The sequence below is a fragment of the Silurus meridionalis genome, chromosome 15 (assembly GCF_014805685.1).
Source record: "Silurus meridionalis isolate SWU-2019-XX chromosome 15, ASM1480568v1, whole genome shotgun sequence".
Taxonomy (NCBI): domain Eukaryota; kingdom Metazoa; phylum Chordata; class Actinopteri; order Siluriformes; family Siluridae; genus Silurus; species Silurus meridionalis.
The window spans coordinates 8,555,215-8,675,000 of NC_060898.1; the positions used below are offsets into that span (position 1 = coordinate 8,555,215).

Genomic DNA, 119,786 nt, shown 5'->3' on the forward strand with positions numbered 1-119,786 from the left:
CTGAATGTATGTGATGGGGCAGATCTGTAGTCAATGAATTCACTTATACTCTATATGCTTTCTTTTCTACGTGTGTAAGCACTGTGCATTGCCATACTAATGGCATCATTTGTCAATCTGTTTTTGAGGTATGCAAATCGACAGGGTCTGTGGTAGCCAGAAGCGAGGTACAGATGTGGCGTTTGACTGCAGAGGTTAAAGCCATTTGGCTGGTAGTCACTGAAAAAATCTGGCTGCAGATATAATATTGCTTGCCTCAAACCAAGTGTACAAGAGATTTCAACTTACTAGGTAGTGAGGCAGAGAGTCCCCCACTGTATAAAGTAGAGTTTGCCCAGAGCACATAGTCAAAGGTTGTCTGTCTCATTGGAGTGACAAAGTGGAAATGGAATACAAGGCCTCGATCTCAACAAAACATATCACTCAAACTGGGGGAAGTGGCAGCTCAGTGGTTTAGACATCAGATTTTCACTCAAAAGGTCATGAGTTCAAATTTCAGCACCACCAAGCTGCCACTGTTGGGCCCTTGTGCAGAACACTGCTCAGTGTATATTCAAGAGAAGCCGTCTGGCCCCTGGATATGGGCGTCTGCCAAATGCTGTTAATGTAAATATAAAACTGGTCCACTGATAAAATCATGTGTACGAAAGTAATTTGTTGATTTCAACTCAGCATTACTTATATTATTAATACAAGATACAGAATCCCATAGAAATTGGTTAGAGAACATTGGTTTCATACTCTCTGTCTGCAAAAGCAGCCTGGAATTCCACAGACTTCAGACTGAATGAAAAACATAGATCACACTGGCCACCAGGGCCATGACAGCACAACATAGCACAGGTAAATATGCATTATTAAATTTGTAAATGATGCCACAGTAGTGTGATTCATCAGCCATCATGATGAGACAGCAAACAGAATGAAGACAAAGCTGATAAACAGGTCAATAATCTGAGCTGACTGTATACTTAAGGAAAACTAGTGTTCATCACTACCCAGTGCTCATCCATGGCTGTCCGTTGAATTTATCTGGTTTCACAACACTATTCCTGAGCAAAAAAATATTAATCCAAACATCATTTCCACCTTTTGTGCCAAATGATGAGAGCTAGACTCCTCTTTCACATGCTAAAAACATTCTATAGAGATATTGTTGAGGGTATAGTGGGGGAGCTGCAGCATATCAAATTGACCTCGCAGTGGTTGAGTTCTAATGAAAACAGTACAGAATATTTTATTAGTCACTATGTCTCTCATACCGGGCATCTATGACAAATATAGCACCAAACTACACCCACCACTCCCATAAACTTTTTTTATCTGCTGTCTGATAGAAGATGCTGAAATGATCCAGATCACATCCACCAGATTCCATAACAGCTTTAAAGGTGTTAATAATAACAAACTGCAGTCACCCTATCCCGTGGAAATGTCTTTTAATATTTATATCATTACTTATTCATTATCATTCCATATTCATAGATCATGTGTTACTCAGGAATATCATTATGCACTAAACACTTTTATCAGTATTACCTTTCATACAGGAACAGCACAACAGTCACGGAATGTAAAATGTAAAATTACTTCTATGCTGTTAGTTGTAATGTAACACTTTATCCAACACACACCATTCCGATCACTTTATTGATGTTTACTGTATGTGCAATATATTTCAAGACAATACATTTAATATTTATTGCATTGTACTTATTATTCCAAGGCAACATGCAATGCATATATTTTGTTGTCCTATATATTGCTTATTGTCTATTGTCTTTTCCTAATTTGCACATTTGTTATAAAATATATGAATATGCTATAACATTCAGAACCAGATATGACGGTGTGTCTTGAGGTATTGGACCTTCTTCATTACCATTTATCTCCATGGTAAGCAAACTATTTTTATATTATTGTAACCATGGTAAAGCAATAGTTTTTGAAACCAAGGATTTCTCTAAACCTACTGCTTATGGTTTAATAACCATCATTACAGGTTCTAACCAATATCAAACAGCTGGGAAATAAATGTGGATGGTTTAAGTTGTTTCATTTTTTGCTAAGGGAATAATTTGAATCCTGCACTTAAAACCTGCATTCTTAGTATATCTCAGTAATGAAATAGATATTCTCACTATGCATTATCTGCAATAAGCATAACATTTACATTTGTTCAACTTTATAATTTTAGACCAAGATATTCAGATGCTCTCTTATTGGGAATTAAATACATTTTGAGATCAAGAACTATAAAAGAAAAAAGACTTATACTTAGTATATTGTATTTTTTGTGTAGTGTTTGTTCAGTTTACTTTTGTCAAATGTATTATTTACTATCGTTTGCATAAATAATCAAATAAATTTTTTTATTTTTATTTTAACGTATTTATTTTTTATCTGAATATCTTTCATCTTCTTCTTTCATGCATGTGTGTCCAGTAAATTACTTGTGTGAGTGAGTGGTCATTTGGGTAAATTGTTGTATAGTAATTGTTTGCTTTTGAGTACTAATTACTTTGGCCATTTTAATTACATTGGATTTATGGTTATGAGAGATGGAATTATACATTGCTTTGTAAGTTACAATTCTAAAAAACGGTTATCTATTAATTCGATTTAGATGTATTTGTATAGAGCAGGGGTCACCAGCCTTTTTGAAACTGAGAGCTACTTCTTGGGTACCATTAATGTGAAGGGCTACCAGTTTGATACACACAGTTTTCAGTTTGATCTGAAATAACAAATTTGCTCAATTTACCTTTTATTATATGTTATTATTAATAATTAATGATATTCATCTATGTGAAGACACTGATCATGCTAATGATTTCTCATAATAAGTATCAACAATGATTTGACAAAGTAGGCCCGCGGGCTACTCATGTGGGCACCACATTGGGGACCCCTGGTATAGAGCTTTTAACAATGGACATTGTCCCAATTTTAGTGCCTATAAGTTTATCCCTTCTCCAAACTTATCTCTTAAAAGTTTATCCCTTAATTATATAAATTAAGGATAGTAAACATTTTTATAGTAACACACATTTTGAATGACTCACTAATAAACACATTAATAATGCACAGATTCAAAACACCGACATTTGAGTTTATGAAAAATGCAATTAAAAATGTTAAAGCAAACTTACTGCCGTTATTTATTGATTTGATCTTTTTTTTTTTATTGTTGTTGTTGTTTTGCCACTCACACTGTATAAAATAAATAGTTCATTCCCTTAACTTAACAATGTTAATGCTTTTGAGGGTTTTAAAAAAAGGAAAGTGTGTACATAAATCCAAACTGAGACACAAAAAAATAATTTGAATCCTGTTTGAAATCGAATTCAGGCGTTACGGCACAAATTCCTCCCTATTTTGACATTTAAAAAAAGAATCAGATTGGAGTTGCCTGTGTGATCATAGTGTAAGATTCTAGCTGCATCTTGCAAACCTATGCCTTTAAGAGGGGATTTTGGGCGGTCTAACCCCCTCTCTGCATATCTCAACCACCCCTTTAAAACCCCGTCGAATCACAACGAGGGAGAAAGAGAAAAGGCGTTCGGCCATTCGTTTGGAGAACCGGGCCACACGTATTTCCTTTTTCTAATGCAACTGACTATAAAAACCAGAAGCTCGGCGCGCTGAAGGTTCAGGAGAAGTTCGCGCTCTGCAGCGATGCGGCGGGATGCGGCACAATAACGGAGACCTGTATAACATATCACAAACGCCATTGTTTTATTCGTAAACGAAGCTCGCGAATGTAAGACGCACGATTTAAACGCTCGTTGCACCTCGTTTTCGAGATCCCCTTTCTCCTAATCCGGTTTTTGGCTGCAGTAATTTTGCAGGCGGGGGGTGCACGCCATGTCGAATCTCAGTGCTGCGTATGGCGGTGAGAGGACGTGAGCCGCGCGCGGAGACTGTTGCGAAGATGCCACGCGCTTTGCGGAGGCTCGTGCATCTCGTGCTGTTGTGCCCGCTTTCCAAGGGCCTGCAGGTAGGCTGCTGTTCCCATCCACTGGCTTTACCCCCTATGACCTGATGTGGGCACGGTGAATTTAGTTCCGCTTCAACCGGACATTTTAATGAGATCATTCATTAAAAATAATTTCATTATTTCCCAAAGAAGTTTAAACCTAAATGTATACATACGCAGCATTAACAACATAACCAACATAATACTGTACTACTACCCCAGCAATCATCATCATTACAATGTTAATAATGATGGGTAGTATGTTGTTGTTTTTATTATTAACAGTGCCTGCTGAGCTACTGTTTATAATATATTATAGGCTCTGTAATTCAATCCTTACATTATCATTGCCATGATCAATATCATATCATACATCACTGTATGAGCTATCACACTATTTAGTTAACAGTTACTTCCTTTTTAACTTCCTTAATTACTCTAATTAACTATGCATGAATGACCCAAATAACGGATGTTGGGTTAAGGAGGGGATGGACTTAAAGGTAACAATCTAGTTTCATTTAAATAAACATAGAAATGAATGGAAACCAATGAATCAGAAAAGTCTAAAAGTAAACAAATATATTACCATATAGAACATGTGGAAATTTCCAACATGGACACAAAAAAATCACAAAAGTTTATTATTATTAATATTTGTGTTTATAGACATTTGAGCAGGTTACATTTTTTTCTTTGCAATTTAAATAAAATACCTGCTTGTTTACATAATATATTAAATAATATTTTTGAATATTTAATAAGAACAACATAGAATAAATCATATTAATGCAATATACTTTTTATTATATTGAATAAATTAAGTCAATCAATCAATTAAATCAATTTAATACAATTAAATAAATAGAAACATTTAATAGTTTACATTTGTTCGACCCCTGTGTATGTATATGTGTGTGTGTGTGTGTGTGTGTGTGTGTGTGTGTGTGTGTGTGTGTGTGTGTGTGTGAGGATTTTCTCCTTTCAATAGAAATTCTTGAAGCTGGACATAAAAATTCATATCGCTAGTGATAGCCATTTCCTGGTTAGTGGCTAACGCTAGCGCTATGGATTCTTTAGTGTTTTTATGCATATTTCTGGTACGGAGTGAATAGCCACAATGACACAGCACTAACTCTAACTCACTAACTGTCCTTTGAAAATAACTCAACATACAGTAATTAGTTTCAAAATAACTGGCAACGAAAGTAAATACACCATAAGTGAACTTGTCAAAACTGTGTCCAAGGTGTAAATATTTTGTGTAAGCACCATTGTTATCCAGCACTGCCTTAATTCTTCTGAGCATGAAATTCACCAGAGCTGCACAGGTTGTTGTTGGGATCCTCTTTCACTCCTCTATAATGACATCACAGAGCTGCTATACATTAAGAGACATGGCACTTCTCCACCTTCCGCTTGAAGATCCCCTACAGGTGCTCAATGGGGTTCAGGTCTGGAGACACTCTTGGCCACTCCATCACCTTCACCTACAGCTTCCTTAGCAAGGAAGTTGTCACCTTGGTGGTGTGTTTGGGGTCATTATTATGTTGAGAAACTGCAGTTTGTCCAAGTTTCTGAAGGAAGGGCATCATGTTCTGCTTCAGAATATCACAGTAAATGTTGGAATCCCCCAGAACCAGCTTCACTCATGCAGCCCCAAACCATGATGCTACCACCACCATACTTAACTGTAGGCAAGACACATTTTTCTTGGTGTTTTTCACCAGGGCGTCGCCACACGTGCTGGACTCCATCTGAGCCAAACAAGTTTATTTTAGTCTCATCGACCACAGGACATAGTTCCAGTTATTCGTGTTCTTGGACAGATTGTATTCAGAAAACAGTTTGCGGGCTTTCTTGTGAGGAATAAACTTCCTTTTGAGAGCCATGCCTGCCAACTTGTTGCAGTGTGCGGCATATGGTCTGAGCACTGACAAGTGGACCTTCTGCTTTTGCAACCTCTAAAGTAATGCTGCAGCACTCATGCGTCTGTTTAGCAGCTCAACTTCTCTGATTGACCCTTGCCAGGCCTTTTCCTAGTGAAACTCGTCTTGGAAAACCCCTGTATGACCATGACCACTGTACTGTAACTCATTTTCAGGGTGTTACCAATCTTTTTATCGCCTCGGCCGTCTTTGTGGAGAGCAACAATTCTAATACTCAAATCCTCAGAGAGTTCTTTGCCATGAGGTGCCATGTTGAAAATCCAGTGGTCAGTATGAGAGAATTGTACTCAAAGCACCAAATTCTAACTGCTTTAATACAAGATGGTCCTGTCAAGCATATTTTAAAATTAATGGCTGTATGATGTTATTTTTAGAGGACAGTAAATCTGTACTGCTATACAAGCTGCATATTGACTACTCTAAAATATATCTAAGTAGTTTAATTTCTATAGTATGGTCCCTTGAGAAGACATACTAAAATCGTTGCTGAAATGACATTAAATGCACTAAATTGAAATGCCCACACTCACTGGTAATGCTCTGGGTGCTCAAATTGTCTGGCTCAGATTAGCTGGGACTATTTTAAATACATGCCTACACTACTGAACATATTATTTAAATGCCAGAGCCTAGCATTTAAGAACAAAGATCTCTTCTTTTCTTCTTCTTCTTCTTCTTCTTCTTCTTCGATTACATAACACGGGCATCCTATGACCTTAGGAGGCTCGTTGTATGAGCTAATAGGGATGCCTTCCTAATGCACAAACTGCTCTGCCCACTCCAAGCATTTTTATACAGTCAAGTTTCTCATCTAGTCTAACAACAAAATATATTATTCATATAGGATATAATATCACCAAACATTCAAAAGTCAAAAAATGTTAACGCTTGTGAAGACGTGTTTCTCGTTTATGCATAAATTCAGTTTGTATTTATTATATGCCCAAAAAAATTATTTAGCATGTTTGTTAAATATTGTTATGATTAGTTCACTTCGTGTGCATCAGCAGGGGTTTAAGTGTGTGTCTTGAAGTTTTTGTTGTCTTTTACTGTTACTTGAAATTCTAAATCGGTTTTCCTGTGTTGCTTCCTTTCTATTTGTGCTCAGTCCCGTTTGCCTGCAGTGAAGGTGAAGTACCTGTTGGTGGCATGGTTGGGTGTTCTGGTAACCAGCTGGGTCGTCTACATACAGTACTCCTCCTACTCGGAGCTGTGCCGGGGTCATGTCTGCACAATGCTCATTGTAAGCTACAACACCAGCACCCAGAATACACATCTTCCATCTCCCATGCTCACAGTAAATTACTGTATTAATGTTTGCTGACACATAGTCAATGCAAACCTCTAGTTTATTGAAAAAACCGTAAAAAGCTTTTTATAATAATTTATTCCAGTTGTAATTAGTGCAAACAGAAGAACAGAATTAAACTCTATATGAGTGTACATATGCGTGCATTAAGCTTTTAAGCCAAATTGTTTGTCACTAAATGCAAATGCCTGATAATCTGATACTAATTAATTAAACACTATACAGGCTAGAAAACAGACTGAATACAGAAGAATAATCTCTAAAACAAAAGATTAACGACTATCTGATTTCGACTTCAATCACTCAACAGATTCAAAGCAAGATTGCGGCATTGAGAAGCTCTCATTATTAAAAAAAGAGGATATGTCATGCCTTTGGGTCTCAAAATGCACTTCAACTTCACCAAATGATACAGAATTTTTTCCAAAGAACATTATCCTAAATAATGCATACTGTTTAAACCAAAATCACATTAGCCTTATGAAATCAAAATTAAGTATACATTTAACTTTAGCTACATCTACAGAAAGTTTCAATGCGCTGACCAGACTCATGTTTTGTGACTAATGGGAGATAAGATGGTATAAAATCTTATGGATGTTCTCTAATAAAAAATGGCCTGTTAGCTGATAAAATGGATTAAACATGCTACAGGAAACAGAACAGTATATCACTTCATGTAAATAGAACATGTAGCCATAGTCTTGATTGTCTCCTAAAAGGTTTCTGGTGTGGAACATAGTAGTTACACCTTGAAAAAAAGTTATTTGCCAGCTATGAGATGTATCACACTGCATGTAAAAGATTGCAGTTGGGCTAGTATCTTTCATTTTGGTAATATGCACTCTAGTACTGATGAAATGTCATATATTTTGCATTCGGAGCATGTACGAACCACTTCCATATGTTAGAGCCTTCCTTTGCAAATGTATCGTCAGAACAGAACAAATCAGATGACCCACCTTCATCATCATATTCACTCCTGGACCTCCTTGCACTTGCCTTCTTGTCATTGCTTTACTTTATGTCGGGGTGTAATTAAGGAATGTGAATGGCAATTATAGGCTGGCTTTATTCCAACCTTAAGTACAGTACAATCAGGTGGCAGCCATTAGTAGTTTATTGCAATGCAAATCTAAATAGCTCTTTAATTGCTTACCTCTAATGCTGTACTGTAAATTCCCCCCAAAAATTATTTTGTTCCAGATTTGTAACATGGAATGCCTCGCAAGTGCATTATATCATATTTAATTTATTACATCTGCCTCTTTCAACCCAACTACCTGCATATGTACATTGTATTATTGCGACCCTAGAAATACATTTACATTAACATTTGCGGCATTTAAGGGCGTCTGCTAAATGCAGTTAATGTCCATTTAAATGTATTTCTAGGGGCGTAATAATACAATGTACATATGCAGGTAGTTGGGTTGAAAGAGCCAGATGTAGAGGACAGGGGGTATGGTGACGGATGATCTGCTGTGGCGACCCCTAATGGGAGCAGCCGAAAGAAGAAGAAGAAGAAGAAGAAGAAGAAGAAGTAATAATACAATGTATAGTATTGTCCTGTTCAAAACATGCCCAGGAAAAGGCTATCTGACACACATTCAGACATATGTGGATGCAGTGAAAGAAACCATAGTTATTGGGAAGTTCAGTAATGGAGAATGCAGGACTACTTACATATACTTACGACTAGTTCTCAGGTGAATAGAAAAAAGCCCTGTGCTTCAGACATGTCCCTTTTAATTAATTAGCCATATTAAATGTAGAATTCTAATGGACCAATTTTGTTTTTGTTATATGTTGCTGAGACTAAATGGATTCCATAAACACAATGCTATTACTAAGTTTCTATTCTTGTCATTTTTATAACGTCAAATCTAAAGCATACATTAACGCTCTGCTTATTTTACCCATCACGCACTTATAATCAGGCCAAGTAAAATTATTATTCACAGTGGACTTGCAGTTGTAGGAACTTAAATAGTATATTGTATGTGTATTGTGTGTTTATAGATACAAGCTTACCTTAAAATGTGATGTCTTGTGTTTGATTATGTGTCAGTGCGAGCACTACCACAAGGGGATTATCTCTGGCTCAGTGTGTAAATCTTTATGTGAGGAGAAAACTCTCACTCTACAGCACTGCCTCTCCACATCGCCAACGCATCAGGTGAACACATTCACAACCCATGCCATTTCAGTGGTAACACAATTTATCACCACCTATTGAACACTTTTTTTACTTCAATATTATAGTGTACTACATACATATATATTACTATTCATTAAAACACATCGTGTATGAAAGTCTCTCAGGACTAAACTAGACTGCTTCATTACTTTGAGACACTTTTTCTGTTTAAGTCAACTGATAGCAGTTACTTAAAAAGTGAATCAAAGTATTACTTTGGGTAGTCCAAGAAACATTGAATCAATGATGTGAAAGACATCTAAAAAAGCATTTTTGATTTTAATAATGAGTTTAAGGTGACATATATACCAGTTATAACCTTTGTTACCTTTCTGTTACCTGCAGTAATTGTAATAGAACAAGTCAAGCGCTCACAACTAGTCTAACAGAAATATATCCTGATAATAGCTTTGTTTAAAAATTGTTGGGTTGAACCTGCATAGAGCAAAACTGTTTGGCTGATTGGACAAACAACCAACGACCCAATGCAAATAATTCACATATTATGCATACTCACATATGCCCTTCAACCTCAGCATTTATTTATTTATGCTTTTTAACAGAGCCAAAAAGTTTCCTGCTAGTTAATGTTATATCATTAATAAATGGCATTAATAAATTTCAACCCTTACACAGATAGTAATCCTATAATGTGTGTATTTCAGGTATACAGTGCTGTGTGGAAGGAGAAAGCTGTGGTAGTTAAGTGTGGATTACATGATGCTCAGCGGGATGCTAGTCTGTATGATAAACCCACTCGTGGCACATCCATGGATGAGTTCCGAGAAATGTTGCACTCTTTTCTCAAGGTATTTCTGTTCACTGATTTTGTATTTTTTGGTTTGGCTACCAAAATGGTTGCAATGTAATTATATTTGGCCCGCGAGATCCTCTTGAGAGTTTATCATTTGGCATCGTCGTGTGTTTAAAGTTTTTCTCCCGATGCCGTGCAGCTCAGAACGCAGGTGAAGTGTGGTTTTTTTTTTTTGTTTTTTTTTGTTTGTTTCCGTTCGGAAATTTCTTTGGTCTAATGTTTTGGTGCTCAGTTTTTTGGCTTTAAGGTTGTGAAACTGGGAAAAACCCAGGAAAAATCCATAAATTAGCCGCTTCGTTGTTGAAGCCGCGGGGTTCAAAACGTAGGAAAAAAGTAGCAGCTTATAGTCCGGAAAATACGGTACAACCTCATACAACACATGATATTACACCATGTCATTATTTATTTTCACAAAAATCAAGCCAAAATCTAGAAACTATGTTTGAAAGTAAGTAAACCTTATAATTCAGTAGCTTGTAGAAGCAAATTTAGCAGCAATAACTTTTAATCGTTTTACAAAGTCGCCTAAGTGCATTGAAGTGTGCGGGTATTTTTTATTCACAAATCTCCTGCCACAACAGTTCAGTCCGATTGAGGTCTGGACTTTGAGTGGGCTATTGCAACACCTTAAATCAGAACAGCTATGCTGTTGTAGATTTGCTGATCTGCTTATGTTCATTGTCTTGTTGCGTGACCCAATTCAGCTAAGCTGTAGCTGTTGCACAATTGCCTCATATTTGACTCTATAATACTTTGGTAGACAAAGGAGTTGATGATCAGATTAACGACTGCAAGTTGCCCAGATCTTGTCACTGTAAAATAAGCAGAAATCATCACCCTTCCACCACCATGCTTGAGGTGCTGATATTCTTGGGATGTCCACTCCTGGCTTTGAATGTTTTCCACTTGTGAATAATGTTTCTCAGTGTTGAAGGATGGACTTTTAACTGTTTGAAAATGGCCTTATAACCCTTCCCAGATTGATGACATCAACAGTTGCTTCTTTAAGGTCATTGTTGATGTCTTTGTTCCTTGCCGTTATGTGAACACACCACTGAATGCTCCAGTTTTTTATTATAGAGGTAGTAACACTTGCTGATGGTCAATTAATCAAGGCCTTTGAATTAGCATTAGCATTTGCTTCTTGAAGCAGTAAAGGTGATTTTAGATTTATTTTTGTAGGAATTTTTTATATCATGAGATGTTTATCTAAGGTTCTACTTTTAAGACATGCTACAGATCAGGGTTAGGATTGATTAATTGATATGATTTTTATTATGTCCTGATATATAAAATTAAAGAATTCATAAAGGGTGTACGTATTTTTACATGACTGTTTTTTTACTGGTTCTCGGTTAAAACATATTGAAAATGTAAATACATAAAGTTAAAAGTCAGTTGGAACTTTTAATAAAAAATGCTATACATTTTTACAATGCATGCAATACATGTTGGACCCCTGATGGGCTTAAGGACCTAGTCAGAGTTCAATTGAAAAAATAGTGCATATACAGTAAATTAAGTAGAAATGTGACTTTTATCATCTTTCTGTCCCCTCTGCAGAACAGTCTGGGTGAACAGCTGTCTCTTGGCTCACTTGTCTTGCGCATTGTCTCACTGGCCGATGTCAATGCTGATGGTAAAGTGTCTCTAGCTGAAGCGAAGTCAGTGTGGGCTCTGTTGCGCATTAATGAGTTTGTCTTGACCCTGGTGCTACAGGACAAAGAGCATGCACCCCGTCTATTGGGGTTCTGTGGCCAACTTTACACCACAGAGCATGTAGCCCACAGTACCCTCCTCAGTGTAAACATGCCATCCTGGCTCCACCCTCTGGTGCCTAAAGCTCTAAGTAACTCCCTTAATCACTGGATGGCTCCAGCCTGGCCACGCCGTGCCCATGTCGCAATTGGTCTGCTAGAGATGGTCGAAGAACTTTTCCATGGTGCATATGGCACTTTCTACATGTGTGATGCTACTCCTCAGCGAGTGGGATACAGCACTAATTATGATTGCAAGATGTCTGACTTGGGAACTGTGGTACCTGAAGCAACTGTACGGGCATTCCTGAAAGGACGACATTGCCAAGTCAACACTGACTGCACATTTGGGAGTGACTGCACGGCCACTTGTGACCGCCTGGCCAAGCAGTGCAACATAGAGGTGGTGCGACCAAATTTGGCCAAAGTGTGTGCCCTTCTGAGGGATTTCCTTTTTTTTGGGGCACCTCCTGACTTGATGGATGACTTGGACAAGCAACTTCGCACCTGCATGACACTGAGTGGCCTGGCCTCACAAATGGAGGTGCATCACTCACTTGTGTTAAACAACCTCAAAACGCTGCTATGGAAAAAGATCTCGGACACCAAGTATTCTTGATGAAAAGCGACTGGACACAGAAATATGGAAGGAATTCCTCTTTCAGGGCGAAAGAAAACTATACCATACTGACCAGCAATCTGAAACAGAATATGGCAAATTGTTTTGTAGAGTAGATACTATTGAGTGCCATGCTTTCAGGAAGTATGTTTAAATGGACTAGCCATGAGCCATACCCTTCAGCAAAGAAGCTTTAGTGAAAGCTCTTTAAAAGTGTGCCTCAGGAAATCGCTTTCATTTATCAGACTTACAGAGGGTAAGGGGTTATTATAAAACCCACTTCCCAAATTCCTATTTTTCCTCATTACTCCTTCAGATAAAGAATTAGATGATTATAAAATCAGTGAGATAGGGTAGTTTAGATGTCCACAAAAAGTCTCAAAGACCCTCAATGAGTCTTCTTTATTTTACATTTGGGTTAGGTATTCCAACATTGGCTGTGTTTACCTTATATTACAGTATCGTGCAAACGTCTTTGGTGAATGTGAGGGGGAAAAATTTTAAAATAAATAAACAAAAATGTAAAAAATGTCTAAGTATTCAAAAATGGGCTACAAATAGTATATCTGTATTTGGTGAACAGCCTTTGCCTTTAAAAGTGGGTCAGTAAAACTCAGGTTTACTGTGGTGCAGTATTTTAAGAAACACTGCTAGTTGGGTCTTGCCATGGGTCTTCTGCACACTTTGGCAGTTGCTTCTATTTCACAGCTGTATTTATTTATTTATTTATTTTTTTTTTTAAATGTGGTCTATTATGTAATGTTATTTTCTTGAATGGCATACAAGAAATGATTTTCATTGTTTTTAAGTGAACATTTGAAAATGTACACTTCTGTCTATTGTCAGAGATTGGAGATGGAGGCGGATGTAAATGCAAGCTATTTATTATCAAATAAAACAAGAACCCCCAAAAAAAGGTGACTAAAACAAAAATTATTATGAACTTTGCACAAGGCAGACATCTAAAAGTTAAGACAAGACAAATGATTGACAAAGAGACAGAATAACTTAATAGTGTTATTAATTGGTGAAACAGTATGACCAAGTCATGTGATGTGGTTGGGCAAATGGGCACTAATGCAGAAGAGACATAAGACAAAATGTTAGCACTATACAAGTGCTAGAGTTAGCAAAATATTCTCCAACTTTTTATATCAAAGAAGAATTATTTGTGTCTAAATCCTTTAAAGGCTAGAACATTAATTTTTTTTCTTAAAGAGCTGTATGCAAATATGTAAAGGTATAAAATACTAATAACTACTCCATCTCTACACTTTTGTGACAAGGTTACTAAATATTTGCCAATAAAAAAAATAAAAATAAAAATTAATGTGACAGATAATTATTAACATTAGTGTTACATTAGATCCCTGGTGGTCTAGTGGTTAGGATGGGCGCCCTCACCGCTGCGGCCCGGGTTTGATCCCCGGTCAGGGAACCAACCCCAGCCATTAGGGTTGCACAAGCCCTAGTGCCGGTCCCAAACCGGATAAATGGGGAGGGTTGCGTTAGGAAGGGCATCCAGCGTAAAACATGTGCCAAATCAAATATTCGGATGGTCCGCTGTGGCCACCCCTAATGGGATTAGCCGAAAAAAAATGCATAGTGTTACATTAGATAATTAACATTAGATAATTATTAACATCAGTGCTGTCTAATTAGATTGAACAGCACTGTAAAACATACTGCTTAAATACGACTGGTAAATGTATAATGCCTAGAAACACACATCAACTATAATATTAAAAACACATGCCTAATATTGTGTTGGTCCCCTTGTGATGGCAGGGCAGTTAAAGCTCATTAAATAATGACATCACAAGACCACTGAAGACATTAGCAGCAGACCCTAGGGTTAGTCCATGGATCCGACTTGTTCAGCACATCACAGGTGTTTGATTGGATTGAGTTGCTTAATATGTGTTTGTAGTATGTATGTATTTGATCTGCAGCATTGCTTAGGTAGGTGGTACCTGTCAATGTAACATCTACATGAAAGCCCAAGGTTTCCAAGACACAGGCCATGACATTGCAGGTAAGCGACATACAGGGAGTGCAGAATTATTAGGCAAATGAGTATTTTGACCACATCATCCTCGTTATGCATGTTGTCTTACTCCAAGCTGTATAGGCTGGAAAGCCTACTACCAATTAAGCATATTAGGTGATGTGCATCTCTGTAATGAGAAGGGTGTGGTCTAATGACATCAACACCCTATATCAGGTGTGCATAATTATTAGGCAACTTCCTTTCCTTTGGCAAAATGGGTCAAAAGAAGGACTTGACAGGCTCAGAAAAGTCAAAAATAGTGAGATATATTGCAGAGGATGCAGCAGTCTTAAAATAGCCAAGCTTCTGAGCGTGATCATCGAACAATCAAGCGTTTCATTCAAAATAGTCGACAGGGTCGCAAGAAGCGTGTGGAAAAACCAAGGCGCAAAATAACTGCCCGTGAACTGAGAAAAGTCAAGCGTGCAGCTGCCAAGATGCCACTTGCCACCAGTTTGGCCATATTTCAGAGCTGCAACATCACTGGGTGCCCAAAAGCACAAGGTGTGCAATACTCAGAGACATGGCCAAGGTAAGAAAGGCAGAAAGTCGACCACCACTGAACAAGACACACAAGCTGAAACGTCAAGACTGGGCCAAGAAATATCTCAAGACTGATTTTCTAAGGTTTTATGGACTGATGAAATGAGAGTGAGTCTTGATGGGCCAGATGGATGGGCCCGTGGCTGGATTGGTAAAGGGCAGAGAGCTCCAGTCCGACTCAGGCGCCAGCAAGGTGGAGGTGGAGTACTGGTTTGGGCTGGTATCATCAAAGATGAGCTTGTGGGGCCTTTTCGGGTTGAGGATGGAGTCAAGCTGAACTCCCAGTCCTACTGCCAGTTTCTGGAAGACACCTTCTTCAAGCAGTGGTACAGGAAGAAGTCTGCATCCTTCAAGAAAAACATGATTTTCATGCAGGACAATGCTCCATCACACACGCCCAAGTACTCCACAGCGTGGCTGGCAAGAAAGGGTATAAAAGAAGAAAATCTAATGATATGGCCTCCTTGTTCACCTGATCTGAACCCCATTGAGAACCTGTGGTCCATCATCAAATGTGCGATTTACAAGGAGGAAAACAGTACACCTCTCTGAACAGTGTCTGGGAGGTTGTGGTTGCTGCTGCACGCAATGTTGATGGTGAACAGATCAAAACACTGACAGAATCCATGGATGGCAGGCTTTTGAGTGTCCTTGCAAAGAAAGGTGGCTATATTGGTCACTGATTTGTTTTTGTTTGGTTTTGAATGTCAGAAATGTATATTTGTGAATGTTGAGATGTTATATTGGTTTCACTGGTAAAATAAATAATTGAAATGGGTATGAATTTGTTTTTGTTGTTGCCTAATAATTATGCACAGTAATAGTCACCTGCACACACAGATATCCCCTAAAATAGCTAAAACTAAAACTACTTCCAAAAATATTCAGCTTTGATATTAATGAGTTTTTGTGTTCATTGAGAACATGGTTGTTGTTCAAATTAAATCCTCAAATAAAATTAATCCTCAAAAATACAACTTGCCTAATAATTCTGCACTCCCTGTACATGTACCCAGCCACCCACATTATGTAAAAGAAAAGTATTCTTCAGACCAGGCCACCTTCATCTATTGCTTCATGGTCTAATTCTGATGCTCATGTACCCGCTGTAGGCGTTGTTGGTTGTTAACCGGTTGGAGGTCAGCTTGGGCACGCTGACCAGACTGTGTCTATGCAGCCCTATATAAAACATGTTTTGCCACATTTATATCAATACCCATTTTAACAGTTTGTGCTACAAAAGCTCTGGGCTTTTGGACCAGATGGGCTATGCAAAAATTACGATAAACATTTAGTACGTAACAGTTCTCCAAGTTGACAGATTTGCTACAGTAAACTGCTCTACAATTGTGCTGAGCAGAAAAACATCTCAGAATGCACAATATGTCAAATCTTGTGTCAGCTGGGCTGCAACAGCAGAAGATCAATTCAGGTTTCTCTACTATCATCCAAGAACAGGCTGCGGTGGGCACAGGCTCAGCAACACATGATGAAGATTGGAAAAACAGCCTGGTTTGATGAATCTTGATAAATGTTTTGTCATAATTTGGTGCCAACAGAATGAACCATGAACATAACCTACCTTGTGTCAACAGTCCAGGCTGGTGGTGGTGGTGGTGTTGAGGAATGTTTTCTTCACACATTTTGGGGCTGTTAATACTAGTCAATTATTGTTTAAATGCCACAGCCAATTTGATTTGTTGCTGACTATGTGCACCTCTTCATCACCAGAATTTACCAATCTTCTAATGGCTACAACATGCATGACAGTGCACCATGTCACAAAGCAAGTCCTCTGAAATCGGTTGTTATAAACATAATGAGTTCACTCTTCTTCAGTGGATTTCCCAGTCACAAGATCTGAATTCAATAAAATCCTATTGGAATGTAGTAAAATGTGTGGCTGAAAAATATGCAGGAATTGAGTGATGCAAGACTTGTTTTAGCAGTAGGTTATAGTGGGCTTTTAATCAACTCCAGTATGACGTTGGTGGCTCTAATGCTTGGTTTTCCAGACACAAAGATTAGGGAATGAGCTCTTGTGTAAGTGAAATATTGAATATATTTATGATGCCCCTGCCAAAGTGAGTCCTACTTACAGTAGTTGACTTTCTTACGAGTCCTGCAGAATTATAAACATTTCATGGAAGATGTGTTTTTATTCACACTGTTGAAGTATGCAAAGACATATTTCAGTTTGTTATGTTGCATGGTGCCATGGTCCATAATCCTCACCAACAATGATAATGGCAGTATTTGGATACAAGTTCTATTGTCTAGTGACCAAATTGTTGAGTTGGTTTGAAAAAACATCCTCATAGTAGCTATATGTTCACCTCTTTTTGTGCATTTGTGATCAGTACTCATCACACTGTACAATAATATGTCCATAATTTTTATATAGTTCTGTAGCTATGTATGACATACACTCTAATGTCTCTATGTCCAGGTAAAATTACAATACAGTACTTGTTTGCCGCAGTAACCAGCATTTAACTTTTCTTCCCATGTCATGTCATGTTACCAACAGTGTATTATTTAAACGTTTGACAGTACTATACTGCCTTAGGGCTTTAGAATAGAATACTTTACCTGGAACTGCAAACTGTATTTCTACTGTAATCTACATAAAAGGTTTTAACAGAATTTATTCAGAATGTATTAGACTAAACATGTTATTGGTGAATTGGTGAATTTGAGCTTAATGTTGTATTTTAACACAAGAAAATGCTAAGACAAGTGACAGCCAATGAAATCAAACATTTATTAAACAAAACATGAAAAGATTTTAAAGAATTAAGATGCTACCTAAACCTTAGCATATTACATATATCAAACATTTCATATTTTTAAAACCTGGCATGTTTAGGCCATGTCCATTTGTAGGCAGAGTTCACAGGGAGACAGAGAAAGAGAATTAAATATTTAGCACAGAGAAAGAAAAATAACAGATTATTAGAAGGGAAACAAAAATAAGAGAAAAGGTTAACTAACTAACCAACCTATATAAAGTCCCTCACAATGTCTGTTTAACTAAATAAAATGTAATTTATATATCACTTTTAACAATACACTCCCCCATCCCGAATGTCCACCAGTGACACTGCATGTCCATTCAATATAGTTCAATCATGGTTGATGTTTTTATCTGTTCACTGATGGACACGAATAAAAAACTGTTTTATCATAATTGCAGTTCTAAGCCATTGTAAAAATGTACTTTGAAAAACATTTATTAACTCAGTGTTTATTAATGTATTTAACTTGCCTGACTTTTTTTGGATGCATCTCCCTGTTTTTTTGGAAATGTCTTTTCCATGGCTGGGCTTTAAATCCCTTTCTGGAATGCTTGTTTATACCAATTTTGTTCATAACAACAAATCATATGGATACACAGTTTAAACACCATATCACCAATATAACACCATCACCAAGTAAAATCGAATGGGCTTTTTTGCCATTTTAGACAGTGATTGCTCTGCAGAATATTATAAATTGATTTTCTTTTAATGTATTAATTTACATTTATTGAATCAGCAATTATTTAAGATGCATTTTACAGTCATTTTTAAAAGATTACTCAACATTTATTGTAAGTACAATATGCTTGTAATTTTGCATCTGTACCAGTAGACACCTACCAAGCAGGGACAATGGCATTAAACTATGAGCATATCAATAGTATCTGTTGTTATCTATACATACATCTTTCTCTTCCTCTATATCTTTCTTTTTGTTAGTTAATAATTTTTTTTTTTCAACAATTATTATACAATTGCTTTCATATATTTCTCAAACTTCCATGCAGCACAGGAATATCTGTCAGGTGCTCAACAAAAACATAGATTCCCTGTTGGGTGAAAAAGTAAAGCCACTTGCTTTGCAAGCTGTCAAGTGAAGCTGCAGGAATCTCATTTATATGTCTGCACTGAAGACACCAGTCATTGGTGTTTCTCCTCAACTGTCTTGTTAGTTTTCTCTGGAGGAAGCTTGGGTTAGAATCATGTGCATTCATAAGTATAAACTGACCCCCTTGTGTGTCCAGCGATGAAACAAAGAGCCTCAAGGTCCCAATGCAGTTGATGTTCTCAATTAGTGTTTTACTTGAGAGAGGAGTAAAGAAAACCTAAAGCAATGATATCACCAATGATCATACATTGACAATTGGTAAGGTACAGAGAAAGAATGGGATTAGCCTCATAGTTTCAAGTATTTATACCATCTGCTGCCTGATATTGGGAGCAGGTCTTCTACAATTTGCATTAGCTGACTGAATATCTTCTGGATTTCTGTCCCTTGGACATTAGGTTTTAAGGCACAAAAGCATTAGACCATGTTTTGGTTATGATAGCTGATAGACTTTATTATGATGAATCATAGAGCGATGATGGTGGTGAGGGGCAGGATAGGGAGATGTTGGGGGATTAGAGTGGTAAGACAGAATTGTGTCACTTGACAACTCAGATATTTAACATGACAGTGGTAGTTTAGGAAATATAGGTAAATAAAAATGCTAATATCTCTCACAGGGTATGAATAACATTTTATACAGACCCAAGGATGGGATTAAAAATAATGCATAACATTTTGTAAACCTGTACTCTACGCACTCAGACTCAAGACTGTAACAACTATAACTGTAAGATAAACACTTCAGTTATGAACATTATACATTTTGCAGCATACTTAATGGGGGTTCAAGCTTTTTGGATGATCTTTTTTCAACGACTTTAATATATTCAGCTAAGTATAACATTTGACTAAAATGTGCAGTAAAAAAAAACAGGAAATAATCAAGAAGCTTCTCTTGTTTGGCACAGCAGTATGCTTTCTGTACTGGTGCAGTGTAATAAACATCATAGAAATGTAGAGGAAAGCCATGCTGTTTCTCAATGATTACATACTTTGCTGAGTTATTATGGATGCCACTATTTTTTGCTAAATATTAAGCATTATACATGCTTCTCTTATAATTATATATATATATATATATATATATATATATATATATATATATTTTTTTTTTTTTTTTTTGCAGGATCCAAGACGAGTAACTGACAAGTTTTTTTTTTTTAATAGTAAAAAAGAATCAATAACCTTGTGTACCCAACATCTGCTAGGTAAAATGCTGGCAAAGATGATGTCCTTTCAGCAAGGAATTTGCTAAGTTTCTTTTTAATTGTTTGAAATACATTTGCTTAAAACCTTATTGTCCATAGGTGACCTTTTGGGCATTAGTGGCTGATCCACTAATGGTCTGCTTTCATTTATACAAATACTCAGAAATCAACCCCAAAAAGGTAATCATTTTCCCTTCACACATTAATATGACCAGAGATTTCTTATTTAGATATATTATCAGCAATTAACACATTAAGCATCCAGAGAGAAAGACCAATTCTGTACAGAATTTTCCAGAAAGTTTGACATGAGCATGAGCATCCTCTTCATGTCAACACGCGGAAAAAAATTACTTGCCTGATGCAGTCCGGCCAAGACAACTGTTCCTAAGTTAGTGTTTGGGTTGATCCTTTTTTTAAAATTATAGTTAAGATGTCAGCTTTTGGAAGACAAGGAAGTAAGCAGATTTTTTTTAAGTTGACTGACTTATGACATATACTTCCTGCATTTACATTACATTTATGGCATTTGGCAGACACCCTTATCCAGAGGGACTTCTCTCATTTATATAAATGAGGGCCTTGATCAAGGGCAGTACCAGCTTAGTGTTGCTGGGCTTTAAACTCAAATCCAATAAGAAGTTCAACACTTAACCACTGTGCCACAAACAAGGACAAATTTCTCATTAATTGTCTGTACTTTGTATGGATACCACTGGTTGTTTACAACTGAACCGATTGGACGCATCATTATTTGATTTTATAGATAGATTTTATTTCAGTTGTCATACAAAGATAATAAAATGTATTACATTAAATGCACTGTCATCTCATAATGCTCATCTAACATGAAATTAAATGAAATAATGTAAACTGTAAAAATAAAAAATGTATTTATTGTTGTGCTTGTTACTGGTGTGTTTCCAGTTATAACAAAAAAACTGAACAAGTCTTAAATTCTAAATTGTATAAATACATTTGCCATTTTTGCTATAGAATTAATTCACTGACCTGTTCGTTTGACTCCAGCCATCAGGATAAATGCTGAATATATGATGCTGATGTGTTTATAAGCCCCAGTGTTTCTCTTAAAACTCATTGCCACCCGAGGAAATTATTGTTACTGTATATGCTGTAGTGATATGGCCAAAAGAGGAGAAGGAAAGGGGAAGACATCTAAGGAGACAGCAGGGAAAGGAGAAGTGTACGAGAGTGGATGTTTGGGTTGGAACCTTAATTGTTGATACTATGACTGGTAAAGGGAGAGAGGTAGCTGATATGATGGAGAAGAGCAAGGTAGACATGTTGTGTGTTCAGGAGATCAAGGAGGAGAGGGAAAACTTCTGGAGTAAGGTAGATGAAGTGGTAGAAGGTGTACCTAGGAATGTACGATTGCTAATTGGGTAATTCCTTCCATCCTTCATTTATTCACTCCCTCAAAATGTGGAATTTTAAGAGAAATATTTGAAGCTGTGCATAAAATGCTAAAGAATCCATATCGCGAGACTGTAGTAAACACTAAAGTGGCACCAGTTCCTGAATGCGCAAAACAACTACAATCGTTTTTCCAGTACGGAGTGAGAAGCCACAAAGACGCTGCACTAGCAGTAGTTCCTTTTTTATACTCCTTGCCTTGTTGTGTATGTTTTCAAATGTAATAATTATAATAATATAAACATTTGCTCAAAGCTTGAGGCAGAAACTAAACAAGCTTGTGGTTTACCACTAAATACATTCCTGAGGGAACTCAGGCCTATTTGTTTTGCAGAAAGATTGGGAGAGAGAGAGCTGATTAAGTGTTACATGTCTGACAGCTGTTCCAAGACTTCAAAAGTAAAACAGATACCATCATTCCATAAAAGACCAGACTTACTCTTAAGAATAGCCAGATTATCCATAAAGTTGAAGTTTATTTCTATAGCGCTTTTCACAATGGACATTGCCTCAAAGCAGCTTTACAGAACTTAAGAATGAAAGTGAATTATGTGTGTTTATCCCTGATGAGCAGCCTGGGGCGACTGTGGCAAGGAAAAACTCCCTAGATGAATGATGAAGAAACCTTGAGAAGAAGGGTAACCCAAAAGGGGAACCCATCCTCATTCGGGTGATATCGAGGGTGTGATTTTAAATCTTAAAACAATACAAAACACTGGAGAGTGAGAACTACTTGAATACGGGAGTGTGTGTGATTATGAGTAATGTCCTTTCTACAGTCTTATACAGTCAGTTGATGTTGTGGAACCAGGAGCTCCTGAGCAACTCATAAAATAGCTCAACATTTGAGATCATCATAGATGATCTCAAAAGATGGAACTTCTCCATGCCAGAGCCTTTAAAAAATTCGAAGCGGTCCAATGCCAAACTCTAAATAAAGTGGGATCCAAATGGCGCTGGTACATCTACTTCTTTAAAGGTCCATAATCTGCATGTGGTGGGACACACCTGGAGCTGGTGCAACCTCGGGATGCCTCAGGATGGGTAAAGAAAGAGAAGCACACATTCTATTCCACTCAAACATCCAGCACATTCAGAACTGAAAAAGCTAGGCATGAACGACTACACTTATTTGAATCAAGCACCATTTATTGTCTAAACATTATGTGCATTAACATTTTGAAAGTAGTAGAACATTGTTTTGAAAGAAATTTCTAAATGGGTTTTCATGGTCTGGAGGCCATTGTATAAACAACAAAGTCTTGTTAAAACCAAGTAAATTCGAAATCCAATGAAACATAAACTGCAAAACAGCAATAGAAAACACTGAACAGTACAACTACTATAAAACAGTAAGTTAGAACATTCCACAGCTATCTTTTAAACACACTGTGTGTAGTATCATATGCTCTTCATCATTACACTGCTGAACACAAACTGCAGCTTCCTCTTGGCACATTTCAGCACTCTCTGTAACATACAAACACAAACACATGCAGACTTATTGCACTGCCCGCCACTAATATTGGCACCCTTGGTAAATGTGCACAGAAGGCTGTGAAAAATGGTGTTTACTGTTTAATCTTTCGATCTGCTGTTCAGAAAATGTATAAAACACTCATAATAGTACACTGGTCGCATGGATATCATACACAACACAATTTTCTGTTTCTACATATGTGATTCCTCACCAAGATTACAGTTTTCTCCTAAAATGCCTGATTGGGTTTTAAAATGCATGGCAAGGAATTTAAGACTATTCCTTCATACAGAATTCAAATTCAAATTGGTCCTGATCCTTTCATTTTCAAGGTCCACATGCTCCATTCAGTTCACCCCACAGGTGTTTTATGGGTTTCACAACAGGGTCTTGAATGGCCATGGCAGAACCTTGATTTTGGGTTTACTGAACCATTTTTATATTGAGTTTAATGTATATTTTGGTTTATTGTCCTGCTGGAAGATCCAGCCATAGCAAACTTTGAGCTTTCTGCCAGAGGCAGTCCAGTGTTTATTTAATATCTATTAATTCTTTAAAGAGTCTTTGATGCTATACATCCTAACAAAATTTCCAGATACTCTGACAGAAAAAAACGGCAGAAATGAGATAGAAAATTCCCATTTCATAAATCTTAATGAATGCCAATGAATGACACTTTAGTTTAGAATGACTGAAATTATATAAAATAAACTTGGAGGATCGATTTCCTCCAATGAAGCAAAAATTATCAGAACATTTTGCCATATTGTAACCAAAATGTACTAACTTTAATTTTTATAGAACTATTGTATGGAAGGAATATTGCACTTTTTTTATTACAATCATTATTTGTGCCACTCACCCTGTGCAATAACCACACTACTGACTGTGCAATACTACCTTATTCTAAGATTTTATTTTAATTTTAAGTAAAACAGTAACCAACTTTCCATTTGGGAGAGATGTTTGAGCAACTTTTGTTGTTTTTTGTTTACAAAAAGCAGACTTGTTTACCCTATGAGCTATATAACTCCTAAAAACAACATTGTACCTTCTTATTGTGTCTGAATTTCTGGCTCCTTTCCTCCGTGTTAAGGGCAATGTAGGGACTGAGAAGCACACCTGGATCGATACAGGTGGACAGAAATCTGATGGAGCAACACACACATATATATGTAGTAAATACGAGTAAATAACTTTAAAATGTGATTAATACAGCACAAATTCAAATCTGAAGTAAGATCCTAGAGTGTTCACAAATGCATCAGACTGGATCAGACCTACACAAATGTTGCCAACACATTACTGAACATTCTCTCCGAAAACTAAATTTGCCATTATACACATCAGTAGACTACCAAAATTCATAATGAGTGACAAAACGACAGAATTAAAAAAAAAATGTATAATAAATAAAAGTTCAACAAGCAATTGTTGAGATTTTTCCAAACTTTACACAAATGTTATTTTCATGTAATGGACAAATAAAAAATCTTTTAGCTGGAATTATCCCGCAGATCAATTCTATGTTCCTACTGAGAGGTCCCAAAACGGAGGATCAGATTAGCCCTGCTGTCAGACGGTCCAAAGAGCTGCCTGGGTAACTTCAAGATGATGCTGGAGAAGGTTATAAAAAGATAAGCAAAGATCAAGTCGTCCAAGGAGCACTGCCAAATCCATTATTGTAAAGTGGAAAAATGATGGCACAACCCAGACACTACAGTCTAGTTTATGACACTAAAGGGGTTACACAGATCACTAACTGAAAACGAAGAACTGCTGCAGACATTATCAGCTCTTCAAAGGTCTGACCTCTATCGGAAAATGGGCAAAAGGCTGATACTTTAGAGAAAGGTGAGCATGTTGGAGCTTGCTTGAAAACATTTTCTTATTTTTAAGATTTAAGGGGTTTAATCCATTTAGTCTGCATAGTTTTTTAAGTAAAACTACTCATCTGAGTACATCTAGTACATCATTTTTTCATTTAATTTCTACAAAAAGTCACTTTTTCATAAAAAAAAAAAATGGAGCAGAAAAGTTCAGATTCTATTATCTTTACATTTGAAGTTGCTACACAGTAAAAAAAAAAAAAAAAAAGTAATAAATAGTGATTTAACACTTCCCGGAGCCCCTGTATGCAGTGCCTTTGGTGAGTGTAACTGCTACGACAGCTAGTACTATCTAATATGAAACCAGGGACATACCTTCGATACCAAACATTACATATGTACATATCTCAGTAATGCATTTTTAACTAAAATAATTTGTATACTTATCAAAACGTGCTGTACATACATTTGTTTCCTCTCAGAACCAAAAAAGAATAGATGGACCGTACATGCCAAAAAATGACAACAGTAGCATTTGCTCCATGCCCAAGAAAAAAAAACTGCAAGTAATATGTGACTTGTCATCTGCTAGTGTTGTAGAAACGACTCAGAGTCAAGGGTTTTGCTTCCAGAAGATAATGGATTTTATTATCAATCAACAAAAGCTGTAGCTGGTCTGCAGAGCAACTAACTCTCCAGTCTTATCTCCACACTATATATGCCTGGACCACAAATGCATTTCAATACATCCCACTTCTCCATCCATACATTGTTCACCCAACATTCTTCTACACTAGAATGAACGCATGGTGTAAGGGAGTTTTGGGGAAAACCTATTTTTTTTATTTTTTCTTAGTATCGGCAAAAATAAATCTGATCTATCTTTACACAGAAAATGTGCGCAAAGAGATTATATTAGGAAACAATTTATTTATATTCAACTGATTGTGTCAAATGAATGTTTTGGTTTTTGTGTAATAAGCACACAAAGGTGTTAATGGTCATGGATTTCAGAAATCACCTGCTTTTAGAAATGATCATTTAGGGGTCAAAAGTTTTGTCTGTTTAACTGAGATTGTACATTATCATTATGCAGCTATAATGTGTACTTTGCTAGCTGAAAAAAAAAAAAATCCTTATTAAAAAAAACATTTAAAAAAGTCCTATATATTCATCTAAAGAGGCATTCATTATTGAATAAAATGAGGTGTCAATAGGAAGGATCATTTCTTACTTTTAATTAAATGTAGGACCTTTAACTGAATAATTTTATCAAACACTGTGCCTGGTCGAATATTAATATGCATTTTCAAATTGTTGGTTATTTTTAAATGTAATTAAATAGAATGAAAATTATTTTCTCATAAAAGATTATATTACTATTGTGTAATTTACTATATAAATAACATTGTATAAATGTTTACACAGTACTCTGTATGTGTACACACACACACACACACACACACACACATACATATATATATATATATATATATATATATATATATATATATATATATATATATATATATACACACACACACACACACACACACACACACACACACACACACACACACAAAATACTGTGTAAACATTGTTTCTCAATTAACAAAATGGAAAGTACATAAACAGAAGAAAAAACTCCAAATCGAATCAATATTTTGCTTATAAAACAGCATCAAATGTTCTTGCTGCTTGTACACAGTTTTTGAAGGAACTGGGCAGGTAGGTGGTTCCTGTATCTAAAGATCTGAGTTGTTTGTAACAATCTACCTGCCAAGTTTATTCAAGAACTGTACCCAGGAGTGCCAGTGTTCCTTGACGAATTGATTTGTTTTGCAGGCAAAGAGTGTATATATTAATGTTGATTTACTTTATATTACTTAGCATTTTTGTAATTGATATATATATAAAAAATAAACTAACACTTGTTTTACAGCATTTTTTTTTTTTCAAAGATTCGTTCATCACCTGGTGAAGAAAAAAAAAAAAAAAAAGCACCTTGTCTGCAAAGCCGATGAAGGACACTTGGTTAAATGTACTGTATTTAAAGCCTGTGCTTTAATGTACTGTTAATGTAATCTCATGATATCACGATGCCAGTAGGTTTGAAGAAATGACAATATTAATAAGGCAACCCTCCACACCGATCTACAGGCAGATGTTTAAGCATCACTTTTTTATTACATTTTTAAGACACTTGGTGTATCTGGCCTATGAATGAAAATGCTGGACCAAAAAAAAAAAAAAAAAAAATAAAATAAAATTATTTTATGCAAAAAACAGTGAAAGATGGCACAGCCCAGATTTTTCCTTCAAATCTACAAAACAAAAATAAATAACATTTTTCTTACATTGTAAAATCAGTTGACACACAAAAAGGAAACAAATTCCCATTTTACACCTTGCGTTATCATATCCGTATCGTCTCTATAGTGATGTACAGTCTTCTGATCCACTCTGTACACATTGTAGCCTCATTTCACCCACACAATAAAGAAGCAGGAATCGGTGCCCCAGAGATCATTTTAGTGAACAGCCTATTCTTATTTTTCCACAATTGAGGAAAATGTCATCTTTGACACTGGCACGGTTGCATAAATTGGAATAGTAGAGTCTAGAATCATCCTTTCTGGATCCTTTGCTATATTTAGTATATTTCATGACATATTCTGTCAGTTTATATTTCCACTTAAGGGCAGTCTTAAAGGATCACATTGTACAGACTGCATTTACACCTACCTGAAATCAGATGACCGTGTACACCAAATGACCACATTATAATTACAATGCTTGCTTTGTGCATTTACCTTTTCTTTCTTTTTTTTTTTATTTATTTATTTTTTTTTACATGGTCAAATGGTAACTAATCATCATCTAATCACATAAAATGTATATTTACATAGTATACATGGGGCCATTAACTAAAATAACAAAGGCAGAGATCAGAAACAAACACATGACAGTAAGCAGGAGCCAACACAAGTAAATTAGTAAACAGCAGAAGCATGTGAGCTGGAGAAAATGATGCTCTCTCTGCATTTTGCATGCCAGTAAACATTTTTATGACTTCAACCAGGTTAGCTTAGATATACACAATCTGAAATTCAACAATAAAACAAAAAAAAAGTACAAAAAGAAGGTTACACAGACATCTCTATTACTCTCCTGTGAGCTCCTCTGAAACAATTGTTAACACGTGACCAAATATTATAAATGTTATGAAAATAGTCATACATATTTAGTGTGAAAGAAATTTGTTCATTTTCAGTCATTCAGGTCAAGAACATGCATCCAGAGCCTATCTAAAGAACACAGAGAATGAGCAGGAATAAACCCAGAATGGGATCTTAGTCCGTTGAGCACACACAGTCACACTTCGAGGCAATTTAGCATAGACAATTAATCTACCAGGCTGTTTTGTTAATAGTGGAAGGGAACATGATAACGTGGAGAAAACACACAATGACATGGGGAGATCAGATAGTAACAATAGCTAAGGATCCAACCAGGGACCCTTGAGATATAAGGCAGCAATGCAACCCACTGTACCATCATGCTATCCATGAAAGCAACCAAAACACCTAACATAAAAACAGAAGTTTAATATCATGGGATGGTCTGGGCCCAAACACTCCTACTTACTCCTCAGACTACAGAGTAGAGTTCATAACTGCTCATAAGTACTTAATGTACACTCGGCTCAGCAGATTTAAAGGAAATATTACAGGGTATTACTTTTCATAGAATTACTAAGGCTTAATTCATGTCAAACTGGTTTCTTGAAAAACCACAGAAATGTATTAAACATTTTCTAAATATGTACTAGTAGGTGGTGTGCTTGTGTAAGTCCAGATGACAAGCAAAGTGAATTAAATGTCTGTGTTATATCTGGTTTGGAGTGATTCCTGTGAATGTTTTATTAGAGAAATATGAATATTAACAATCAGGAGACTGCACAGCCTGTAGGCAGTACAAAAATAGCTACAATTGTGTAAATGTATTAATGTGTATGAATGAATCATGACAGCATACAGATCAGGTTACAATATAAACAGGTAAAAAAACAAGCACGTGTTTGTGCCACTGTGATAGTAACCCAGTTTCCATTAGGAACCTTGTGCAAAACTCATGGCACCCCCATGTGCTATAGAGAGACACTGTCTGATTTCAAATTGCATTTATAGAGAAGGAATACAAGTTAAACCTTTACCCTGGTCTTTTCTGATGGGTGGTATGTCAACGTAAAAAGTAAAAAAAAAAAAAAAGTGTTGACCACACAAGTCTACTTATCGAACTATTCTGATTAAGTGTACAAGTGCTGAGGTAGTAATCCTTTTGACTTTCACTGCATCTGCTGCATTGGTTCTTAGAGAGATCATTAAAGGCTTAATAAATACCACAAGAAATAATGTTTGCTATAGCAGCACACAAATGTGCAGTGCAGAGAGGGGCTTACACGATAAAGGATTAAATTTAAATCTAATAGTTTTACAGAACAAATGTATGCTTATAACATCCTGATTTAACTCAAACAGCTCATCATTTAAATTTTTGATGAATCAAGTGGATGCCAGACCTGCAAAAAGTCAGCGTTTGCAGACCTGGGTGTTCTCCAGCTGAAGGTCAGGGAAACTGAAGCATTGTACAGGGATTAAGGAGAGATGGTAATGAATCTAAATGAGATAAACCTCAGCCCTGCACACATAGACTTTGTAGTATTTCATTTTGTGTTTAAAGATTGCTTCCAAAATCACTACCACTTTCAATTCATGTTCAAGCAAATGTGTGTTAAAGGAAGTACATTCAACTTTTTTTGTTATTATTATTCTACCACTGTAACCATAAAGTCTTCAAGAAGGACTGCTCTTTATTTTGTTAAAAATAATCAGTTTATAGTAAGACAAAAAAAAAAAAGATCACTATTGGTTTTGATATTTTATGGATGACTATACCAATGCCATTGTTTGCTGTATAAAAAAAAAAAACATCGCAAAAAAAAACAAAAACAGGATATGAGAGGGTTGAAATAAAGCACACAAAACATTCTGGAATATTATAAATGAAATGGAATTTCAAAGGTGCAAATGAAAGAACAATTGGGAGAATTACTACTGCATGATGTGACTCATCCTAATACAAATTACAGAGAGGGTGCAACCATGGAGTGCTGCTGGGAATTCTTCCCTGTACAGAGCCAACATGGACCCAAAGCTTTAATTCCATACGAATCTTCTAAATCTTCATTGCTTAGGAGGTTAAAAAGTGGGTGAAACTGACATTTTTACCAAGAATAATAATTAGCAAATAAATAACTTTATAATCTATGGATTTGGTTTTTAGAACAAGCTGAGGTCTTTATTGGAAGGTGTTACATCATTAATAAGGTCCGTGTCTCATTAGCAATGAGAAAAAACAAAACAAAAAACACCTGGAAGGCTTTGTGTTCAGGTCACCAATCAATTTACGCACTACAATGTTAAGCATACTGGACAGGTGGCATTTGTTGCTTTAACCGGTTGCCTGAGGGAGGATCCTCAATTAATGGCAGTCATTGTTCTGCCATGAGTTCTGCCACAATCTGCCACTAGATTACTGTCGGCAGTCATAAACAACTACTATGAAGACATTTTAGCTACGTTACAGGATTCACTTTTATTTATAAACGTCTCCTCAGCTCGGGCACAATTCTTTTTTTTTAAAAAGAGAAGCACATAAATGTAAATAAATAAATGATAAATCACCACCAAAAATGTGCTAAAATAGTGATTTTTTTAATTCTATAAAGAGATTTGAAGGGCATAAGGAGTGCTGCGGGTGGAAAGACATGCATAGGGTCTATGTTGGCTCGTTGCATTTTCAGTCAGACAGAAATGAATGAAAGAGATTGAGAGCCTGTACTCACTGGCTGCACTGCTGCTGTCTCTTATCTGTCCTCTCTTCACCTGACTCTACATCTGTCTCATCTATGCACCTCTCCTGCTGTTCCTCCTCCTTCACTTCACTCGTTTTTTTAGTATCTTTCTGTGCATTTTTAAGCTGCAGATGATTGGATTTATGAGATGGCAGAGCTACAACTGAAGACTGATCTCTGCGCAAGCTGTGACCAGCACGTGGCTGGGATAGTGCAAGGGGCAAGGGGACACACGAAATGTGAGAGGGGTAAGAAGGCAGGTGCCGAGAGAGGTGTGCAGGCTTCGGGGATGTGTGTCGGGTGTTAGAGGTCAGATTATGTGGTTGGTCCCATTGTCCTTTTCTTTCCCAACTGCAAAGGTCAAACGAGTCCGGCCTGCTCTCAGAAGAACTTTCCTTCCGTTCTTCCTTGGCAACCACGAGAGTCTCTGAAGAGGAACTAAGGACCTGTTTCCCTAGTGGAGGGGGAGAAGGACACACAGTGCTGATAACCTCTATAAGAGGAATTCTACCCCTGTTCTGCAAGCTGCTTGAAAGGTCAGTTGATTTGTCCCTAGCAGTACTTATGCTGCAGTTATCATGCTTCATCAGAAACAGGTTCTGGTGCTGCACTTCAACTTTGGACTCCTGTGGGCCAGTTAAATTGATAAATGCTTCACAATCAGTTCTTTCTGTGAACTTTCCGGTTACCTTTTCAGCCTGATCCTTGACTAAGCTGAGATTCCTGCACTCATGCAAAGTCCTCTCGCAACTGATCACCCGTCCTACCTTCTTCCGAGCTGCAACAGCTGTCAAATGATGAAGGTGAACTCTTAATGCTCATGGCAGTGCCTGTTTGCTCCTCCTGTTTTGGGTTGGAGCTCAATGGAGCCCTTGTGAGATCAGAAGTCTTTTTCTGAAGCTCCTCCATTTTAACTCCTACTTTACTATCTATCTCTCCAGATGTACTGCAAGAAGCTTCTGCTGCACCTCCAGCATTTTCTTGCTTCAGTATCGTCTCTGGAGTAAAAGACCCTTTTGCTTTCTCAGCCAAGAACCTACGGATCTCTTGCTCAATGCTGTCATCACTGTCCACTGAGCTGCTGTCCTCTTCAACATGTGAAGACTGGACGCCATGCACTGCCAGAGAACCCTGGTCCTCTTTTGTGGCGACATTACATTTCTTGCTGTTCTGTGACTTCGAGGCTTTAGGATTAGCACCTTTGTCCTGTATGGGTATGCTAATCAACCCCTTGGTGCTTTTTATAGTATTTGGTTTAATAGTTTTAGCAGCAAGAACCAATTTTTGATCCTTGACAGATTTGTGTTTTTTTAAGGTGTCAGTACTTTGTAGTTGCACAGGTTTAGAGCTCTTACGTGCCTTTAGTTTCATGTCCCTGACTTTCTTTTTCACAATTTTTTTCGTTTTAAGCAAATCTTTTATTGCTGCATCAAGATCCTCATCACTGTCCAACGAGCTGCTTTTATCACTGCTATAATTCCTCTCAGAGGCAATAATAGACTTTGGGGGGCTGGTTCCACAGCTGGAAACCTTGTTAATGGATGTAGATCCTTCTTTAATGCTATGATGGGGAGAGCTCTGTGTAGGGTAACTGTTCTTTATCGTATTTGGGCTACAGGTGCGCCATGTGACAGAAGAAAAATCACTCTGGGTTAGGGACATGGGTTGAGGCTCCTCTTTCAATATACCAGCAATTCCTTGTTTACAGCTTTTGCTATCCTCTTCTTTCCATTTCCTTTTCCGTGAGAAGGATAGTCTCAGTGATTTGTTCTGATCCTCTTCAACTTTAATGTGCTGCGGGGTTTTAGTGACTGTGGGTAATCCAGAGTAGTCAGTTGTGGATGCCTGCTCATGAAGCTTCGCTTTAAGTTCCAGAAATTTACGAATCTCTTGCTCAATTCCATCCTCACTGTCTACAGAGCTCTCGTCGCTCTTTTCACACTTCTGCAATGAAACACCAGTGGGAAAGAAAGATGGAATCTCTGTTGTAGGGGTACTGGCCAGGTCCAAAGCGGGTTCAAATGATGCAGGCATGACAGTCTTGGAGATGTCCAAGATGGCCTCGGCACACATCAGCTCAGCTGTGGTATTTACAGTGAATGTGGAATGAATTTGCCGCCCATCCTGTTGCTCTTCATCTTTAGTGGGACACAGTGAATCTCCACTGGCCCGCAGGCAACATGTAGGCAACATGCTGAGAGAAAGACCGCCAGGTTTTGGTGAAGCACACTTCATTTCTTTAGGATCCACTGCTTTTTTCTTTCTGTTCTTCTTCTTATTTATTTTTTTAATAGGCTTAACATGGATATGATCATCCAAACCAGTTTGCTTCGGGTGAATTTTGTGATCTTTTTCCTTCTCCTGTTGGTAGTTTCGGATAGCCTCCTCGATGCCATCATCACTACTGGAGTCCAGCATTTCCTTCAGCTTTAAGTACCTCAAGCCCTCATGACGCTCCTTCTCTTCCTGCTGAAACTTCTGTATGGCCTCTTCGATGCCATCATCACTGCTCGAGTCCATTAAATCTTCATTCACTTTTATTTTGAGTGAAGTAGGTGTACAATCTACTTGGGGCAAACAGGAAGGTGTTCCAGAGCAAGGTGGTGCTTTTGTAGGCAAAGTCTTAACAACACCCGGTTTCCCAAATCGGTTATCTTTTATTGATTTTTTCTTTTTTTTTAAGGCTACCAATGGCTGGATTCCTTTTGAACCTTTCAGGCTATCGGTGCTATTGATTAGCACTTTGGTGGAATGCATGAGCTGTTTTGGTGCATCTGCCATACAGTTACCACCCGGCTGGACTTTAGGTGCTTGAACTGGGTTCTCTACTGGCTCCCTCTTATGCTTGTGGTCCACTTTCTCTTTCAGGTACTCCTGAATGGCCTCCTCAATCCCCCGATCTACTGAATCATCGCTGTCTGAACCTTCGGTGGCATCAGAGCTAGACGCGTGAAGCTTACCGCTGTCCGTTACTGCTCGGCGAGACCTCGCCAGAGTGTCCATGTGACAAGACTTGTGGCCACCACATGCCGACTTGGGCAGGTTGAGGGCAGACTGGGCACTAGAGTTGATCTCATTGTTCATATCTGAGGACTGTGTGCTGCAGAGGCTGTCAATGATCATCTGGACTTTGTGCGGGATGGGGGTTCCGCTTGAAGATACAAAGTCACTGTCTGAAGCGCTATCATTGAAGCAAAGAGGCAGGCTCAAGCTCTTACCGGACCTCCATTCTGAGTGAACTGCCACCACAGGAGGAACCGTTTTCAGAAACATTATAGAATGGCAGGTTGGGGGGAGGTGGGGCTCGGATCCTCTAACTGTGACCTTGTTACATTCTGAAAAAGGGAAAGAAAAAATTATTTTTACGTGTTATTGCGTTCAACTTAGTGTGTAAATATAGACATCTTTAAAAACATAAATTCAATTGTAAAACAGTGATCCAAAACGCAACAGATTAGGATCATTAAACGACTGACAAGTCACCAAGCCGTTACAATCGTCTGGAGATACTGTACTACCTTTCAAAGTGTAGTTAGTTTTAAAGAATAGCACACTTGGGCTTTTAGTCAATCAAACTAATGTCAATCTAAATTCTAAATAAAAGATTCTTCAGTCAGGTTATAACCAAGAAGGGTTTTCTATCGAAATCTAAAGTTAAAAATCCCTCCATAAGAAAAAAAAACCAGTCAGACAACCAATAGGTCCTAGCTGATGAGCTACATTAGACATGAGGGATGTACCGTGTATATGTAGCGAATCGAGCAGGTGACTCAGTCCTGAGCTACAAAGTCAAACGGTTTTTAAATTTAGCACACATTAGTAAGTTATAAATGTTTTTTATGACATGACCCCGACTATTTACGGGGAGGAAAAACGCAGACTATTCATGAAAAACACGTTTCAAACCGATCTAAGGAAAGTTGTTTTTATCTATCCGGAGATTGAACTCCTTGCTGAAAGCCCCCCGAGGTTTTCGCCATAACGGCTACATGGTGTTCGGGTTCAGCTCTCGGGAGCCTTTAGCATACGCAGCTTCGACTCCAAGCGCCCAAAAACCGTGAATTACGTTTAATTCGTTTCCAAAAACTATTTTCTCCACCACAATATAACTGTTACACACGTGGACTCTCACCCACACGTGTTTAACAGCACGATTATTCTATAAACGCTAAGCATTCTTTGTTTAAATGTTCCCATTTCGCTAGGCTCTAGAGCCCGAATCTCGCACCGCGCTGTCGCCGTGTCGCTAGCGGCTCAGGGTGCACTGTTTGCCGCTCAGCGCTGCTAAGAGACACCGCAGAGGAACCGGATTCCGTTCCGCTGCCTATTCGCACTGAAACCTCCACGTTCATGATCGGCTTCCCTGCTTTTGAAAATCCACCCACCAAAGACAAACTACAGACTCCGGATTGTGTGTTCTATGTGTAATAAGCGACTAAATCATGAAATGAACACTCCAACTTATTTGCGTCCCCGCGAGGGGCGGAAGCCTCGGGACGGAAGGCTCGGTGCGGCCTCTCGGTCCGCAAGCCGGCTCATTTTCTGGAGCCCCTTTGTATCGTAAACATTACCAAAACTGACACCGAATACCCCAGAAGACATACTGAACAAAGTCTATGTGTTTACCTGGTGAGCGATCGACAGCTCGCGTTCATGTGCTGGTCTTGTAGTTTTGAAGAAACTTGCAGAATTGTGATATAAAAATATTTTTTTCTATCTCCACTCAGCACTGGAGCGCGCAGAAAATGCACGTTCTCGAGTAGCCGCGCTTCCTACTTACCATGGAGAGCTCACTTAAAGCTACAGTACACTCTAGAACCATCCTCAGAATCTGAGAGAAAACTTTTATTATTCTTATTTATTTTTTACTTGAAATATAATTGTACTTGAAATGCAAATCTTAAAACATTTTTTTTGTAATATAGTCTGGGTTTTTTTGCCTTCATGCATCATTATGTAGAGAAAACAGAAAAATAACGTTTTTGATGATTTCTGGAGCTGTATGATGCTTGAAGGTGAGCCCATGCAGTGATTTCATTACAAAAATAATGCCAATTGAGGGCCCGAATATCAGGAGAATCCAATATTGATTTTAGCCCTTGTCTCTTGCACCCAAAAATGTCTCCAGATGTTGAGGAACATTGTTCTGAAATTGTTCCACGATTTGATTTTTTTTCTCCAGATTGGTGAACCTCTGCTCATCTTTGCTCCTGAGAGACTCTACCTTTCTATAGTACACTTTGCACATCCAGTTATTTTACAGATCTTTTCCAATTTACCTAATTTGTAGCAAAAAGTCTTTTGTTGCCTTGTACTATTTCATTAAATTTTCAGATAAATAGTACATTTTCTCAGTTTAAACAATCAATATGTTCTCTATGATATGTGAAATAAATGCATATTCTTGCATTTTGATTTTATTTACATTTTACACAATGTCCCAACTCTTTGGATCGTATATGTATACTGTAGTTGGGTGTATGGATGCTCTGCTGTATTGTTGCCGTCTTGCAGCTCTAGCCTCCAGGCTACATGCACTTGGAAGTATTTTCTATTCTAAATTGCCTTTAGTTGTGAATGATTGTGTGAATGCAGCTCAACAATATGGTGTCTATGGTGAATTAAAATTTGTGCCCAGTAATATTTATTTTTATTTTTGATTAATTACCTAATTATTCATTTCCATAACATTAGAGACGTGCATCAATCAATAGCATTTATAATGCTAATTTTAACGAGTTTGACTTTTAATGAGTTTTTTGCTAGTTGTCTTGCAACTAAAATTTACAGTCTCTATTTACATTTATGGCATTTGACAAATGCCATAAATGTAAATAGAGACTGTAAATTTTAGTTGCAAGACAACTAGCAAAAAAATTTCCTATCAATAAACATATACTCTATAAGTGATTACTAGGAGGTCCTTAGATACCAGTGCTGTGTTACACATTACCATAACAAGAAAATAGCCATCACATGCAATAATGTCTTTTCCACTGCAAATCTTTACTTTCTCTGAATGGTGAATTGGGGTGTTGAATCAGTCACATGCAGTGCTATGATCAAATCACTAAAACAGTAGGAGACTAAGTTCTCACAGTAAGAAACATTTTATCACACATTTTATTAAAGAAATTACAATGTGCTAATTTAAGTACTTGGTGAAGATGTAGACATTTAGTCATTTTTAGAAAGATTTAATTTGATAATACTTTTAAAGAGGTCTTTACCTCAGATCTTTTCTAAACCACCTGGGAGACTTATCCAGGCAGGTTCCATGGACTCTGAGATGAGTTTATACTGATGTGGTGATTAAGGTGGTAAATACACCACACACTCAAGAATAAAAGATATCCGCAGTGGGAGTCTCAAAGAGGTCTTATTTTAGATAGCCTAGAACACTAATACAAGATAAGAAATATGATGGAACACAGTCTCTAATGTTCAGTGTAGCACCTCCACCACAACTAGGTTTCTTGCACACAAGCATGGTATTCATCAGAATTATTTTCAAGTGATCTACATTAAAATAATTAGTAACCTAGTGTGGTTGGATGATGTGGAAATGTAATTTCAATATGGACACTTAAGCTACTTTTGAAAATATCAAATATTACATTATAATATCTATTTAAAAATATTACATCCATGAAAAAAGTAGCGGCCTATCTGATTTTTTCAGTGTAATCGATATATTGCTATGTTAAAAGCCGTTTTTGCTGTCCCGATTATGATGAGAGCTTTAGAACTTGTATAAAAAAAACTACTGTTAAGTAAATTCAGCTATAATCAGCTATATGTGTTCTAAAAAAAAATACAATTACCATTTACCTTCAACTTAAACTTCAAGAGTGAAAAAAATAACAAAAAAACAGTATTCAAACCAAAATAATTGAAAACAGCACATTTTCTTAGATGGTGTGTGTGCTAAATTTACCAGGGTTTATAATGACTTCCCCAACTTAAAGTACTCCTTTCCCATATTAAACCGGAAATGTGTCAACCTGTTTCATTGCAGGGAACACATCCGTCAGATGCTCTCAGATGCTCTTAGTTTCACTACAGGTGTTACTCATGAAGACAAGCCTGGTTTCAAAGTATTTTGGAAGCTAACTGTTAAGGCTAGAAACAAGGCCTTTTAATATATTCACAATAGCAGTTATGCAGTTTGTGCAGTTGAGATATGCATCAAGCAATGGGAAATATCTTACATCACATTTTTTCTGTGAACACTACTTTCCTATAGTCTGACTTATATGAGACTGTTGGCATTGTCAAACATGTTTATGATGTGTGTGTCTTTACCTTGAATGGACATGTTGAGTTCACTGAGTTTCGCAAACACATCAGCAAACATGTGCCCTACTGGTTCCTCAAACAAAACAGACTTCTCTTGCACATGCTTCTTGCTTATATATTCTTGTATAATAGCTTTGCTGACATATTCATTGGCAAATTACAAGCAAAATGTTTGTATGATTCCAAATTCTTCAAATCTGCTGTTGATTAGACACATTAGGAAATTAGATGCTAATTAGAAAATAAGTCATTAGACAATTCTAACAGAAAATGGCATAATAAAGTGCATTGAACTTATTTTGGCCCAGTGAATCTAGAAAAGTGGACACACCGACACATTAACACTTAAGACCATAAAAATAATTTCAAGTCAAGTCAAGTCAAGAAGCTTTTATTGTCATTTCAACCATAAATAGCTGACGCAGTACAAAGTGAAATGAAACAAAGTTCCTCCTGAACCCTGGTGCTACATACAACAACAATAACAGAAAACACAGGGCTAAGGACTAGTAAGTGTCCTCGCCACATAAAGTGCATCGTGTGCAACCTGGTGCAAACAGTGCAAAGGCAATACAAGACAGTGTAAGACAAATACACAAAACACAAAAAAAAAAATAGCGACGCCAGTAAACCTGTTGTATATTGCACAATGCGGTGTGCAATTTAAAATTTGAGCCAAATTTACTTAAAGGTGGGTACACTAGCTTTGGCAGAACTTGGCCTCAATTTAGTGAGAATGTTCTTTAGACCTTTCCTAATCAATATGCTAAGTTTAATTTATATTACATTTATGGCGTTTGGCAGACTCTTTTATTCAGGGCGACTTACAACTGAGCAGTTGATGCTTAAGGGCCTTACTCAAGGGCCCAGAAGTGGCAGCTTGGAGAGGCTGGGATTAAAACTTGTGATCTGAGTCAGAGGCCAATGCCTTAACCACTGAGCTACCACCTTCCTTTCACAGCTACAACAGACTGTAATATGGGCTGCAATGGACACGTTTATTCCATAATTAGTCCCCGTTTGCTGTTACAATAACCTCAGTTCTGCTGAAAAGATGCTTCATTAGAGTTTTGAGTGTGTTTGTGGAGATTTTACTTGTTTAATAAAGTCAGGTAGTGATTTAAGGTGAGACTCATATTAATGTGCTCATTATCTATAAACATGAAACAAGTGCAAAAACAAAAACAAAAGGTGTAGTTTGGTGCAGTGGCTGATAGGGTTAATAAAGATATTCCAGACATCATCTAGTTCTATTGTACATATCCATCTTTTTTTTTTAATAAAGTTTAAACATTTTTCAAGCTTTATTTTTCTATTGTTATGTTTAAGTGAAATCACTAGGTGGTGCTATTTGCTAGCACTATGATGATCCTGGCGGGACCAGAGTCATATTGAGTGTGATTACTGGGTTTGGTAATTGTACAGGACAGATAAATTAGTATTGCTTTCACTGTATGAGTGAACAGAGGAGCACATTTTATTTGACAAGTGCTGGGGACTGATATTGGTGGTTCTGCTCTATTTACAACTATTTATACACATTATACTTTGTTTACAGTATATATACGCATTGTTCTGATACTACTGTTGTGTAATAAAATAATTCTAACAACATAAAATATATAATAATGGTAACAACAATAATAATACAATATGCATTATACAATATATTATTATAAACAGTACAACAGAATGTATTATTATCAACAGTATATAAAATATATTATTTTTAACAGTATAGATCATCATTGTCTTGCATTTTGAATGCTGAAAAGCTGTTTTTCTATTTTCTAAGCACAATTGATTTTTCATAAAACTCCTGCTGAAATGCCTGAACAAAGAATAAATGTTCCAACATAATATATACTATACTATAAAGATTGGCAGACAGTAATAAACTGTAAACCTTTGGTGCAACAACATTTATTTTAAAGTGCATTATTAGTCACAGGTACACGTTGTGCAGTTTCATAAGGACTTTAGCTGGTACGTTTTATTGCATCTTGGAAAATCTGCCACAGCTGTTCTGGAAACATTGTGGGACTTTTTCTTTTTCTGCATGAACCCAGCAGTCTTTATTATTTTTTGGAGGAAAGTAAAATGTTCTGTACAAACTTGTGCAGAGTAAGAAAACAGACATCTTTATCAAACTCTGTTTTGAAATAGATTTTTTTAAATATGAAAAGATTTTTTTAATATAGCAAAAAAAAAAAAAAAGTATGTAGAATGTATGTATTGTGTTTTACGGATGTGCATCTGCTTAACTAGGGCAGATCTATTTAACATCTCGAGGCAAAGACAACGATAAAACACATTAAAGAAACATACAATGCACTATGATGCAATGGAAAAATATGATGCTATGCAATTTAATATGGTGCAGATATTTGGCTTTTATTTCTTTGGTTCATACAAACAGACATTCATAAATTTTCTTAAGTGCCTTCTGACTTCTAATGCATTGCTCTTTCACAAAGAGGCCTTTGCAGTGCAATAAAAAAAAAAGATAAAATAAAACCAGATGTTCTTTTTCTTTTTTCAGGAAGATGCAGCTCTACCTCTGCCATGTTAATCTATATTCTTTATGACTCTCAGGACACGCCTCGATCTCCATAGTGTTGTGATACGTCATATTCATAACATTGTTTACTTTTATGCCGATGCACCAATTTGAATCTATAACTCTTACCCTCCCTACCATGTTTATTACTGTATCTTGTGTTTTTAAAATTGAAAGTTGGAAGGAATACTTGAGTGGCAATACTGAGCTTTATTTCTTCCTCCTAAGCTCCAAGCTTTAAGTCTTTGTTTCCTTATGTCTTTTTATAAATTATGCTAACTGATGACTTACTGTATATATGAAACTCTTGAATCTCAAATAATTCTATGGATAAAGAATTCTGCAGTCAACTATACTTACATTTTCATGTTCACATTTAGGACCATGCTCAGAAGAATGAGTATTTTAAAAAAAATAAACTTTATAATCCATATGTCCATGACACATGATCATTTATTTTTTTGCAGTTGTTGTAAAACCATGTTAGTTGAATATGCTGGCTGAAATATCTATTTATTAGTTTATTCAGGACAAAAGAAGGGTAGACAGAGCAGAAGAAAAAAAAGATAACATTTTCCTGTAATTTTGCTGTTCATTTAGTTAAAAATAAACAGGCTATGATATGGGACATAGCTTTAAAAGTGTCACTTGTTTGTTTTGGCACTGAATCTACCCAGAAAAAAAGGTTTCAATATTTAGTACCACTGCAATTTTAATCTCGAATGACTTGAAAAATCAAGCTGTGATGGCAAATTCCAAATGTCACACTCCAGCACCCTGTTGGCTTATAATGAGATTAGCAACATGCCAACATTATACCACAAAGTTACACTTAAATAAAGCCCTAAATCTCCTAATAAGAAAACATTAGTAGAAAGGAATTTTCAGATTTAGTATTTCATAACTGTTGCAAGTATAGAGCATGACACGGCTCAAAAGCTATTACAAGGAACACTGTAATGCAAATGAAATATTGATGTTTCGTTTTATGGTGGCATCTGCAGTATGTGGTCATGAAATATTAAAACATGGCAGGGGGAGACGCAGTCTATATTTCAGATGTGTGTTTGAGAGACATGAAATAAAGCATAGCTATGCAAAGAAACAGAGAATGAGACAGAAAAAGGAAGAAAATGAATGTAATGTCAATTGTTGTAAATCCTGTATAGTAGAATAAACAGTTGGAAAGTGACATTACTGTAAATGTAGCATTTTTAATGTTTTTATGATTGGCTGATTGATTCAAGCGTTTTGGCAAATATTTGCAGGAACTGTAATAAGATATTGTACAAATAAGTAGTATTGTACAAATAAGCACAATTATTTCAGTGTTTTAATGTTCTTATGAAATCAGATTCAACAGATAGCAGACTATTCAATGTTTTGGTGAGCAAGCTTTTGGGACAGATCATTAAAAATATATAATAGTAAATTGCATCTATCATTTGATTGCACATGAATTTCTTGCAAAAATCGATTTCAACTGATGGCTCACTGACATCACCAAACTGTTGCATTCTGCTGCATTTTTTTTTTATGCTTTTCTATGGCATTTTTATTTTGTTACAACTCCATGTTGTTTGATTTTGGGAGTTTTTCCTGTCAGATCTTTCTGCAGGAGCTGAAATGTATATTCAATTGTGTTTGTGAATTTGTTGAGTGACTTGACCAGTCTAAAACCTTCTTGGGACATTGTCTTGCTGCATGATGAAATTACTTCTAATTTGATTAAATGTATTTCTTTGTAAATCAACATGCAACATGTTTCTGTAGACTTCGAAATTGAATCTGTTGTTACAAACACAAGGTACATAACCAATAAAGATAAACCTCCTCCTCCATCCATAAACCTCCTCATGCCTGCACTCTTTTCTTGACTTCTCTAACACACTCTCCATAACTTTGCACTGTTGACCCCAGGTAACTGAACTCCTCCACCTTCTCCACCTCTTCTCCCTGCAACCGCACCACTCCACTGCCCTCCCTCTCATTCACACACATGTACTCTGTCTTACTCCTACTGAAGACTGATTTATGAATTTAAAATTTAAATTCAAAATATGTTTGTTTCTGGAAAGCTGCTTTGGGAAAATGACCACAATTAAAAGTGCTAAACAAATAAAAATAAATAAAATAGTTTGAATGTTTTGGACCATGAGCAGAAGTTTTCTTTTCTACATTTTGACATTTTCATTTGACACTTGTTTCCAGAGCTTTCCAGCTTTTTGTGGCACCTCAGTGTATTTTCAATTTTTTTGCAAAATCCAATCTCGTTGTTCGATTCTTACTGCTGATAAGTGGCTTGCGTCTTGTATGGCCTTTCTGTTCACAAAGTCTTCTTCGACAAACTAATCTTATTTCTATTCATGGCGGGATTTTAATAAACATGTTTTAGTGTTAGCGATAAAAATGTGAATATTAATGTTTACTCTCATCATTGATACAATAAAAATGCTGTATAACAAGTAATAAAAATGTTAACAGTTTTAGCAGTTATGTGGAAAAATGTGTTGAAATGTTACGTTCTGACTGTACTCTACATCTGCCTATTTTAAACCAATTACCTGCATGTCTTCCCTCACCACATCCATGAACCTCCTCCTTGGCCTTCCTCTTTTCCTCCTTCCTGGTGGCTCCATCCTCAGCATTCTCCTACCGATATACCCCAAGTCCCTCCTCTACACATGTTCAAACCATCTCAATCTCGCCTCCCTCACCTTGTCTCCAAAATGTCTTACATGCGCTGTCCCTCTCATAAATTCATTTCTAATCCTGTCCATCCTCGTCACTCCCAACGAAAACCTCAACATCTTCAGCTCTGCTACCTCCAGCTCCACCTCCTGTCTTTTAGTCAATGCCACTGTCTCTAAACCACACAACATCGCAGGTTTCACCACAGTCCTATAAACTTTCCCTTTCACTCTTGCAGATACTCTTCTATCACAAATCACTCCTGCTATCACTCTTCTCCACCCACTCCACCCTGCCTGCACTCTTTACTTTACTTCTCTAACACACTCTCCATTACATTGCAATGTTGACCCCAGGTACCTAAACTCCTCCACCTTCTCCACCTCTTCTCCCTGCAACCGCACCACACCACAGCCCTCCCTCTCATTCACACACATGTACTCTGTCTTACTCCTACTGACTTTCATTCCACTTCTCTCCAGCATGTACCTCCACCTCTCCAGGCTCTTCTCAACCAGCTCACTACTCTCACCACAAATCACAATATCATCCATGAACATCATAGTTCAGGGTGAATCCTGTCTGACCTCGTCCGTCAACCTGAAGTAGATCTACATGTGCTATACTAAAACACACATATGCTTCAACAACTAAACACATTGTTATTAGCTATACATTATATATTCCCAGGATATGCTTGAATCTATTGTGAATCTGGCCATGAATAAATGAATTAATAAACAATTAAATGAATGAATGAATGAATGAATGAATGAATGAATGAATGAATGAATGGGAAAAGATGAGAGCTGTGTGGAGGAAAGAACAAAATAAACAAGGCAAAAAAACTAAGATGTTTTTTTGTGTAAACATGAAGCAGTAGTTGGTGTGTTATTGTGTTAATAGTTAAATATATTCTTGCTGGGGAAATTGCTAAATGTCTAAATGTGTAATATCTTCTGCAGCTCACTTTCAAATAGCATGCACTACATTAATGAGAGTTGCGGGTGTGGGTTGTGATCTTATCAGCACAAAAATATAGTCTTCCATAGAGCATGCATAATTTTTCACATGTATAACATATAAAATGGCTATAACCAGATATTTGATTTGCCCAGAACAAAACTAAATTATAGTAAATAGACAAAGGAGTCTTACAATAGTAATGTTTGTGAGATAAGCTAAAGAGGACTTAGAGACTTAGACTTCACCCAAATGGACCCTCCCCAGGGTTGTTACCAGTAAACAAAGAAAATAAGAGCTTAATGTTTGGTTGATGGAAGGAGGTGAGGTGCCGTGAGTCAATTCCCCTCTACATTTTAATAGTTTTGATAGCTCATGCAAATATACATAGCAATCTGAGTTCAATTATGGCTTAAAAAGAAATATAGTGGGAGAAGAACTTAGATATTTGTAAATTCAGTACAGAGATCTGTGCCTAATGCTCCTGAATACCATACCTGCAATTTGAAATGATCAAGTTCATCATAATGCTCCACTGATCCTTCATCATAGAGGTCTCAAATGTACAAAGAAGCAAAAAGATAAGTCTTTTTTGGATTAGGATTTGGATTAGTCATGGTTTCTGTTTTATTAGACACTTATAGCATACATGTGAATGCTTACAATACACTCATGTAGACAAATCTTTAAACCTACACAATCAAACAGCCTTAATCATGAAATGTTTGTCTGTTTAATGAGAATTAAGTGCAAACACTATAAACTGCATAGACTTTCCAACTGAACCTTGTCCAAGATCCAACTCCAACTCATCTGAACTATATGACTACACTAATGCCCCTTTAAACTGGTGACCTGAGAGGGAACATTTTAACCCTATGCATATAATGGGTCAACTTGACCTACAAGATATTTAGCACTGGCTGTAAAGCACTGACAAAGCCTCATCTGACTTCTATGACTGTGGACCCCCAGATGTTCAGCCATATCATTCATTACTGTATTTTTCTAAATTCTGTTGCCAGAATGGCAATGCTGGTCAATAAAATATGACTGGCTGTCACCAGATCTGCCTGTGTGATATGTTCATACATGCAAATGAATAAAATAGGACAATATAAGGCTTAAACTTTAACTAGAGCAAAATCTCAGTGAGATTTTGGCCTGACCTACCACCACTACCCAGGTAAGGACATACTGCAAGTGGTGCAAATGAATCTGAAAACAAGGCAAGCTTTGAGGTTTGTGCTAGGCTAAAGTTGATCCAGTCAGTCCTTGGCAAAAGGTTACTAACTGTTTATGAACAATTTGCAGGTTTCAATACACTGTTAATCACTGGTGGAATTCATTGTGGTCAGATGTTGGCAATTGTATCTAGCAATTTCTTAGCATTGTTATTATGGCTATGTGCATTCCTTCCTTGTGAACTAATCTGCTTACCAAAATAGCTTTCATAGTGTCCCTGGGGATATCCATCACGCAAAAATGTAAAGCATCCTGAATTTGGTTTTCACTAACAAAACTCAACGCCTCACCCATGTTGATCTTAGACTTAGATGTTTCAGTTCTGTTAACACCAAGTTACACAGTATTTTCAGAGAGGCAACTACCAAGGCCATCTCACAAATGCAAGTGAATATGCAGAGACAGTAACTGCCTACATAAATAATTTAAAGCAGAAGTTCAAGCAGACACACTCAGGTCCTTCTATGCACATTTGAAAGCAATAAACACTGTGGCAAGGAAATTCACAAATCACTAGGATGAACAGGTACTAGCCTTCAGTGAATTTGAGAAGGCTTCAGATTAACCCTTGCAAAACCATACTGTACAAGGATAAATTCTCAAGGACTGCACAGATTTGATGGCTGACTTGTTGACATAACATTAACATTTACCTGAGCCAACAGTAATTTAACTGTATCTAAATCTACCTTAATCTTATAGGTGCCAAAGAAGTCAGCAGTGTCAAACCTCAGGTCTTAGTAACACTTACACTGGTAATCATTAGATGCTTCATTGGCATGGTCATGAGTCCCCTGAAGAGTTTGCATACAGCCCCAAACACTCCATAGAGAATACAATCTCTGATACCATTGACCCTAGCACAGGCCGACCGTAACAAGAAGAATACTTATCTTAAAATGTTGTTCATAGACTTCAGTTGAATACCATCATTTCCTATCAGCTGATTGATAATCACTTTGCCCTGTGTAGTGGCTAGTTGACTTCCTCACAGGGAGATCACAATCAGTTTGGGTCAGCAGATCCCCACCATCATTAGCCTGAGCACTAATACATGCTCACCCCACATGTTCAAAAAGGGTATTTTAAGTCATCCACAAATGCAGGCTAAAGCCATACAAAGAAGAAACTATATGTAAACATGAGCCAATAACGTCACCATCTTCTGTGGACCAAAGCTCATTTAAAATGAGCAAAAAAAAGTGGAAAAATATCCTTTTGGAAATTAAAAAAATGTCAACGTTTCTGGACTAAAAAGGTGAGGGACCATCTGACTTGCTATTAGTGCTCAGTTCTTTTCTCTTAAAACTATCAATTACCACAAACATTTGATATGTTTTTTATGTTCTGTTGGTGCATTTGCAAATCATTGCATTTTGTTTTTATTTATATCTTACCCAGCATCACAACTTCTTTGGAATTGTAGGTGCCTGAGACCCTCTAGCAGCCTGAGATCCTCTAGTGCTGCTCGAATTGCACCACCTTCTCTCAGGGTAAGAGGTAAGTATACATCAATGCTCTATTCTGTTCTGGCACCAAGAATGTCCAAACTCCCTGGATGTCCAAACAGCAGAGGCCCTGGTTATCTTCAAGTGATGGGTAAAGACATACCTCTTCCTGAAACACGTAAACTGATACTTTCTAAGCTTTGTTTAAAAAAGAAACTTCTTTATCTGAAGTTTGTAATCTAGCATACCAGTGTAGATTTATTCATTGATAGAGACTCAAAACACTTTTGTACGTCGCTCTGGACAACGGCATCTGCTAAATGCAGCAAATGTAAATGTAAACCCGTTCATTTGTAATCTGTTAGTAGGCTTTTCATAACACATTTAAAAAAATATATTAGGCACTTACATGAACCTGGGAATCATTCCTTTTATTAAGACGAATTTGTGTAACGGGCAAATACAGACAGTCTGAACTTGACACAAGCGATTATATCACATCGACCATCAGCATTCAGCCAAGCACAAAGAGAGAATAAAAGCAGACAGTACATCATTCTACAAGTGTAAAACAAAACAAAAAACTACCATTGAGGAAAGAATGCAGTAAGGTCCAAAAGTATAAGTTTACTTCCTAGAACAAGTAGTACCGATAGCAACATTAGACACTTTGAGTCAACAACAACGACAACAACAATAACAGTGCAATTTAAAATAAATAAAAGGTATGGTTTTATATCATTGGACAAAATAAATAATATAATCACGGTACATTTAATTTTTAAAAGAGTTTGGTCATTCAAACAATATACACACTTTTTTCTTTGTAATGCATTGTGGATTGCAAAAGAGACAAAATAAAACATCTGTTTGTAGTGACTTTGTCTTTTGGTCCCTAAAATCAATGTGTGGCCAAACATCCTTATTAATGTCATTTGATCATAATTTCATTATAAAATAATGATAAAAATAAATAAATAAATAAATAGGAAGATGAAGAAGAAGAAAAAAGAGGAGGAGGAGGAGGAAGTGAAAAAAATGGGATTGTATGGATTATCATTACATCATATTACTTAGCACTTTTGGCCATTTACAACATTTTATTTAATTGTTTGTTTGTTTTTCTGTTTGTTTGTTTTATTTTACAGTTTTACAGTTATTTCACAGTAAGAAACACTTTAATTGATTCTGATGGTTCCAGTTTGGGATTATCAAGCACCAATGTTTTGACCCTACAGTATATTTTGCTTAAAGAAATATATGAAAATACTGTCTGCCTCATAAAAGGGTAAATATCTTCAGGTTCTTTGTGTGATGTAATTTTCTTAGACTCCTACTGAATACTTGTCCCTTGTTTATAAATGCATACGATGCACAATAATTTATTGCGATATTTTATATGTTGCAATATTCAGCTAATAAAAAGAAAGCATTTGGCTACCAAAATCCAAAAATAAAAAATAAATAAAGCTGGCATAATTGGAGAGGAAATAAAAGAAAAATGAATTTCACTGAAGTTAGAGGAGGTTTTGAAGTAGTGGTCGCTGCAAATAAAAAGGCAATTATGGAAACCAGAACCAGAAACAAAATCACAATAATTTTCTCCTTACCTGTAGTTAAATGAACTTAAGTGTAATTGACTGAGATGCTAAACACTGAAAAGCATATTGTATTCACATTCACACAAAATTATTACTCAAACATTCTGTTAAATGTCTACATTTATGCATAATAAGACTATATAAGGTAAATATGATTTTTTTTTTTTATTCTTAGCATGGATATTGTTTGCTTTTGTATAATTATTTTACAGCATTTAGTATACTTATTTTATTCTGATTGACTTATAAAATAATTATTTAATGATGAAAGATATGCTCCCATTAACTCTGAGGACAGGCTGGTCTGGCTCAGTTGACAGAAGATGTATTATAATAATATTATATACAGTATCTCACAAAAGTGAGTACACCCCTCACATTTCAGCAACCAACAGACAATAGTATAGAAATGAAACTTGGATATATTTTAGAGTAGTCAATGTGCAACTTGTATAGCAGTAAAGATTTACTCTCCTATGAAAATAGCTGGCAACAAAAGTGAGTAAAACCTAAGTGATAAATCTGTACGTCGCTTAACCATGCAAATCCATATAGATAATCATGTTCATGTTTTTGTCTGCTTGACAGGACTATACAAATTTGTGTATCTTGTATTAGAGCAGTTAGAATTAGGTTCTTTGAGTGCAACTCTCTCATACTGGCCACTGGATGTTCAACATGGCACCTCATGACAAAGAACGCTCTAAGGATTTGAGTATTAGAATTGTTGCAAAGGTAAATAAGAACAGTAACCCCTTGAAACTGAGTTACAGTACAGTGGCCAGGGTCATGCAGAGGTTTTCCAAGACGGGTTCCACTCGGAACAGACCTCGCAAGGGTCGATCAGAGAAGTTGAGTCCTTGTGCTGTGCGTCAGGTGCAGAAGCTACCTCAAAAAACAGACGCATGAGTGCTGCCAGCATTGCTTTAGCAGTTGCAGAGGTGGAAGGTCTGATTGGCAGTGCTCAGATCATATGCAGCACACTGCAACAAGTCTGTTTGCATGGTCGTCATCCTGAAAGGAAGCCTCTTCTAAAGCTGGTTCACAAGAAAGCCTGCAAAAACTACTTTGCTAAAGACAACCTGTTCAAGAACATGAATTACCGGAATTACCTGTGGTCTGAAGAGACTAAGATAAACTTGTTTGGCTCAGATGGTGTCCAGCATGTGTGGGGACATGCCCTTGTAAGAGTACCAAGAAAATTGTGTCTTGCCTACTGTCAAGCATAGTGGTGGTAGCATCATGGTCTGGGGCTAAATGAGTGCCGCTGGTACTGGGGTGGTGCGGTTCTTTAAGGACAATATGGATTCCAACCATACTGTACTATACTGTGACATTCTAAGGCAGAACACGATGCCCCCCCCTTCAGAAACTGGGCCAAACAGCAGTTTTCCAACACAAAACTCCAAACACACCGCAAGATGACAATTTCCTTGCTAAAGGTAAAGATGATGGAGTGGCCAAGTATGTCTCCAGAGCTGAGCCCTTTTTACCACCTGTGGGGCATCTTCAAGCTGGAGAAGTGCAATGTGTCAAACATCCCAACAACAACCTGTACAGCTCTGGTGAATTCCATGCCCAGGAGGATTAAGGTGTTGCACACAAAATATTGACACTTTGGGCACAGTTTTGACATGTTCACTTAGGGTGTACTCACGTTTGTTGCCAGCTATTTTGACATTAATGGCTGTACGTTGAGTTATTTCCAGAGGACAGTAAATCTGTACTGCTATACAAGCTGCACATTAACTACTCTAAAATATATGCACATTTCATTTTTATAGCATTGTCCCTTGGGAAGATGAATGGTTGCTAAAATGTGAGGGGTGTACTCACTTTTGTGGGATACTGTATTATTTATACACTATATTACATTGTACCTTCAAATATAGTAATAATAGTGAGCCAAAATAAATCCAATTCCTGCCTATCAACTGTCTCTATACCATGAAAGCAAAAGAGGCATATGAATGTGGTGAGGGAAGACATGCAGGTGGTTAATTTGAAAGAGGCAGATGTAGAGGACAGGAGGCTATACCAGATAAAAATTTGATCAATTGTAAAAATTGATCAAATCAATTGAAAAGTCACAACTGTGGCTTACCGGTCTGATAGCTCACAGTCAAGTTTATTTTTTGATTTGAGTTTGTAACATGCTAAAGATCGCTCAGTAATTAAAAACTAATGTAACCTTTCCCCTGTCATAGCTACTTTCTGATCAGAAAATAATGGCAATTTTTTAATTATTCTTGTTATCTAGCTGACCAGATGTGTTATTGGGCAAACAGTAGAAGAACTGGCTTCTTTCCTAAATCCATTGATAGGTAAGACAAAAACTGATAAACAATATTGATTAGATACATTTCATAAGTAGCATGCTAAAAGTTATGTATAATGAAATACAAATAATGTATTATTATATTACCATTGCAATATAAAAGAGCCATCCCATCCAGGCTGTATTCCCAGGATGTACTCTACATTCACATCAACACTAACCAGAATAAAGCAATTCCTGAAAATGACAAAGAATAAATAATAATAAAAAGAAAACATAGGCATCACTAACAGACATAAACACTATATATGAACTATGTTTTCATGTGTTTCTGAAAAGTAGCACCTGTACACGGCCCCTGACACGTACACATACCGATTAATGTGAGATCATAAAGTTATAAACATTCCGACCATAATGCCTGTGTTGCTAAATCTTCATGCAAAACACATCTCACTACTAGTCACAATCACAAAAATGTTCCATATTACCTCTTATAGAGCATCAGTTACACTGCATGTAAAAACATTAATGCTGAGTGGATGTCAGCCTTGATATGTTAGTCAGTATGTTAGCACATCTTTGAAGGGTGTCATTCTTTCTTTGCCTTATAGCAGTCTTTGGTCCAAAAGGCCACATTGTTTTACATACACTGATGGGGCTTTAGGAATGGCAGGTTCAAGTAAAATGTCAAAAGATAATAACTTTACCAACAGTCAATGCCCTTATTAGCTTATAACTAATTAGCTCATTTTGTTGAGTACTTTAATTATCTTATCTTTGCTGTTGCACAGGTATGCTGTCAATAATCAAATAATTATTAGCTAAAAGCTAAGCTAAAAGATAGATAGATAGATAGATAGATAGATAGATAGATAGATAGATAGATAGATAGATAGATAGATAGATAGATAGATAGATAGATAGATCAGAGACAGAAACAGAAATACAGAGAGAACTATACATACAGTGAGGAAAATATGTATTTTAACACCCTGCTATTTTGTAAGATCTCCCACTTAGAAATCATGGAGGGGTCTGAAATTGTCATCGTAGGTGCATGTCCACTGTGAGAGACATAATCTAAAAAAAAAAAAAATCCAGAAATCACAATATATGATTTTTAAACTATTTATTTGTATGATACAGCTGCAAATAAGTATTTGAACACCAGTCTATCAGCTAGAATTCTGACCCTCAAAGACCTGTTAGTCTGCCTTTAAAATGTCAACCTCCACTACATTTATTATCCTAAATTAGATGCACCTGTTTGAGGTCGTTAGCTGCATAAAGACACCTGTCCACCCCATACAATCAGTAAAAATCCAACTACTAACATGGCCAAGACCAAAGAGCTGTTCAAAGACACTAGAGACAAAATTGTATACCTCCGCAAGGCTGGAAAGGGCTATGGGGAAATTGCCAAGCAGCTTGGTGAAAGAAGGTCCACTGTTGGAGCAATCATTAGAAAATGGAAGAAGCTAAACATGACTGTCAATCTCCCTCGGACTGGGGCTCCATGCAAAATCTCACCTCGTGGGGTCTCAATGATCCTAAGGAAGGTGAAATCAGCCCAGAACTACACGGGAGGAGCTGGTCAATGACCTGAAAAGAGCTGGGACCACCGTTTCCAAGGTTACTGTTGGTAATACACTAAGACGTCATTGTTTGAAATCATGCATGGCACGGAAGGTTCCCCTGCTTAAACCCGCACATGTCCAGGCATGTCTTAAGTTTGCCAATGACCATTTGGATGATCCAGAGGAGTCATGGGAGAAAGTCATGTGGTCAGATGAGACCAAAATAGAACTTTTGGGTCATAATTCCACTAAGCGTGTTTGGAGGAAGAAGAATGATGAGTACCATTCCAAGAACACCATCCCTACTGTGAAGCATGGGGGTGGTAGCATCATGCTTTGGGGGTGTTTTTCTGCACATGGGACAGGGCGACTGCACTGTATTAAGGAGAGGATGACTGGGGCCATGTATTGCGAGATTTTGGGGAACAACCTCCTTCCCCCAGTTAGAGCATTGAAGATGGGTCGAGGCTGGGTCTTCCAACATGACAATGACCCGAAGCACACAGCCAGGATAACCAAGGAGTGGTTCTGTAAGAAGCATATCAAGGTTCTGGCATGGCCTAGCCAGTCTCCAGACCTAAACCCAATAGATAATCTTTGGAGGGAGCTCAAACTCCGTGTTTCTCAGCAACAGGCCAGAAACCTGACTGATCTAGAGAAGATCTGTGTGGAGGAGTGGGCCAAAATCCCTCCTGCAGTGTGTGCAAACCTGGTGAAAAACTACAGGAAACGTTTGACCTCTGTAATTGCAAACAAAGGCTACTGTACCAAATATTAACATTGACTTTCTCAGGTGTTCAAATACTTATTTGCAGCTGTATACATACAAATAAATAGTTTAAAAATCATATATCGTGATTTCTGGATTTTTATTTTTAGATTATGTCTCTCACAGTGGACATGCACCTACGATGACAATTTCAGACCCCTCCATGATTTCTAAGTGGGAGAACTTGCAAAATAGCAGGGTGTTCAAATACTTATTTTCCTCACTGTAAATAGGAGGCAAGGTGGTGAAGCAGGTGGCACCTCAATTCTCCAACATATTTTGAAAGTTACTGACCATACAGTGTTTTATGTGTTTGCTCGATGTCCACATTGTGTTCTTCTTTCTACTTTCACCTCCTGAAACATGCTGGGTGCAGGACTTGGCTATGTTAAATTGTCTTTGTGAATGTGTGTGCAAATGTGAGTGCGTGGTGCCCCATCCAGGTATCTCATCCGTTGTCTTTTCGTAGCTTGTGCTTGACCAGCATATATGATTCAGTGAATCAAGTGGAAGAGGGTAACATTGTAGAGCACCTGGTGCCCATTGCTCCAGGCGTAGAGTGCACGATCCCTTGGGTTGTAATCCAACATCGAGATGTGAGAGTATTTATTCTGAAATGGGACATCAATGTACTCATAGGAAGAGGAGTTGGTGTGGTAAGCATAGTAGACCTTTGTTCCTCCAGCATACCCATTGGTTACATAGAGTGTGCCACAGATCATAAAGGATTCACCTGCACTGCGTTTAGGATGATTGGTTGTCCATGACTTAATGATCTGTAGGGTGACAGGGTTGAGTTTGCTGATGACAATGTTGCCTGCATTCTGATTTGTGGCATAGACGGCCCAAAGCCCACGTTCATCCACCATTAGGTCAATGTCAGAGTGGCCACCCCATGCATAGTGGTACATATTGTTGTACCCAGCGCTGTCCAGCCTCTGGGTCTTGCTGATGGTGGAGGTCCTCAAGTCAAACTTGATGATAACGTGACTCTGGAACTTGCTGAAATAAATTGAGCCATTATAAACCACTTGGCCTGTTCCAGACCAAGGGTGTGGCAGGCGGTGGGATGTGAAGTTGTCTGACTTCATAAAGTCTGACATTGAATGATACTCTCGCACAAATCGATTGTTGTGGTACCCGTCCATATAATATACCTGCAGATAAAAACATAACACATGGCAGCAAACTCATTAAATTCTTAAACAACAACAACAGGGATAAAAATGTACTTAGTCTTGGAACCTAAAATGATCATTCGAAATAATTTTGGATCTGAATCACCCTGCCTTGTGTAAATAAATCCCACCAAAATCCTACAAGCAAATCGCAAGGGGATAGAACATGAGAAATAGAGATAATGTACATACAACGTACAACACCAATTAAAAAAAAAATCTGGGAAAATGTAAAAAAAATAAAAATAAAATGAAATAAAAATAAACCAGAATGCAATAAACTAATTTTATTCACAATAGAACACAGAAAGCATATCAAATGTTTAAACTGAGGAAACACACCAGTTTATAGAAAACATAAGATAATTTTTCATTTTAATAGGTGCAACACATCTAAGAAAATTTGGAACTGGGCAACAAAATTCTGGAAAAGAAAGTGTTGCGAAATTGAATCAGCTGAAGTAACACGATTGGGTATAAATAGAGAGTTGGAGTCCCTCAGAAGTTTACCAAAATACAATTTCAGAATAATATTCCTCGACATCTAATTGCAAAGACTTTTAATATCTCATCATCTAGAGTAGATTATATGGTGAAAAGATTCCAAGAATCTGAAGAAATCGCTATGTGCAAAAGATAAGGGAAAAAGTCAATAGTGGATGCCTGTGATCTTCTGACTCTCAAGTAGGACTGCAACAAAAATAAGATGCTTCTGTAATGGAAATCACTGCATGGTTTTAGAAACATCTACAGAAATTATTGCATGTGAAAATAGTCATTCATAAATGCAGCTTAAAGCTATCTATCATTCAAAGACGAAGCCATATGTGATCATAAAAAAATCCAAAAATGATGCTGTGTTCTCTGGGCCATAGCTTAAAATGAGCTGAGGCATAGTGGAAAACTGTTCTATGATTAAATTAATAGAAATTAGAAATTATTTTTGTGTCTGGACTTAAGAGGGAAGGCACCATCCTGCTTATCATCAGCACTCAGTTTAAAAGCCTGCATCTTTGGTGATTTGGAGGCGCATTAATGCCTATGGACTGGGCAGCTTGGACATCTGAAAAGGCATTATCAATATTAAAGGTATATACAGGTTTTGGAGCAACAAATGTTTCAGACAGAGGAGATGATACACAGTGGGGGTAACCTGTCCCTGATTTAACTTTTTTTAGACGGGTTGTGGCCATCAAATTTAACATTACCTTATTTTTCCTGTAAAATGACAAATTTCCTCATTCTATTGTGAATAACATATGGGATTATGAGATTTGCAATCGCTGCATTCCATTTTATTTACATTTTACATATTCCCCAACATTTTTGGAATTGGGGTTGTACAGCTTCATCAAGTCATTCTCTATTACCCACAATAGACTGTGGGAGAAAGAAAGGGAAAGATAATGACAACAGGAATACTAGTGCAAATATAAAATATGCTGCTTGTGTGCAAGTTTTTATGTTTGTCTATTCACTAGTTTAATGATTTGCTTAAAAATTTGGTTAGCATATATGCTCTATGCTTGCTTTTGTTTTATAAAATGCCATCCCAGCATTTCTTTTGCAAAGCTGACTGTTTTTCTACAAGAGTGTATCTATGAGAAAGCACTTATGAGTGCTTCTATGCAGGCTTGGTTAGGATCTGCAAAACTGTCTTGATTTATATTTTGTTGCTGGATGTTCCAAACACAATAAAAAAGCAACAATCTGTAGGGGCTATATAGCATAATTAATTCAACTTGTTCAGATATCTTCGACTCCATAGCTCCACCAAGAATAAGAAAAGCACAAATTAAAAACTAAGCCCTAGTTCTCTAAGGAAATATCTCTAAGGATACTCTTAGGTAAAAGTGCAGAGCAATGAAATGCAAATCTCATATGAAGAATGAAAAGATACTATAACATTGCATCAGCACTCAATTAAAGCAACAAAAAGGCAATTATTTTTTAGAGTAGATCTTTGAATTTTCCCAGGGCCCCAAGACCCTTTTTAGGACTATTAATGCAGTATTCAACTCACTTGAGACTCCATACCTTTAAGAGACCCTTACATTTTCTTTTTGACAAAGTTAAAACCCTAGATCTTCTACAATTTTATGAGCCTCTTGAATTCATCCAATACTTCTCTTCCCTGACTCATTAAGTGCAGTACAAGGTGAGACTATATACAAGTGGTATTTATCCATGTGGGAACAAAATTGTAATCCTGACACTGTCTCAGGTAAGCAGAGATAGATGCAGGAAAGAATGCAAATGCAGGAAGGAATTTATTGGGAACGAACAATCACAAATACAAAAATCTAAATCCCAAATTGTAACGTGTGCACACACGAGTTTGTGCACACACAAAATCTAAAGAATCAATAATCTGATAGAAATAGGGAGCAGGATAGTAAACAGAAGAATGTTGAGGAATGTCCAATGGTCATCATTAAAATGGCTAAAGAAGAATAAAGGTGTTGCAATGGCCCAATGTCCAGACCTCAACCAGAATGAAATACTGTGACAGGACCTTAAGAAAGTTATGCATAAAGAATTGCCAGCAAAACGTAATAAACCAAACCAAACCAAAGTGGTAAAAAGCAGTGAGCCAGCATTACATTGCAATATACAGCACATGATTAGTTCAAATTATTGCTGCTAAAGATGGTTTTACAAGCTACAAGTATCATAAGGCGTACTACATTTTTCCACACATGGCTTTTTCATTCTAGCTTGATTTTTGAAAGAAAAAATAATGACATAGTGTTGTTCATCTAAAGTTTAATTTACCAAAACCCCTAAAACCTGATAAGAGCAGATGATTTTTATGATTTTACGATTTATTTTGTATGGTTTTTATGTCCTGATATATAAAACTATAGACTTCAAAGAGACTGCCTTTTCATTTTCATGTACAGTACAGACCAAAAGTTTGGACACACCTTCTCATTCAAAGAGTTTTTTTTATTTTCATGACTATGAAAATTGTAGAGTCACACTGAAGGCATCAAAACTATGAATTAACACATGTGGAATTATATACATAACAAAAAAGTGTGAAACAACTGAAAATATGTCATATTGTAGGTTCTTCAAAGTAGCCACCTTTTGCTTAGATTACTGCTTTGCACACTCTTGGCATTCTCTTGATGCCTACTTAGAAGAACCTACAATATGACATATTTTCAGTTCACTTTTTTGTTATGTATATAATTCCACATGTGTTAATTCATAGTTTTGATGCCTTCAGTGTGAATCTACAATTTTCATAGTCATGAAAATAAAGAAAACTCTTGAATGAGCAGGTGTGTCCAAACTTTTGGTCTGTACTGTATATATAATATATATAAACTTTTGGTCTGTACAGTATATATAATATATATATACAGTACAGACCAAAAGTTTGGACACACCTTGTGTGTCCAAACTTTTGGTCTGTACTGTACATCAGTGTACATCATCTTTAGCTCTTATGCCTTGCCTATGGTTACATTTTGGGTCCTGTTTTGTTCTCTTTATGTTTACTCCCACTGGGTTAAATCTAGAAATACAGAATTTCATATCACTGGTCTGCACTTGTACTTACCTTGGAAAAACCTAAGGCTATCCTTTTTAAATATTTTATTGCATTACAGATTAATGTGATGGCTAACAATAAACTTCCACAAGCTAAATATGTAGTCATTTTTGGTCCTGAGAGCGCTCACTTTATTTGTAACAACTTAAATAATTTTTTTCTGCACAAAAACCTTGCGGTCATTTTTAAAATCTCAAACAAACAAACAAATTTTTTTCTCACCTGAGACATATTAGCATATTTAAATCTTCCCTTATGTTTAAATACAGTATTTTAAGTTTTTATTATAACATAGCTTAAATAAGAGACAGTATTTCCCCAGTCTTGGCATCCATAACACTGGCTTCTGGTCAAGTACAAAATCAATTTTAAAATTTGACAGTGTTTTAAGGCTGGTCTGGCTTCACAGTACATCAGTGATATGATTAGCCTCTATATATCAGCTGGGGCACTTCGATCTACTAATAAATTACTGCTAAATGGACCACTTTCAAGATTAATAAACAATAATAGCAGAGCATTCTTCAAACACTACATTTTAGAGTAATATCTACAACTAAACAAATTAACAAATTATTTTCTCCTTGGCATATGACTATCCATTGGCCATGTGTTTACTTAGTAATTTTAATGGTAATTTATACTTTGTCAATTTTATTATATTTTAGTGTTTATCTTTTATGTTACCCTGTCTTGTTACCCTGTAATGTTTTCTTAATTCCTCTCAGCTGTACACACTTTGGTCAGCTTCAGCTTTTTTTAAAATCTTCTAAATGTTCTAGACATAAATTGAAATTGATTTGGGCTAAGATTCTCAGGGTTGCAGGAATAGATTGCCTTCTTCAATTCAGACCACAACTTTTCAATACCATTGAAATCTAGAGACTGAAGAAGGGAATGCACTGTGGATATGTGAGGAAGAGCAGTATAAAGTGGATCTTCTCACCAGAGCAATATGTCTGAAATCAGTGTGCATTTTACTCAATTGTAACTACTCCTATAAACTGTACCTAGGAGCACCTAATGACTGCTTTATGCAGGATCCCCAGGTTAATGTCAAACAGTGGGAAAAAATTCAATCATAAAGCTGTCACAAAGCTAAGGCCTAAATGAGGAAATGCATGTTCAGTAACACACAAAAAAAGAGTTTTTAATAACTACAATTCATTTTAAAAGAAGACACATATGTCAGAACAAGTGAACAGCATAGGGAGAAATGATATGACTAATTTGCAATTTAAATTTTTTTTAACCTAATTCCAAAGAATATAACCTATAGGGTTTTACTGTTTGGCCAGATCAAGCAGATTTATTTATTTCATTGGTGATGACCTCTATCTCACCACACTGGACTTTAAGATGTTTCAGCAATAATAAATATAATGTATCTTTCCTTCAATATATGTAGCATTGGAGCCAGGTGAATTAATGTTCTTTTTAAGACTGCACATCGTTACCTTCCCTCAATTGATATTCATGTATCTTGGTTTATAAATTGATATAAATTAGCTTTAGTGCACTGCTATATTTCTGGGTCTGTTAATGGTATTACTACAAGCCTGTGCGCATGATGGACCATTTTTACTCACAAATTAAGGTTTTTAAGGCAAAATTATCTGTTGGCCATATTACTCTCTGTATGCATGAATAAGATTTTACTGAACCAACCATTAAAAATTATTGAAAATATCTACAGACTTCAGATTGCCCAAAAGTTTTTTTCCCCCCTAACCTGGGGTCATCCTTAGGGAAGTGCTAAATGTTAGCTCATTTAAAAAAATGTATTCTAGTTTTCCAGTCACTTTCTAAATATCTTGGTAAAGCTGATTTTAAGCCTCATATCATCATTTTTTACAAAAATGATTTGTCATGTCCTACAGTTGTCATGATATGCAAGCAAATTCTATTAGTCTATAATGTAGTTGCATTGGTATGTCAGTACATCATTTAGTGACCATGGGAACAAGCAATGTTGTCTAGCCATGACTAGCTATAATGTTATAGAAGACAGTATGTTGGATGTTCATAACATACAATGTGTTAAACATGTTTAACAGCTATGGCAACAGCAAAGATACAAAGATACACACAAATCTAAGTCCATACTAAGACAACTACCTTATGCTAAGCCGCTGCCAAAAGAGACTGCTTTGCTGAGAGACGCTAGCTATTGATAGTATGAAACCTAGCAAAATAAAGAGTATTTGTGAAACACCCAGAAACAGATAGCATTAAGTCTAGAATAATTACTGAAGATTTGTATTTATTTAAAAATTATTACAATCTACATCATTCAACAACCTAAAAAAAAATAACACTAAAAGCAGCAAAATGTTTTTGCACTGTGAACAGTTGCAGCTTCGTTGGTTTAATTTTATCCACCAAAAAAAAATCAGTCCCCACGGTCTCCTCATCTTTCCTTGGATATTACAGCCATATTATGATGAATTAATTAGTAGTAATTAATAGTTCACATATTTAATCTTGCCCTTAATTACTTCTATGCACAGGCTGAAATATACATAAAAGCTGTTCCTCTCATAAGCTGATTTTCTTTTGTAATTTTGTACATACATTCCACCACACATCCATATCTGTCTGACTAGTGTGCAAGGCCACAGTTATGCCTAATTTTGAATACAGTGATTTTATGATTTTATTAACTTGTCACTTTGTGCTTCGAAATCAACTCTGAATAAGGTTATATATTTGGTGAGATTGCAGTATGAGCATATACTCACTCGATTATCTCCCTCTGGAGCCAGTGGGTCTGTCATCCAGGATCCGAAGCGAGACCCAGATGTTTTAATAGTGACAGAATCACTGATGCCGGTCAGCTTTCCGCATGCTGCAAGATGCCCACACATAATAACAAATACAAATGCCCAACCATTGTAGATAATATATTTAAACAACTTCTGTTTTCTTATAATGTAAGCCTAAATTTGTTAAAATACAGAAAGCATATACATTTATGCATATAGTATAAAATATTTTGATGTGAAAAATCTCAAGAACAATAGACTTCTCTAAGAAATGAATTGAGATTCTGAAAAATGTTTAGCACTGCCTGCACAAACATCTGCATGAAAGAGTTATCGGAAGGATACATTACCTGTGACCTCATCACAAAATTTACCATCTGATGTATGCAAAGCATTATATAGATAAGCCAAAAGCATGGGGAAGTAAATATCAAACTCATTGTCGCAATAAACAATGATTTTTTTTTTTTTTTTTGGGAGAAAATGAAATTAAGCAGCATTGAATGAAATAACATTCATATATCATTATGTTTCGGGTTGTCCGGGAGTCAGTGGCATGGGATCTGTGAATCATGACTCTGGGCCTGTAATGTTTGTAGTTAGTTACAATGAAAAATTTAATATGTATTATAGTATCATCTGTTCGACTGGTCACATTTATTTTATAATTAAAAGGGGTCCCTGGCTACAAAAAAAATTTGGGAAACTTTGATGTAGTCTGATTTTTCTATTCAAGTTGGTGGTGTGGGTTAAATCTGTTCAGGAATATACTTGACTATACACTTTCACTTGAGCCATACATTACATTTCCTCTCACAAACGCTACCATTTTCTGGGCAGTGAAATCTTCACACTTTCCCAGAAATCAAAAACTTTTATTTACTCTAATCAAATTACAGTAATGCTCTTTTTATTCGTCTACCTGCAAAACTAACCTACAACAAATTCAGGTCTCAGCTGCTAGTGCATTAACATACCAGATCTGCTCTAATATCATTTCTGAGCCATAGCAGTGATATTGTTTACTATCTTTACATGTCCTCAACATAAGCTACTGTTTTATCACTTTCAAAACCTTTCACTGTTTTGTTTCTGAACATCGTTACGGGCTTCTTCATACTTACATCTTGCATCATCAAGTCCGCAAACAGCAAACTTAAGTTGTGTGACTCTGCAGACTTAGTAGACTGATCAAACACATTTTATATATATTTATATTTACATATGTGGGCCTTCCCCAAACTTTTACCACATTTAGAGGTGCATGATTGCTTATAATGTATTTGTATGCAGTAGTTTAACAGATTTGCCAAAGTTTCATAGAAGAACCCAAATGGCCTACACAGAGCCCTAATCCATTTACATTTACGGCATTTAGCAGACGCCCTTATCCAGAGCGACGTACAAAAGTGCTTTGAGTCTCTAGCAATGAATAAATCTACACTGGTACGTGGTACTCTGGAATTCTACTAAGCAAACTTGTAAAGTGTTAATTTAAGTGTTTCAGGAAGAGGTAGGTCTTCAACCGTTGCTTGAAGATAGCCAGGGACATGCCCTAGCAGCTGTACGAACATCTAGGGTAAGTTCATTCCACCACCTCGGTGCCAGAACAGAGAAGAGCCTTGAAGTATACTTACCTCTCATTCTGAGAGAAGGTGGTACCAGTCGAGCAGTACGATCTCAGACAGCGTGGTGCAGTGCAAGGTGTGATAAGGTCTCTGAGGTAAGATGGTGCTGGTCCATTTTTAGCCTTGTAGGCAAGCATCAGTGTTTTGAATCTGATACGTGCAGCTACTGTGCCAGTGAAGGGAGCGCAGCAGTGGGGTGGTGTGGGAGAACTTGGGCAGATTGAACACAAGTCGTGCAGCTGCATTTTGGATCATTAGCAGTGGACGAATAGCGTTCAGAGAAAGACCTGCCAGCAGAGAGTTGCAGTAGTCCAGTCTTGAAATGACAAGAGACTAAACAAGCACCTGGGCAGCCTGTGTGTGACAGAAATAGTCGAATCCTTCGGATGTTGTAGAGAAGAAATCGACAGGAACGAGCCACATTAGCGACAAGCGAGAAGAAGGACAGTTCATTGTCCATAGTTATACATAATAATCCCTAATAATCCATAATCCCTGCCCCAGAGAACATTTTGAGATGAACTGGAACAACAACAGCATTGTACTGTGGGTCTTCTTTGCTTACATCATTGCACTACTTCTCTAATAGCTCTTGTGGCGGAACCCCCACAGCAAAAATCCTCAATCTAATAAAAAAGCTTTCCCAGAAAAGCCTAGGCTGTTAGAACAGAGCAAGTCCATATTCAACACTATATTCATACAACAGTATTGTGCAACTGTGATATGGGTTTTATATAATGTTTTAATAATCAAGCAATTATTACCAACTAACACTGCAGACACAACATGGCCAAATATTTGTTTATCATTCCCAAAAATAGTTCCCAAAGACTCTGCAGCAGGGTAGAGTGTTGTATGTTGCCAAGCAACACAGACTTACTGACAACCCATAAAAAGTGATTTCATTGTAACATTATTGCTAATTGGGGTTTTATGTATTTAAAAGTTACATTTTAAATGTGGCATGTGCTTTAACTAAATACAGTATTAAATAGTGGACAATATTCTGCGATACGCATGTCCCAATTTGCTCTTATAAGTCCCTCCACTCTTTTGAGAAGATGTTCCACTAGATTTTGGAGTGTGCTTATGGATATTTGTGTTTATCAGCCACAAGGGTATTATGAAAGACAGGTACTGATGTGCAGTCAGCTTTCCAATTTATCCAAAAGGTGTTCAGTAGGGATGAGATCAGAGCTCTATAGCAGGCCACTCAAGATCTTCCTCTCCAAAGCATGTAAACCAGATCTTTAAGGAGCTCACTTTGTGCACTATGCTGGAACAGGTTTGGGGTTCATGTAAATGCAAAATGTTATTATAGCGCATCTGAAGAGGTCCTGTACAATTGAGTGCCTCCAGCTTTGTGGAAACAGTTTGGAAAAGAACCACATATAGGAAAGGTCAGGTGACCCAATACTTTTGGAAATTCAGTGTGTGTTTCATATATATATAAAAAGTGTATTGCTTAACAAATTTTAACTGCACAAATGTTGATCACAAATGTTGATAATAAACTGTGTAAATACTGTAAATAAACAACACGCAATTCAATGTTTTGCATCTCTTCTCTCTAACTGTACCGAAATTTACTTCTGCTTACAAAGCTTTTCTGGTGGCTTGTGGTGACCCAACACCAAGTATGTGTTTAAGAGACCAGTGCCAGTCTGAATTAGAACAATCTAAAGGCTATGGTTGAACATTTGATTGACAATGCACTGAAAACATTTGCCATTTTTGGCTCCTAAACAACATTAGACTACAGAAGAATAGAACCAGCCATGTGTTTAAACAAAAAAAACAGATTGTATGTACATACCCAGTTTCTGCATACAGGCATGTAGTCTTTTCTCCAAGCTGGTGACATGCAAGTGCAGTTCATCATAGTCATAAGCTCCCATCTCCTGCTGAAGCAATGCCAGATTGGCAGTCACGTTCTGCACTTCTTGCTTGAACTGCAGAACAAGCTTCGCATCTGCCTTGTACTCTTCCAACACAGGAATCAGTGGCCTCAGTTCTGCCATTTTCTCCTTCATGGCCTAAAAACAATCCCATAAATCATTTTCAAACCTGTATACATAGGCTTTGGTGCCTAGCCCAAGCCGAAAATGGTAAAAAGTTGTCAGCTCAAGTTTAGTGTATAGGTTTTTGGAGATTATAAATTACTGAATTATATGAATTATAGATTTTAAGTGATGGTTGCACCAAAATATTTGAATGCTAGATTGTTTTAATAACAGTTTCAAATTAAGATTTGGAACAAACAAAGTGTGAATGCAAACCTAGTGCAGTATTTTGGAAGAGCAAACTAAATAGTCATAAAAAAATGCGAGAGAAATTCTGTAGTTTAAATGAGCAAAAATGTGGGTGCAGTACTGATACTGCTGTAGTATCTTTGAAAAATCACCACATGAGAAGTGCTTATATTCTATATTTAACTCTATGATTAAATGAATCCTGGCCAGACTTGTAAGAAACATAGCCTGAAAACTAATCTTGGCCATAAAAAGAAGACATAATTGTGTGTTTTTAAAAAAAAGAATAGAATAGGAGGTGATATGTGTAGAATGTAAGTTTCCAGCTTGTGTCAGAGAAAGTAGCCTCTGAAATAAACAGGGCTCAGCGTAGGAAGCCTGTTTGCCTCTGGTTAAAACTGTGAAACAACACACTGACAAGGGATTCTGTTTTTTCCTCTCACACAATGTCCTTCTGTTCAAATTTTTAATTACTGTTTTTTTACATCATGCCTTTAAAAAAAAAAATTAATAAAAATGTACAAATTCATTTTAATGGCAATAATTTGATTAACATGAGATTAATGCAGCACGCATTACAATCGTTTTACAATTTTTCTAAAAAAATGTAATAAATAAATATAAAAGAGGCGAAATTAAAACCTTTAATGCAACACACATTTACACAAAAAATTTTTTTTATTTTTGCTTTACTGATGCGTCAAGTCAATTCCGTTTGGTGTCCTGAAGATTTACGTAATTTATAAAACACCATAAAACATTTACAAGATTATTTTGTCTTCATGCTCTATGTTGAGTCTGGTTTTACTAATAATAAACATACATTTGCATAAAGCATCAATATTTGTTCATGCCCATGTTGATTAGAGTATTAAAAACTTGAAATGTATTAATTTAAGGTACATTTTAGAACAGATAAAAATGATTAAGGTTAAGGTGCGATTAATCATGATAATATATCTCATATATCTCATATCTCATATATACATATATATACGTATCTATACATATATATATATATATATATATATATATATATATATATATATATATATATATATATATATATATACATATATATATATATGTATATACAGTGAGGAAAATAAGTATTTGAACACCCTGCTATTTTGCATGTTCTCCCACTTAGAAATCATGGAGGGGTCTGAAATTGTCATCGTAGGTGCATGTCCACTGTGAGAGACATAAACAAAAAAAATCCAGAAATCACAATATATGATTTTTAAACTATTTATTTGTATGATACAGCTGCAAATAAGTATTTGAACACCTGTCTATCAGCTAGAATTCTGACCCTCAAAGACCTGTTAGTCTGCCTTTAAAATGTCCACCTCCACTACATTTATTATCCTAAATTAGATGCACCTGTTTGAGGTCGTTAGCTGCATAAAGACACCTGTCCACCCCATACAATCAGTAAGAATCCAACTACTAACATGGCCAAGACCAAAGAGCTGTCCAAAGACACTAAAGACAAAATTGTACACCTCCACAAGGCTGGGAAGGGCTATGGGGAAATTGCCAAGCAGCTTGGTGAAAAAAGGTCCACTGTTGGAGCAATCATTAGAAAATGGAAGAAGCTAAACATGACTGTCAATCTCCTCGGACTGGGGCTCCATGCAAGATCTCACCGTGGGGTCTCAATGATCCTAAGGAAGGTGAGAAATCAGCCCAGAACTACACGGGAGGAGCTGGTCAATGACCTGAAAAGAGCTGGGACCACCGTTTCCAAGGTTACTGTTGGTAATACATTAAGACGTCATGGTATGAAATCACGCATGGCACGGAAGGTTCCCCTGCTTAAACCAGCACATGTCCAGGAACGTCTTAAGTTTGCCAATGACTATTTGGATGATCCAGAGGAGTCATGGGAGAAAGTCATGTGGTCAGATGAGACCAAAATAGAACTTTTGGGTCATAATTCCACTAAACGTGTTTGGAGGAAGAAGAATGATGAGTACCATCCCAAGAACACCATCCCTCCTGTGAAGCATGGGGGTGGTAGCATCATGCTTTGGGGGTGTTTTTTTGCACATGGGACAGGGCGACTGCACTGTATTAAGGAGAGGATGACTGGGGCCATGTATTGCGAGATTTTGGGGAACAACCTCCTTCCCTCAGTTAGAGCATTGAAGATGGGTCGAGGCTTGGTCTTCCAACATGACAATGACCCGAAGCACACAGCCAGGATAACCATGGAGTGGCTCTGTAAGAAGCATATCAAGGTTCTGGCATGGCCTAGCCAGTCTCCAGACCTAAACCCAATAGAGAATCTTTGGAGGGAGCTCAAACTCTGTGTTTCTCAGCGACAGGCCAGAAACCTGACTGATCTAGAGAAGATCTGTGTGGAGGAGGCCAAAATCCCTCCTGCAGTGTGTGCAAACCTGGTGAAAAACTACAGGAGCATTTGACCTCTGTAATTGCAAACAAAGGCTACTGTTCAAATACTTATTTCCAGCTGTAACATACAAATAAATAGTTTAAAAATCATACATTGTGATTTCTGGATTTTTTTTTTTTAGATTATGTCTCTCACAGTGGACATGCACCTACGATGACAAAAAGTGGGAGAACTTGCAAAATAGCAGGGTGTCCAAATACTTATTTTCCCCACTGTGTATATATATATATATATATATATATATATATATATATATATATATATATATATATATATATATATATATATATATATATATATATACACACACACACACAATATACAATATATATATTACAGTATAAATGTTATGAGTGTATACAGTATAAATACAGAAAAAGTATGTGAACCTTTTGGAATTCAATGGTTTTCTGCATAAATTTGTCATAAAATGTGAGCTGTGAAATATAATGTGACTAAAAACAAAAAATCTGCTAACTGGATTGAGGTTCTAGCATACGGAGTCTAATTAAGAAAATGAGTTAAGAGGTGTGGACTAGAGCTACTTTGCCTATTAAAAAACACTCAAACTTTTTGAATTGGTTTCACACAAGAAGAATATGCTTATGTGAGCCATGCCTTGCCAAAAAGAGCTTTCAGAGGATCCACAATCAAGAATTGATGCTTTCCAAAAAGCTGGAAAGGGTTACAAAGTGTTTTCAAATACTTTAGAAAATCACCAGTCTACAGTTTGGCAAACGATCTTCAAATGAAGACACTTTTAGACTGTGACTACTTTACCAAGAAGTGGGCACTCAGTCAAAATGACCCAAAGAGCCCAACGGAGACTCATTAATGAGGTTAAAAAAAAAAAAAACAGAGTGACAGCTGAAGATTTAAAAGCATAATTGGAACTGGCTAATATGTGTGTTCATGAGTCTACAGTATGTGAAACATTGAGCAAGCAGCGTGTCTATGGCAGGACAACTTGAAGGACTGATGAACATTTAACTATTGTGAAAAAACACACAGCATTAAATCTAGCATTAAAAAGGCACTGCATATCATCATGAAAACATCATCCCAACTGTAAAGTATGGTGGAGGAAGCATCGTGATTTGGGCCTGTTTCGCTGTAGAAGTTGGGTGATGCAACAGGACAGAAAAACAAAATTCATCATTTGCAGTAGCCAAGTCAGAGCCCAGACCTCAACCCTATAGAGATGCTTTAGAATGACTTGAAGAGAGTCATACACACGAGATGTCAAAAGAATATGATGGATATAAAGCATTTCTGCCAAGACTAATGGGCTAAAATTCCTCCTGAACGATGTACAGGTTTGTACCACAGCTACAGAAAGCACCATTTTGGATGTTAAACGAGTGTATTCAATAAAGACATGAAAGAACAGGATTCTATTTGTGTTATTATTTAGGCACATTATATTTCAATACTCTTGACTTGGATGAAAATCAGATCACATTTTATGACAAATTTATTAAGAAAAACATGCAAATCCAAAAGGTTTTATATATATATATATATATATATATATATATATATATATATATATATATATATATATATATATTGTAGATTGGATACTTTACAAGGTTTTACATGTAGTATTTACCTTGTTCTATTATTGCTGGTATCAGAAAATAGCAGTTATTGTGCATGCACAGAGCAACTAACAGTATGACTTAGTGTTACTTTTGTGTTGTAACATGGACAAGCTCAGCTAAGACTGGTGCAATAAGGATCTCTTTTGCTGTTGCAATAGGTATTTCTTAAAAAAAAAAATCATTGTAATGCAATTTTTTTTCTTTTTAAAAATAAAATATGTAGGGTATTTTTATGTATTTATGTAATATAGCTGACATTTTTTTTAACAACTATAGAGCACAGATGAATAAAACATAAAATGTTTTTGTTAACAAAAAAAAAAAGCAAGAACTTAAGGTTTTGTTGTTGATGTTTCATTTAACTCTAATTCTGCTTCTTTACGCCATTCCGTGAGTGTTTTTCAAGCATCTTGGTGTGATTATGTGTGAATGTGTTATGTATATATTAATGTATACAGTGCAGAAGAGCAGTTATGAGGCCAAAAACCGAACTGTTGTGGCATCTGAGCAAAAATCAAGTGCTCAAAACACACAATTTTGGAAAGCACTTTATTGATCACCATGCATTCCAACAGCAAAAGCTTGACATGCTCAATTCGACGTTACACAGAACATAGTTTGCAGCCATCTTCCGTTACCTCTAAATATTATTGCAATAAGCATATGTAATGAAACAAAAGCAAATGAAAATCCAGGTGAGCCACTAGAATTGTAAATATGGTCATATATTGCAATTTCACTACAAATAAACTAGAACATTAATAAGGATTTAAGTAAATTACACAAATAAAACGCAGTAAAGAGGCACATGCAAAGAGAAATCTGATTAGTTGATTGGTAATGATAGGGAGGGGCTTGTCTTGAGTTATTAGTGTGAAATGGAATACAAGAACTGTGACAAACGGTGTGATTCGTGCCCAATCGTGGGTTAGACCTGCCTCTTCTGGCCTCAGGCTCTCCTATAATGTCTTTATAGTTAGCCCTGCAAGCAAGAAACAACAAACTGAGCATAGGACACTAACTCTCTAACCTAACTAATACACAGTCTCATGCACACAAAGGTACACAGGCATTCACTTGTGCATGCAACACATGCATATCAAACTTAGGTTAAATGCTTATGGTTATAGCAATTTGTGCAGGTAAGTATGCATGCAGTGCTCTGTTGTTTTATTTTTTTTTTTATTTCAATATGGTGATGTATTGAGAGCAATGTAAGTTAAAAACCATATGTGCAACCAACATCTGACACGTTTACAAAACAAATGCGAGTAGAATTCTGTTGTTCTGGTGGACTAATAGCTGTTTTTTTTGATAATATCAGCAATGTTGATGTTTAATTGTCACTGGGATGTTTGTTTAATTATTTTAATTGCTATACTGCTGAATAAAAAATACTTTTTCAACATGACAACGCTTAGGCAATTAAAACAAGATAATTTTGAGCGCATTTGGAAAAAAAATACTTTTTTTTCTCTGATGCTACTTATGTATTTTTACTTTTATGCATTGATTTACTTATGTATTTTACTTATGTATATTAATAATTTTTTTTGGGAGAAAGAAAAGTTATCAAAGGGAGGACTTTTGGAACTTTCAATTTAGCAAAAATATTGTATATAAGGCTTTGTGTAATTATTTTTGGTCTGCAAACAAATCTATTGAATATATAATTAAAATAATTTCCATTATTGGATGTTTTGTTAGGCAGTTTGCATGCTGAATTATGGTTTTATGTGGTGTTGCTCAAGTAAAGTAGAGCCCTGTCAATGCCTATAGTAGGCCTCTAAAGGCCAAGTCACATAATTTTTCTAATAATGCTATTTCGAAGAATCAAAGTGTTTTAGTTCACACTGCCTCTGTTAGAGCTTTTTTTTTCCAATATCTATACAAATGTGATAGACAAATAACTTGTAACTACAAAGCAAGTGTACTCTAGCAAGTGTGCAAAGTGTGTACTCTAATATTTCTTATGCATAACCCAAAAACTGCATTTTTTTGAGTTGAAATTATGCTGAAAAATCATACACGTTTCTGTGTCTTGATGCTCCTTGTGTTTTGTCCATGTGTGCCTTTGTATGTACAATTTAAAAATATACTATTCACTAATTCAACTGAAAATTTAGTTTCTTTGAATGTGTGTGTTGGTGTGTGCGTGTGTGTGTGTCGTGGCATACCTTGTATTGCTTGGCGAGGTTTTGTTTGTGAGTTTCCTCCACTTGTCGGAATCTTGTTTCCAAGCCTCTGAGCTGATCCTCCATTCTGACCACGTACTGTAAATCCTTTTGTGTGCGCTGGTCCAGCACCTGGATCGACTTTGTCATGTTCTGCACCTACATAACCAAGAAAACACACACATATAGAACACTGTCAGAGAATAATATATTTATATTATAGTTATATATACTACACACACACACACACACACACACACACACACACACACACACACACACACACACACACACACACACATATATATATATATATATATATATATATATATATATATATATATACACACACACACACACACAGGTGCATCTCAATGAATTAGAATATCATTAAAAAGTTGATTTATTTTAGTAATTCAATTCAAAAAGAGAAACTCGTATATTATATAGATTTATCAGACACAGACTGCTATATGTTAAGTGTTTATTTCTTTTAATTTTGATCATTATGGCTTACAGCAAATGAAAACCCAAAATTCACTATCTCAGAAAAATTTGAATATCGTAAAAAAGTTTAATATTGGAGACTTGTGTCACACTCTAATCAGCTAATTAACTCAAAACACCCGCAAAGGTTTCCTGAGCCTTTAAATGGTGTTATATGAAGTCTGGTTCAGGCTACACAATCATGGTGGAAGACTGCAGACTTTATAGTTGTCCAGAAGACGATCATTGACACCGTGCACATAGAGCGTAAGACACAAAAGGTCATCACAACTTTTTAATGACATTCTAATTTATTGAGATGCACCTGTATATTGTAATATAGTTTATAGTTCATATTTTATTTATCAGCATTGATTTTAATAATGTAATTTAGTTAAAATTGAGAAATGATGCATGTAAATAAAAAAATAAAAATTAAATTGCTTTGTATTTTATGGATATATCAATAGGCTATACAGTACCTTAAACATGACTATCATTAAAATGTACTCTACTGTACATCTGTTCAGCTTTTACCAAAATAGAAATATGCACTCTCTCCATCTATGGTTGCATTATAACCTGTTTTTATGAGTGAGAGATGATGCAATTATATGGGATCTCATCAGGTCATGAATTGTGTGTTTGTGCATTAGTGCTATGAGCTCACACACTATTGGGTGCCATAAAAGTGTCTTGTTTCTCCCATAGGCCATAGTTATCTAGAAAAGGTTTTTAAAACGTTATTTGTGGAAGTGGAGCTGGAGATAGCAGAGCTGAAGATGTTGAGGTTTTCGTTGGGAGTGACGAGGATGGACAGGATTAGAAACAAGTTTATTAGAGGGACATCGTTTGTAGGGCGTTTTGGGGACAAAGTGAGGGAGGCGAGACTGAGATGGGTTGGACATGTGCAGAGGAGGGACATGAGGTATATCGGTAAAAGAATGCTTAGGATGGAGCTGCCAGGAAGGAGAAAAAGAGGAAGGCCAAGGAGGAGGTTTATGGATGTGGTGAGGGAAGACATGCAGGTAGTTGGGTTGAAAGAGGCAGATCTAGAGGACAGGGGGGGACAGGGAGACGGCTGATCCGCTGTGGCGACCCCTAATGGGAGAAGCCAAAAGATGATTTGAGCCTGTAACATCACTACAAGAAGTCAAGGCCCTTGGCAGAGAAAGCTGCTGCAGTGCGGAGGAAGGAATGACAGCTACCTTCTCCAGGAGCTGTCGAAGTTGCTTGGTGCGAGCATCTCTTGAGCACATGGTATGCTGGGGAGCCACAATGGTGCACACACATCTTCCCTCAGTGTCCTGAGCTGAGCTATACACCTGCCACGTTTCATCCAGGTTAGAAGGCAAAACCTAAAAGGTGGATGTGATGTGAAAGAGAGATAGAGAGAGTTAATAAGGTTTCCAAATTGGACAATTATTACCCACTCCCTCCATGCAGAACCTTTTCAGCCTTTTTAGAAGTTTCTCAAAGCCTAAAAGACTTCAACAGCTCAATGCATCAGTTCTGGGTTACAATAATATATTTTTAGTCAGACTTAGCATGCATCCCTAACATTAAAATGAAATAAAGAAATGCTGAGTATGTCATTTTGAGCACTTCCCAAGAGCAGCAAAATAACTGCAGGCTTTTTCCCTTATCACCACTGTTGAATTTCGTTGCAGAGGTTATAGTTCCCGCTTTGAAGTATTAACTTTCTCATTATGACACTATCAATGTTTAATGCACATAAACTTCAGTATAGTTTGAATTGTTAAAATGATGAAAGGAATAATGATTAAATAAATGCCTCATGGCTGTGACAATACTACAAACAACAGTTTCATAAGTTACACCTTTACCTCCAATCTCGATGACAGTCCTGTGGGTTTTATGGTTTTGAAAAGCATGAAAATTGTGTCATGTATTACAGTTTGCGGAAAAGTTTGGGCACTTAACAATTATTATTTGGTTTTCTTTTCATTTGAATTATATCAAACATAAATCAATTATATTCATTGTGGGATACCCAGGAATTTATTAAACAATTAACTTCATTGGTTGTGTTTCTTTTTTTCACTTTATAGATCAGCCAAGGGTGCACAATCCTTTGCATACAATTATATATAAATCTATATATAATGTTCCTGTTTATTTTTTGTGAAACTATTATACAGTAATCCCCCATTTATCACAGTGGTTATGTTCCAAAACCGCCTGCGATAAACCGTGATAAACGGATGCCACCCGTTTATTGTTTAAGCCGTAAATCATCCTCCCACACACTTTAAACACACACAGAAAACATTTGCAAGAATACAGTAATTATGTTTTTATTAATAAAAATATAATTACTGTATATATTTTTATTAATCAATTTCATTATTTCAACATAAAACTCCATAAAAACAATTCTCTATGAATTTTTTGGTCTATCGTGGAAAATCAGGGAAATAAATTAGTTATGCGGCAAATGCAATTTTGCAATAAACCAGGGCCGCGAGATTCGAACCGCAGTAAAGCGGGGGATTACTGTACTGTTCTTGAATCGTTTGCCAGGAGTTTCTTGTTTGTATCGGCATATAAACCTTTTCATTTTCCATCTTTCCATTTTTAACAAACAGCAAGTGGAGGCCATTCCTGGTGGAATCTTCACACTTCACACTAAGGTACATAATATAGCTAATATGGCGAGCATCCACCTTCTTCAGTATATGGAATGTGGAATATTTAGTCATTCTCTAGTAATAATGTTTTGTGCAAAGTGTAAGTTATAAGTGTAAGTGTTAGTTTGCGCTCTGACTAAGAAAATACTAGTATTAGAGTAGTGCATCCGGATTCTGGATAGGGTTAGTGAGAGTGAGAGCAGTACAGTTTCTGCACGGGAAAGCCTGGATGCTTTAATTAGATTTAGAAATCCCCTGACTTCGGCATTAAAGCCCTTAAAGCGGGGCAAGTGGATGACAACTTAGATATGGCTCACAGGAGCACCACTCCTCTCTGCTTTTCAAATCAGGCATTGCATTTTCTCAGTGAAGTGAACCCGCTGAGAAACTTGAAAGAGCTCTGTTTATAGAGAAACTCTATTCTAAAGCACATGATATTAGCATGATATCAAGGCAAGCATAGGATTTCTAAGATATATTTTCATTTAGGAGCTACTGATACAAGTCTGAATGTCTTTGCTACGGACTTTGACATTCAGAGGTTACTAAAGGCCCATTGTTTAGGCCCACTGCCATGCTGCCTCTGGGTGAAATTATACATAAACCTTGCATTCGCTTCCATTGCTATGCTGATGATACACAGCTGTATATTTCAGCAAAGCCAGATGAGTGAGATCAGCTTCAAAATGCTGAGTGTGTAAAGGATATTAGACAGTGGATGCTTGATAACTTTCTTCTGGATAGTGTTCTCTTTAAATGATGCCACTCTGTGCATCTGAGGATGGTTCATCAACGCCCTGGGATTATATGAAATTACCTACGAAATTACGTATTAGTTAGAACAGGCGCTTTAAGGATGGATTGTCCTCGATAGATTTAAATGTTGTTGGAATTAAGGGATCAGCTCACTCCTGGCTCAAGTCTTATCGTACTGATCAATATTAGTTAGTAGAGGTAAATAGTAAGTTCCTTACACTTACTGTGTTAAAGTTTGGTGTTCAGAAAGGATCTACATTAGGCTCTCTGCTTTTTACTTTATATAAGCTACCTCTGGGCTAATTCATCACAAACATGGTATTAGCTTCAATTATTTTGCCAGGTGTTAGACATCAGGTTAATAATGTTAAATATTGTGTAAAGGGTATAAGACAATGCATGCTTGTTAACTTTCTTCCACCATATCTAAAGGCTAAAGTCATCAGGCATACTTTTTCTAGGACGACATGTGCAGCTTATTTCACCTTATGTGCAGCAGTGAAAGACCTTAATGTGATTATTGAGTCTAGTCTTTCCTTTGAAACTCATGTACTGTAGATAATATTACTAAGAAAGCCTTCCTACATATCAGAAATATTGCTAAGAAATAAGATGCTGTTACATGTTGCAGAAAAACTATTTTATGCTTTTGGATACAGGATGGACTATTGTAATGCCTTAAATGTCTGGTTGTTCTAAAAAGTGCATAAACAAGCTCCAGTTCAGAATGCAGCATCAAGAACCTCCACACAATTCCTTGTCTTATCTGTGTAAAGCTGCTTTGAGACAATGTCCATTGTTAAAAGTCTTAAACAAAAAAATGAATTGAATTGCATTGAATTATCCACTCTAAATTAGCTCTCAGTCAAATGTTCCATTGATTATAAAATATTACTATTGACTTATAAAGCACTGAATGGTCTTGCACAGTAGTACCTGAGCAGAATTCTGGTCCTTTATGATCAGCCACGCTTATTTTGATTCAAAGCTGCAGGCTGATTGTTGATACAGTAACTCAAGTAATAAGGACTACAACAGCTGGCAGAGCTTTCCCTTTCAAAGCCCCACTATTATAGAGCAGCCTTTCAATTAGTGTTCAAAACTCAAATGCAGTCTCACTGTTTAGCAAGTAGGCTAAACATAAAGTTACTGGGCAGGGTTAAACTCAAGAACCATGAGGATGGATTTGAAAATATTAGTAATATATACAGTCTTCTACAATGGCATAGGGCTGCAATTGCCAGTGGTTTTGACATATGATGTCAACCAGATGAGAATGGGTTTCCTTTTAAATCTAGTTTCTCTCATGGTTTCTTCCTCATACCATCTCTGTCAGGCATGTCCAGGTTTGCGGCATGTACTTCCGGGTCGGCAGCCATTTTGTCTTTTCTATCCACGCCGCCAGGTAGAACACCAATGACATTACCTCGGGGCTAGATCATCCCCACTTAGGATGTTGCTCCGCTTTATAGCCCCGCTGAGGAAGCTGCACTCTCTAGCCTCGCAGAGAAGGTTGCTCCACCACTGGTCCCCACAGAGGGCTTTGCTCCACCACTTGTCCCCTAAGAGGGCGTCGCTCCGCCACTGGTCCATGCAGAGTGAATCAATCTGTGTCATCTGCAGAGTCTTACCGAGGGCTCTGCTTTCTTGTCCTGTCGAGATCACTGCTGCACTCCCAAGCCTTGCTGACTATGTTGCTCCACCCCGGGCTTCACCAAGGTGTTTGCCTGGCCTTATGCCCCAGCTCAAGGACGTTCATGCCTGTTTAGTAGTTTGTCTTCCCCGCTTTGCTCTGTTTTTTTCTTTGTATTAATATGACTGTTTTTGGATAATTATTTAGCTCTGCCCCTTACTGCTCAGTTTTCTTTTGTGCTTTAATTCAGGAATTAGCTCCCAGTGCTATTAAGTTTTGGATGCCTTTTTTCTTTGCTACTTTATTCAATAAAGATTGGTTAATTTGTACTCTGTTGCACCCTGCATTTTGGGTCCTTCTATTCGCTCCACTGACAATGTCAGGGAGTTTTTTCTGGCCACGGCTGACACTGGCTTGGTCATTTGGGATAAAATTATAGGGACTATATTATAATGTTTAAATGTATATTCCCAATCTATTTATTTTTGTAAAGCTGCTTTGGGACAGTGTCCATTGCTATACAACTTGATCTATTCACAGATCTTTAAAACATTAAATAAATTCTACCTATATAAGCAAGCATCCTTAAGCTTTCCTGTAAAATTTTCATAAATAAATTGTGAAAATCACTTTACATACATTATACATAGACATACTAGCATGTGCCCACACATATACGCACACACAAACACACACACGCACATACACACAGGCACGCAGACCAACAGAAGCTTATGCAAAGTCCCATCTGCTCACGCTACGTCAAACCACATTTCCCTGCCATCTAACATCGCTACAAATTCATGCACCAAATTAGTTACAATAAACCAAGTGTTTCTGAAACTGCAGCAGAGCAAAGAAATTTCCCCAAATTTATAATGTAATTTTATTCTGTAAAGTGTAATGGCATGCAATATCCAAACTTCAATACTTTATGTTTGAATGACAGAGAACAGTGTCATTTATACTTTTTTCTTTGGTCAGCCTAAACAGTTTTTCTTTAGTTAAAGTAAATAAATGACAAAATTTACTACCCAAACCCAGCGCCCATTTATTATGTAACAAATATGTTTCTCACATCACACCTGGAAATAAAGAAACATTTGTTGTCACATTGTAATGTTTTTTTTACTAACACACATCTTTTATAATTGTTTTAATTTACAGAAACTTACCAGGTAAATATCAGGCAGTTTCTTTTTGCTTATTAACGATTAAGAATAAATAATACATGTAATAAATAAACAGTTTTTAAGTAGACAGAGTACATTTTTCTTATAAACTATATTTCCAAAAGTATTGGGTCACCTGACCTTTGCTGCTATATGTGGTTCTTTTCCAAACTGTTACCACAAATCTGGAGACACTCAATTGTACAGGACGTCTTTAGATGCTATAATAAAATTTTGCATTCACATGAACTTGGAAACCCAAACCTGTGGCAATGCCCCTGTGCACAAAGTGAGCTCCTTGAAGATATGGTTTACATGATTTGGAGAGGAAGATCTTGAGTGGCCTGCTATAGAGCTCTGATCTCATCCCTACTAAACACCTTTGGAATGAATTGGAACACTGACTGCACCCCAGGCCTCCTCACCTACATCAGTACCTGCCTTTCGTAATACCCTTGTGGCTGATGAACACAAATATCCATAAGCACACTTTAAAATCTAGTGGAATATCTACCCAGAAGAGTGGAGGGAGCAAATTGGGACTAAATGTGGAATGCAATGCTCAAAAATCACATACCAAACCTTTGACCAGGTGACCCAATACTTTTCGAAATATAGTGTATTATACAGTATATACACTATAGTATAGGAAATATAGTGTATAATCAACAGTTTTGCACTCAAGTGTCCACCAGTGAACAGTTGATAACCCGAATAATCTTGACACTATAATGAATGAATATTCAGTGTTACCAAGATGAGGATGGGCTACTCTCACTGTGGCAAACAGTGGCTTGTTAATCAGGAATAAATGTATGGGGACAAAATAATGACAACATTTTACAATATTAATATTTGTAAAATATTTATTTCTATGAAGCTGCTTTGGGACAATGATCATTGTTAAAAGACCAATATAAGAAAAGTTTAATTACATTTATCAAAAATCATACAAAACCAGCCAGGAAGTCAAACTTACTCAAGTGTACATATTTAAGTTAAAAACAAAATGCAACAACAGTTTAACACCCACTAAAACCTAGAAGGAAAACAGCATCTGGAGTTCCTTTCTAACAACTATACATTCTGGAACCTTTCAGGCAAGCTAAATATCAACAAGGCAGTACCAGATGGCTCGCATTAACAGACACTATGATTCAATTTACAGCCAATGAAATGTCTCTGCTTTATTATTTGCCTTATATTATAACTCTCTTCAACACATCAAATTTTTATTGTTGAATGTAATTATTTATATTATAACAATCGGTGTATATTTATTTTGACAAGACAATTTTAATTTGTGTGAGAACTCTAGTAATACATCATTAAGGTGTGTATTCTAAGAAATCTTGATCTTGATTGCTGTTGAGATTAACACACATACATAACCACATTACACACAACAATAACTTCGACCTAGACTTAGACTCCAAACCAAAAGAACTACACGTTGCAAAAAATGCACAGAGAAAACATGTTTGCTGCGAACAAACTTATAAGTTACTACAACCCTTGCTCTGGGGATGGGATAAAAAAAACCAAAACAGATCAGCCAAACCATTAAAAACACCTTCCGAATATTATGTAGGTTACCCTTGTGCCACACAAACAGCTTCCTCAGACAGCTGTAGTTAGACAAGGAATGGAACTTTGGACCACTCCAACCAGTAATGCCACTCCTCCAGGGCCAACTTGACCGCCAAGAGATCAGAGGCGTCCACCTCCACCACGAATTAGTGGGTTGGATCCCTGAAGAGTCAGGACTGGGGCTGAGAGACTCTTAAGCTTGGTAAAGGTCTGTTCAGCCTCAGGGTTCCAGGTGAAGGCCTGACACATGGAGGTGAGTAGGTTAAGGTGGGCTGAGACGGAACTATAGCCCCTGATGAACCGGCGATAGAAATTGGCGAACCCCAAGAACCTCTGCAATTGCTTACCGGGAGTGGGTTGAGGCTAGTCCTTTACTGCCTGAATCCTGGCTTGGTCCATCTGAATGTTACCAGCTGAAAGGAAAAATCCAAGGAAAGACGTGTTGGATACATGGAATTTGCATTTCTCAGCTTCGACATATAACCCATTCTGAAGGAGCCGCACGAGTACCGAACGCAAGTGCTGGACATGTTCGTCTTCCGAACGCGAGAAGACAAGGATGTCATCCAGGTATATGATTACGATTAAGCATATCCCGAAGAACATCGTTTACTAGCACCTGGAAGGCCGCTGGTGCATTGGTGAGGCCAAGGTGGTAGGTGTTACAGAGGTCCCTATAGTCGATGCAAGGACGGAGGCTCTTGTTCTTCTTCTCCACAAAGAAAAACCCAGCGCCTGCCGGAGAGGAGGATGGGCGGAAAATGCCAGCAGCAAGCGAGTCCTGACGTTCGCTTAGTTTGGCGAGTGGCCCTGTCTCGGGGGTGTTTATCCAGGGCATGGACCTGAAGGATTTTCGGTAATTACTCCAGCCCCAGCTGGCCGGCAAGGTCTAGATCCATGAATTCAGCGTCCGCCCCATAGTCGACAAAGAGTACCGGAACGGATACGATTCCTGAATAAGGGCTTGGAAGGGACTGATAGGGTGCAGCTCGGTGTGGCCCTTTCCTTAACGTCGAGCTCGCTCTTGCTGGACATGAAGCAGCATTTGCCAAGCCTCTTCACAGTAGAGACAGAGCCCCTGGGAATGGCGTATCCCCTTCTCCATCAGACGATTAGAGACGATTAGAGACGAGTACTGACATGCAAATTACATAGGCTGGGGTGGGAAAGAGGGCACTGGGGAAGGAGCAGTTTGAGGGGGTGTATGGTGACAGGCCAGAGGCGGGCAGGAGACCCGATCCGGATGGCAGACAAAACAATCTAAACGACGTTCCCGTGCTCGCCGGTCAATCCGAGTGGCCAGGGCAATCAAAGCATCCTGATCAGGTGGCAGCTCAAAAGGCAGCCAGCTGTGTTACTGGGTTTAACTCACTGGGTTAATGTTGCACGTCAGTGGTGCTGGGAGCGCTAAGCAGGGGGCAGATCCAAGGGAGGAAAGCGAGTCCGAAACCAGTCCGAAGTCAAGAGCTGGAAAACAGACGAAATCGAGGGGAAGCAAAAGTCAGAGAAACCGGGAGATCCGAAATCAAAACTAAACTTTCCATGAGGGGAAATGGAAGGCTGGAACGTCTCAAATGAAGCGCAGAGCCAGCAAGCGCATGCAGCCAACGTCTATTTATACAGAAGCAAGATGGCCGGCGTTCCGGTGCCGCCGTCTGCAAGATGGCACCGAACCGGAAGCAGACGTCGCGATCGCGGAAATGTTCGTGCGACCGGCTGACAGTAAGTTGTAATTGTGAGGCCTTTACGGATCTGACGTATTTGTCAGGCACATGTGAAGCACAAACAAGTTGAGATTAGGGAATATAGTTGCCATGAAACTAATTTGTTATTACCATTAGGGAATACTGTTTCCATGAAGCCAATCTGTCTTCTTCCCATTGTACATCTTGGTTCCACCTATTCCCCAGGTAAATGACTCACATATACACGTTAATTACGGTTAGCAGTCTGACATAAGATACTATACCAGCTGGATGAAAGTAAAAACATGTAGACTGCAAGTTACTGATTAAATAGATAAAAAACTTTCTTCCGGCTTCTCCCATTAGGGGTCGCCACAGCGGATCATCCGTATTCATGATCCGCATGTTCGATTTGGCCCGTGTTTTTTACGCTGGATGCCCTTCCTAACACAACCCTCCCCATTTATCCAGGCTTGGGACCGGCACTAGGAGTGCACTGGCTTGTGCAACCCTAATGGCTGGGGTTGGTTCCCTGACCGGGGATCGAACCCAGGCTGCAGCGGTGAGAGCGCCGCATCCTAACCACTAGACCACCAGGGGACCCTTACTGATTGAATAGATAACACCATAAAACATTACGCCTTGTAAATTTGGCATGTAAATCTTCTATTTTTAAATGAAACAGCAATAGCATTAAGTATTAGTCATAGTATTAATTCTGTGTTTTGCTCTGGCTGTATACACCAATTGAAGGTTCACGAGTTGATCAGTGGTTGAGCTGATGCCATACACTCGAATTCATTCATGAAATTTAAGATTTATCTGCACAATTCATCAATTCAAGACACATTTACAAAAAAGGTTTAATACAAATGTAAGCTTAACAGATGAGGACAACTGGTTTAACCATTTTGCATTCAATGACATGCAATTAACTGATGCGGAGATGTTTTGGGGATTAAGACTATGGTGAGACACTAAGGTGAAAACCAGTATAATACATTTTGATCAACATGACAAAAACAATTGATAATGTAAGAAACAACAGACAATTGTAAACAATGAATTATAGTTTTTCTCAGCTGCTTTGGAGCATTTATCGAACCATTCTTAATATTTGCAAACCAGTAAGTGCATTCTCAAAACAATTTGTGCAACAGCACAAAACATTGGATTTCTTGCAAAAGCCTGTACTTTTCTCAAAATCCTTACTTCATTTCTCAAAAGTAAGTATTTGTGTCAATGAACATGTCATTCCCATCAGAATGAAAAGTCCCTTCGTCATTGTTCACAAAAAAAATCATCAAAATGTTTAGTCCTGTTGTCAGTATGACGGCACACAGTTTTCAGGATTTCTTTATATAAACTATGGTTTGGATCACAGTGACTGAAAATGCACAAAATTGTATTTCCTTCTGTTTGGCATCTATGCATTTCAGCAGCAGAATTTCATTTATTTGATTGCATATTTGATTTATATTGATTGCAACAGACCAGACAGCTTTCACACTTTTACTGTTTTATACGAGTGTTCATTTGTTTCTTAGTTGTTCATCCATTTTCAGAATGTATAATTCTGTGTTTTGCTCTGTCTGTATACACTCTTCAATTGAAGGTCCACGAGATTCACCTGATTATTGGTTGATCTGATGCCATACACACTCCTTCATTAGTGATATTCAAGATTCATCTGCACATTTCATCAAATCATATCACATTTACAAAAAAAATGTTAATAGAAATTTTAGATGACAGATGATGACAACTAGTTTAACCATTTTGCATTCAATGACTTATGCAATGAACTGATGTTGAGATCTTTTGAGGGTTGAGACTATTCAGGTGAAACCAGTACAATATATTCTGATTAACATGACAATCAGAATAATGTAGGAAAAAGAAGACAATTGTACACAATGAATTGAAGTACCAAAGCATTTGCAATTTGTTCAAAGCAACATGAAATGCTTCCATGGTGTGCACAAGTAACTGCATGATGTGGAAGTTAACAAGTATTTTGAGAATTTTATTTCTGATCTGAGAAATGCTCCAAAGCAACAGAGAAAAACTGTAATATAAGAATATATGAACGTTAAGAAATCTTAGCACTTTATATGTCGCCACCGGCTTGCTCATCAGGGACAAACTTGCACTTATAAAGAACATCTTATTCATTTTTATCACCACATTATCTGTGTAAAAGCTGTTTTAAGACAATGTTCATTGTTAAAAGCAATATACAAATAAAAATGAATTGAATTGAATATTTAAGCAGATAATAAAGCACCAGCATTCATTTGTGTGTATTTGTGTAAGTTCCAGTTACACTGGATGCCCTAAATGCTGCACACTTTGTATCATGAGCAGTTCCTTCTTTTCTTTGTACCCTTCTCTCCCCATTATTCTGGTATGTTGATCACGTTGTTACAACACTGTGAAGGCTTTTTTCTGTATTTTTGGCAAATAATCTGATCTCCCTATTCAGTGGTTTATAATATATTAAGGGGTAGGGTTTAGGGTTTGCAGTTAGGGATAAGGTTATAACCATGTGGTAAAACCGTTGTACTTCTCTTGATTGTAGTCACAAATATGCCTCTCAGAAGGGTGCCATTGATCTAGAAAACTACTGCAAATGTTATTTCTCTTCACCATAGTAAGAATTATTCTGTCATCTCCAATCTTGCACTTAAAAGTTAGTTTTTCACCGTTGAACATTTTTACGGCCATGATAGATTACTCTAATAAATCCATTTAAATTAATGGCGTAATTAAGAGCTAAGTAGTTAACATTGATTGCCAGTGACAAATCAAATAAGTATTATGTTTTATCTGATCACTTTAAAACAATTCCTATTACTGAACCATAATTTGTACTCTTACATTGTAAAATAAACGTGTGCAGGGAAAGCTTTTGAACAGGCTGACATCTCTTAACATAGTGGATGTGTAAAAAAGTAACATCACACATTATCTTTAACTGGTCACAGATGTGTGTAACACACTACCTGTTACTCTTTCATATTGCTATGATTTACACTGTATCACATTTAGAAATGTTAAATGATGGAAAAATCTATTTTTTTTTCCCAGAACTCAGCCTTCTTATGCATGATGAACTAGAAACCAATCTCTGCTGATACAGAGACAAACAGGCAGTTTGGAAGGAACAAAATAATAAAAAAAAGAGAGAAACCAAAGAAGAAGAAAAAAGAATTGACACATGGACAGATAGATAGACAGACAGACAGATAGATAGATAGATAGATAGATAGATAGATAGATAGATAGATAGATAGATAGATAGATAGATAGATAGATAGATAGATAGATAGATAGACAAAGAGGACAGGTTTGCGCACTTACTCCTATGCTTCGGTCTGGGTATGAGCTCCGCGCCGCGCTCAGCGCCGTGCCGTTAAGGCCCACGAGCGACGGGAGCGTCTGCGACATCCAGTTGGTGATCATGGCCATCGTACTGAGCACCACACCGATCTTCAGCAGCGGCACCGTCATCTTGGCGCTCTCATGCGTTCGTGCCACCGCGCGCGCGCGCTACCGGAGAGCCGTCAAACCACCCGAGAGAGCCTCGCACCCTGGGTTAGACCGTGCCATGGTGTGATTCCTTTTTACGTCGCGAGAGCCGGTGGTGCGCGACTGTAGACCGGCACATGTGGAATGTGCATGCTTCTCTTTTTTCAACCACGTTCCGTCGCCCTCTCAAATTTGCCAATGATGAACCTTTGGTGCGCGCCACCGAGGTCCTTCCCCGCTCTGACTAGAGGAGAAGAGTGCGCCGTCGCGCGCCCCCTTTCATTAATAACTGATGTGCAATGACGTCAGGGCTACTACAGCACCACGCCCTCGACACCGGCGCGAGACCGCGAGCTCCAGCGCCGACGCAGCGTGCACAACCAAGGTCACGTTTAATTTACTCCACTGCCAGTAGGTCAGGCTTCTGTCCTCCAGCCAACAAGTGTCCAAATCATACTCCATTTTACATTCTACATAGAGAAAAATGGGTGTGTCCATGCACTGATAGTAATTAAAACGAAGATGCACAGTAATTCAGTAACGCTTTATATAATAAATAAATGTTTTGTTCGCTTAAACACACAAAGATGGCGGTGATCCCAAAAGCAAGAGGTTTTAACATTATGACAATTTGCGTACTGTGCGCGAACAAAAACTAGAAATGGGTTGCCTTAGAGTGGAAATGCACCAGAATGACTCGATCGCCCTCTAGTTGCCATTACCATAATTGCGCTGTACTGAACCATACTGATTCCGTGCATCGTGCTGCTGAGCTAAGAAACCTTTTAGTAATCGATTGCCTGGACTAGTGTTACATCAGTATCATTAGCTTTTAACGCAAAGTCGCACGAACAATAGATTATGTACATTGTGTTCTGAATAATGTAACGGGCCAGGAGCCAGTACGCCAGAAAGTTCGGCATTGCCGAAACGACCAGCTGCATCAATTAGTCAGTGCAAAGTATCCACAAAGTATACATCCATCTCCTGAATTACTGGCATCAATATGTAGAATAGTTTTTACAAAAATCTTTGTTTTATTAATCTCACATTTAAAATATGATGGAAATCTACCTTTAATTGCCATTTAATTAACCACACATATTATGAACACTTGTAGCAAAACACCTATATTGTATATCTCCCCAGCATTTAGTACTTTGTGCAACATAACAGCACTGATTGTTTTCCTATGATGCATGCAGAAAATACAGAGTATCAGGGAATCTCCTGTAGACTCTCCTCTTTAGGTCACCCCACATGTTTTCAGTTGGGGTTGTTTCTGGAATCTGGGTGACTGTGTGGAAAATATTTGCTGTGGTCCATCAACCTTTTTGTGTGCAATTGTAAGTTTTTAACAAAATTTCCTGAGTGACTGCCATGTATTCTTACATGACTCCTAGGGCATTTATCAGAAAAAACAAACCTACATCATATATCTTTCAAGTTTTTCCTGTGTACATCGCACCCACCCCTTTTTTTACCACACCAAGCCCACTATTTAGCTAAAAAGCTCTATTTTCTCTTATCTGACTATGGGATTTGGTTTCAGTCAAATCTTTTAGAGCATCCTGTAATCTCCAGGTGCTTCAGAACTCTTTTCAACAAAACAACATCTGCCATGACAGCTAAATAAATTAGACTCAACATGTTAAAACTGAAAACTTAAATCTGTAAAGAAGAAATATATCAGATAGAATAATGCATGAGTGTAAAAAGAAAGACCAAGAGACAAAAAAGATGTGATGTATGAGAGAATAAGAGCAAAATAACAGAGCAGAGACATTTCAAGAACAATAAGCACAATTAGTGTCATTATTGCTCAATGGCCGTGACTTGCAAAGAAAACTTTTTAAATAATTGTACAAAAAGTTGGTTTTGGCTAGGGAAGTAGAAACTAGCCATCAAATGTGTTTTTTTATAATGGCTGCATCTTTAATAATTCTTTAACAATGCTATTATTGTAACACTTTAGGAGAGACACAGCTGCCCTTTGGCTGTCTTTTTCCTTTATAACCTCACTTAAAAAGTATTGCTTTTTTCACCCTATTTTGTGCTTTTAAATTAAGTGCATACTCTATCAAAATTGTCTTTAATTGCTGCCACTTATTAAGTTAATAACCAGTAGCATGCAAAACACTAGCTATTTTGCTAGAAACAAGGCTGCCTTTATATGAACCCATGGACTGAGGTGCTAAACGCAGGTCTCTGGTTAGAGAATAGAAATATATGCTTAAGTTGGATTCAGTTCATGTGATTGACTTCACTTTTCACATTTTTGCTTAGATAAAGTTTTAGGTTGCTTCACTGTATACTTCAGGTCATTATTATGTTGGTCCAAAACTATAATGGATTATTTTAAACATTTGTGCTAATTCTAATCTCGTCTTTCTATTGTTTTTTTTTAAGCAGGCCAGTGGTTTTCCAAAACGTGGTAAACCCTCAATATTTACTGTGCTAAAGTCTATTCTTGTTGACTTTGACAGATGTATATATTTCCTGGATATTGCTCTTGATCTGTCTGTTATGAAAGGTTTTTCATAACCAGGGAAGAAATAATTCTGTTATTGCATCTTCCAGACCCTTTAGTATTGTATTTTATTGGTATTTTTGGTAGTTTTCTATGAAACAGTTGATTCTGTGATATAATGTATCTTTTGTTTTTCTTTAAACTTCATCTTGAAAGTTAACATCAACAGATTCCAAATGAAAATGCCACACATTACCTATAGATTTTTCATGTGTTTAACAATAAGTACAAAAATCAGGGAACAACACACAACTTTTACTTTTGCTCATTAATGGGGAAAATCATTAATTAGTTTATACACATTTAGATTCAGAAATAACTTACATAAAAGTCTGTATTTAGAACAAATATTTAATTTGTTTAATTCTTTTATTGAATACTTAATATTTGATGTCATCTCAAATATACTGTGGTACTCATCTAAATTAACATTAACTTTATCAATAGCTAAATATTTCTAATATTTACAGCAAAATGTTCATTTGTGTATTTTTATTTTTTATAAAAGTCCACATCGTGATAGAAGTAAAATTTGTTATCACTTGTTCTTCATTAACAGCTTTTAAAGTTGACCACTAACGCATCATCTTGTCTAATGCGGTCATCACTCTTATTGGGTTGTAAAAGAGAACTGAAGTGGAGGCTCTGTGAATTGCCTCATCCTTTATTTTAAATCAAAGGGTAGTCTTTATTTATTCATGCAGAATCTGCAAATTGGTGTGCGGAGTGCTGTGGGGAAAAAAAAGACAAAACAAAAAAACTTACTGCTGCAGACTTATAAATTAATTTAGCCATTTTTATTAAATTTAATTATTCATGTAATGGCTTCATTCTCTTCACGGGCTCGTAATTATGTCAGGACACTGCGGTTTTTATGATAGCAAAGGAGGGAAAATGCATTTTAACGTTCACATTAGGCTACAATAGTATAACAACTTTGTGGTGAGATAAAACCATAAAACCCAGCATAATAATTTCAGGTATGTCATAACCCTGTCCATTAATTTAGTCAGTCCATCTAGTCCATCAATCTATTTACCAATCCAGCCACACATATATACTGCATATGCATACAGCCTACTCAGGTTTCACCCAAATGGATTAAATCCCCTCTTCTCTCATGCTGTGGTTGAAATAGTCCCATACACCCTATGCTGGTGTGAAACAGAATTAATAATAAACAATTTCATACCTCAAAGCAAAATGCCCAACAATCGCTGACTTTCCCTTCATTCAGCGCAACCCACAATTTCCAGTAACATTAAAATGATATGTAATCTAAAAAAGTAAAGCACTGAAATGTAGTACAATGTACAGAATAAGCTGTCACAATGTAAGCTTTGCTATTTATAACTTTTTAATTTGACATTTATTTGTAAAACAAAATAAAATGTAAAGATGTAATGTTTTGCACAGAAGCACATTTTAACTAACAGCAATCTAAATACTTAATTTGACTGGCAATTCATTGAATAAACATAAGATGCTAACATAAATTACGTTGTTATTTACATATTCATTTCCAAATGTGTAGAGTGATTTATATCTGATAAATAATTTTTAGAAAGTTTTTTCTACCTTACTAAACCGACAAATAAAGCAGAGGGGGAAGTCTGGTCCTTGAAACTATAGTCACAAAACTATAATAAAACAGTGCAGTAAGTATATCATTTAAAGCTTTCCAAGGGAAATTTTTGAGCATTTTATTATGTCTTATCAATAAAGGCAAAGTAATTTCAGTCTATAATTGTGGTTCACATATTATTTTATACATTTTATGTGTAAAATGGCTCTAAATAAAAACATTTATATTGATGTATTGACCTTCTCTAATCACAGAGATTGTATGCATGTCATGCTGTATCTCGAACAGACCTGTGAAATATGATTTATTAATTTTTTTTCCATTTTTAAATATAATGATAATTTAATAGTCAATGGTTCCTTTCAAGTGAAAGCCTACAAAAAAAAATATTATAATAATACTACCATCTGTAAAATTAAGAACTGTGGCAATGGGAAAAGGGCTGTGATTTCATAAAGAGTTAATAAATAAATAATACTGTATCCTTCTACTGTTTTGGATGCAACCCAGGCCAAAGACCCAAGCCAGCTTTACTATCTCGAACATCTCACCATCTCTAACCATCGTACCAATCTAACATCATTTCTAACACATTCACCAAGATGATAGGCCAGGATGAGCCAGGGGTGCGCTGTGGTAGCATGGGCATTGTCTGAATTGCATTGGGCCATTTGACTGCGTCATCTGCAATCGGAAAAGCATTTCCCGGTTGAAATGAACTGTATTGAGATTTGAAGAAGGTGATCCTGTGGGTCTCCAGTAAACAGATGGTCAAGTGACATCACAACTGAGGTGATGTTACATCTATAATGTCATGACTATCATCGATCAGGTGGTACTTAAACAGGTCATTGCATGATTGCCAGCAGCACTTGCATGTGTCCACCAACTAACAGTGTGGACAAGGCAATCCAGCAAGTGAGGATCACATGGCAAGCAAGGATCCAGGGACAGACAGACTATACTAAAGACAGGCATGTTGGTGCTGTGGGGAGCATGGACCTTTACAAGAGCAGTGTCTAGTTAAATAGGAACATGTTTCTGGCTCTCTGACATGCCATAGGCTTTCCCCCTATTAAGCAAGAACATACTGCATACCTAGGGGGTATTTGATGAATTTAGGTTCTAACTAAAACTCTATCTACCAAAAAGTAATTACAAAAGTGGTGAAGCAGGTGAAGACAAGGTGTTTGCACCGTGACAAATATCTACTAGCTCATCATCAGGTATCATCATCATCTGAACCCACATTTCTGAGTATTGCCTTAGGGATTTCCTTCTGGAGTATTCGGGAGACAAGATTCCTCAATGTACTTGGGTGATGTGCAACATGGTGTAAATGTCAGCTGATAAATCCTCTGGCTAACCCTAATGTAACGTCGGTCTCTCTTTTCTGAATGAGGTCCCCTTTGATAAAATTGGAAGACTTCACAGGCCATTAAAACTGAGTACATGAAGACATTGCTTTGTGTTAGTTCTAGTAGATTACACAACAAATAACCCACAAAAGGTGTCATTTATTCCTACATGCAGGGCTGCAGAAACAGTTAAGTGTCCAAATCACATAAAAGATACTGACTACACAGGTCATTAATATTATGTCACACACTTTGGAACTGTTTAAATTATTAGCTATTAAGTCAGTTAGTACCAGTGTTTGGTTGAATGATTTAATCAATTGTTAAAAATGATTAATTGTAGGGTGCTTCAAATTAGGGTTATGGGATCTTCTGTGTGCTTCAACCCTGTGTTATTTATAGTTGGAGAGGTCCCATGAAGAACTCCACAAGGTTCTTCCCATTTTTATTACTATAAAAAGGGAAAGGGGACAAAGGAAAATTGCAGGACACAGCAAATATTTCACTTCAAATTACCATGTCACCAGCCTTTATTTATTTTTTTTTGCAATGGAAAGAAAATCAGTTGTCCCAAATTATTTAGAGGGTGGTCTGCAAAAATCTTTGTGCAGGAGAGCAACTATAGTAAGATCAAGCAAGTATACTTTGCCATCAAGTGGGTGGTCCTAATCCTCTAACACTTCTAATAATAATCATTTGGAACATGTCTTCATTTCGTGTTCCGACTATGCCAGCTCCAGCTCTACCACATGGAAGAGGCTAAAATGTTTATCACTTGTTGGTATTTGGCACTTCAGCTATTCAAGTCTGAGGTGGTCTTCAGAACACATGCACAGATGGCTATGTGGAATTCCTCTCTTGCCAGAGGAGGGAGTCAGCAGCAACTTCGCTCAGTTGATTTGGGTGGAGGGAGTATGTAGTCTAGGTTGAGGAAATATAATGTCTTGGAGAAGGAGTGTGTGATTAATGATGCTCTTTCTATATTGTGTTTTTTGCAGCAGCAATGTTTTGCCAATTTATTTTCAAATAATCTTCCGTGCTGAAAGTAAAAGAATCGGGGTCGCATTTCCTCTCTCATGTCCGCCATTCATAGCTATAGAAAACTAGATCAATGATGACATTCAATATTTGGAGAAAGCACACTTAACTATTGTGCTTCTGCAGAATTAAACATTAACTCAAATCACTTAATGTGATTTTGGTCAAATATATTCATAACTTTTAAAGTTTACATACAACCACAAACAGTATAGTCAAAAAATAAGCAGTATATCTACGAAAAAAGTCTCAATCACAGCTAAGAGTCCATACCATGCTTAAATCTTCACTCTGAGATGGTCATCTTGTTTAAAAGTTAAGTGCTGACAGAAATGTGTTTCTGTATCTCATCACTACATGTTCCTCCTCACTTATTTCCACCATATCACCATAGAGAGGAACAAGCTGTAAATGATGAAAACAAAAGTATGACACATGTGTGTGCTGATATAGAAAATAATCCACAGTAACATGTTGTGATGCAGCCTGACACAAAATATATATAGACTTACTGATCACTTGATAAACACTTTTATACCTGGACATTCATTTAGTTACCCAATTAGACATCATGAGTGAGTATTGTTATGCTCAAACATTAGCATAGGAAAAAATGTGATCTTAGTGACTAACTGTAACATAGTTGTTGGTGCCAGACATGCTGGATTGATTATTTCAGAGACTGCTGATCCCCTGAGGCTAGAGGTGGTCACAGGTTCACTGAAAATGGACAGTTGAAGATTGGAAAAAGAACAGGTGATCCCACTGCAGCCTCACAATGCTGCGCTTTGCTGAAAGAAATTTTAATGTGTGCTGCATTCTGATATGGTGGGGTTTTGTTTGTCACCATGTTCATTAAGAATGTTTATAATAGTAATGATTAAGTAATCATAGCTCAAACCATTCAGGTCACTCTACTCTTATTGCCACTTACTCCTTCTGTTTGGCACATCATTTTGTGTAAAATCTACACTGAGTGAAAATCCAAGGGTATCACCTGTTGCTAAAAAGGATATAATTAAACCAACCCATCTGGCACCAAAAACCTGGGCATGGTCAAACATATTTTTGATGTTTGATGTGAACATCAATTGAAGCTTTCGAATTGCATCTGCATGATCTTATGCACCACACCACTGCTCCATGATTAAAGTGTATGCTTAATTCAATTCTAAGTAAAAACTGTGTGAGGAATTCCTATTTTTTATTATTCATTTTAAGGTGATTGTACATGACCTATTTTATTTTCAAGGTAAAGTTGATTCAACCACAATACTATTGAAAACTGACGTGTTAAAGCAAGTCCGCGGTTAAAAAAGACCCCTGTCATGATAGCGTCAGAGCTCTTTGGGAACTCCTCAAGTTGCATTGTGGAGGTCAGTATTAAACGTACGAGTGCAAAGTTTCCCTCTGACCACTAAATGGATTTCTTCTGAGCTGTACACATTGATGTCAGGGAAATGACTCCGATTATAGAAGCGAAGCATAAAGTGCAATGATTTTTTACGACCTTGTGGGATGTATCGCGGTTTTAGTAGAGTTGCATTTTGATGTTAAAAACACTATCAAGTATTTGCTTTGCTACAAGCTTGACATGATTCGGAAGATATCCGTAGGCTATCATTTACTTTAATCCGGTTTTTGTCAATGTAAACCCGACCGCGCGTGATGTGAGCGCGGCACGTGCGTGTCTAAGGTGTGCTAGGGGGGTGTGTAGGGCTGGGCGTACTTGCGTGAGTTTCGTGCCAGACAGCATAAGCACGATGATGCTCAGAAGCTTACTCGCGGGCTGCATCTCCTCTCGCAGCAGTTTTAAACGGCTTCGTCTCTCCTCTCTTCTGTCTCTCTCTCTTTCCTCCTCGCCTTGATGTTCTGTTTCTTCTTCAGCAGCGGAACGATGTAGGAGCTAAAATCTGCCTCGCGTGGTCGTCACTGAGCATTATGCGTCTCTCCCAGGTCTGGCTCTTCTGGATCTTCAAGTTGGCTCAGGAACCGCAGCCCGAGCTGCAGGAGCTTCTGAAGTTTTTAGTTCTCTGGGAGTGAGCAAGAGGATGGAATAGAGAGCGTGCGCGCGCGTCCGAGCTCCCTGAGACCGGATATGACACTCAGTCGCGTGGAACAAATCAGCAGAGAGATGGAAAGATATTGCAGACGAAATAGAGATATCAATAATTACGAATATTCCGTAAGGTGTCCATTAATAAATTATAAAGAAATACAAGTTGAACATAAGGAAATTACTAGTAGACTGGCAACCTGTGTACATTTTCTGGCTTTTCTGATGGAAATATTAATACGTATTGTTAATTCATGTGAAGCTCGTGTAAGGAAACACTCGCTGGTCTGCTTCAAATAATACAAACCGCCAAAATCTTCAGCGTGGAAAAACGAAATTGCTTTTTTTCGTTTATAAAAGTTTATAAAACTACCACGATACATATTTATGGACAGGTTGCATATTTATGAATGTCTGATGCATATACGAGGTGGCAGAAGCATATGTATTAGCATAGTCAAGACAGTTCAAATGATGTTATACTACTACTGCACTACTACTGCTACGAATAATAATAATAATAATAATAATAATAATAATTGTTCCTAATTTCCACACATTGTAATATTTATTCACATGAACAAAATTTACCTCAGATGGAATGGTATTTTGTGTGTGTGTGTGTGTGTGTGTGTGTCAGTTGTATATAAGCTTTTACAGTTGGATATTAGATTTTAGATATTGTAAGTTTTCTAAATGTTCTGTGTTAAGCTTCATTACAGATTAAACATTCTGGACCATATACAGAGCTCATTTTCATTTTCAAAAGTGAGTACACCCTAAGTCGTTACAGCTGAACGTTCTGTAACCGTGCAAAGCCACATGTCCTATTCATCATGTTCATGTTTTTGTCTGCTTGACAGGACCATACAAATTAGTGTATCTTTTATTAGAGCAGTTAAAACTTGGTGCTTAGAGTACAATTCTCTCATACTGACCACTGGATGTTCAACATGGCACTTCATGGCAAAGAACTCTTTGAATTACAATTGTTTCTTTCCACAAAGGTGGTCTAGGCTATAAGAAGATTGGTAACACCCTGAAACTGAATTACAGTACAGTGGCAGGGTCATACAGAGGTTTTCCAAAATGGGTTCCACTAGGAACAGGCCTGGCAAGGGTCAATCAGAGAAGTTGCGTCCTTGTGCCGTGCTGCTGCTTCAAAAAACAGACGCATGAGTGCTACCAGCATTGCTTTAGAGGTTGCAGAAGCGCAAGGTCCGCTCGTCAGTGCTCACACCATACGCCGCACACTGCAACAAGTTCGTTTGCAAGGCCATTGGATTAGAAGGAAGCCTCTTCTGAAGCAGGCTCACAAGAAAGCTCGCATGAATTTCTGAAACCATGTCCTGTAGTCTGATGAGACTAAGATAAACTTGTCTGGCTCAGATGGAATGTAGCATGTGTGGTGACACCCTTGTGAGGAGCACCAAGAAAATTATGTCTTGCCTACAGTCAATTATGGTGGTGGTAGCATCAGTTAGTTCAGAATGCAGGAGCTTAAGTCCTTACTAGATCAAGAAATGGTCAATCTTGCATTGATTATAAAAATAACACTAATGATATATAAAGCACGTAACAGTCTGATGCCGAAGTATCTAAATTAACTTCTATACCATCCCCCATGCCCACTTAGATCAAAAAGTAAAGGCTATTTGTTGGTACCTCAGCAGGGGGCAGATCTTTCTCTTATAAAGTCCCACAGATATGGAACAGCTTTCCAATTAGTCTAGACACAGTCTCAATGTTCAAGTTGAGCCTGAAAACATATTTATTTAGTCGTCTTTTATGTGTAGATTTTTTTAGGGTAAAGGAGCAGATCTGGAGGGATCATGGATATAGAGTGTTGTGAACTAGGATATTTGTATTCTGTCGTCCCCTCTCTCTCAAAAGATCACTCAGGTTTGTTGACAGTGGTGTGGTGGGTCATCTCTTATCCCAGATATCCCTCATGTCTGTGTTACCTTCTGGTTCTCCCTTTTAGTTATGCTGCCATAGCAAGTCTTTCTGGAGTCCCCAAATGCATAGTGTCCTTGAGTTTTATACAACAATAATGATAATAATCCATATCCTTCTCTCCCTGTCACCCATCTATTCTCTTTCTCTCTCTCTCTCTCTCTCTCTCTCTCTCTCTCTCTCTCTCTCTCTGTGTCAAGTTAAACATTCTCCTGAGGTTCCAGTGACCACTGTTCCCGCCCCTCTCCTCTCCTTGGATCTGCCCGCTTCACCAACCTCAACCTGTCCATCACTTCTGCAAACAGGAAAGGGCTCAGAGCCGATCCTTGATGAAGTCCAACCTCCACCTTGAACCAGTCTATTGTTCCTATTGCACACTTTACTGTTGTCCCACTGTCCTCATACATGTCCTGCACCACCCTCACATACTTCTCTGACACATCTGACCTCCTCATACAATACTACAACTCCTCTCTCGGAACCAACTCCTCATCACCTCTGTTTCCTTCACCTACATGCCCATTAATGTCTGCCCCAATCACCAATCGTTCATTCCTTGGTAAACTCTTTACCACTTCAGAATTTTTTTTTTTCCTCCATCGCACAACCCACTTGTGGAGCATAGGCACTGATGACATTTATCATCACCCCTTCCAGCTTCATCACAATTTCCAGCTTTAACCTTTTCAGAAACTCTCTTCACCTCCACTACACTCTTACTTAACTCTTCTTTCAGAATCACTCCTACACGATTTCTCTTTCCATCCACACCATGGTAGAACAGTTTAAATCCACCACCAATGTTCCTGACCTTACTCCCTTTCCATTTGGTCTCCTGAACACACAGCATATCTACCTTTCTCCTCTCCATCATATCAGCTACCTCTCTCTCTTTATCAGTCATAGTACCAACATTTAAAGTACCAACCCTTACCTCCACTCTCCTACACGTCTCCTTTCCCTGCTGTCTCTGTAGACGTCTTCCTCCTCTCCTTCTCCTCCTTCGGCCAACAGCAGCCTAATTTCCACCGGTACCCTGTTGGCTAACAATGCCATGTGGCGGTCGTTGGTAACCCAGGCCTCGACCTATTTGTAATCCATATATTTGATTTGGCGGATGTTTTACGCTGGATGCCCTTCCTAAAGCAACCCTCCCCATTTATCCGGGCTTGGGACCGGCACTAAGGACCCTAATGGCTGAGTAAATTTATATGCTATTATATTGGCCCTTATTACTATCATTTTATTTGCTTTTTTTTCGTCTTTGGCTTTTATGTATCATATTTGCAAAAAAGTCATCCTTAAAAGCATATACTGCATATAGATAATTTTATTCATCTGATTGAACTGATCAGAAAATCTTTTTTAATACCTGTGTTACCATTTCTTAATGGAAAACAAATTTCTCATGTAAATATTTTATTTTCCATCTAATTGATAACTCTAACTATTTTAATAATTGATAAATATTAAAATAGTTTGTCTTAAGTGTTGATCTAAAATACCTTTTTTGTGGTGCACTGATACAGTTTTATAATGTTTCATCAGACTCCTTGTACCAGCCTGGTATTAGCTGGAACACTAATTTTATCTGTCTGATTCATAAATGTGTCTTGGTTTGATGGGGCTGATGGCATTATTAGAAATGACCTACTTATTTGGGAAGTAGGATTCGTGCATATCACCCAAAAGCAGCAATAGAAGTAAAGCCGAAATAAAGGGAATGTTAATAAGAAAGTAGGCTGGCTGGAACTAGACAGACACCAGGGAAAGGTCTATCAGAGTGAGAGAAAAAATGTGTATAGGAGATTGAAAAAATAAATGGGAGAGAGCCACTTGGTGAAATGGTTTGTGTTTCTTTGACTGGGACCATTGGGTCTGTCTGAGAGGGATAAATGGGTGTGCCTTTGACTGGGATAAATAGACTTGACTTTGAGAGGGACAGATGGAAGTGTCATTAAATATTACAGATTAATTATTACATAAATTATTACAGATATTACAGAAGGACATGTTTTCATACCAGAACTATTGGTGTGTGTGTGAAATAGATAAGTGTGTCTTTGACTGGAATAGATGGGTGTGTCTGAGTGAGACCTATAGGTGTAACTTTTAGTGGGACAGATAGCTGTGACTGAGAAATACAGAAGGGGTGTGTCTTTCAGAGTGACAAATAAATGTATCAGAAACGTACAGATTGCGTGTCTTCAAATGAGACAGATAGATGTGTCTTTGAATGGAATAAATGCGTATCTCTGAGTGGGACAGATGTGTATCTTTGACTGGGATAGATGGGTGTGGATCTGAGTGAGACAGCGGAGTGTGTATTTGATAAGGACAAATGGATTTGTCTGAGAAAGACAGATGGGTGTGTCTGAGAGGTACAAATGTGTGTGTATCTTTAAGTGGGAAAGATTTCTGCCTCCTTGAATTGGTGTGTAGGTGTAGGCGTGTCCTTAACTGGAGGTAAATTTGTGTGAGACAGATGAACGTATAAGGGCATTTCTTGCATATGAATTATTGGTTTGACTGTATGAGATGTATGTGTTTTTGACTGGGATAAATAAGTATGTATTTTTATGGGATAGGTGTGTCTGACTGGGAGAGATAATGTGTCGGACTGGGAGAAATTGGTTTGTCTGACTGGGAGAGATGGTGTGTATTACCAGGGATAAATATATGTGCCAGAGATGGACAGACAAAAATCTATGGACTTATCTTTGTGTGGGAGAGATGGTTTTGCCTTTGACTGACATGTTTTGACCATGGCAGATTGGTGTGTCTGAATGGAATAGAACAGTTGGACAGATATTTGTGTCTGAATGAGAGTGGCCAGTGTGTTTAAGTGTGATGAGATGTTTTAAGGTGTTTTTAAGAGGGACAAGATAAGTGTGTTTGAGTGTGATGAGAGATGGTCACAGTGGGGGCACAAATGGGATTTTATATAAGTCAGACAAAAGCGTGTGTCTTCAAGCATGTATCAACTAGCATTCATTGCCATCTGATTGCAGTCAATATTTGGGTCAATTTTATTATGTTATCTACTCAGCTAGCATTAAATGTAAATATTATAAACTGATAAATATAAAATTATGAATCATTTCATAATCATCTTAGCTAACTACCTAAAAAGTATGTGGAAAAAAACTATACTTATATATAAATGCCAGTGGACCTCTTCCCACACAATAACTTATTTAGTTAATGTGATTCAATGTGTGTAGGTTGAATTTGTGAATCTGTGTAAAGCTGCTTTGAGACAATGTTCATTGTTAAAAGTGTTATACAAATAAAAATGAATTGAATTTAATTTAATTTAGCTTATTTAATGAAAAAAAAGAGGAAGTCAAGAGAGATGCAGAATCCTGAAGCAATTTTTATTCTTTATTAGTGTGTTCTTAGTATGATTAATATTTAAATGTAAATATGTGTCAACTTAAACATTGATTCTAGAGATCGTTTATCTATATCAGTATCTCTCATTTAATTAAGCTAATGTTTTACATTTTCCTCCATTTGGTCTTTTGGACAATCCTAGAGTCTAGTCAGCAGTAGAAGCTCTTCCTATTGCCTGCATATATATATATATATATATATATATATATATATATATATATATATATATATATATATATATATACACTGTATATACAACAACTTGGGTTGTCCTTATCCTCTTTAGTCTGGATGACATGGTGTCCCAGTTTTCCAAAAAAAACTTCAAATTTTGATTCGTCTGACCACAGAACAGTTTTCCACTTTGCCACAGTCCATTTTAAATGAGCCTTGGCCCAGATGTTTAGATATGGCTTTATTTTTGACCAGTAGAGTTTTAGTCAGCAACAGCGAATGGATTGTGGATCACCGGGATTGTGTTCACTGGATTGTTCACTGGATTGTGTTCACCGACAATGTTTTCTGGAAGTATTCCTGAGCCCATGTTTTTCATTACAGTAGCATTCCATGTGATGCAGTGCTGTCTAAGGGCACGAAGATCACAGGCATCCAGTATGGTTTTCCGGCCTTGACTCTTACGCACAGAGATTGTTCCAGATTCTCTAAATCTTCGGATGATATTATGCACTGTAGATGATGATAAGTTCAAACTCTTTGCAATATTTCTCTGAAAAACTCCTTTCCAATATTGCTCCAATATTTTTCGTCGCAGCATTGGGGGAATTGGTGATCCTCTGCCCATCTTGACTTCTGAGAGACACTGCCACTCTGAGAGGCTCTTTTTATACCCAATCATTGCCAATTGACCTAATAAGTTGCAACTTGGTTCTCCAGCTGTTCCTTATAAGTACATTTAACTTTTCCGGCCTCTTATTGCTACCTGTCAGGACTTTTTTGGAATGTGTAGCTCTCATGAAATCCAAAATGACATGACATGGCATGATATTTCAAAATGTTTTATTTTCAACATTTGATATGTTATCTAAATTCTATTGTAAATAAAATATAAGTTTATGAGATTTGTAAATTATTGCATTCCTTTTTTATTCACAATTTGTACAGTGTCCCAACTTTTTTGGAATTGGGTTTGTACATGTAATAACTAATGTCATTGTAGATGATCATAAAGAATATAAATTATATTATTAGTTAGCACAGTTAGGGCTAACTGTGGATTATCACAACATTTTGATAAATGTACCTTTTCATACTTTTCTACAAAAATTTTAGAATTGTTTTCTAAAAAAAAAAAGAATTCAAGATATTAAGAGAGAAAAAAAGGAAAAAGACAGGCATGCATGTGTACAACCCTTAATAGCACATTTCCTTTGCTGTTGCTATGGCAACCTCTTGTCCTAGTTGGGACCTGTAGGAAATAAAAATCTTGTATTTTCTATTGCCCAACATATGTGCAATCACCAAACACACACACACACACACACACACACACACACACACACACACACACATACACACACACACACACACACACACACAGTAAAATCGAATCCAATAAAAGCTGCAAGTATAATTTTTTGTGCTCCGGCTTGGGGAACCTCACATTCACAGATGCACTTTTGCTGTTGTCAATGCAATCACAGGAAAGCACAGCTATAACCTGTAGGCAATCGATTCAGGAGTGATTTGTAGTTTTCGGTCATTATGTGTATAAGTTGACTGCAGATAGTATTATAAAGAAAATACTGACTATAGGTCTAGATGCAAAATGGGAAGCAGGTACAATAGTTGTTTGAAGTAGCTACTACTATAGTTCCTATACATCAAGATCCTACTAAAATCAAGTGGTAGTTGATATCAAAATTCTCACACTTTTCTCCTTTGTCACAGACATTTAAAAAGAGAAAATGTTTGACTTTAGGTAGTGTAATACTTGTTTTGATGTCACATTCATATCATGCTAACAAAAAATATTTTGACATGTCTTTACTGTGCTCATGTCTGAATATGAAGTAACTTTACAGCAGTTAAAGAAATGTTTGGTTCTATGAGTTTACAGTGCCTGTCAAAAGTTTGGAAACACCTAGTCTTTTATCATTTTTTACACCCACACAGGTTCCTTTTTTTGATATGCAACAGAATAGGTTAATGGCAAAAACACAAGAATTGGGGACTGAATGACAGGAAGGAAGTTCTGTAGAGATATGAGTCCAAATATGAGATTTTTGGTTAAAACAGAAGAACGAATATAAGAATGAGAAGAGGAGAGAAGATGTTATTAGACTGTCTTACACAGTCAAACATAAAGATGTCTGGATGCCAAGAGTGTGTAAAGCTGCTATTTATGCTAAGGGAGGATTTTTTTTATATAAAATAAAGTTTAACATTGTACATTTACACATTTGTTGCTCAAAATAAAGCTTCATAATATTAAATTACCTGCTTGGTTACATATAAACAAAAGGAGCATGTATTTGTTTTTTTCAAACATTTAACATCATCAAAACAACAAACGTACAAGTATTTATAGTTTATAGTTTTATAGTCAGGATTGATTTGCGTTAAAAAATAAGTTAAATACACACTCTTTATGATAATTAACTAGTTAACTTTAAAAGCATATGTGATTGCATGTGGTTCTGTCACATATTTATGACATTTAGCAGAAACCCTTATCCAGACTGACTCACAGAAATGTCTACAATCAATGATGTCTTAAGAAATACTGGTTGAATAGGTCAAGGACTGAAATTACTATCAGCCTAAATATTGTTGGGACAATAAAACCATTAAAATCCTACAGACAGAACAATAATTTTTAATACCAAAATAAGTACTTACAGCTGGCAACTTGGCTGTTTATACATTTAGGGGAAGTATACCCACGGGTATGTTCTAATGTAAAACCACTGGGGTGAGTTTGAGAGGAGTGTGCAGGTATAGTGTTATAGGTAGATCATAGGTAATGCTGCAAGCCTTCCACTCTGTTCAGACATTGTTTACTTTTAATAAGATAATTTCCAGTGAAAATCAGTGTCTCATGCCTGTCTTAATGCTGTCCATTAAGTAAGAGGGCATTTCAAATGTTTTATTTTAACCGAGTAAGTTTATGCTGCCCATTGTATTTAGATGCCTTTGTATTTACAGTCAGATGCTAGTTAGCTAACATTAAATACCAAAGTTGAGTAGATTCAAGTAATGTTACAACCTAACAATAACACACAGACTGAAATTAGACGTTGTTGTTAAACACGGAAAACAAGGAACCTGACTAGATAAACAGTCTAATGAGAATTATGCAGACTAACATTAGTTTAGCGTATGCCTAAACTTGCCCTATTTTCTAGTTCACATAATATTTGCTATCCATATGCAAAACAATAATTCATGTGACACATTTAATACAAACATATGAAGTACAGTATGAAGTTATAATCTTTTTCTTTCGGCTTCTCCCTAAATAACATAATTGCAGATATTCTCTCAGCAGTCTTTATTTTGTTTGTCAGCTGACAATTGAATGAGAAATGACTGTGTTTTATCCATTAATACTGCAGGAGCAAAACTTGCCTCACATGCTGGTTTATTATAATGTTCCAGTAAAGAAGTTTATTATTACAGCTATTAATTTTTTATTAAAAACTGAAATGTGGATTAACATAATAAGAAATAACACAGCAAAATGACCCAACCTGCTGAACCCAGTGACTTGGCTATGTAAATATCCTAGCATTCTTGGAGTATAAGAAGCACAGATAGTTATCTATGACTCAATATGTGTCTGGGTGGGAATAAAAATAAAACTGCCAGCAGTGTTTTCTCCCTTGAGCCTTCTCTCCCACTCCTAACACAAGAAACCCAGAGAGAGACTTCACTAAACTCAGTAATGAGATTTGCAGTATTTTGGCATGTCTGTATTCTGTTAAACTCAACTCATACAGTGACAAAGATAGGTAGACAGACCAAGACAGAGATTTATTACAGATATCCAATTGTAAATATACAAATGCACAAAACATACAATAATGTATACAAGGATATATAAACAATAAGTGTATGAACATGGACTTACATTACACACAACAAACCTGAATGATGATGGACAGACACACAAAAGGCAGAGAGGGGAAAGGGAAATAGGAAAGTGATAAGAAAGTGGGACAAGCAAAAGATAAAATGACTAGAGATAAAGAAAAGGGAGGTTGTTATATGCAAAATGGTCTTTCCATTTCTTTTTATATGGAACATTTCCATGCAGTAAAACAGAAGAAATTATGGAATCCAAGAATAGAAATTACAAAAAAGAAAAAAGAGAAAGAGAGAGGATGGGGAAAAAAGAGATGTGTAGGATTGTGGCCGCTCCGTGGGAGGACGTGTGCTTGTTAAAGTGTTTGTGTCGGTGTGTGTGTGTTATAACTGTGTCACTATCTTTGCCTTTGTAAAAAGAAAGACTGACAGACTGTGCTGGGGTAAAGAGCGAGAGAAAGTGGAAGAAGATTCTAATGATTCCAGAAAAAGAAATTGGAGAAACTGTCTGTCACACTAAGGGAATAGTAAAAAGTAACAGAAGGACAGATATTCAAGTATATGGATGGAAGTATGCAGAAGAACTGCATGCACGAAATATAATATCGAGGGCAATTCCAATTAACAATAAACAACATCAATAAAATTAGTTGATTTTAGTTTGCACACACCTTCAATGGTTTTTCTTTATTTGTATTATTTTTAACATTAGCATTTACATTTGTGGCATTTAGCAGATGCCCTTGTCCAGAGTGACATACAAAAGTGCTTTGAGTCTTTAGCAATGAATGAAGCTACACTAGTACGCTAGATTACTAATTGAAGATTAATCAGCCTACAAAGCTTTTAAAAAAAAAAAAAATCAAACTTGGAAAGTGTAAATTTAAGTGTTTCAGGTAGTTCTTTGACCATCGCTTGATGAGAGCCAGAGACTCTGCTGTTCGGACATCTAGTGGAAGTTCATTCCATCACCTTGGTGCCAGAACAGAGAACAGCCTTGACATATATTTACCTCTTATCCTGAGAGAAGATGGTACACGTTGAGCAGTGCTGGAGTATGTTAGACATCGTGGTGCAGTGTAAGGAGTGATGTGGTCACTGAGGTAAAATGGTGCTGGTCCATTTTTGGCCTTGTAGTCAAGCATCAGTGTTTTGAATCTGATACATGCAGCTACTGGAAGCCAGTGGCAGGAGCGCCGCAGTGGGTTGATGTGGGAGAACTTAGGTAGATTAAACACAAGTCATGCTGCTGCATTTTGGATTATTTACATTGGACGAATAGCATTCAGAGGAAGACCTGCCAGCAGAGAGTTGCAGTAGTCCAGTCTCGAAATGACTGAACAAGCACCTGAGCAGCCTGTGTGGACAGAAATGGTCGAATCCTTCGGCTATTGTAGAGAACACGAGACACATTAGCAAAATATGAGGAGAAGGACAATTGAATATCCATAGTTACCCCAAGGTGGCTGAAGGAGAGAGCAGAGGGTCATGAAGAGTTATTCGGAGATCTTGACCTGGAGCAAAAGGTATCCAATTTGAAGAATCAAAAACATAAAACTGATTCTGGGTTATTAAACAGATCCATAGTTTGAATGTCTCCAGTATTCATTTACAATGTTAAAAATAATAAAAATAAAGAAAAGAAGTTGTGTCCAAACATTTGATTGGTACTATTGGACTGGATATGTACTTTTAGTTTAGATAAAGAAATATATATATATATATATATATATATATATATATATATATATATATATATATATATGTGTGTGTGTGTGTGTGTGTGTGTGTGTGTGTGTGTGTGTGTGTGTGTGTGTGTGTGTGTGTGTGCGTGCGTGCGTGCGTGTGTGTGTGCGTGTGTGTGTGTTATAACTGTGTCACTACCTTTGCCTTTGTAAAAAGAAAGACTGACAGACTGTGCTGAGGTAAAGAGCGAGAGAAAGTGGAAGAAGATTCTAATGATTCCAGAAAAAGAAATTGAAGAAACTGTCAGTCACACTATGGAAATGGTAAAAAGTAACAGAGAGACAGATATGGATGGAAGTGTGCAGAAGAACTGAATGCAAGAAATATAATATAGAGGGTAATTCCAATTAACAATAAACAACATCCATCTATTATTCTAATTTAATTAATATATATAATTAATATATATATATTAATTAATATAATATAATATAATATACTATAATATATATAATATAATAATAAAAATAAAGAAAAGAAGTTGTGTTCAAACTTTTGACTGGTACTGGATATGTACTACTAGTCAAAATGTGGGATACATAGTCTTATACAATAGATTTTCTTTATTTTTAATTGTTTACAACATTATATTAATACTGGTCATTTAAATTATGTCAGAACAAATATGTAATATTGTTAGAGTTACAGCTCAGTTTCTACAGGCCTCATGTTGAATGTTATGACAGTATAATTAGAAAAATACTTAACAAGTATGGTTTGTTTGGAAGGGTCATTCAAGGCTCATTAATGCACGTGGGGAGCGAATGCTGGGCTGTGAAATCCGACAGACGTGCTACTGTAGCTCAAATTGCTGAAGAAGTTAATTGTGTTAATGCTCAACGGGTCAGGACTGTTTTGGCAGCAAGGGAGACCAACACAATATTAGGCAGGTGGCTATAAAGTTATGCCTGGTTGGTGTACATCACTACACTACTGGTTAATGGGTTTCAGGCTTATGGGATCAGTGCTTCACCAAATTGCTGTGGTTTCCTTTGGGGTCCACCAGCCTTTCAGTGTTGTTGTTGTGCAATTTCCCTTTAAAGTCTTGACCTCTTCTTCACTGGTGTTGAAAAGAAGGCAAAGAAGCCAAATAAGCCAAAGGAGTGATTCTTTACATAGTCTGTTCTTGAACCTCACCTATTTATATCCTGTTATACTTATTATCCACCCAGTACTTGCTTTCATATTTTTCTGAACACTCTCTGTTTGCTTGTTATTACTGTTGCAGTGATATATTTCAGCAAAGCCAGATGAGAGAGATCAGCTTAACAATGTTGAGAAGTGTGTAAAGGACATTAGACAGTGGATGCTTAATAACTTTCTTCTGCTCAACTCAGATAAGACGGAAGTACTTTGACTAGGACCACATGCAGCTAGAAGTAAACTTTCCGATTACGTAGCATCTCTGGATGGTGTTTCTGTTTCAGCATGTACGGCTGTCAAAGACCTTGGTGTGATTATTGACCCGAGTCTTTCCTTTGAGTCTCACGTGAATAATATCACCAGAATCGCCTTCTTTCACCTTAGAAATATTGCTAAGATTAGAAATATGATGTCGTTACAGGATGCAGAAAAACTGGTTCATGCTTTTGTTACTTCTAGATTAGACTACTGTAACGCTTTACTGTCTGGGTGTGCGAGTAAGTGCATCAATAAGCTTCAGTTAGTCCAGAATGCAGCAGCAAGGGTCCTCACTAGATCTAGGAAATATGACCACATCACCCCTGTTTTAATCAGTCTACACTGGCTCCCAATCAAATCTCGCATTGACTATAAAATATTACTACTGACGATAAAGCACTCAATGGTCTCGCACCGCAGTATCTGAGTGAACTTCTGTACCAGTATGATCCTCCACGCCTACTTAGATCAAAAGGTGCTGGCTATCTGTTGGTTCCTCAAATAATGAAGACTACAGCAGGGGGCAGATCTTTCTCTTATAAAGCCCCACAGTTATGGAACAGCCTTCCAATCAGTGTTCGGGACTCAGACACAGTCTCAGTGTTCAAGTCGAGGTTGAAAACGTATTTATTTAGTCAAGCCTTTTATCAGTAGATTTCTTAGGTAAAGGCACAGATCTGGAGGAACATGGATATAGAGTGTTTGGTGAACTGGTATATTTGTATTCTGTCGTCCCTCACATTCACACGCTCACTCAGGTTTGTTGACGGTGGTGTGGTGGGTCGCCTCTTATCCCAGAGATCCCTCATGTCTGTGTTACCTTCTGGTTCTCCCTTTTAGTTATGCTGCCATAGCGAGTCTTGCCGGAGTCCAAACTGCACAGTGACATTAACTTTCGTACACCAATAGTTACACTTAATAATCCATATCCTTCTCTTCCGTCACCCTCTCTCTCTCTCTCTCTCTCTCTCTCTCTCTCTCTCTCTCTCTCTCTCTCTCTTCGGTCGAGTTAAACATGCTCCTGAGGCTCCAGTGACCAGTGTTCCTGCCCCTCTCCCTCCTTGGATCTTCACACTTCTGTGCAGCTCGGGACGGTCTCTTAATTCCGGAGTAGAACGGGTGCTTTGAGGACGGATTGGACTGTAGTTGGTGTCGGCGGTCTGCTGCACTGACTCGGGAGTGCAGTTTGCTTCTGATCATCATCACTGTACCCCACAACATTGTATATCTGCTTCAAATGGACATTTGGTGCAACCCAGATGAGGATGGGTTCCCTCTTGAGTCTGGTTCCTCTCAAGGTTTCTTCCTTATGCCATCTCGGGAGTTTTTCCTTGCCACAGTTGCTCATCAGGGACAAACATACTTACAAAGAACATATTTATGTTTAATCACCACATTATCTGTGTAAAGCTGCTTTGAGACAATGTTCATTGTTAAAAGCGCTATACAAATAAAAATGAATTGAATTGAAATTGAATAAATATGAGTTCAACTAGGACAGGCTAATGAACGGTGTGATACACATTTGTGTGCGTGCGTATGTGTGTGTGTGTGTGTGTGTGTGTGTGTGTGTGTGTGTGTGTGTGTGTGCATGTGTGAGAGTGAGAGAGAGAGAGAGAGAGAGAGAGAGAGATTGGTTTTCTTGTCTCATTCAACAAAAAACACAGATAATGAAAAGATTTTGCTCCTTAATTTTGTCGTTTTTCCACACTAAAAATCTTTTTTTATGGACTTTTTTACACAGACATTGTGTTAAATCCTGAGACACCATTACAAAATGGACTGGGGAATAAGACATATGTATATGGATGATTTCAGTCGAAATAGTATTTACTGCCAAACACACATTACTTATGGTTTTACTGTATTGATGATACTATCTTAAATTTTGAAAATACAGTTGCTGTGATAGTTTTTTTTTATTTAAAAACTTTATTATATTGATAGTACTGGTATCACATGCAAACCTCAATATAGACCCCCTCGGAAAAACTCATTCTAATTAAAATGATTTTCTTCTTCGTGCTTCTTCTGTCATAGCTGTAATTAAAATGTTATTCCACTCATAAAGGTGGAACTATTCTCTACATTTCCACTTCATTCTTTGTTCATTATATAAACCATCTTAGATTTACTTTATAATTTCTGGAATTAATGTCAGTATTCCCAATATGTAGTGTAAAGCTAGTTTTAAATAAAGGTCCACAAATACATATTTGACCATTCATGGCCTGCTGGATGTTTTTTTTAACTAAGGTGCATTCGACTATGTTTTAAAATATCTCTTTTAAAGTTCTTATGTATCAGAATATATTGCAAATACAAGCTTAGAAGTTTGCACACTACTTACTGATAATAGGGAGATTATTTCTGTTAAGTGCCCAAGCCTATGTAGAATACATCTGGCCATGTACAACCATGTGACTGGAAATTGTTGGTAGTATTGAAAACTACTAACCAATGTAAAAGTGTGTAAATGGATATGAAAATTGAAGTAAAATTTAAGTAAAGGAGACATTCATCAAAACACGTTTAAACAAAAAAGCCACCTCTGATTATCAGTGCAAAGAAAACATTGTCACGTATTAATTAACGTATTCATGAGGGGGATTTTGACATTTCTGCCACTGCCCAGAAGGGGTCGCTAATACTAAAATGTACGTAACGCTTATATCCCCCCCGTGGAAGAAAACGTAGAAGAAAACGCAGCTGACATTTTTCCTATGTTTGTACCACAGAAGAAGAACAACGATGCAGCGAGACAAGACAGGAAGCACGGCGGTGGCCGGTGATAAGTACGAATACATTATTTATCTCTGTGTTTTTTTTAAACACATGCTTCTTTAAAGTCTTCGTTATTAGTGTACCTTATCTGCTTTATTCTTTTTTTTGTATTAAAATGGGTAATAACTCATACACACTACCCATGTTTACTGTATGCGTTGTTCCAGACCGGACCGGGAGACCGCCATCATGTCCAAATATTACGATGGCGTCGAGTTTCCTTTTTGCGACGAGTTCTCGAAGTACGAAAAGCTCGCCAAGATCGGCCAAGGCACATTCGGGTAAAAATACTTTTTATTGTACGATTAATTGCTTTTAAACTTATTTATGGTCATACAGAGCGCAGTTGTGTCTAACTTGGCGAACTGTTGTGATTATGTAGCTCGTTAGCACAGTAGGGCATGAGGGACAGCAGGGTTCTTTATTTCTGTATTTGTTCTTTAGTCATATTTAGTTTCGCGTTGAATATATTGATTGTTTATTGTTGGAATATGGTATTTGGCAGTCCCTGAACAAGTACGTTATGGTATTTTTGCATTAATACTATCTAAAAGGATGCTCGAGGACTATAAATGTTTACTGTTAATTAAACCATGTGTTTTGCGTGTTTGTGTCTTTGATCCTAAAGATCTAGTTTATTTGGCATGCGCGCATGTCCGAGACAATTGTGTACTGAAATGTTTGTTGTGAACCTCAGGGGTGTGTCAGCAACCATTTTAGTATTTTTTCTCAAGGGACAATACTATTGAAATGAAACTTGGATATATTTTAGAGTAGCCCTCTGAAAATAACTCAACATACAGCCATTATTGTCTAAATAGCTGGCAACAAAATTGAGTAAAAAAAATTAAGTGATAACGTAACTAGGGTTACGAAAGTAACCCTAGTTCCCTGAGGGATCGAGACGCTGTGTTGAAACGCTATGGGCATTCCCATAGCGTTTCGACGCAGTTTGAGTTCCTGAAGGGGAACTGGGTGTAACCATGAAAAGCAGCATGTCCTACTTCTCATGTTCATGTGTTTGTCTGCTTGACAGGGTCATACAAATTTGTGTATCTTCTATAAGATCAGTTAAAATTTAGTGCTTTGAGTACAATTCTGTTATACTGACCACTGGATGTTCGACATGGCACCTCATGGCAAAGAACTCTCTGAGGATTTGAGAATTAGAATTGTTGCTCTCCACAAAGATTTTCTAGACTATAAGAAGATCAGGGAAACCGAGTTACAGAACAGTGGCCAGGGTCATACAGTGTTTTTTCCAAGATGGGTTCCACTCGGAACAGACCTCTCAACGGTCAATCAAAGTTGTCGTCCTCGTGCTGTGCGTCAGGTGCAGAAGCTGCTTCAAAAAACGGACGCATGAGTGCTGCCAGCATTGCTTTAAAGCAGGGGTGTCAAACTCAGGCCCGCGAGATCATATCAAATGTGTATTAGAGCTGGCCCACCAGTGTATAGCGCATACAACGCTAATACTACAAATCCCAGAATGCTTTGTTAGTGCGCAGGGGCCTCAGTCGAGACCGCTGAAAAACGTCAAGCTGAAAAACTCTGCGTACTCAGCGCTGAATTTACCCAGTGATTTACCAACTTTGAAGCCCAGAAATGCAGATTTGAACTGCTCAGTAATCCGTTTGTGGTTGATGTGGAAAGCGTCCAAATGGAGCTGATTGAACTCCAGTGTAAAGACACGCTCAAGTCAAAGTACGAGTCTGTGTGTGCTGCACAGTTTACATGTTTTTCCCCGACACACTGTTCCAACTCCGTGCCCAAGCTGCTCAAATCCTCTCTGTGTTCAGCAGCACATATCTGTGTGTGTAACTGTTCTCTTTAATGAAGATGAACAAAACACCACTCAGGAGTCTTACTGATGAACATCTTCACTCAATCCTGAGGATTTCCTCAGCTCAGAGCCTAAACCCAGACATGATGCTCAGCTCAGAGCCTAAACCCAGACATGATGCACTTGTATCTAAGAAGAGATGCAGGTATCTGACTTCAACCAATCAGAGTAAATCAGGGTGTAAAAACTGAGCTTGAATGAATGTTGTCTTTATGCACTTTTTCTACTCCAAGGCATGAACTGTTAATGGTTGAAAGATTGTTGTTTTTTTTTTTTTTATTGAAGGAAATTATTATTTTGGGTTGTTTTGTTGTTGACCTGTGAAAAAAGATTTACATTAAAAAGGAATTCGAAAGGCGAGAGAGAGAGAGAGAGAGAGAGAATAAGAAACGAAAACCACTGATGTGTGTTTTATTTCAAATTTAATTTCTCATGTGTTTATAATATTAACCTTTGGTTGTTCCAGATTTAATGTTTATGCAAAACTAAAGTTTGTTTCCATATAAAAAGGTTCAACATTACAAATCTAGAGAGACGGAAAACATGCACAATTGCAGTCAATTTTTTAATAAATATTGAGTTTGGCCCGTGACTTCATCCCAGTTTTAAATTTTGGCCCACTGTGAATTTGAGTTTGACACCCCTGCTTTAGAGGATGCAGAAGGTCAGATTGTCAGTGCTCAGACCATACGCAGCACACTGCAATGTCCACATATAGTTTTCTGAAGACAACCTGCATGAATTACTGGAACCATATCCTGTGGTCTGATGAGACTAAGATAAACTTGTTTGGCTCAGATGATTTCCAGCATGTGTGGTGACCCCCTGGAGAGAAGTACCAAGGATATTGTGTCTTGCCTAAAGTCAAGCATGGTGGTGGTAGCATCATGGCCTGGGGCTGCTGGTAATGGGGAGCTGCGGTTCATCGAGGGGAAACATGGATTCCAACATTTACTGTGACATGAAGCAGAACATTTGGAACAGCAGAACAACTTCCTTCAATAACTGGGACAAACTGCAATTACCCAACATAATTATGACCCCAAACACACCGCCGAAATGACAACTGCCTTGCTGAAGAAGATGAAGGTGAAGGTGATTGAGTGACCATGTATGTCTCAAGACCTGAACCCTGTTGAGCACCTGTGGGGCATCCTCAAGCAGAAGGTGGAGAAGTGCCATGTGTCTAACATCCAGCAGCTCTGTGATGCAATTATGGAGGAGTGGAGGAGGATCCCAGCAACAACTTGTGCAGCTCTGGTGAATTGTTTTACAAAAGAAATTGACACAGTTAACACTTTGGACACAGTTTTGACATGTTCATTTAGGGTGTACTCACTTTTGTTGCTAGTTATTTAGACAATAATTGCTGTATGTTGAGGTTTTTAGAGGACAGTAAATTTATACTGCTATACAAGCTGTACATTGACTACTCTTTCTCATATATATATATATATATATATATATATATATATATATATATACACACACACATACACACACACACATACATACAGTACAGACCAAAAGTTTGGACACACCTTCTCATTCAAAGAGTTTTCTTTATTTTCATGACTATGAAAATTGTAGATTCACACTGAAGGTATCAAAACTATGAATTAACACATGTGGAATTATATACATAACAAAAAAGTGTGAAACAACTGAAAAATGTCATATTGTAGGTTCTTCAAAGTAGCCACCTTTTGCTTTGATTACTGCTTTGCACACTCTTGGCATTCTCTTGATAAGCTTCAAGAGGTAGTCACCTGAAATAGTCTTCCAACAGTCTTGAAGGAGTTCCCAGAGATGCTTAGCACTTGTTGGCCCTTTTGCCTTCACTCTGCAGTCCAGCTCACCCCAAATCATCTCGATTGGGTTCAGGTCCGGTGACTGTGGAGGCCAGGTCATCTGGTTCAGCACCCCATCACTCTCCTTCTTGGTCAAATAGCCCTTACACAGCCTGGAGGTGTGTTTGGGGTCGTGTCCTGTTGAAAAATAAATGATGGTCCAACTAAACGCAAACCGGATGGAATAGCATGCCGCTGCAAGATGCTGTGGTAGCCATGCTGGTTCAGTATGCCTTCAATTTTGAATAAATCCCCAACAGTGTCACCAGCAAAGCACCCCCACACCATCACACCTCCTCCTCCATGCTTCACGGTGGGAACCAGGCATGTAGAGTCCATCCGTTCACCTTTTCTGCGTCGCACAAAGACACGGTGGTTGGAACCAAAGATCTCAAATTTGGACTCATCAGACCAAAGCACAGATTTCCACTGGTCTAATGTCCATTCCTTGTGTTCTTTAGCCCAAACAAGTCTCTTCTGCTTGTTGCCTTTCTTTAGCAGTGGTTTCCTAGCAGATATTCTACCATGAAGGCCTGATTCACACAGTCTCCTCTTAACAGTTGTTGTAGAGATGTGTCTGCTGCTAGAACTCTGTGTGCCATTGACCTGGTCTCTAATCTGAGCTGCTGTTAACCTGCGATTTCTGAGGCTGGTGACTCGGATGAACTTATCCTCCGCAGCAGAGGTGACTCTTGGTCTTCCTTTCCTGGGGCGGTCCGCATGTGAGCCATGTGACTGCACTTGGGGACACTTTCAAAGTTTTTTCCCAATTTTTCAGACTGACTGACCTTCATTTCTTAAAGTAATGATGGCCACTCGTTTTTCTGTACTTAGCTGCTTTTTTCTTGCCATAATACAAATTCTAACAGTCTATTCAGCAGGACTATCAGCTGTGTATCCACCTGACTTCTGCACAACACAACTGATGGTCCCAACCCCATTTATAAGGCAAGAAATCACACTTATTAAACCTGACAGGGCACACCTGTGAAGTGAAAACTATTTCAGGTGACTACCTCTTGAAGCTCATCAAGAGAATGCCAAGAGTGTGCAAAGCAGCTACTTTGAAGAACCTACAATATGACATATTTTCAGTTGTTTTACACTTTTTTGTTATGTATATAATTCCACATGTGTTAATTCATAGTTCTGATGCCTTCAGTGTGAATCTACAATTTTCATAGTCATGAAAATAAAGAAAACTCTTTGAATGAGAAGGTGTGTCCAAACTTTTGGTACTGTGTGTGTGTGTGTGTGTGTGTGTATATGTATATGTGTATATATATATATATATATATATATATATATATATATATATATATATATATATATATATATATATATATATATATATATATATATATATATATATATATATATGTATATATGTGTATATACATATATATATATATATATATATATGTATATGTGTATATATATATATATGTGTATATATATATATATATATATATATATATATATATATATATATATATATATATATATATATATATAAATAAAAAATAATTAAATGTGGCTGAAATGTAAGGGGTGTACTCACTTTTGTGAGATACAATAAATGTAATGACATTCACACAAACACAATCCCATATTTTATTGGACTGCTTTTTGCTTTGATGATTGCAGCCAGTTGTGCCATCACTTTGATAAGCATTTAATTCCCTCCAGATTTGCATTACGCTTTTCACCAAAATCTTTATTGATGATACGAGATTCGAAATGCTGTGTAAATTTCCAGCTCATCCTGTATATCCCCAATAGGTTTAAAGTCTGAACTCTGTGGTGGCTAAACAACGTGTGAAAATGTTGCCTCATGTTCCCTGAGCCTGATGAATCCTGCATTGTCATTTTGGAATATGCCTGTGTCATCAGAGGGAAAGAAAACTTGGTCATTCAATAGTCAGCTGACCTCATTTTGGGCACATATTATTGCTGAATTTAAACTTGACCAACTAAAGTAACCCCAGACTATACCACATAGACTTGTACAGTAGAGGCATGATTTGTGCATCATTTCATCTGCCTTTTTCTTACCATGTTTCAGCAATCTCCTTAGTTCTCTTTGCTTGATGCATGTCAGTAACTTGACCCTTCAGAAACAGAGTAATGTTTTCCATGACCACAGGATATGTTTTCTTAGAAATGAGAAGATACTCAATGCATCAGTTAGGATTAAATCACTTGTTGCCAGCTGAAACTTTTAAATAATTATCCAGTGGAAAATCTCATTGCATTTCATTGCCTCTGCATTCGCATTTTGCATGTATAGTTTTATTTATGTTTGTACTCTCCAGAGTTAGCTGGAACCAAATTCCTTGTGTATGTCAACACACATGGCCAATAAACCTGATTTAAATTCGACTGCTCTCAATGTTCATCTGCTTTCTACAGAGAGGTGTTCAAGGCCAAACATAGGCAGACTGGCAAAAAAGTTGCTCTGAAGAAGGTGCTTATGGAAAATGAGAAAGAAGGGGTAAGTCTCAGAGGGGAGCTTTGGCTGTATCCTGAATTTCTTGTTTTCTGATGCTGGCATTATTCCTTTTCCTGTGAAGAACCATCTTAATTCACCATGTTTATTGATTAGATTGACATGGCAGATGACCAACTAACTTGTCACTCAGTTAGAATGACTGGAACCCAGTTTAATGCTTGTGGATAGACAATCAGATTATACTGTTCAGGTTTTTAAAATCAGTAATTAGTAATAACAAGCTTTCTGTAATTGCTCCTGCTTATAGTTTAAGTTATGCATTCTTTTTCATTTTTTATTGAAGTAATAGTGTGAAATCATTTCAAGTAAAATAATCTACAGGCATTTCGCTTTGCATTTTGTTCCATCATGTTCTGTGTAAATATCAGTATCTTGTGTTTTTCAGTTTCCCATCACTGCACTAAGAGAGATCAAGATACTTCAGCTTCTGAAGCATGAGAATGTTGTAAATCTAATCGAGATCTGTCGAACAAAAGGTAAGCTCTTCATTAGGTTTCTTTAATTGTAATATATTTGGAGCTAAAACTCTTTTTCAAAATGTGTTTAAAAATAAGGAGTTTCAAAGTTAGAACATAAGCATTTGTTGTTTAATAACAATAATAAATAACCCTGAATTGTTTTGGCCTAATAGATGCATCTTATTGTAAGATAATTATGTATGTGGTGTGTGTGTTGTGCAGCCACACAGTTTAACCGTTACAAGGGCAGCATATACCTGGTGTTTGATTTTTGCGAGCACGATCTTGCCGGGCTGCTTAGCAACGTCAACGTTAAATTCACACTGTCCGAGATTAAGAAAGTCATGCAAATGCTGCTAAACGGACTCTACTACATCCACAGAAACAAGGTTAGAATCTTTTATTACTTTCTTTATTGTAGTGGGTAAATTTCAATGATGTCATGATTTTTATTTTGGGGCAGTTGTACATGTCAAAGAGGCTTTTTTTATGTGTTGTTTTTTGTTTTGTTTTTTAACAAAAGCTTGTTTTGAAAATCAACATGGCAGATTTTTTGGAAATAATTTTATGGTGCCGCATGAGTGACATTTCTATATAGTTCTATACTATATGAGTGTATTTCTATACAGTGCATTCAGAATGTATTCAGATGCCCTTTAGGGAACAATCACTGCAATTTAAAGTTGTTCACTATTCACGATTTTATTTGTTATATACACAGTATATAGCGAGTGAAAAGAAAACCTGGCCTCCTCCCCCTTAGACTGCGGGACTAAAACACTAACTGTGGTCATATCATGTGGTAGTCATATGTAGAAGAAAGTTCCAGAGATGTGTAGAATCAACATGTACTGAAACTGTTCTGGTGGCTTGTGGTATTTGTCACCCATAATTACGCCTTTTTTTCCTTCCTGTTTTTAGATCCTGCACAGAGACATGAAAGCAGCAAACGTGCTTATCACAAGGGATGGTGTACTAAAACTTGCTGATTTTGGCTTGGCAAGAGCCTTCAGCCTGGCAAAGAACAGCCAGGGCAATCGCTATACCAACCGAGTAGTGACACTGTGGTACCGACCTCCAGAACTCCTGCTGGGTGAGATTTGAGAGAGAGAACCATAAGTTGTACCAGAGCACAAATTGAATCAATAACATGTCCATACACTACTAAACTAATTAATTACATTCATGAAAATTTACCAACATCAGAGATAATAATAAATAAATAAATTGTATGTGGTATCCAGGCATGCAAGTGAATCCTAACCAAATTCACAAGAGGATAGAAAACACAATTTGTTTTAACTTTTGTAAGAGTGATTTCTTCTGCAATGATATTTACTTTTAAGTTACAAAATAAGAGCGTGTGAGTTCACTTGCTGTGGTGGGGTGCTATTCACTTCCACAGCTATATAGAATAACCACAGCTCAGGATTTATTAATTACATATTACCGTTAAAGCAAAAATTCTGCATTTTTATCAACATGTTCGGGATGAGGGCTCCTTTCACAGATTCAGAGTGCTCTATTAGAGAAGTCCACTTTGAAAGAATGAATTATTCTGTGGCAATTGGATGACTTGCAACTATCCAGATATTTTTGATAGTTTTGAACATCAGCCTCATCTAATTTGACATCGTTTGCCAGTTGTCACAATAAACAAGAAAAATCTAGGGTTAGTTTGCAAAAGTGGGCTTTGTATGTTATGCAAGTATGAACTTTGTGTATTTATGTACAGTGGAACCCACTTATCTCGACCTCGGTTAACTCGCCAACCCTATTAAGTTGACGTTTTTGAAGTGGAACTGCCAAATTCTCGCTTTGTCTTAGCATTTTTAATCGGTTATGTCGACGAACCCTAATATCTCGAGCACAAGGGGGGGCAAATTTGCCACTTAACGTTGGTTATCTCGATCCGCATGACCATTCTCCGGCTTTTGCCACGTCACCATCTCACTACTGTATTTTTGCGTATATAATACGCGTCCTATAGAAAGTTTTACATACTCCTCACCCAGGGTGCATCTTGTATACGCGAAAATACGGTAGTGAGACGGCACTGTGCAGCCGCAGTTCCACATAACCGGGTTCCACTGTATATTGCATTGCATGTGTGTCTGTTCATGTGTCTGTTAAGGAGAGCGTGATTACGGGCCACCCATCGATCTGTGGGGTGCAGGGTGTATCATGGCAGAAATGTGGACCAGGAGCCCCATCATGCAAGGAAACACAGAACAGCACCAACTCACTCTGATCAGCCAGCTGTGTGGCTCCATTACAGCAGAAGTAATGAAGCTCTGCATGTTTATTGCTTATTTATTGTGGGTTTGATTTCCAGCACTGATTGCTTGGCATTGCTAGTAGTAACTGTTGCTTTACTGTTTACATTAAAAAGGTAATTTGTCAACAATATACAAGAAAAGACTAAGCTAACATTTATTATAGTATTATTTATGTACTAGGAACAAAGAACCGAATCCCTGTATTTCACCTACTTCCTCTTTCTCAGGTATGGCCTGGTGTGGATAAAAAATATGAGCTGTACCAGAAGATGGAGTTACCTAAGGGACAAAAACGAAAGGTAAAAGAACGCCTGAAGGCGTATGTTAAGGACCCATACGCCCTTGATCTGATTGATAAGCTACTGGTGTTGGACCCAGCGCAGCGTGTGGACAGTGACGACGCTCTAAACCACGACTTCTTCTGGTCTGACCCCATGCCCTCTGACCTCAAACATATGCTCTCCACACACAACACATCTATGTTCGAATACCTGGCACCCCCGAGGCGCCGCGGTCACATGCCCCAACAGCCGGCCAATCAGAATCGCAACCCAGCTACAGCCAGCCAGTCTGAGTTTGACCGGGTTTTCTGATTACTCTGATGCCAAACAACTTTATAACTCTTCATATCTTCAAAGAAGTGGGGATATGATTTATGAGATCCAGCTGAGATGAGCAAAGTGAATTTAATTTGACTATCAGATATCAAAGTAATAAACCATGACACTCTGCATCTTCTAATCAATAGTCTCGTTATGTCAAGATGCAGTGCTTTGAATTACGTCTTTGATCATACAGATGTACTCTCGCTGAACATCTCTGCTTTATCCACATGTTCATTTTGCCACATTTTGGATTGCTGTGGATTAGAGCTCAGCTCACAGAACAGGTTTGCTGTGTCTGTTAACTGAAGTGGGACCAGCAGTTCATTGGGAATGAGTTGCACATCAAGTAAGAAAAGATGAAAGTAAACAGTCATTATGATTACACAGTCTCTATTTGAGACTATATGTTTTGCACCCTTTCGTTTAAATTTCAGTTTTTCCTGTATTCTGAATTGTGCAAAACATACCTTGTATTATTTTAGCTTATTATGTTTAAAATTTATGTAGCTATTTATCATATGGTTTGTACCCTTTGATATGTTAATGTTTTAACTTTTTATCACTTTTTACAAAAAATAATGCTGTTTGTTTTTTTCTTTGAGGTAATTGAAACACCAATAAACCTCTGTTTGCTGCAGGTGTTGTGATATTTACTTGAAGCCACTAAGTGGCGCAGTAGCACATCTTTTGGATGAATGAAAAGAATTTTTAATGCACTACTATTACTTATACATTGTATTAACATTATCTACAGGTTGGGTAAAAAGTAATTAGGCCATCTTTAAAAGCCATAAAACTTGGCGATCTTATTTTCAGTCAGGATTGTGCACCATCCCATTTTGCTCTTACTGTGTGCGCGTGGTTAGTGCAGCATTTCTCAGGACGTTGGCTGGGACGTCGTGGCCCCCAAGAAGTCCAGATCTCACACCGTGTAAAAGAAGGAGATGTACAGGACAACGCCTCGCACACAGGAAGACTTGGATGCACGGATTCAGGAGTTTCTCAGCAAAATCCTAAACTGCTTCCTTCAGAAGACTGACTGTGCATTCCATTCCCGGCCGTTTGAGGAAACTAGTTAAAGCCAGTGGTGCTTACATTAAAATTTATAGATTTGCTTAAATTTTCCTTTGTCATAAAGTACATGTAAAATTTTTCTAATTTGTATTAGAAATATGGAGTTTATCAATTTTAATGCCTATTTACTTTTCACCCTCCCTGTAAATACCTATTGGGCAGCATTTTAAAACTGATGCCTGGTTTCATGAATTATATAAATAATGGTTGCTGCTCTCGAACACTAAAAAGAACCAGAGTTTTATTACTCAGTGTTTTGGACCTAAGGCATGTACAGGTGTGATCAAGATGCCTGAATATGAAACATGATCAGCTTACTTTAAAGACCCCACTACTATGTCTGTTGCTAATATTCTGCCTGTGTCCCAAAAACCAAAGTCCAACATTATATTTGGTTATAACTAGGCTGTATGCCCTCTTGACCAGTTGTTTTAAAAACCTCAACACATTTATTATATGATCCCACCTGTTCAATTCTATTATTCATAGATTCTGGTTCTATTCGTGATATTTGGTCTCTTTACTCACTGATCACATCCTATTTTACTATTTTACTTACTAAAGCTAGTTTAAGACCCATTCAATTTAAATGAACATCAAACTAATAACTACAACATCTCATGAACAAATAAGAAAAAAAAGTGAGCCCAATTTGAGAACCATTATTATTGCTTGTATTTATAAATTTAGCAATGTTCCATTTAAATTTAAATTCAGTTTTATTTGTATTGCACTTTTAACAATAGAC

The 119,786-nt window shown here is 37.2% G+C and overlaps 4 protein-coding genes across 5 annotated transcripts; 2 read left to right on the forward strand and 2 right to left on the reverse strand.

Moving 5' to 3' along the window:
* Positions 1–3,518: 3,518 nt before the first annotated feature.
* dipk1b (divergent protein kinase domain 1B) lies at positions 3,519–13,543 on the forward strand. 2 transcript variants are annotated; one of them, XM_046867109.1, is made up of 6 exons: positions 3,519–3,763; positions 3,841–4,000; positions 7,037–7,171; positions 9,309–9,416; positions 10,103–10,246; positions 11,815–13,543. In XM_046867109.1, exons 2-6 carry the CDS (start codon positions 3,890–3,892, stop codon positions 12,625–12,627), a joined length of 1,311 nt encoding a protein of 436 aa, XP_046723065.1. In that variant the 5' UTR covers positions 3,519–3,763; positions 3,841–3,889; the 3' UTR covers positions 12,628–13,543. The 2 variants fall into 2 exon arrangements, with proteins under 2 accessions (XP_046723065.1, XP_046723064.1); XM_046867108.1 differs by having other exon boundaries at positions 3,519–4,000.
* Positions 13,544–22,905: 9,362 nt separating this feature from the next.
* On the reverse strand, positions 22,906–36,272 carry ppp1r26 (protein phosphatase 1, regulatory subunit 26). The gene is given in 5 exon segments (XM_046868011.1): positions 22,906–23,244; positions 24,306–24,402; positions 30,992–31,728; positions 31,730–34,335; positions 35,627–36,272. Coding segments are annotated over 4 exon segments (3,447 nt in total). The 5' UTR covers positions 34,274–34,335; positions 35,627–36,272; the 3' UTR covers positions 22,906–23,175.
* A 17,345-nt stretch (positions 36,273–53,617) lies between these two features.
* On the reverse strand, positions 53,618–84,958 carry olfm1b (olfactomedin 1b). Its single transcript, XM_046867027.1, has 6 exons — positions 84,356–84,958; positions 72,714–72,863; positions 71,023–71,178; positions 64,384–64,603; positions 60,916–61,022; positions 53,618–54,591 (listed from the first exon to the last, which is right to left on the reverse strand). Exons 1-6 carry the CDS (start codon positions 84,503–84,505, stop codon positions 53,929–53,931), a joined length of 1,446 nt encoding a protein of 481 aa, XP_046722983.1. The 5' UTR covers positions 84,506–84,958; the 3' UTR covers positions 53,618–53,928.
* Positions 84,959–108,282: 23,324 nt separating this feature from the next.
* On the forward strand, positions 108,283–118,601 carry cdk9 (cyclin-dependent kinase 9 (CDC2-related kinase)). Its single transcript, XM_046868630.1, has 8 exons — positions 108,283–108,428; positions 108,585–108,698; positions 114,523–114,604; positions 115,008–115,098; positions 115,303–115,469; positions 116,002–116,173; positions 117,215–117,363; positions 117,587–118,601. Exons 1-8 carry the CDS (start codon positions 108,385–108,387, stop codon positions 117,950–117,952), a joined length of 1,185 nt encoding a protein of 394 aa, XP_046724586.1. The 5' UTR covers positions 108,283–108,384; the 3' UTR covers positions 117,953–118,601.
* The last annotated feature ends 1,185 nt before the right edge of the window (positions 118,602–119,786 follow it).

Bases quoted from the DNA above. Each gene is read 5' to 3' on its own strand.
- cdk9 (XM_046868630.1), top strand. From the start codon at position 108,385: ATGCAGCGAGACAAGACAGGAAGCACGGCGGTGGCCGGTGATAA. The intron at 108,699-114,522 runs GTAAAAATACTT...TGCTTTCTACAG, and splicing joins ATCGGCCAAGGCACATTCGG to AGAGGTGTTCAAGGCCAAAC. The intron at 116,174-117,214 runs GTGAGATTTGAG...GTGTCTGTTAAG, and splicing joins ACCTCCAGAACTCCTGCTGG to GAGAGCGTGATTACGGGCCA.
- olfm1b (XM_046867027.1), bottom strand. From the start codon at position 84,505: ATGACGGTGCCGCTGCTGAAGATCGGTGTGGTGCTCAGTACGATGGCC. The intron at 71,179-72,713 runs GTAGCTGTCATT...TTGGTTATGTAG, and splicing joins TTCGACAGCTCCTGGAGAAG to GTGCAGAACATGACAAAGTC. The intron at 64,604-71,022 runs GTATGCCACGAC...GATTGTTTTTAG, and splicing joins ACCTCGCCAAGCAATACAAG to GCCATGAAGGAGAAAATGGC.
- dipk1b (XM_046867108.1), top strand. From the start codon at position 3,890: ATGGCGGTGAGAGGACGTGAGCCGCGCGCGGAGACTGTTGCGAAGATG. The intron at 4,001-7,036 runs GTAGGCTGCTGT...ATTTGTGCTCAG, and splicing joins CGCTTTCCAAGGGCCTGCAG to TCCCGTTTGCCTGCAGTGAA. The intron at 7,172-9,308 runs GTAAGCTACAAC...ATTATGTGTCAG, and splicing joins ATGTCTGCACAATGCTCATT to TGCGAGCACTACCACAAGGG.